At 32.4% G+C, this 144,179-nt stretch overlaps 10 protein-coding genes and 1 pseudogene across 14 annotated transcripts; 5 read left to right on the top strand and 6 right to left on the bottom strand.

The window, feature by feature from the left end:
- The first annotated feature begins 34,109 nt into the window (after positions 1–34,109).
- LOC125867951 (polygalacturonase At1g48100-like) lies at positions 34,110–37,611 on the top strand. Its single transcript, XM_049548541.1, has 7 exons — positions 34,110–34,471; positions 35,148–35,279; positions 35,460–35,687; positions 35,764–35,808; positions 35,895–36,102; positions 36,771–36,961; positions 37,043–37,611. The coding sequence occupies exons 1-7, from the start codon at positions 34,133–34,135 to the stop codon at positions 37,433–37,435; spliced, it is 1,536 nt and encodes a 511-aa protein (XP_049404498.1). The 5' UTR covers positions 34,110–34,132; the 3' UTR covers positions 37,436–37,611.
- Positions 37,612–41,122: 3,511 nt separating this feature from the next.
- Positions 41,123–45,773, top strand: LOC125867957 (1,4-dihydroxy-2-naphthoyl-CoA synthase, peroxisomal). Its single transcript, XM_049548546.1, has 9 exons — positions 41,123–41,565; positions 43,107–43,229; positions 43,661–43,762; positions 43,926–43,964; positions 44,071–44,169; positions 44,454–44,501; positions 44,689–44,784; positions 45,051–45,173; positions 45,353–45,773. The coding sequence occupies exons 1-9, from the start codon at positions 41,299–41,301 to the stop codon at positions 45,467–45,469; spliced, it is 1,014 nt and encodes a 337-aa protein (XP_049404503.1). The 5' UTR covers positions 41,123–41,298; the 3' UTR covers positions 45,470–45,773.
- Positions 45,774–46,772: 999 nt separating this feature from the next.
- Positions 46,773–50,305, top strand: LOC125867967 (ADP-ribosylation factor 2). Of its 3 annotated transcripts, none has more exons than XM_049548558.1 (7): positions 46,773–46,930; positions 47,697–47,866; positions 48,698–48,768; positions 48,928–49,047; positions 49,712–49,830; positions 49,934–50,015; positions 50,105–50,305. In XM_049548558.1, the coding sequence occupies exons 2-7, from the start codon at positions 47,719–47,721 to the stop codon at positions 50,108–50,110; spliced, it is 546 nt and encodes a 181-aa protein (XP_049404515.1). In that variant the 5' UTR covers positions 46,773–46,930; positions 47,697–47,718; the 3' UTR covers positions 50,111–50,305. The 3 variants fall into 3 exon arrangements, with proteins under 3 accessions (XP_049404515.1, XP_049404513.1, XP_049404514.1); XM_049548557.1 differs by lacking the exon at positions 50,105–50,305 and adding an exon at positions 47,587–47,612 and having other exon boundaries at positions 46,874–46,930; positions 49,934–50,030; XM_049548556.1 differs by lacking the exon at positions 50,105–50,305 and having other exon boundaries at positions 49,934–50,030.
- An 899-nt stretch (positions 50,306–51,204) lies between these two features.
- Positions 51,205–55,390, bottom strand: LOC125867961 (uncharacterized). Its single transcript, XM_049548551.1, has 5 exons — positions 55,283–55,390; positions 53,556–53,841; positions 51,970–52,074; positions 51,844–51,891; positions 51,205–51,554 (listed from the first exon to the last, which is right to left on the bottom strand). Exons 2-5 carry the CDS (start codon positions 53,811–53,813, stop codon positions 51,315–51,317), a joined length of 651 nt encoding a protein of 216 aa, XP_049404508.1. The 5' UTR covers positions 53,814–53,841; positions 55,283–55,390; the 3' UTR covers positions 51,205–51,314.
- An 11,011-nt stretch (positions 55,391–66,401) lies between these two features.
- LOC125867958 (E3 ubiquitin-protein ligase BOI-like) lies at positions 66,402–72,361 on the bottom strand. 2 transcript variants are annotated; one of them, XM_049548548.1, is made up of 5 exons: positions 72,185–72,361; positions 72,019–72,098; positions 70,572–70,723; positions 68,867–69,222; positions 66,402–66,996 (listed from the first exon to the last, which is right to left on the bottom strand). In XM_049548548.1, the coding sequence occupies exons 3-5, from the start codon at positions 70,681–70,683 to the stop codon at positions 66,460–66,462; spliced, it is 1,005 nt and encodes a 334-aa protein (XP_049404505.1). In that variant the 5' UTR covers positions 70,684–70,723; positions 72,019–72,098; positions 72,185–72,361; the 3' UTR covers positions 66,402–66,459. The 2 variants fall into 2 exon arrangements, with proteins under 2 accessions (XP_049404505.1, XP_049404504.1); XM_049548547.1 differs by having other exon boundaries at positions 72,019–72,361.
- A 7,057-nt stretch (positions 72,362–79,418) lies between these two features.
- On the top strand, positions 79,419–81,150 carry LOC125867970 (uncharacterized). 2 transcript variants are annotated; one of them, XM_049548563.1, is made up of 4 exons: positions 79,419–79,633; positions 80,022–80,127; positions 80,651–80,718; positions 80,858–81,150. In XM_049548563.1, exons 1-4 carry the CDS (start codon positions 79,562–79,564, stop codon positions 80,909–80,911), a joined length of 300 nt encoding a protein of 99 aa, XP_049404520.1. In that variant the 5' UTR covers positions 79,419–79,561; the 3' UTR covers positions 80,912–81,150. The 2 variants fall into 2 exon arrangements, with proteins under 2 accessions (XP_049404520.1, XP_049404519.1); XM_049548562.1 differs by having other exon boundaries at positions 79,421–79,633; positions 80,651–80,731; positions 80,858–81,147.
- Positions 81,151–82,138: 988 nt separating this feature from the next.
- Positions 82,139–84,378, bottom strand: LOC125867963 (axial regulator YABBY 4). The gene is made up of 7 exons (XM_049548553.1): positions 84,279–84,378; positions 84,037–84,168; positions 83,704–83,848; positions 83,367–83,415; positions 83,171–83,246; positions 82,827–82,892; positions 82,139–82,201 (listed from the first exon to the last, which is right to left on the bottom strand). Exons 1-7 carry the CDS (start codon positions 84,360–84,362, stop codon positions 82,145–82,147), a joined length of 609 nt encoding a protein of 202 aa, XP_049404510.1. The 5' UTR covers positions 84,363–84,378; the 3' UTR covers positions 82,139–82,144.
- Positions 84,379–87,634: 3,256 nt separating this feature from the next.
- LOC125867953 (pantothenate kinase 1) lies at positions 87,635–98,235 on the top strand. The gene is made up of 10 exons (XM_049548543.1): positions 87,635–88,004; positions 89,465–89,674; positions 90,720–90,766; positions 91,761–91,877; positions 92,580–92,699; positions 94,111–94,205; positions 94,297–94,390; positions 96,008–96,139; positions 97,210–97,322; positions 97,779–98,235. The coding sequence occupies exons 1-10, from the start codon at positions 87,917–87,919 to the stop codon at positions 98,041–98,043; spliced, it is 1,281 nt and encodes a 426-aa protein (XP_049404500.1). The 5' UTR covers positions 87,635–87,916; the 3' UTR covers positions 98,044–98,235.
- A 5,971-nt stretch (positions 98,236–104,206) lies between these two features.
- Positions 104,207–105,464, bottom strand: LOC125867960 (uncharacterized). Its single transcript, XM_049548550.1, has one exon. It carries the CDS (start codon positions 105,275–105,277, stop codon positions 104,420–104,422), a length of 858 nt encoding a protein of 285 aa, XP_049404507.1. The 5' UTR covers positions 105,278–105,464; the 3' UTR covers positions 104,207–104,419.
- An 11,963-nt stretch (positions 105,465–117,427) lies between these two features.
- Positions 117,428–120,574, bottom strand: LOC125867959 (probable inactive poly [ADP-ribose] polymerase SRO2; annotated as a pseudogene).
- Positions 120,575–140,413: 19,839 nt separating this feature from the next.
- LOC125867952 (serine--tRNA ligase-like) lies at positions 140,414–143,949 on the bottom strand. The gene is made up of 9 exons (XM_049548542.1): positions 143,817–143,949; positions 143,213–143,283; positions 142,834–142,995; positions 142,647–142,752; positions 142,278–142,471; positions 141,964–142,067; positions 141,498–141,681; positions 140,862–141,038; positions 140,414–140,755 (listed from the first exon to the last, which is right to left on the bottom strand). Exons 1-9 carry the CDS (start codon positions 143,935–143,937, stop codon positions 140,555–140,557), a joined length of 1,320 nt encoding a protein of 439 aa, XP_049404499.1. The 5' UTR covers positions 143,938–143,949; the 3' UTR covers positions 140,414–140,554.
- Positions 143,950–144,179: the final 230 nt, after the last annotated feature.

Here is a 144,179-nt window from a genome sequence, read left to right on the forward strand (position 1 = left end):
TTTGCTAAATGTAGTAAAACTATTTATATTGTATTGTTACTGGAAAAAAAAAAATGAAAACCAAGCGTGTTGGGCCCGGGCCATGACCAATCTAGTATAATATAAGTAGAATACTCTTTTAATTTTGTCATTGTTTATTAATAAAAATTCTACCACAAAGAAAGTCAACAAGACAATCTGCTAAAAAAAAAAAAAAGACAATCTGCTAATTAACATTAAAACTTGTCACTTTAATTTTAATCTAAAATGCCTAGATTTATCTTTGGAAGAAAATAGACTGTCTTTTTAATCTAATTTGATCACAAAATAGATTTTGGATCAGTTTCACAACAAATTATGGGATTTCCCCCATTTTGATTATACGCCTCAACTTTGCAATATACATATATTCCTCGTTATAAAAATGACTTACATATATTTTTATGAAAAATTTATGTAACAAATAAAAAATTCCAACTTATTAATGGAAAACAGCTATAGTTTAAAAATATTATAAAAAACAACACTATATAGTTTTTATAGCAACCTCTCTTCCTCTCTCCCATGCCTCTCCTCCCTCTCTCTCGCCCTCTCCATATATGTGAAAGTTTTGTATTTTATTTCAATTGTATTCGAAATTTTTTATTATTTATTACAATAAATTTTTATTTGACCTTTGTTATTTCTAGCGAAGTTCAATTTTGATTATGTAATATCTTGTTTGACTTTCTTAAAAAAAATTTCTTTTAACATTGTATAAAAAAAATGTTTATGAGTATTTATATATCTCTGATACATCATATGTATATACAACTATATACTATTTATACAGGATTGATGCATTACATAAATATTTATACATTACCGATATATTAAATATACATATTGTCATTTTATTAAAAAAAAATTGAGTAAGTAACATCAGTCCACCAATTTAGTGCCTAATTACGTGCCTTCACTTAAGTTAACAAAATTACCTTTCGTATCATATTTTTGTCGCAAGATACATGTATCAGGCACATTCAGACACTACAACAAATATGATATATAGTTACGAAATTATTAGCTACGACATCAAATTCGTCACTAATTGTTCGCTTTTAGTGACAAAATTTACTTTCCGTGCTTAAATATATGAGACACATACTTTTAGTGACAAAAAACATAAAAATCCGTAGCAAAGTTTTGTCCACCAAAGTTTCCCACCAAAAAAAGAATTGGCGCCATTTGTTAAGTAGTGTTAGTCACGAAATTAAAGTTATCAGTGACACATTATTTCGTCACTAATAATGTATCTAATTCATGACAAATTATTTTTTGTCTTAAAATTAATTAATTTTTGGACACAAAAAAATTTCATCTAAAAAATATGTTGTTACAATATCGACATATTAGAGTTCGTAGTTAAATATATAAGTTTTAGCTAAAAAAAATTAGATTTAATTATGACATTTATTTTCGTCACTAATAATATAAATAATTGGTGACAAAGATTTTATTGTCTCTAATCAATCTGTACAACAAAAAAATTGTCACAAAATATGTAAGGTGTTAAATAGTGACGACTTTAAATTTGGATTGAATAATTCAACTATTTGCTACAAAAAAATTCATAGCTAAATACAATTTTTTGGCTACAATTGTTCATAATTACAAGTGACAAATTGCAAAAAGAATAATACAAGTGCTTCATAAGAAATAGACAGAGTCCATTCGTTAATTGGCGAGGGAAAATATTAAAACCAATGAATTCGGGCGATTTTGTAAATATGAAAAAGTTCAATTCATCAATTTTCTTAAATTATACAATTATAAAATGTATCATTTGAAAAATACAATCCAGGTTATTACCGTGAGTGGGGTATGGTTCTACCACTATATTGCTAATATTTGTTGGTTTAACACTTTTGTTTTTTATTTGATACACTTTCATCGATAAAGACGATAGAAAAAATAATTTCTCAAGTCTGGGTGCTAATTTTTTAACGTGTCTATTGATTTGTGATTGGTAAACTCCATAGACTAAATCGATCTATTTGCTTCTGCCTAAAAATATGTACATATTTAATAGTAATTCCACATACGTACGTAGAGCAACTATACAGAGATAACATCGACTTACAAATTTAGACTTTGCAAAGGTGTAAAATATTTCATTAATTTCTATTAACTTTTTCCATCAGTGTGAAAATTGAAATAAACTAAAAAAATGAAAGCACAAATGAAAGAAATATAATGAACCAACTAGGATTTCAAATATATTATGATGAAGTACTATAGTTATGGGTATCAATATTTTTTCCAAAACAATTGATTTACTGATCGAACGGAACCGATTATTCATTTTTTTAATAAAATCGAAAGTTTAATTTATATAAATTTATAATTGTACTGAATAATTTATTTAATTTATAAAAATAAATAAATGAAATGACAGAATTGTACTGAATATATTTAAAGATATTTTTAAAAATATACAATTTAATTAAAATATAATATACATTTGAATGAATTGTGGGTGGTAAATTTTATGCATTTGTGTATGTGTATAAATAATCATATAATAATTATTTATACGAAAGTTAAATTTGAAAGAAGTGAATGAAGTTAAAAATAAAATAAAAATGAGAGACAAGAGAGAGTTGATCGGATGGTAAGCACTTCTCACTTCCAACCTTAAGGTTCTGAGTTCGAATCCCCAAGAAAGCATAACGTGGGAACCCCTCCTAGGGAGGGGTTAAAAAAATTGAGATGGGAGATAATAGGAACATTAACCTTTTTTTTTTATAATAACAAATTTATCCCTAATTAATACATTTAAGAATAAAATAAATTTTTTTTATAGAAAATAGTCATTAGTGACGAAATAAGATTTTGTTCAACTACGAAATACATATTTAGAGACAATTGATGTCATCAGTGATTGAATTAAAATAATCAGTGATCCAATTATTGTTTCAAATTTTTCTTATTATTTCATAATGTCTTCCACTGTCATTCACTCCGTACAATGAATTTGCCGAAGTCCTTACCTGCAATGGAAAATCTTTAAAAACCAAATACAAATCATCTTGTATCAGATACCTATTTTGTGTATTTGTTAAAGTGACAACATGCATCAGATACATATTAAACATGTATCTGATATAGTGATAATATGTATAAGATACATATTTCATGTATTTGGCACAGTGACACCAATAGCATTCGATACATACTTATGAATCTAATACAAAAAAGATTCTTTAGTCACCAAAGTAGTTTAATAAAACTCTAAATCTATAAACTTTTAAGAAAAGAACTAAGTATAACTATTCAAAATTAGAAGAACGTGAGAATGTAACGACTTGATTCCGTTGTTAGGGAAAAGCCAATGGGAAAAGAAAAACTTTTGGGTAGTGACGTGAGAATTCCTAGCCTAGTCCAGATTTGAACGAAATCTGAGTCGTGAGAGGTTTAGGGAAATCTGGTAATAAGCGAGAGATTGAATAATGGATTTGATGACATGAGTGGATAGCCAAGACGTTAAGGAACCCGTATGACTTTAAGAAATCGAATTCGGGCGAATAGAACTTCCGAAACTAACCTTAGCGTGAACAAGTAGTTTTTGAATGTCATGAGTTAAAGGTGTGTTGTGAAATGGGGGTTTGAAACTCTAATTTCAACGTTTTGTCTCCGCGCAAGCTGCCAGGGATGGATTTATTCCGCTAGGGTGGGCCGCTGTGGCGGAACGGGGTCTGCCGTAGCGGCCCAGTCGCGACTTAAGTCGGGATTAAACCCTAAAACATTATTTTTCTGCAAATTTCGTTCTTGAGAGCTAAGAGACGACCCAGGGCTATTTCTTGAAGGTTTTCCACCTCTTCTAGCACTAAAGGTAAGGATTTTACTCCCCTAATCCATTTTTCGATCCGTATAACTTAGATTATTGGATAATTATTATTGGGAAAAGGTTTTGATATGAAGTTAATGTTGGAAAAAGCCCTAAATTGGGTATTGGGATCATGGGTTGGTCTTGGGTTATTGAGTTTGTTATAATCCGGATAATTAGACTTTAATTTATTGATTCTTGTGTATATTAATTTTTTGTAGACCTAGAACAAGCGAAAAGAATCCGAAAAGGGAAGATTCAAGTGTCTTAGGGAGATTCAAGCTTGATTTTGAGGTAGGTGATGGTTTGATTTAATGTTTGTGTAATATATGTCGATTGATTGCTATATTGTATGCATGCGTGTATGCAAATAGGAAAATGTGGAAACGAACCTAATGAAATGATTATGTGTGAACAATACATGCCATGAACATGATTACTTGATTGTATGATTTGAGTACTGTTCATTATGGATGTGATTGTGATTGTGATTGTGGTTGTGCTGATTAGATCGGGTGTCACGTTTCGACACATACATTGAATCGGGTGTCACGTTCCGACACATATATTGAATCAGGTGTCACGTTCTAACACATACATTGGATCAGGTGTCATGTTCCGACACATATATTTGATCGGGTGTCACATTCCGACACATATATTTGATCGGGTGTCACATTCCGACACACTAACAGTTTGGGTGTGGGTTCCTTGAGAGAACCACTTGTGATTGTTATGCTTATGGCTACTTGTCATTGATAATGGAAGATTGTATGTTGCTCTGGAATGATAACTGAATTGTATTCCATATATGTCTGCTTATTATATTGTGATTGTTTGTTGTATAATGTGCTTATGGGACTAGCCGCGTGATCCTACCAGTACATTGTGGTTGTGTACTGATACTGCACTTGCTCTTTCTTTGTTGAGTACAGGACATCTTCAGGCGGCTACTGACATACCTCATTTAGGAGATCACTGATCGAGACCGAATTCAAGGGTGAACCAGTTCTTCTAGGCTGCCATGAGTTCTCTTTTTGCTTAGTCCATTTTCTTCGGACTTAGACTAGTACTTTAGATATTCGTTTGTTTAATTTCGGAGTTGTACCCTATTTTCTTAGACTTGTTGAACTTTAGAGTTTTGGTATATTGACTTTCAGGTTCTATGTGTTGTTTCCGCAAATGTTTAGTAAAGGTTTGTCAAACTTTAGGAGTTTATGGGAACTTCACCTTATTTCTGCATTTAAACATGATTTTGTATCTTTAAATGTCTAGCTTTCGTGTTAGTTGGTTAGTAGTAATGGTTCTCCCACTAGAGGGTTAATGTGGTTATCAATCACGACGGTCTGGATCGTGACAAAGTTGATATCATAGCCCTAGGTTCGTTGATCTCGATGTACCAAAACGAGTCTAGTAGAGTCTTGCGAAATAGTACGGAGACGTCTGTACTTTTCTTCGAGAGGCTATAGGACTTTAGGAAATCTTTATGTTTTCTCTTGTCTCATTTCGTGCTATAACTTGATTCCAATTGGTATCGGGCGATCCAAATTTGTATCTAACATCCTTCACTCTTCGATCCACAGATGGTTAACACTAGATTTAATGGTGTCCGACCCGCATCTCCCATCATGAGCCAGCTGAGGAGTCCGCTGCTAGAGGCCGTGGTTGAGCAAGGGGTAGGGGCAGAAGAAGAGTGGAACCCGCAAGGGGTGGAGCCCCAACTGAGAATGTTTTAAGGGAAGAGGCCCATCATGCACCGCAAAAAGAGGTAGAAGAGAATGTGGAGATTGAGGATGAGGAAAATGTTGAATAGGAAGAGGATGCACCGGCTAAGAATACCGGCGTTCCTCCCTTAGACCCATTGTCAGCTCAGCAGATCATGTCTTTTCTGAAGGGGTTGGTCAGTCCTGGAATCCTTCCAGTAGTGCAAGCTACTCAACCTCTGATCAACCGCCCCGTGTAGATAGAGCGGTAGGAACTAGTGCCTTTTTCTATCCTTTGTTGGGTCCCGTGATGACTGGTTATGAGCATGGTATGTTAACTAAGTTTCTGAAATTGAAGTCGTCTGTGTTTCATGGTTCTGAGAGTGAAGACACCTATGCGTTCATCTTGAATTGTTATGAGAGGCTTCATAAGTTGGGTATTGTCCATCAGCATAGAGTAGAGTTTGTGACTTTCCAGCATCATGGTGAGGCTAAGCAGTCTAGAAAGCTTATGTGGAATGCATATCGTCAGCTTACCCCCACTCACTTGGACACAGTTTCATGCTCTGTTTCTGGAAAAGTATGTGCCTCGGACTTTGAGAGATCGAAAGAAGTATGAGTTTATGGCTTTGGAGTACGGTGGTATGTCTATACCTGCTTATAAGGGTAAGTTCCATGTTTTGTCTATAAATGCTACACAATTGGTGAAAATTGAGGAGGAGAGGATCTGTCTATTCGTCAAGGGACTGAACTCCGAGTTACAGGTATTGTCTGTTCAAATGACCTCTGCAGGGAAAAGTTTTAATGAGGTGACAGACTTTGTGGAAAAAGTGGAAGGATTAGACCCGATGGACATGTCAACGCTTTAGCTAAGCATCCTAAGAGCACGGGTAACTTCCATGGTTCCTACTCCAGAGGTTCATGTAGGCCGACACTTACAGCCCGACCAATTCAGTTCGCTATGCCCGTTTCTACAGGTAGTTACTCAAGAACTCCACATCAGAACTTTATGCAGGATAGCCAGGGAGCCGCACATTCGGCGGGCAGTATGCATCTTTTGATCGCACTTGCTATAATTGTGGAGAACCTAGGCATATGAGGAGGGATTGTCCCCAACCGCGCATGTTGGATTCCACGCAACAGTAGACTAGAGTAGTGGTACTCGCGGGCAACGGTAATAATAGTAGAGGTTGTCCACAAGGTGGGCAAGGAGGAAATCAGCGAGGCCGTGGAGGCTGGGGAAATGGTAATGCAAAGAGATGAGCAGTACAACCAGGCAAGGAGGTTGCCCGTCAAGATGACCGGGCTCAGTGTTATGCCTTTTCGAGCAAAAGTAAGGTAGAGTCTTCTAACGCAGTGATCACATGTACTATTCTCGTAGATGATTGGATGGCTACTGTTTGTTTGATTCAGGTTTTACTTATTCGTATGTGTCAGTTCAGTTTGCCTTGGGATTTGATATGATTTGTGATGTACTTGATGCCCTTATCCATGTTTCTACCCCAGTTGAAGAGTATGTCATAGTCACCCATGTCTATCGTGCTTGTCCTATCTTGTTTATGGGTTTTCAGATTTAGGTAATTTGGTTATTTTTTATATGATTAACTTTGATATAATCTTAGGCATGACTTGGTTGTCTCCTTATTATGTTGTGCTTAATTGTAATACTAAATATGTGACTCTAGAGATCTCGAGTAGGGAAAAGTTAGAGTGGGAAGGGGTGTACAAGCCTAATTAAGCCAGCTAAGGTCATATCTTCCATTCGGGCTAGGAAACTGGTGGGGCAGGGTTGTTTGGCTTATTTAGCTCATATTCGGGATGTTGAGGTCGAGTCTCACTCTATCGAGTCTATTCATGTGGTGTCAAAAGTTAGAGAAATGTTTCCTACCGATTTGCCTAGTATGCCTCCGGATAGAGATATAGATTTCTGCATTAACTTGGAACCCGACACTCGCCCCATCTCTATTCCTCTATATCGCATGGCTCCGGTGGAGTTGAGAGAGCTTAAAGATCAAATTCAAGAACTTCTTGATAAAGGATTCATCTGTCCTAGTGTTTCACTAAGGATGTGCATAGACTATCGCCAATTGAATAGGGTCACCATTCGGAACAAGTATCTACTGCATCGAATAAATGATATTTTTGACCAGTTGCAGGGTGCATCAGTTTTCTCTAAGATTGATCTAAAGTCTGGCTATCATCAGTTAAAGCTTAGGCATGAGGATATACTAAAAATGGCATTCAGGACCCACTATAGGCACTAAGAGTTTCTAGTATTGTCGTTTGGGTTGACAAATGCGCCTGCAACTTTCATGAGTTTGATGAATGGTGTGTTCAAACCATTTCTGGATTCGTTTATTATTGTCTTCTTTGATGACATTTTGGTTTATTTGAAAATTAAGGAAGAGTATGCCGACCATCTTCGTATTGTTCTGGGTGTTCTTGGGAGGCAAATGTTGTATGCTAAATTTTCTAAGTGTGAGTTCTGGTTGACTTCAGTTGCCTTTTTGGGACATGTAGTTTCAAGAAATGGCATGAACACCCCATTCATTAAACTCATGAAAGCTGTAGGCGCATTGGTCAAACCAAAAGACATAACCAAAAACTCATAGTGCCCATAGCGAGTTCTAAACGTCGTCTTGGGCACATCCTCAGGCCTAATTTTCAACTGATGGTAGCCAGACCTTAGATCAATCTTGGAGAAAACTGAAGCACCTTGCAATTGGTCAAAAAGATCATATATTCGAGGTAAATGATAATTGTTTCGAATAGTGACCATATTCAATCGCCGGTAATCTATACACATTCTCATACTACCATATTTTTTCTTAACAAACAAAACTGGAGCACCACATTGGGAAGCACTAGGACGAATAAATCCCTTATCAAGAAGCTCTTAGATTTGAGCCTTAAGCTCTCTTAATTCTGCTGGAGCCATGCGATATGGAGGGATAGAAATGGGACGCGTCTCAGGTTCTAAATCAATGCAGAAGTCTATATCCCTATCCAAAGGCACACCAGGCAAGTCATTAGGAAACACTTCTCTAAATTCTGACACCACAGAAATAGACTCAATGAATGGAGTCTCAATCTCAACATCCCTAATATGAGCCAAATAAGCCAAACAACCCTGCTCTACCAGTTTACTAGCCCGAATGGAGGATATGATCTTAGCTTGCTTAGGCTTGTACACCCCTTCCCACTATAATTTTTCCCTTCCCAGAATTTCTAGAGTTACAAACTTAGTATTACAATTAAGCACAGCATAATAGGCGGACAACCAAGTCATGCCTAAGATTATATCAAAATCAGTCATATCCAAAATCACCAAATCAGCCCAAGTCTGAAAACCCATAAACAAAATAGGACAAGAATGATAGACATGGGTGAGTATGACTGACTCTCAAATTGGGGTAGAAACATGGATAGGGGAATCAAGTATACACAAATCATAGCAAATTCTGAGGCAAATCGCACGGATACATAGGAATAAGTAGAACCCGGATCAAATAACACATTAGCCATTCGTTCACATACAAGAATAGTACATGTGATCACTGTGTCAGACGCCTCTGCATCATTCTTGCCCGAAAAGGCATAACACTGATCCCTATCATCTTGACGAGCCACTTCCCTGCCTTGTTGCACATTTCCCCTGCCTGCATTACCATTTCCTCTACCTCAACGGCCTCGTTGATTATCTCCTCGCCCACCTTGTGGACGCCCTTGACCATTATTACCATTTCCCATAGGTACCACTGCTCTAGGCTGCTGCTGCACGAAATCTAACACACGTGGGTGGGGACAATCTCTTCTCATATTCCTTGGTTCACCACAGTTGTAACATGTACGATCAAAAGATGGCATGCTGTCCGCTGAAGGTGCTACTCCCTGGCTATCCTGAATCAAATTATGAGATGGAGTTCCTGAGTAAGTACCTGTAGAGGCGGGCATAGCGGACTGAATTGGCTTGGATGCAAGCATTGGCCTCCCTTAACCTCTGGAATAAGAACATTGAAAGTTGCCTGAATTCTTGACCCTTTTTACCAATGCCTTAGCCTGACCGTCTCGCCCCATCCCCTTCACTTTCTTAACATAGTATGCTACCTCATTAAAGCTCCTCCCTGCAAAAGTCATATGTACAGATAATACTTGCAACTCAGAATTTAGTCCCTTAATAAATAACCGAATTCTCTCTTCCTCAATAGTCACCAATTGAGTAACATATCTAGACAAATCATGAAACTTGGCCTCATAAGCAGCCACAGTCATACCACCTTACTCCAAAGCCATGAACTCATCCTTCTTGTGATTCCTCAAATTCCTAGGCACATATTTCTCCAAAAACAGAGCATGAAATTGGGTCCAAGTAAGTGGAGGTAAAGTAGAAGATCTGCATTTCATATAAGATCTCCCCTACTGCTTAGCCTTACCTGAAGTTGAAAGGACACAAACTCAACCCCATGTTGATGGACAATTTCCAACTTATGAAGCCTCTCATAACAATCTAAGATAAACTCATAAGCATCCTCATTCTCAGAAGCAAGAAACACAAGAGGCTTTAGCTTCAAAAACTTTGTCAACATTTCATGCTCATTACCAGTCATAACAGAACCCAACAAAGAACGAAAGAAAATATCGTTACCTCCCGTTCCACCCATCTTGGGAGTCGTGCTAGCAACATGGGGATTAGCGGGAGCTTGAGTTGCTTGAACAGAAGGAAGCACTACATGACCAACCAACATTTTCAAGAATGACATGATCTGTCGAGCTAACACTAGGTATATGAGAGGAACATCGGTAGTCTCAGCCTGCACCTCTTCCTCTTGTCCCACATCCTCAACATTCTCAACATCAACATTCTTCTCTATCTCTTCATGATGCACATGAGGGTTCTCATTCATAAGAGCATTTTCAACAGGAGCTCTATTCCCATCAGGCGCTACTCTTCCACGGCCTCTACCCCTAGCTCTTCCTCTACCCCTGCCTCAATCGCGACCTCTCGTTGTAGATTTCTCTGTTGGAGCATTGACGGGAGCTACGGGCCTAACGTCGTTAAATATCATATTAACCATTTGTGGGCAGAAGAGTGAAGGAGGTTAGATACCAATTTGAATCTCCAGATACCAATTGGAATCAAGTCATAGCACAAAATGAGACAAGAGAAAACAAAGAGATTTTCTAAAGTCCTATTGCCTCTCGAAAAAAACTAAAGGCGTCCCCGTACTGTTCCGCAAGACTCTACTAGACTCGTTTTGGTATGACGAGATCAACGAACCTAGGCTCTGATACCAACTTTGTCATGACCCAGACCATCATGATTGGCACCCACACTAACCCTCTATTGGGAGAACCACTACTACAACCCAAACCAAGCAACTAAACCACAAACTAAAGCATTTAAGGATGTGAAAACAGGAATAATAGCTAAGACTGAAGTTCCCATAAACTTTAAACAAAAGATCTAACAACTAACATTGCAGAAAATACACCTAGAACCTGAAAGTCAATGTACCAAAACTTCTAAAGTTCAACAAGTCTAAACAAAAAGGGTCACAACCCCAAACTAATGAACAAACCCACTAACTAGAAAGTCTAAGTTCGAAATGTGGCCATAGACGAAAGGATAACTCATGGCAGCCTGGAAGAACTGGCTCACCCTTGAATTCGAACGATGGTCACTGATCTTCTAATCGAGGTCTGTCAATAACCACTTGAAGATGTCTTGTACTCAACAAAGAAAGAACAAGTACATATCAGTACACAACCACAGTGTACTGGTAGGATCACGCGACTATCCCACTAAGTGTAACATAATCAAGTCAGTAACATTATAAACATACAAAATACCAAACATATATAATATTGATTATCACATGCTCACCAATATACATTTATAACAAGTCATTGGTCCTCTCATGAAACTCAAATCTAAACTGTTAGCATACCAAAACGTTGTACCCGATCCAATGTTTATGTCGAAACGTGGCAACCGATCCCATAATTATGTCGGAACGTGGGAATCGATCCGAAATTAGTATACTGAAACACGATATCCAATCCAATCAAAACACCACAATCACAATCACAATTACATTCTCAATAATCATACAATTAAGAAGTGATTCATGGCATATAGTTATTCATCTATCTCATTTACAACAAGTGTGATCAATAATGCAACATTCGCATATATACATGTATCATAATGAAGCAAGAACAAACACACATCACACAATCATAGAATCACAACCATCACCTACCTCGAAACCAGCTTGAAACCCTATGAAACTTGATCCTTTCCTTTACGGATTTGTTCCGCTTGTTCTTGGTCTACAAACAATTAATATAATGCGGAAATCAATAAGCAATCACTAGTTACCCGGTAACAATTCTATGAACCCTAGATCAAACCCATGATCTTAAATATCCCAATTAGGGTTGTTTCCACCATAAATTCTAGATCAAAACCCTACCCCATCAATATTTACCTATTAGATTACGTTCTACGGATCGAAAAATGGATTCGGGGAGTTAAAATCTTACCTTTAGCCTTAAGAATGGTGAAAAATGGTCAAGAACTCGTATGGGGTCATCTCCTAGCTCTCAAAGTCGAAAAGTGCAGAATAAAGTCATTTTGGGGTTTATTTACGACCTTAAGTCGCGTCAAACCCGCCACAGCGGCCCTCACCCCGTTGCAGCGGCCCCTCCCTGGCGGCAAAAATCCAACCCCAGCGGCTTGCACAGAACCAGTGAGCTATTTTAATAATTTCAAGACCCCCATTTCACAACACACCTTTAACCAACGATGCTCAGAAAATACCATTCACGCTATCGATTTCAGGAGTTCTACTCACCCAAATTCAATTTCGTAAAGTCGTACGAGTTCCTTAACGACTTATCTAATTACTCATGTAATCAAAATCATAAATATTTCACCCGATTGCTACCATATTTTTCTACACCTCAAAGACCCTGATTTCGTCCAAATCTGGACTAGGTTGGGAAATTCCCAGTTACTACGAAAAAGATTTTCGACCCAAAAATTTTCCCCGTTGGCTTTTTCCATAACGACGGAACCCGGTCGTTACAAAAAAAACACGCACTTTCATTCATTTATTTAAAATGTCAATATTTTGACATTTAGTAGGATTCCTTAGCCACACTTTCAATATTTATTTAAAATGTCAATATTTTAGTTTGTTATGTATCTGATTTATGTAATTTTTTTTTATTTAAAAGAATACAATTATTTAATAACAGAAAAAAAAATTATTATGTTTTCTTCGTAATTGTATACCAATAATTTTTACATTTTATGTGCTCAATTTACCATTCAAATTAAAATTAGTATATTACTTTCATAGTGAAAACTAAAATTGTATTCCAGTGAAATTGTATTACATGACTGTCAAATATATTTTTATTTTATTTGTATTACAAAAATATTACTGATTGTATACCAATATAATCCAATCATTACATGTGAATATGATTTATGAAAGGATATAAGATTCTGGAAAAAAATAGCATACATGGTGAAAATAATACAGTCTGTTGAGGAAGGATACAATATTTAAAAGAAACAAAAATTAACTATGAAAGAAATAGAGATACAAGATTCTGGAAAAAAAATAGCATACATAACGAAAATAATTTGTTGAAGGAATACAATATTCTAAAAAAATACAAATTAACTATGAAAGAAATAGGATACATTTATGCTTAAGAAATACAAATCCATTTGGCATACATATTGGAATGACTACAAACTAAAAAATAAATACAATGTTCTTAATACAAATACAAATGTTGAGTAAAAGAAAAAGAATAAACAAACAAATTAATATTAATACAATTCTGGTATGAATACAATTTTTGCAACCTTCTTCTCTGACTCTCTCTTTCTTCTTCTTCTTCTTCGTCTGCTATGTCTTTTTTTTGATTTTTTGTTCACAAAATCCAAATTCGAAAATTCCTATTCACTTGTGCATAAGTAACCCTATAAGCAAAATTTTTGAAATTATTAAATATGAATGTATAAAAAATCAAACAATATATGATGTATGAATGCCAATGTACATTTCTTCAATCTAATAAATCTCAAATATGAAAACAAAATTATAAAAAAATCAAACAATGGTGCTTAAAAGACGAAAAATCTGAAATACATAAAAGAGGAAAATCTCAAAAAAAAACTTGGTGAATATGAAAACAAAATCACAAGAAACTTCACAAAATACTTGTTGACTTCGAATACTTTATCAATGGGTGAAGAATCTTTTGAATTAATTGTGAGATTTCTTAAACAAAGTGTAGGAAATTCAAAGAGTTGATTTTCTTAAACAAAAAAAGGAGATAACAATGGTGAAAAGGGAAGAGAGAGAAATGAGTGATTTAGGGTAAAACCTAGAAAGAGGGGTAAATGGGTAATGAGTTTTTTTTTTTTTTAAACCGGATAGTGGAATAAATAATGGTCCAATGTGGGCCTGATTTGAGAAATAAATGAAATGAAGATTAATAATATTAGGATTCAATTTATATTCTAAAATATTGACATATTGACATTTTTAATAATTATTTTAAAGTGTAGATATTTTTAACAATTACGTTAAGGATTGTGACTAGTTTACTAATTTTCCCTAACTAATACCAATGTACAATAATGTTAGAAGCCCATTCGGAGGCCCAATTTAGATTCACCAAAATAGGCATAATACAAGAGGCTGACTGGTGTAAATGTCACTTTTTAAGCCTATCATTTAGATTTTGTCTCTATTTTTTAAACTAGCACAAATACCTTTAGTTTTATGATTTTACACAAAATAGAAAATTTTAAAGGTAATTTAAAAAGGGGAAATTATGTGGTTAATCAAACTTATACTACTTAATTACTCATCATAGTTATAGTTTGCTATAATTACCACTCACAACTAACATAATACATTAATTACATGGGCAGACTTCGAGTTTGTATAATTAGCCACGTTTGTATATGTATAATTCACCAAAATATACAAATACATATGTACAATATACAATTATCTAACCGATATACATATACACTTCACCTCTCTCCCACTTTCTCCCCTCTCTCCTTCCTCTCCCAATCTCGCTTGCCATATATACAAATGCATATGCATAATATACAATTATCTAACCGATATACATATACAATACACCTTTCTCCCACTCTCTGCCCTCTCTCACTCGCCTCTCTCCGAATCTCGCTCACCTCTCTCCTCCCTCTCCCAATCTCGCTTTCCATATATACAAATACATATGTATAATATACAATTATCTAACTGATATACATATACAATTCACCTCTTTCCCACTCTTTGCCCTCTCTCGCTCGCCTCTCTCCCAGTCTTGCTCGCCTCTCTACTCCCTGTAACATGTAGCTACGAATTGTAATTATCAAATTATAGCTATGAAAAATAATTAGGCTATTTCTGAGTGGCTATGTGTGAAAGTTCCTCATTTAAAAATTATAAGACTATTTCATATTCTAAAAATATCTTTTTTAATTGAGTTAAAATAAGAGTTTACTCCTTAAATTTCTCATTCATGTATTCAACCTATTAAATCTCAATCTCTCTCTCTCTCTCTCAGACACACACATCTTAATCTGTCACCATACTAACCAAAAAAAATCACGAATAATTTATTTTTCTCATTAAATGAAAAAATCCACAGCAAATTCATTTTTACAATAATACTAGTAAGGTGTTCTCTTTAGGCAGGCCCAAAAAAAAATCAATAGTAAATTTTATGCTTTTATTTTCATTTAAAATAATATTGAAAATTATAAAAAGAAATGATAAAAAATCATGTAAAGAAAGAAGGAAAGAAAAACTATCTACTTTATATCAAAAATATTTTAGAACTTTAAATTAAACCACTCAAATCTTCATATTAATAATTTAAATTTTTATAATAACATCCAATGTAATGTATTGCAAATAAATGAGTAACATCTTATTAACTAGAATTACGATTTATGTCTTTAAAAAATACTACACTAAAAATAAGAATTATGGAAAATAAAAAAAGGCAACTATAAATTAATACTATTATTTTTATGTGTATGCATATATATTTAAATGGTTTTATTATAATTTATCTTTATGGAAGTCATGTTTATTCCTTCCAAATCGATGCCTATTGCACTTTTTAATAAAAGAAAAGTAATAAGGAAAAAAGTAGGAGAAGAATTCATATAGTAGAACGTAGGAAAAATTATACGAGTTGGTAAATATTACTAGTTTATTATTTAATGAGGTTACAGTTTCAATTAATTAATGTGAGTGACTATAGTTTAATATAATTTGCTATTAATTATGGGACCCACAAACAATTTGTATACCAAAAGAAAAACAAAAAAAGATCCATTCCCGAATTTGTATAATAATTTATACAAATCTAATTTTATCTCTCCTCTCTCCCTTTCCTAATTCTCTTCTAAAATCACGCATACACATCAAATTTGAATTTGGAAATCTACTTTCTCCCTCATAATCGTGGTTTCACAATTCAAGGTAACCGCCAAAAACAAGTTTCAACTGTTTTTTTTTTTTTTGCTTTTTTATATGATTTATGGTTGTCTTATTTTTCACAAAAAATTTTCTTCAATCCTCAAATTTTTGGTTTTTTCATTAAAAAAATGGATGATGGAACTCTTTCCAAGAGTATTTAATTACATAAGATTTTGATAATCTATCATCGTTTTCGTTAGGTTTAACACAATATTTTGGAGTCATTGCATGGTATATTGCAAAATTTAGAGAGAAGAAAGAGAAAAAATCTATTCAAGAGTTGAGATCCAAGTACAAAAACGACCCAAAGGCATTGCAACAAATTATCAATAAAGCTAAGACAAAGCAACATTAAAATAGTTGAATGAAAAAACAACATGATGTAGAATCTAGTTCCAAAAAGAAGAACAAAAATTTAATGGTTCAATGGGAGTTCAATTTTTGTTTCCTAAATTGTATTTGTAGCAATAATTTTTACATGGTATCATATAAGATTTTTTGAGATTTGTATTTGTATCAATGTTAGTGTAGACTTTGTATTTATATCAATGGTATATGTATTTATCGTTTTTATTGTATATATCCAGGTATAATATACTGATTATTTGTATATATACAAAAAGTTGTCAATTGCATGTACACAATTAGTTGTCTAGCATTTATCATTTTTATATCTTATACGACTGAATCTATTAATGATATTTATATACATTTAAATTTGTATATCAAATGATATATGTATTTGTCATTTTTAGAATAATATATGATTGCTTATTTGCATATACACATCAATTGCATATACACAAATAGTTTTCTAGCATTTATCATTTGTATATCTTTATACAATTGTATATGTTCATGATAATTATATATATATTTTGATTTGTATATTTCAGAGTTCATAGTTTGAAATTATTTTTTTTATTTCAAATGATTAATTAGAAATGAAGAACTAAATTTGAATTATTAGTTTTAAATCGGAAAATATTTGTTGTTGTATTATGGATGAAGAAATCAAACCAAATTTTGATTGTTAAAACTTAGTAAAAATGATAAAATAGAGTTTTAAGTGAGAATTTTATAGCTTGAAGAGTCCATTTTGGTAAGAAATTACACTTAGCGTGAATCATGAGATATTTAAAAAAAAAAAACTGATTTTGTTACATCAATTAAGGGATTAATTGACAATTATATTTTGTTGTCATATTTACCGCCCATGTTGTCATTATTTTAAAAAATAAAATTTGTATACATTTTAAAAAAGAAGTCGAGATATACAAACGTAATTCACCATAGCAAATTAAACTATAATTATGGAGCGTAATTAAATAAATTATAACTATAAAATATTATTTAATTAAATCTCATTGCCATTTATGAAATTTTCCCAAAAACACATTGTGAAAATCTTATGAGAAACTCCTTAAAAAACATTGTCAAAGCGTTACACCATTTTCATATCTCAGAATTTCTAACCCAAGTCAAATAAATATACTATTGGCATAGACTTAATAGATGTTAATCAATATTCTTTATCTAGGTTCCTTTAAATCTTTTATGTGGTGCTATTTAGGGTGGTATATGTCCTAGTTACGTTAAATGATGTGAGGTCAAAAATATATTTTTTTTAATTATTATTTATTTTATATTTAGTTATTTTATTTATTCTTTGAGCATGAATTTTATGGATTGTGCTTAATAGTATATTTTATTTGTAGGATTAAAATAACGTAAAAATAAAGAGATTTGAAATCAAAACGAATTAAAGATAAAAGATTGTAAAGTAAAATTAAGCAGATAACTTAATAAATTAAATTGAATATTATATTTATATATATTCAAAAGGCGGCTAGGAAGCAAATTATGCACTCCATCCGGATTCAATTCCTTTTGAATTTTGGGTTTCTCAGTTTATTTTGGACTCAATTAATTTATTTGAGATTTTTCTATATCTATAAATAGTCAAAAAAAGTAATTTTTGGGAGAGAACACACAATATAGAAAATAACTGTTGACCTAGAAAGAGTTAGAACTCGCCGTGGAGGTAGGAGAATTTTGGTTTCATCTTTTATTCTTCTTTAATTTATTATTTATTTTTACATCTTTTCTTGAATGATATGTTGTAATTGCTCCATATCTATGTGGCCGTGGCGGAGTGAGGATTTTCAATAAGAGGGTTCAAAATATGAAGAATTGAACACACGAACTAGTTGAAGGGGGTTCAACATCTAATATATATACCTAAAAAATAATTTTAACCATGTATATATAGTAATATTTTCCGCCGAAGGGGGTTCAGATGAATCCCTAAGAACATGTTGGCTCCGCCTCTGCGTTAAAGTTCTCATTCTAGGACTTTGATAACTAATTAATGATTGTTTAGTAATTCTTGATTCGACATATTTGTTTATCATATCAGTTATTATTATATTTTTGTGCTTACTGTTTTAATGCTTAGCTACCATTAAATAAATTTATAAACTTTTTGTGAACTTAAGTGATGGAACCTTAGGTTAGAATGAAGGAAATAAGAAATGAGATATAAATTTCTAACAAGATTTAGAGATAAATTCGCAGCGCTTCATTTGGTTTAAAAACGGGAAGATACTGTAATACTGCGTAATTGGTTAAATTTATCTATGCTTAACGATGTAGTTAATTTTTCAATCGTGGTAGACCGTTAGAGGCTCGGGAGACCATGACCATATTATCAATTCCGTGAATCAACAACTATATAATCAAATAAGTTGATGAAATTTATGTTAAAAAATAATCCTAGATTGATCCATTCGTTGATTGTGTAAAGATCCTCTCTTTTTTTGGTTAATTGTTCATTAGTTATTTTATCTTTATTTTTAGTCAAGTTAATTATATTTATCTTTGAAAATCATTGTTTGAATAAATAATTAAAATAAATTTAATTTAGTAAATAGATAATTGACAAGTTATTATGATTCGATATTTAACTCCTAAAAAGAGTTACTTTATTACTTACATAACCGCATGCACTTGCGTATTTGTTTGGACGCAACATGTGCCACCCCTTTTTCCAAATATTTTAGATTTGGTTTTTCAAAGATCACTAACTCACCTTCATGATCCAGTGTGCCATTAAATGTGTTAGGCATTAAAATAAAATTTAATTTTGCAAGTACAAATTTAATTTCAACAAGATCATAAACCCAAAAATATTATTGCAAACTGAATCTTTGATAAATATCAATACACTAAAAAAATTGTTAATATAAAAGAAATACTAAATAAAATACTTGTGAAGATTATGAAAACGTATTAGCTAGTTCAAGAAAAAAAAATTAGTGTTTGATCGAGAAAAGTGAGGAAGAAAGTCAATAGCAAGAGTTGCGCACAAAGAGAGAGGATGTGGCTTATTAAATAAGTTTGAAAGTTGTTTACACTCTTCTAATGAGTTGAATTAAAATAATTAAGATTTTAGACTTAAAAAATATGTGCACTTAATAGATCGGACTGAATCTGAATGATTAAGATTCGGACCTTAATTAAGTACTAACAAATGAGACATTAATGACCTAATATTAAACCTCCATGTGCAAATAAATGATCTATAGATACAATAGGTCAAAAATATTACTTGTTCATGGATAAGAATAATAGCAGCTTGTGTTGGAGCTTTTTTAGGCAAGCAATTACCTTGTTTGATATGGACTTATTTTTCTTATCACCAAAATGGGGAATCTCGATCCTTATTTTTAGCTATTTATATTTATTCATAGCAATAGTTTTCTTATTTTTAGTTTTTAGTTGCACAATTTGTAATATACTTATAATTAGTTATATAGTTCACATATTAACTCTTATAAGTTATATTTATGAAATTTCCCCTAAAAAATTATTTTTCAGGATAACATTAGACTCAACTAATATATACGTGTTCCTTGACGGAAAAAAACACATACAGATGTACCTAAGTTTTACTGAGAGTTTCTAGCACTAAATGATCGAGTAGAAAAATGTAACGACCGGTTCCCGTCATTATGGAAAAGCCAATGGGGAAAGAATTAGGGCCAGAAAACTTTTGAATAGTGACTTGGAAATTTCTAGCCTAGGCTACCAGACTTGAATGAAATCTGAAAAATCTGGTAGTGAACCGGGGGTTTCATTATGAATTCTATCACATGAGTGGATAGACAAGACGTAAAGAAACCTGCACGGCTTTACGAAATCAAATTCAGGCTAGTAGAACTCTCGAAACTGATCTTGGTGTGAAAGGGTAGTTTTTGAACGTCAAGGATTGAAGGTGTGTTGCGAAATGGGAGCTTGGAACTCAAATTTCGAGCTTCTGTCTCCGTGCAAGCCGTCGGGGAGGTATTAATCTCGCCAGGGCAGGGCCGCTGTAGCGGGATGGGGTCCGCCATGGCGGCCCAATCGCGAATTAAGTCGGGGGAAAACCCCAATTTCGTTATTTTCTGCAAAACTTCATCCTTGAGAGCTAGGAGAAGACCCAGAGCAGTTCTTGACAGTTTTCCACGGTTTCTAGCGCTAAAGGTAAGATTATTACTCCCCTAATCCGTAATTCGATTCTTATAACTTAGAATCTTGTGTAATGATCGTTGGGGGAGGGTTTTTGGCCTGAAGTTAATGGTGGAAAAAGCCCTAATTGAGTATTGGGATCTTGGGTTTGGCCTAGGATTGATAGATTGATTATTATCCGGGTAAATCAGGCCTTGTTTATTGATTCTTGCGTTAAATTATTTGTTTTAGACCAAGAACAAGCGGAAAGAATCCGGAAAGGGGAGGCTCAAGTGTCTTATGAGGATTCAAGATTGGTTTCGCGGTAGGTGATGGTTTAATATCTTGCTTGCGTAATCTATGCCGGTTAATTGCTTCATTATATGCATGCATGTATGTGAATAAGGGAATGTGAATCAAATCTAATGCAAATGAGTATATATATATATATATATATATATATATATATGAACAATTACATGCCATGAAACCCATTACTTGATTATGTGACTATGAGCATTGTTCATTATGGGTGTGATTGTGATTGTGATTGTGGTTGTGCTGACTGGATCGGGTGTCACGTTCCAATACATATATTGAATCTGGTGTCACGTTCCGACACATATATTAGATCGGGTGTCACATTCCAACACATGTGAATTCGATCGGGTGTCATGTTCCGACACACTAACAATATTCAAGGGTGAGCCAGTTCTTCCATGCTGCCATGGATCCTTCCTTGTTCAGTCCACTCTTTTCAGACTCAAACTATTTAGTTAGACTTTACTTATGTTAGTTTAGGGGTTGCACCCTTTTTCTTAGATTTGTTGTTTTACAGAGTTCTAGGGGTTGAATTTCCGCAATAGTTATGTTAGTTGTTTTGTTAAACTTTCGGAGTTTATGAGAACTCCATATTTCATTAGTCATTTAAACATACTTCCGTATCTTTAAATGTTCTAGTTATCGTTAAGTTACTTAGTTGAGTTGTAGTAATGGTTGATCTCCCACCGGAGGGTTAGTGTGGGTGTCAATCACGACGGTCTGGATCGTGACAAAAAATGCCTTTAATATGCTTACTTCAACTTGAAAAATCACAAAGTAAAGGTACTCAAATGAGTGTTGTTGAAGCACATGACTAATGTATTAGTTGTTGATGCTTTTATGATGATGGCCTCTTCGTGGACATATAACACAACACAAGAAATGTCCATAATTGTGTACACTTTTCTTCAATTTGTCATGACGTAGCAATCCCTTTTATTGTCTCTATTGGTAGCTATTCATTTATTAGTAGAAAACGTGTATTAAAAGCCAATCCAACGATATATATAACTATTGATTAATTTTGTAACACTACCTTTTATGATATGTGGTTTACGGTGTTAAATTAGGTGACTGCACCTTGTTGATCATAAAGTGTCATGCAATATATGTTTTGCACTACTTTGCTATTAGTTATCACATTTTTCTTTTAATTATTACTGTTTTGTTTTCTTGAGCCGAGGGTCTTTCGGAAACAACCTCTCTACCTCAGAGAGGTAATGGTAACATTTGCGTACACTCTGCTCTCACAAACCCCACTCTGTGGGATTTCACTGAATTCATCGCGTTGTTGTTGTTGTACCCTTTTATTAGGTGGAACTATTCATTGATTTTGTAAGGCCCCATAGTGAATGTATGTGGTACCTAAATTTTAGGTTTGGAAGGCCCATAGGGATATTTAGTAGAGGGGGAGAAGTAGTCTGAAATAAATTGAAATTGCTTTAAGGGATGAAAAGGGCTTTAGCCACACATGCTCTAACTTTAAACGACCATATCTTCCGATTATATTCAATGGACCATATATCAAATGAAAGCTCTTTTAATGTAGCTCTCAACAATTCAAATGCTTTTTCATCCCGATATTCCTACAAGAAGTTGCGACTTTTTTTACTGAAATGTAGCAGAGTATCAATTTGGTCTCGAGGAAAAATACCATAATACAATATGTGTGTACACCCCAAATATTTTATATATTGATACACAATAAAAATAATATAAAAATAGAAATAAAAAATGGGAATATTATAACATGTGTATAGACACAACAAAACGTAAGTTAGCAAGTTACCATTATAATTTGTGTGGCTCTTGGGGACCTTAGCTAATGTAAGTGGCTATGAACATGACAGTGTAGGTGTGCTATCTAGCTAGATTATGAATTTATTATAGTATCATGTGCTTGTTTTTTTCTCTTATATTGGCTTTGTGCCTCAACAAACAAAATTTGGTTTTATTTTTCAACATAAAACATGTAACTTTTTTTGGATTTTTTTGATGAGTGTTATTTAAAAAAGGGGTCTACATAGCCAAAACTTGTGGGTATTCAGACAAATCCGTGAATGCCCGTGTTCTCTGATTATTGCTAGAATACAATTACTATTAAAAAGATCACTATGTTTCTATTGAAAAATGTTCGATGGTTAGTTTCACAGGTATTTAATAATTGAATCGTTGAAAAAAAAATAGTAATGTATTTATATGGAAAAAATGGGTGGTTTTTTATTATATGCAATTTTTTTTAGTGAAATAGCTCGATGAAAAATGAATTAAAAAATAATATTTTATAATATAATTTTTTCACTGATTCACGATGAAATTTTTCTAGTAGTGAATGGGATTGGATTTTCTGAGCCATTCATCTATGGGTTAAGTTGAACAAAACCTAATATTTTGGAAATCGAACTCCGATCCATTAAGCACAAAAATAAAAATAATTTAGAATCAAATAATATATACATTTTATATAATTCATAAAGTTTAGATTTTGAATTATCACCAACTCTTTTATATCAGGGACTAAGCTAGGGGCACAAGAGATTTATCTGATTTCCTTCCGTAAATTAGTTTGTATATATACGGTCAAATTATTTTTATGTATATAAACTAGATATTAAGAGTTTGTTTGGATTGACTTAAAAGTTGGTCAAACTTATTTTTAAGTCAATTTTTATATTTTGAAGTATTTTTAAAAGTAACTTAAAATAAGTTTAAAATTACTTTAAAAAAAGTTAAAAACCAGAAGGTCTGCCCCTATTTTTTATTTTTTCGACTTAAAAATTATTTAAGTTTGACTTTTCCATTTTTTGACTTGAAAACTACTTTTTTAAAATCAATCCAAACGGACTCTACGTCTCTTTGATTCTTTTTATTTTTATTAATTTATATTTTAAATTCTTGAATAAAAACAAATTTTGCAACTAAAAGTTTCACATGTCAAACAAGCTAATTGATACTAATGAATCATTTCCATTGGAAGGTTAAGATGGGACAACAGATAGATACCCTTATTGTTCCTCTCATTTCTCAAAAATAAAAAAATTTATTTTCTGCTTCTCTTTTTTACTTTTGTGTCTGAATTTACAGTTCTAGGATGATCCGTGAACCAGCCTTTAATGTCATTCCCACACAAATTATTCTACTACTTCGGGCAGAGTCAGAGTATTAGCTACAAGTTTGATGATAATATAAGTATATATTTTTTCTATCTTAATATATATAATGATAGTATTTAATTAGGCATAATAATTTGAAATAAGTCATTAATATTTGTATGACTATATACTAATAATATTTTAATATTATTAAATTATTACTATATATAAAAAAGTATTTATAATTTTTTTAGAACTAATTAAGAAAACAAGAGTACCATATAAATTGATTTCTATGTTTCCACTTTCCCAATGCAATGTTTTTCACATGGTAATTCTAACTTTGGTCGGAAAAGGTTACTGCCTCTATTGATTTATGGTTCCCTATTTCAAAAATAAATTTTAATTTGTTATTTTTAATTTATTAAAAAGTAAGAATTATCTTTTCCACATTTTATTTTAATATTAATTATTTATATTTTAAATATTTTTTGCAAGATCTAATACTAAACATCATTTAATAAAGGTAGTATGATAAAATAGTTATGTCAATTATTATTTTTATAATGATATGTCAAATTTAAATTTGACAAATAAAAATTAACGAAAAGAGTAAAAACTAATAAAAAATACTTAAAAATAAGTTAATCCAAACAGACACTTATACTTTCCCTTTCATGTGAGTTTAACATTTTGATTTGACTTATTTGTCCCTTAAGTAGTTAGAAGTTTGTTTGACAAAGAAAACATTACATCAAAAACTAGTGGGATATATATATAAGGGGGAGCATTATTATTTTACATAAGAAATGAGGCATACTAATAAGTAATAACTAATACAACTCTTACTTTTTGTTTTAAAATAAAGTATCGATCAAAAATTAATTGAAGAGAAATCCACATAATTAGGACGATTTTTGTAAAGGTAAATCTAGTTCTTTTTTGGTTAGAAACGAAAGGATTTTATTTATAATTTAAAGATCATATATAAAAAAGAAACTGATTTATATAAAATTGTTCCATCAACATCTCGATCGAGAGAGAGCATTACAACAACAAAAAATGAATATATACACACAATAAAATAGTCAAAAATATATATAAAGGAATTAAACATTGCAATAATCAGGACAAATTCAATGATTTAGTCATCTTAAAGTCTAATAATATGATCAAGAATCTTGAATAGTGTTTTTTGATTTAAAAAAAGTAATTAACTTAAATATACTTATTGATAAAAGTGACTGGTGGTCAATCACTATCAAGACTGGTTAATTGTAACAGTTTTACAAAAGAAGAAACAATAGTAAATGATAATATTAATTAATTACAATAAAGACAGAAAATTTTCATCCTGATCCAATGTATATGGCTAGGAGAAAAAGAGGAAAAAACAAAATATGATAATTAGTAATTTTCCCTTATGAAAATCAGCTACAGATATAGTATATATCTTCCCTTTTATTGAAAAAAATAATAATTTAACTACCATCTCAAAATTGGAAATTGCTATATATATACTGTTGCCTACATTAGAATGCAAAAAGAAGTGCTAAAAGCCTATTTAGATTAATGTTTAATAAGTATTTTAAAGTTAACATAATTTTAAAAATATTCTAACTTATAAATTATAAACTATAAGCCTAATCAAGACTCTAAAATTATTATCTATTTCGTTTTCTTCAACTTTTTGGACACTTTTTCATTTATGAGGGTAGATAAATTTATTTTTTTGGACACTTTTTCATTTATGAGGGTAGATAAATTTATTTAATGTTAGAAACCACACAATAAGTACTAGGAAAATGACAAAATAATTCCTTATATATACTTGGGGATAAATTCAAAGTAGTTCTTTAAATGTATATTTGAGCAGTTTTAGATATGCAAAAAATAATAATAAATTATTTTATTTTATTTTTTTACTTCAAATTACTTACAAAAAATTAAAATAATTCTAATTTATTTCACGGCCAACTATAACTCCAATTTTCAAAAAATATTTTTTCACTTTGAAAATAAAAAATTAATTTTTTTTTTCACAATAAAACATGATCAAATGCCTACTACAAGTATCAATATTTGAGTCATTTAGAGTTGACTTGGACCAATTTATTTGTGGCCCAACAATTATCTATTTGCGAGAAAAAACATTCAAATTTGTGTCGCGTAATGCCTTAAGATAAATTAACACTTTTATATAGTAAATTTTTTTTTTCACCACAAAATTCAAACTCGAAACTTCTATTAATGATGGAGAATTACATCCATCTCACACCCTACAATTTACTCACGATTTAACTTGAATATCGGACGCAAAAAGTTATCAAACATTAGAATTTAGAACAAAGAGAGTAGAAAATTAATAGAATCTACTAATTTCTTCATAATTTTTTCTATACAAACATTATGGAAGGGTCAAAAAGAGCTAGAATTAGAACATTTATAAAGTTATTTCTTATCTATGTACCACCAAAAATAATATACGTACTTTGTAGTACTTTTGTTAACCGTGCATGCATAAATGTAAATAGATACATTTAATTATAACTTTGCTGTTTTTATTATTAAGTATTAGCTTTTTGCATCCATCCTTTAATTTCAAGTATGACTATTTTAATTAATTAATCGAATTACAGTAAATTATTGACTAACTTTTAGTCACATGCATTACCTTTAATTAGCATAGATTCAGATTTTAAAAAATAATGTTCCCTAACGAATTTCTGTTTCATTATAGTGTTTAGCTGTTGGTGGCAAAAAATAATAATTAAAGCACCTAAATTGAGAATCTAATTAATTAAGATAATTAAATTCAATACGATAAAAAAAAAAAAAAAGTAGGCAAGTGTATGAAACAACAACTGATCATTATTAATTTACGTAATGCAGCATTTCCAAGATTTAACATTTCTAAAACATAGATTTAAAAAACAAATTAAATATATAATAATCACCATATTGCTAATAGTATTTTATATTAATTATTTATTAAATAAAAAGACAAGAAATTAAATTGAGAAGTTGACCTGGCAGACAAGAATGAAGGTATTCCGTTGGTGTCATTACTAAATCAAGGAAAAACATCCGTACAAATTTCCAGCAAATTTAGGACTTAGTTATATATTATAAAAATATATATTATAGTTGTGGTATCTTTTGAGATTTATAAAATAGCACCTTTAAGCAGGAATTTTTTTTTTTAAAAAAAGAAGCAGTTTGATGTATGAAGAATTTCGTATTTATATCGAGTCTAGAAAAGTATTTTATCATAAGGTGCATGACCAATATAATGTAAGTAGTATATCTTAATGCAAATATTATGTGAGTATGTGACTAATTAATTCTATGACTCGAGCTCATATATTATAAATCATGTTAAAATAATGTTATTGTACTTATTCAAGATAGATTCACTCGCAAGATTTGTTAGTTAATCAAGAGCCTTCTTGTTTACTACATAAATTTAAAGGAAATTTGTATTTTCTTGCAAGCTAGAAGCTTTTTTTTTTTTTTTGGTATTTTTTTGAAGCTAGAAGTTACAAATGTACCAAAAATACTTTTAAGGAAAAGGTTGATAATTCCTTTTAGTTTCTGAAAAATATTTTAATTCTAGCACGGTAGCACCTATTATATTTTGGAATATTTACACTTTTGTCATTAATGAATCGTTTAGTGTTTCTCGTTAATTATTGATATTAATGGAGCTCTAACATAAATTGTATGAATTTATATATTTTGGGAGAAAATGGTCCAAATCTATTCATTAACTTTTGATTATAATTTTAAATTACTCTTGGATATATATATAGAGAGAGAGTCAAATCATTCTTGGAAATGGTTGATGTATAACTTTGCGTGGATCATTGTGAGAAAATCCACCAATTAGGGACCATGTTGATCTACACACGACTTTAATATTCTCCTACTCACATATTTATACAGACGAATTCAGAATTTTATTTAAATGAAGTGACAATTTTACTACTAAGTTCATTTTGACACACGTATATCTAAACAACTAAACACAAACATAAATATATACGTGACACACACAAATTAAATTTCATGACACAAATAACAAAATTCAAAAATAATAAACTAGAGCGATGTGAATTATAACTCGTGATACTACAATTTGAATGAATCATAAGGTATCAAAATTATTTGGGTGCTAATAATGATAGGATAAGGCACCATGGTTGGCCTCCAAATGTCAAAGTTGCATTATATATAAGCCTCAAGAGAAAAGAAAGGGGCAATTTATTAAAACCAATCATATACTAAAAAAAATATTAAAATATATAGTATAATGTTTGCTGTTGCATGGAGTTCACGGGGAGGTATCAAATAAGTTCACGAGCGTAACTTCCACTAAAAGACGAAGGTCCTACTACCTACCCTACTCATCATATTTCTTCTTTGCTTTTCCAAATGTCCCATTGACATCGATAATATACAGATTTAGAATTTAAATTTTATAATTTTTTATATTTGAACTTATTATATTTTAAATATATTGGTTTAACTCTATTTTTATTGTAATTTTAAGAGATTTTTATTAATTTTTTGGTATAATTTATGTTTTCTCACAGAAGTACTAAGTTCAGATGAATTCGATATTTTTACTTTAATTTTTTTTTGTTTTTCTTTGTGACAATTGTTTATGATCTTTTTTCTATCACAAGTTCCCAAGAAAGAAGATTTAACTTTATTTCTAATCAAATATCATATATAAGATAAAATGAAAGGAAAGGAGTATATGAAAATTTGCCTTTATATTATACATCCAATTGAGACTTTTAGAAAGTGACAATGTGAGAGTAATCATCATCAAGACTCGAGGCAGATCAAAGGAAAAACATATGGTACATTATTGGTTTTCGATTTTAAAAAGATATATATAATATCATTATCATATTAATTGGTAATCTATGGTATCGTTAATTGGTAACTATGATTTATTCGACTTACATATACTCATATAATAGAGAATTATGATTTTGATTAAAAAAAATTCAATCATATCATACTAACATCTTATGCGTGTAGAAATATTCAAAAGAAAGTAAAAAGTAATTTCTTTCATTTATCAATTATACAAAAAGACATTTTAATTAGTTAGAATAGTCAAAGTTCAAACGTCTAAGCAATTAGTTTTGTACTAATATCCTAGTTTATGTATTTATTAGTATTATAATAATATTTATGATCAATTATATATGTAACTATATACTTCGATACGATATATATTCATATTTCGATAATTTTTTATAAACTACTAAATATCATATCAAATACAAAAATAAACTTCTACTAAATATCATACTATCAAAAATTTGAATCTCAATATAATAATTTAATATCTACTGTGTTATTTTTGATATCTCAATATAATAATTCAATATCTACTGTATCATACTCGACATCCCGTATCATGCCCGTCCTGCAATGCTGGAAAAGATATATTTTTCAGCTTTTATATACATATGATATAATATATTTTTTACTATTAGAAGGAACAGCTGTTTTAAGAGTAATTATTTTTTTTAGTACAAATTGAAATATATAATGTATTGTTTCATTTGGACGTTAATACAGGCGGATTTCCAGCTTCCACAGTTATAAATTACGTGAAGAAATTAGGGGACATAACTTTAATTTAAGTAGTAATTAATTAATTAATTCGTGTCAGAGGACCTTTACACAAATATTTAATAAATCTCCAAATATATACAAACAGGCAAAAATCATGGCCCCATAAATGGGATGAAATTATTGATTACAAAAGGGTATTTTGAATGGATGCAGGGTCACGTGCATCTACCTGTAAAATTCAGTACTCTTTTAGTTGGAGAATTTTTTTTAAAAAGAAAATAATAATCTCTTAGTTGTACAATTTCATCAATTGAATTTGTTATACTTGAACCGAGAGTTTTATAAAAATAGACTCAATAACTCTATAAGATAGTGATAAAATTTATGTGTACTTTATCCTTCGCAAATAATTTTACTGAGTATGTTATTGTTGTATTTGTATTTTTCATAAATGGTAAGAAAATTAAGATTAATTTGCATTAACCTTAAAATTAAAAGGGGTTGTTATCTTGAATTAATTGATGTTTGATCAAATTATCTTAAAATTAGGATTGGTAAGGTAAGGTCTATTTCCTCTTTCTCGCGCTTGTTTCAATGGAGGATTTTTATTTTAATATTAATAAAAGATCACTAGATATGCTGTTTAATTATTTTTTAGTTTTATTAAAATTAGATTACTAGACATGCTATATCTAGTGGTATAAAATCGGGGGAGGGGGGGATTTTTTAAATTATAAACCCTCCGTAGGTGCTTTCACCTTTTTGCTCCCTTGATGACTCGAACTTACAACCTTAGAATTGAAGTGATGAATGCTTACCATCCAAACAACTTCCTCTTGTACCGTTACTGATTATTTGATTCTTAATTTGGATTCTCTTCATCCATTTCTTTCAAAATGTGACAATACACTTAAAACATTATTTCTTATTTGTATAAACTATCTAGATGACTAGACATATTTTAATTGATACTACACTAATTCAAAAAGTGAGAGACTGAATTTGAAAACAAACTAATAAATCCTTCTTCTTCTTCTTTTTCCTTCTAAAATATCAAATACTATATACTTTGAAACAAATTAAAATTCACATGAAATACAAGTGTCAGGCAGTGCAATATATGTGTAATGTCCAGATAGATAGAAAGAGATGCAAATTAAAATAGAGATAAGAGAGGTCAAAGTGCAAAAGACAAAACTTGTTGGGTGGAAAAAATGAATTGTGATTCCAAAATACTGTCTATCTGTATGTCTTAGCTTAACAGGTAGGGTGATGTAGACATACAACTTCTTTATACCTTCACATATATATGAGGAAAAAATAAAAAGAAGATTTATAAGATAAACGCAAACACAAACAAAAGATATAAAACAAATCAATATTTTATACGCTGATAGTATAAAAAATCTCCTCAATTAATATAAAAATTTACTAGCATGTTTTTTTTTATAGGCTATAAAGGGATTCAATCAAACTTTCTTCGCAAGAAAATTTTAGTGTACAAAAAATGATCAGAAGTATTTTTGTATAAAGATGTAAATTTTTGAAACCAGACACAAAAGCTCTATCTAGAAGCTTTTAATATAGTAATAAATGTGACTCAATAATTAGTAATTCAAAAATTCAAATTTCATGAGATGCAACATTCTCGCATTATTTGAATTATTTTGTCACACAACTTCCTCTTCACGTCTAGATTCAAATATTTTCACTGTTTGATTGGGTGCGTGACCTTCATAGATCTACATCGAATCCAATTTAAATATCATATTAAATTATGTTTTGGGCCTAACTCACATTCCAAAAGTTAATTCAGAAGGAGAAGGATTGTCCAACCATTATAAAGAGGTCCAAGTACCTCCTTTTCACCGATGTGGGAGTTTTTTCCTTCATTAAACAGTGTCTAAAGTTTCATGTGACGGAAGTTTAAACATTTCTGTCATTCTTGCCGAAAGTTTGACCATATATATGAAGCTTCAAACACCACATATCAGAAGTTATTTTTGAAATGGTAAATGTGCAAAATAAATAGTGTATTAGAGTACCTCGTGAAATGTTTACACTCCTACACTATAAAACTTGCAATAACATATCTAATATAATCTCATAAGTAAAGTAAAAAAATGATAAGTAAATATACGCATATCGGTCACAAGTATTGGTATTTTTAGAGAGAAAGAACTAATGCAAATAAATGTACTAAAAGTAGAGAAAAAGTTTAGTTGGACAATCAACAAAAAGAGAAAAAAAAAAAGAATTTAATGTCATTGAAAACTCAAAAACTACCCATATGATCATGTTGGTAAAAATTCTTTGGTCACAATCAGACCAATTTCTGTTCACATAAAAAGTGCAAAAAAGAATACCTACATTCTATTGTGGCATTCATGAATTCCATACCCTACCACAGCCCCCACATATTTTTTATCTACTTTTTTTTTTTTTATAATATAAAAACTTTATTCTAAACCCACCATTCCATAAACAGCTAAAGCATGTGATCCTTTTTGTTACGTACATTGATGTTATGTGGACTAAATTATTGTCATTTTGGACACTTGGCTTTGTGTATACATATTTTAGTAGTACACTGTACATAAACCTCATGCTACTACTTATTCACATAATATAACCTTAGTACAAAACCATGGGCGTTATGTTTCTATTCCCCCTCCCCGCCCCCCCGCCCCACTCTTTTGTTGGTTGCATCGCTTTGTTTCATTTTATATGACGATGTTCTTGTTTGAATTAGTTTTTTTTCTAAAAAAATCGTTATAAAAACATCCTTGAAAATTATAATTTTAAACAAGTTGTGATATTTCTATTAACAGCTACTAGAAACAAATATTTTTTTCACCTCCACATTAGTGAAAATTTTGTGCTATAAAACATGAATTTTCTATTTATTTTTCATTGAACCAACTTATTGGAATATGGTGAGAAACAGATTCTCACTGAAAATAGTAAGAAGCTTTCTAATTTTTCCATATGAAACAATTATAACTTTTTTTCTTTTTACACTAGTTTAATTAAAATATTTACGAGAATAACAACTAAACTTTTTACCATGGAAAAATGATGATTTTTTAATTAGTAATTATTATAAGATCATAGTAAAATGAGAGTTTGAATTAAAACAAACTATGAATAAAAAAAAGTATAGTACAAAATCAAACAAATGAGAGTATGATTGCACTTGCCAAACTATACATTGGAGGACTTCATGTACTTTTCCTTTCCTATACTTACATATATAAACAAATAAAAATAAATTTAAAATTTAAATTAGTAATTACAGATCAAACATCGTTAAACTCTCTTGTTATACGTACTTTGAATGTTGTGTATATGCTTATAAATAAGTCCATTCTTTTTTTCTTATTAGTTGAACTATAGTAGAATGGAATAAATACATAATCATTATTCATATAGTCGATCGAACTAATTAATTTGAAATCGAAATGTAGGAGGGGAGGCACTATTGCTAAGGAAGACAAATTAAAGGTACAAAAAACTTAAGCCCGTGAAGGTTGCATGTGATCATAAAAGAGCTGTTATAATCAGTGGCCTTGACCACTTATACACCCAACCACGTGCCCTCTTTTTGGCTTTTATAATCAAAAAACAAGAAACAAAAATTAATAGTTCTTCTGGTAAAAATAATAATAGTCCTAACCTTAGCATATAATTGCTACTAACCTACTAAATATAATCGAACAATACTATTTCTATAATTATTTTCTAATCATTAATTTCTGCATGAAAAGACACAAAGATACACTAAAGCAAAAATTTCCTTACTTAAACATGTAAAACGAAAATAATTTCGCTTTGCAACAAAAGAGGTATTTAGTAGCAACAGATTTTCCGTTAAATGATAATTAGTAGGAATTGTCATTGTATTCACAATAGTTAAAATCTTTAGTGTTATTTATATAGAGTCATTATAATAAACATCATTTTTAGCGGCAATAAATATGAACATTAACAAAGGGTACGAAAACCTTTACCAGCATTAGTTAGTTATTATTAGATCCAATTCACTATATGCTTTAGCGGCATTTACCACAATTACCGCTAAATATCATTTTTAATATAATCATTTATTTATTTATCGTAGTGGTTTAAGTATGACAAGTGAACAAATGCATATCAAAATTTAATTTTTTGCATAATAATGCAAATTAATTTTCCCTTATTTGCATGACAGTTGAAACCAACCAATTGTTTTCGTTTTTTTTTTTTTTTTTAGCTCCATATGCCAAAGATGGTGGATATAATAAAGGGTAACAAGTTTTTTTTTCAGCCAAACAAAAATCACATCAAGAAAAAGAAGTTTATTAATTAAAATAGGGGACCAAGAATAAATGACATAAATGTCTAGCATATAGTATATAATATTATTAAAACAAAAAAACTTTTTTGTTTATGCATGTACTATTTACATTTACATATTCTTTCCTATATAAACCACCAGATACCTCCTCTGTTGTCTAAGTAAAAAAAAAATTCCTCCATTGTTTCTCTCTTCCAAAAAAAAAAATTATGGGAAGATTAAGCTTTCGGAGCGTAACGTTTATGTTCATCGTTGCATTTTTCGTATGGTCGTCGTTAAATGTTGAGGTTTGTAATGCAAGAAGAGGTAAGCATTGGAGACAACATGGTACAACATCCTCTGTTTCTTTGTACAAGAAGAAGGGAAAGTCTCATGGTAGTAATAACCACCACAAAAGTGGTGGCAAACCGAAGCCAAAATACGCGTCTCCACCACCAAGTACACCAATTAGTCCGCCAAGTAAAGGCTACGACAATGTACCTTCGACTAACATCTTTGATGTGACAAATTTTGGTGCTGTTGGAGATGGCAAGACCGATGATACTAAGGTAAACTCATGTTTTCATTTTCACCTGATAACTTTCACGTATGGTTACTGAACTTTATTCACTATATGAATGAGTACCTACATCGAACATGTAGTGTAATGTTGAAATTCAGTGACAATACATGTAATTCACTCAGAATTGGCTCTGTACCACATTTGAATTTTTTTATTCTTGTTGGCGCTCAATTGCCAAAATGTCAGTCCATAGACATAGTAAATAAAGTTGATGAAATTCACATAAAGAATTTCATGTTTACAGGACAAAAAATTAGGTAAATGTGAGTTGTGACAATATTATTGTTGTATTATTATTAATAAACTAACTTTGGGAGTACAACAATATATATATATATATATATATATATTTATTTAATAAGGAAAACTTAATAATACATAAGATAAGACAGAATTGCAGGCAGTCATAGAGAGAAATGAGGTGGCTCCCACTTTTAACTTACAACTGAATATGTTTATGAAAATTTTGATAACATAGAAAAGGGCAGACCAGTGCACTAAAGCTTTCGCTATGTGCAGGGTACGGGGAAAGGCCCGACCACAAGGGGCTATTGTACGCAGCTTTACCCTGCATTTCTGCCCGAGGCTGTTTTTGATAGAGTAGTAATCACCTAAAATGCATATTTCTACTTTACTAACCATGAAATCTTGAATTCTAACAGGCATTTCAAGCTGCATGGGCAGCTGCTTGTAAAGTGGAAGATTCGATGATGATTGTTCCATCGAAATATATATTCCTTGTAGGACCAATTTCATTCTCAGGTCCATACTGTCAACACAACATTGTCTTTCAGGTCAGTCAAAAATATAGATTATCATCGTATAATGTATGAGCCAATGTTTACTCTGCCTTTAACATATCTATGTCGAATGAGTGTCCATACTGTCTTCAAGAATTACATGATTCCGAATTCAAGAACCGTTACACGAGCCAGTCTTAAAGACTGTTTTGATGAATATGTTCTGTTTTGCAGCTTGATGGAACAATAATTGCTCCAACAGATGCAAAATCTTGGGGTTCAGGTATTATGCAATGGCTTGAATTTACCAAATTGGTAGGAATTACAGTCAAAGGAAACGGAGTGATTGATGGAAGAGGTTCAGTTTGGTGGCTAGATACACCGTATGATGATCCTCTAGACGATGAATTGAAACTGATCATCCCCTTAAACAAGACATTATTGAGACATCCTCCGACTCCTGTAATTATATATCTATCTCACTTATGAATATCTAAATTCGATTTATTATCCTTTCTAATACTCTTTTGTGTGGCAGTTAAATAGCTCACTCAGTGGGAAAATGCCAAGCATTAAGCCAACAGTAAGCACAATTTCAAACACTTTATGTTTTTCAAGTTTAGACATTATGTTGTTCACTATATACTAAACGAAAAAGTTGAAATGCAGGCTCTTCGATTCTATGGGAGTTTCAATGTTACTGTAACAGGCATCACAATTCAAAATAGCCAACAATGTCATCTCAAATTTGACAATTGCATAGGGGTATTAGTAAACAATATCACTGTCTCATCTCCTGGAGATAGTCCTAATACAGATGGAATCCATTTACAGAACTCCAAAGACGCGCTAATTCGCAGTTCCAACATTGCTTGTGGTAATTACTACACTCAATGAATTCTTTTACAACAAACATAACTGATAACAGAGAGAACAATATGCCAAAATAATGTCCACATTGATAATAAGGACCACATTCTTCAATATGTGACTACTAACACTTCGACACGTAGCAACGACCTATCTTTAATGTATAATTTTTGCACCACAAGCTTTAAGACCCTACCTGCAAAAACTCATCTTGTCTATATAGTAAAAGAGTAAATTCAATATAGAGATAGACTTTTAGCCCCACACATTTATTTTAGCCCTGTTACTCAAAATATGATACTCCCTCCGTCCCATTTTATATGAGGTATTTTGACTTGGCACGGAGTTTAAGAAAGAAAGGAAGACTTTTAAAACTTGTGATCCAAAATGAATGATAGAAATTTGTGTGACTGTAAATCATTTCATTAAGGGTAAAATAGATATTTTATAGTTAGATTGTTACTTTATATAGAAATGTGTCATTCTTTGGGACTGACTAAAAAGAAAAGTGAGTCATACAAATTGGGACAGAGGGAGTAGTAACCTAGATGACAACTTTATGATAGAATAAACAATTTGAGCATCAAAAGAGCTAAGCACATACAATGTCCTTCAATTTAAAATGCTAGTACACGCTAAAAATACTCATCGATGTGTTTTTTCAAATTTGTATAGGAGATGACTGTGTGTCGATACAAACTGGCTGCACCAACGTGTATGTACGCAACATAAATTGTGGACCAGGACATGGAATCAGCATTGGATCACTAGGGAAAGACAATACAAAGGCATGTGTTTCAAATATTACTGTCAAAGATGTTATTATGCAGAACACGATGAACGGTGTCAGGATTAAGACATGGCAGGTACGGTTTTTTCATAACGACATTTTGAGTTCAGATGTATCTAACAACGAATATTAACATTTGATTATACTTACTATGCAGGGGGGGTCAGGGTCAGTACAAGGAGTGTTTTTCTCAAACATTCAAATGAACGAAGTTCAGCTACCGATTGTAATTGATCAGTTCTATTGTGACAAGAGCAAATGCAAGAACCAGACAGCTGCAGTGGCTTTATCAGATATCAACTATGCAGGAATTAAAGGAACATATACAGTAAAACCGGTGCATCTAGCATGTAGTGACAGTATGCCTTGTCAAGATGTGACCATGATGAATATCCAACTAAAGCCAATACAGGAACGTTACCACATGTATGATCCATTCTGTTGGCAGTCGTTCGGGGAGTTATATACTCCTACTCAACCTCCAATTGAATGTTTACAAGTCGGAAAACCAACGAGCAACAAGATTCAAGCAGATCATGATCAATGCTAGTATAGTAAGATTATTATTACCTATAATTATATATTTTTGGTGTCTTCATTTGTGAGGCCGGCATACTTTTGCTGACCCCTATTACACCATATATAGAATGATTGCATATTCTTAATGCATAAGAGTATAGAATTTTGTTTTTTCTCTTTTAGTAAAATTACTGTATGTGGTATTGAATTATATTTAATAGAGTGGATTTCTATAGTAAGGTATGAGAAGACACTTCTGATAAAACTGTTAACTTGTTCTGCTACATTGACACCAACAGCATTACTAACATACCAATAATGATCGAAAACATAAGGAGTTGCTACTCATGATATTCTATCAAAGACACTTAGCGAAGAAAGGTAGTGTTGGCAAACATTGGTGGACCTCAGAATCTAACACTCCGCTATGTTTTCAAGAATTTTAACATACCACCATAGACATTAACGGATAAGCAGCGTACTCTTTGGAGAAGCTAGAAGGTGTCATATTCACATACTCATATCTCCAACAGGACAACTGAAATCTCCATGCATATGCCTTCATCTAAAAGCCATTGATTGATCCCCATAACTCGCTTTATGAATTTATAAACCAGCGGACCTGCAAACCAGACAAAATCTAGGAGTTAACTAAGGTATTAGAGTAACAAACACAGATCAAATAAGGTGCATAATCTTGCACATAATATTGAGTAACCACTTTCAGTCTGCTTACCTATTTAAGTAGAACACGAAAGCTTGTTTATGCAGACTTAAGCAGTTGTAGACGTTAACCATGGAAACTCAGACCCTTAGACCAGTTCATCAACCAGAATGAATTCTAATGATTACTCATTAATACTTTCCAAGAGCCCCTTGTAAGCAAGAACCTGTCATTTATATGTTCATTTCTTGATTGTGATCTATTTTTCCTTCGGGACAAAACATATGGAATTTTCTGTATGTCTAGTCTCTGCAAGACAAAACAAATCTTCTAATCAGCATGATCACGCGTGATAGCTGACATTACTTTATTTTCATAAAAATGAAAAGATCTAAGGTTCCTATGTCAACTAATGGAACTTATATGTTTCTAATGAGGGCTAAAATCGCGTAATCTGTGGACCACACCAACATTTCCTTAAATCGACATCAGCAACTGATCATTTCAAATGTAATCATCGAATTCAAACGACAAAAGAGGACTTCATTGAAAATACATAAGGATATATGGAAACAGGAGAAAAAAAAACAGATACAACAAGTTGCTTTTGCAACAAAAAGCTAATTGTATGCCTACATCCTAAAGCCATTACAACTTGTACTTTGGTTTCATTTCCTCTATCTGTGCAACCCCGCGGGGGGAAAGGAGGAGAGCAAGATTTTATCAGATGCATATAACATGAAGAAGAAATTACTGAGAAATGAAAGTATATAAAACATTCTTAGTTCAAATAGTTTCTTACGACTACAACTTCTCTCCACCAGGCTGCCCTTTTCTATGCTCTCCCTCCATCATATGTATGATTACTTGAAGTTAAAGATTATTATCAACTATGTCATATACCGTTCTGCCATAAGCGTATATCTTCAAAAATTAGATATGTACGTTACTCAAATTGAGGAAAAACTAGAAATTGCGGCATACTCAATGTGAACTTTTCTTTTTTCTGTGTTTAGAATTTACATCAACTGTTTTAGGACTTAATCTAAGTAAAACTAACAAAAAGGAAGATAATGTCAAAAAAATGTAGAGATGAACAACAAGTTTCCTCCACACTTAAGACTAAGTAATTCTCACATTCAGTTCTATTTGAACTTGTTACTTGTCAATTTTATCATTTGTATAACAAAGGGCCTATTTTGATCATGGACAATAATTCTCAGGTCTTAGTTTCCAAAGTATTGCTTCATGTGAAACCCAGTGTAATTCCACAAGTTGGCTCTGAGAAGGATAGCGTGTACTCAGATCTTACCCCTACAAGGTACGTAGAGAGGTTGTTTCCAATAGACCCTCGACTCAAGTAAAAATAATACAAACTAGTTTGAAAGAAGAAACAACGGAAGTGAAGAAGCTAAGACAAAATTGCTAAAAAAAACATGACAAATGCATACTAAAAATGGAACAATCAGTACCACAAAATAATACGATAATTGAAGTGTTAGAAACAGTCAATAGTAACAGATATGTAACAACAAGAAACTCCTAGAGTAATACTACGTACGACTACTAGTATGAAAGATTAAGCTAGTCAACTCTCAACTACCTAACTAAACCTTTTACATACCCTCATCTGAATCCTTCATAATCTTCTATCTAAGATTATGTCCTTGATAAGCTGGAGCTATACAACTAGCATTTTAATTTATGGGTTAAAGAATTAAAAACTCCTCAATCATCCTCTATAACTTGTTGTACATTGCAAATGTGAAAGGAATAAGATAAAGAAAAACATAAATAAAATCCAACATAGGATATATACTCATTGAGAAAAATCGAGATAAACAAATGTTCAAAGAGTTGGTGCTCTAATTTTAATAGGCTGATTCTTAAACATCAATCTTTTCCAACCAGGAACAATACTCAAGGATGAAAGAGACAATCAAGGAAAAACATTTTTTTATGTGTTAATCATTGTCGTTTGGTTCAAATACAAAATTCGTCCAGAATATTATGGATTGGACTCAAGATAATTTAAAGTTGGGTCAATAATTAATATACTTTTAAGTATTGTATATTAAGTTTTACATATATTTATAATTCGACTTTTTCGATTTTTTTTCTAAATCCGAAATCAAATAAATAAAAAAACAGATAGAGTAAATTTTAATCCAAAACAAAAAAATCAATCCAATTTAGAATTTGGTTTAATTTGATTTGATTTTTCGGTTTAAACCAAATAGTGCACACCCCTAATTATTATTTTCGTGGAGTTTGAATTTTACAGTATCAATTAATAAGTCACGTCTCCATCTCAAAATTGATCAATCATGACATTACTTTCATCTCAAAGCAGTTGACATTACGTATTACGCCATAAATTCCCTATACCATCTACCCTTTAAGAGATTATGATTTAAAAAGAGTGCCTAACTAAGCGTTTGATTATGAAAATAAAAATCAAATTACTTTATTTGAAAATTTTAAAGTTGGAGTCTAGTTATCTTTAATTTGACAATAATTTTGCAGTTAATATTTAAATTTAAACGTATTTTTTAAAAAATATAAAATATTATTTAAACATGAAAAATAACTTTAACTAAGGTTATTTTATGAAAATAAAAATAAAAATTGGATTTTTTTAAACACTAAAAAATAAAAAGTAAAAGTGAAAACAAGGGTTTGTCTGTTCTCAAAGTTGTTTTTAGAATTTTCACAATCAAACACTATTTTTCAAATAAAGTAAAATAATATTTCAAAAAAAGTTAATGATATTTATGGTCAAATGAGTTCTTAAATTACTTATATACAATAACACCATTTTATTTTGTTTTGGATGTCATCCAATGTCTGATATCCACATTAAAATTCGATTATTTTGAATTTGCACCGTTTGAACCCTCATTCGGAGAAATACTCCCTAACAAAAATAATTTCATATCCAAAACTCGAACCAACAACGTTAATCTATCTAAGCTTAAAGAAAATAGTAATATTGCCAAACTCCAATAGGCATAGGCAAGTAAAATAAATACACAGGATTTCTAGCATCTTTTTAGTTCCCTAAACTTCCAATGCCAAAACCCAATAATATAGCATCCATCTTATCTCATCTTATCCCAATAAAATCAAAAACACACACATCAAAATATCATATATTATTGTCACTCCATAACACAACACAAAATTACTCACTTCGAAAAATAACATTATTTTTTCATTAATTACCAAGAATGTCAGAGAAGGACCTCAATACTATGAGGAGGAGAGTGGCATCAGTTGCTAATCATTTATTGCCAATTCCTTTAGCTCAAAATGTTGTTTCTTCAATTGGGTCTTCCAATTGTAGCTCCTCTTCTATGAATGATAATTACCATAAAATTCATGGTGAAGTCCCAAATCATGAACCTGTTTGGAGACTTATTCCTTCTGATGATGAATCTGGCAAAGAGTTTACTGATATTATTTATGAGAAAGCTGTTGGTGAACCCATTGCTAAGGTTTTGTTCTTACAATCTTTACCCTCTTATGTGGAATTCTTAATTTTTTTTCAAACTTAGTAGTATCTGTGTTCTAATTTATGTGATGTAGTTTGACTGAACACAGGGTTAAAGAAATTGAACTTTTGAAATTTATGGTCTAAAATAAGTGATACATGTTTGTTTGGCTATAAATTATTTCATTATGATAAAATAAATATTTTAAAATTAAATTATTATTAAATATAAAAATGTATTATTCTTTTTTGAACAGTCTAAAAAAAGCGATTCATATAAATTGGGCTAGAGGCAGTGATGTTTATTGATGGCATAATAAGAGTCACTCAAACTTGGACTCAGTTGACAAATAAACCTGTATGCACATCTATATGCCTCAACTCGTCTCTATTATATTAGTTGAATACTCTAACTTACAAAACAATAATCTAGACATCTCCAAAATTTATGTGTCATGTCAGTGGCTACAGATGTCCACAAGTTGGAATGTTTAGTTGTCAGTTGAGAGGTGTCTAGATGTGCACTCTCAAAGTTGGAGGTACTTACTTGTGAGCTGAGGTTAAGTTTGAATGTATGTTTATGTATTATGCTTGATTTGTGAACACCCTTTGCAATGGTCCATAGACCATAAAGAAAATAGAATAGTGTGCTTCAAGAATGTGAAAATGAGATATTTTTAGTTCATTTAAGGTGAGAAAGTTAGTAAACTGAAGCTATTTAGCTGAAATTGAGTGCTTCATCGTTCCAATTTTTGTGACCTTGTTTGAATAGGAAGAGACTTTGAGAAAGAAATGAAGACTTTTGGAAACTTGTTGTCTTAACACTTCATAATAATTGAGTGGCTATTTAACTTTCTCATTAATGGTAAAAGAGGAAGTTTAAGTTAAATTGTTTCTAAATTTAGAAAGTTGTCATTCTTTTTTGAACGAACTAAAACATAAATGTTGGAACAAAGGGGTATTACTTTTTAGATGCCTGGTCTTTACTCAAAGCTTGAGTTTAGACTAGTGAAAACCATGTCTTGAGAGGGGCGGGCCCATTATTTACCGAGTTTAGAAGGCTGTGATTGGTCCAATGGGCGGGTCACAGACAGATTTCTCGGTTATAAAAAAAAAAAAAAAACCATGTCTTGAGCTCCATGGAGTTTATGTGATGATTCTCAGTTGGCCTATAACAAAGACTTCAAGGATGAGTGTTTACATTTGTAACATGATAATGGATAACAAAGTGCTAAATGGTAGATGATATTGTATTTCTCTGCTATATTGTGAAAAGCATATTGCATTAGATGACCCCTCAAAAATACATTCTGATGACTAATGCCACGGATAAAGAAGGAAAAATCATAAATGATTAATATGGGCGCTTTTCTCAATCATTATCAGCAACCTTGGGTTCTCACTTAGCAGCTACTAGTAACACGGTTTGAAGCTTCTTTGTTGCTGTTAGTACTTACAGGTGACCTGAATTAATAATGTAAGAAACTCAGAAGCTGGAAATCTGGAGCTTTAGTTTATGTCATATTGTTTTCTTTCCTCTTGCAGATAACCATCAATAGACCGGATAGAAGAAATGCTTTCCGACCTCACACCATCAAGGAGCTTATTCGCGCATTTAATGATGCCAGGGATGATGGTTCAGTGGGAGTCATCATTCTCACAGGAAAGGTAAGTTTCCTACATAAATATCATATCATATCATGTACAAAGTGAAGAAGTTATGGAATTCGATGTAGGTGAAGTGAACTTTAGGCCATGTTATAAATTTCTCTTACTAGCAAATATTCACTTCAAGCCACCATGTCTTAATACTTGATGAAGGAATTGAATGACTGAATTTTAATGCACACCTTTCCTTTTGTATTTACACCGAACCAGCTTGTAGTTGAGCTCGTAGTGGTTCTGTTCCATTGAAGAGTATCTCTAAAAAAACATGAGATGTCGTAGGAGTATAAATGTAGTTAATGGAATTTGTTGTAGATTAGAACTGAGTCCTTGTGGTGATGGTTTCTAGATATCTTTGTATAGTGAGTTAACTTCAGTAGATTGTATCATTTGGTTGTACTACGTGCATTGTTCTCAAGTATGACTTGATGCAGGGTACAAAGGCGTTTTGTAGTGGTGGTGATCAGGCATTGAGAAGTAAGGATGGTTATGCTGATTTTGAAAGTTTTGGTCGCCTTAATGTTTTAGATTTACAGGTACGTAGAGTAATCTGTCATGTTCTTTGAAGTCGTTGTAGACGACTTTTTGCCTTAAGATAGGTAGTTCCTTGAAACTGATATAACTTTTTGATGTGTCTAGTTCTTAGCAATAGTTTGGTGTACTATTTAACTTTACCTTATTCTTCTTCTTTTCTCATAGGTGCAAATTCGTCGTCTACCAAAACCAGTAATTGCAATGGTAAGGCTCTCTGTTCTTTCTTTTGTTAAGTGCTTTAAGTAGGCGTCTCTGTATATCACGTAATTCAATTATCTGAAATAACTCTTTTCCTTTTGTTGCAACTAAGGTTGCAGGTTATGCTGTTGGTGGAGGACACATTTTGCATATGGTTTGCGATCTAACGATTGCAGCAGACAATGCTATATTTGGTCAGACTGGCCCAAAGGTGCTCTTTTTACATGTGTACTCGAAAACACATTTTATTATTAAATTAGTAAATGAGCATATATTCAAGTACCTGTAGAGCATGTCTTTAAGTACTGTTTGGAATAAAGCTATGTTCTATGCTGATCGAATACCTCACCTTATTTACAAAGTCTATTATTGTTCTTATTCTATTGCCTTCTTGACTATACTATTATTCTTGTTCCATTGTGTCTGGACAAAGAATCTAAGTAAAAGTTAAATTTGATGCCATACGGATTCATGAAATCTGATTCCATATTGCAGGTAGGAAGTTTCGATGCTGGTTATGGAAGTTCAATTATGTCACGTTTGGTGAGCGTCTTGTCTTGGTTCTTTTCGTTAAGATACAATTTACGGATAACTCATTTGTAGTTCTCTTTTCATGTTAATTGAACTTCTTGATCAAATATTGGTGTAAAAACAAGCAACGTACATCTGATTTATAATTAAGTACTATAATCTCCGAATATATTGGTTTAATCTTCTGCTGTCTGAACAGGTTGGACCGAAGAAAGCTCGTGAAATGTGGTTTTTAACAAGGTTCTACACAGCTTCTGAAGCAGAGAAAATGGGACTTGTGAATACTGTTGTTCCAGTGAGTATATCGACTAACTCTACTTCCTTAACCATAAGAGCTAACGTTCGTGTAAGAACCATATGGGATCAAGAGAAAAATTAACAAAAATTAGCATTCCAATTTCATATACTTTCTGGTTTACAAGAATGCTCATTAGTTGGCTCAAAAGTTTACTCTTGCAACAAATATGCCGGCCGCCTTAACCTTAGAGAAAGGTTTTAATCCGTCTGTTATATGAAATGACTTAAGAGTTTTCTAATGTTATGTGTTGTTTCTTTTTTTAGTTAGATAAGTTGGAGGCAGAAACAATAAAGTGGTGCAGAGAGATCTTAAGAAATAGTCCTACAGCGATACGAGTGCTAAAATCAGCTCTCAATGCAGTTGATGATGGACATGCTGGACTTCAGGTACATTTCACTTTCCTATTATATTCCAAAATGTTCTCATATTAGAGCAAGCTCAGTACCCAAACTCCTACACGAGGGGATCGAGTCTGAGCTAAGTATACTCTTGAGTATCCAAATATATGTCGCGAAATGGCAAATAGTTATGATACAAACATTTTCCTTCTTTAAAATTATGTCAGGGCCTGGGGGGAGATGCTACTCTTCTATTTTATGGAACTGAAGAAGGCAATGAAGGCAAAAATGCATACAACGAACGTAGACGACCAGATTTCTCTAAGTTTCCCAGGCTACCTTGAGTTCCATTATTGTTGTTGTTGTTTGTAATCTGTTAGTGCATTCAATTATATCATAATAATAAAATTTCCTTAAATGGGTCGAGTGGAGTGACTGATTCATATAGTCAACCTCAACTTGCTCAGGAGTAAGGTGTAATTGTCGTATCAAAATATTGTACCTAGAGAATGTTGTAACTGTAACAATGTTGTTGTTATTTGACTTTTCTTTTTGGTCCAACTGTAATTCAACATGAAGAGGTGAAAAGTTTGTAATTCTCAATAGAAGCTTCGGATTTGAGAATAAAAGTTGTACCACTTGTCAATGAGGCCACTGACCCAATTAATCCAGATTCATGTCGTGTATGACCCATTTAAAGGGAAGCTCTAAATTCCCTACCTAAAATTTTAGGAACGTAACTTCTGTTTCTGTTGAGAGATCATATTCATCCCACCACATGCAATTCTCGCCTGTTTGTATAGGTTTTTTTTTCCTTTCTTAAGGTGAGGTGCTTCTTTATTTTATTGTGTTTTATTTTAATCATATTTTTGTACATAAACAATTACACATGATTTTGATTCATTCAAAACCTTTATAGCAAAGGAAGCTGATCAAGGCTTCATTGACATTTTCCTTTCCTAGTTTCCATTTGCTTAATAACATTGGTTTCTTGGTTTAAAACAAAAGTATATATTAATTATTAATTGTTTAGTTTCTCATTCAGTGTTCGATGCCCAAATTAGATCCCAACTAAATCCGGATTCGCGCCAGAAAGTCTTACATTGAGATAAAATGGTCCTTAACAAAGACGACTCTATAAGGGAACTCAAACCCGGCACCTCTTAGTTAAGGATGAACGACTACTCACATCACCACAATCTTTATTGGTATATACTAACAATTACTTTAATCATCAGCCGGAAAAAAATTCACCTTCAATTTAGTAAATTACAAAGTAAACGAACTACACAAATAAAGTAATAGTCTACCGTCTACGTATCGTATTAATATGTCGATAATCAAGAGTTTAGATTGTTATAAGTAATATTTATATACCAAAGTCATTTTAAAATTAATTACAGGTAAGCATCTATACCAACTATAAACTAATAACCTAAAAAGCAATTGTAAAACATATACTATTTTTATTTTACTAGAGAAAATCAACACTAAACATAAAAACGTAATTAATTAAATTAATAATCCCCCTAATTTACCAGAAATTAAAGAAATATACGTGGCAGTATCTGATTGCATTGGCCAACGTAAATGAAACAGAACTCACGGTGGAAAAGGAAAACGCACCCACCATTGGAATCGAGTGGCATTCTCGTAATTTCATGAAACCCGTAATGCCATTTTGGTAACATTAAAAAGATCTCATTTCCTTTATTTATTGCATCAATTTTACGCTCTTTACATATTTCAGCGTTAATCTCAGGTTTCTCTCTCAATAGATCCCTCCTTCAAAAAGCTCTTTTCAGGTAAATCTTCATATTTTCATTCATTTTTCTCTTCAATTTCATGCATCTATAGTAACATTTTCGAGAATTTTTGCTATTGAAATCGTTTTTTGTATGGATTTGCGGTTGATTTTAGGCTACGATGTGTTTGTGTTTGATTAATGTTGAAATTCAGCTTCCATGGAGGAATTTTAGCTGCATTTACGGTGCGCGGCTGGTATTTGTGTGATTTGTGGTTTTCCTTATCAGATTTATGGATTTGTAGCGGCTGATGCGTTTTTTTTGTGGAAATTTGTGTTTTTATGCTATGATCTGAAGAATGAGTTGTTGTACTGATTCCGTATATTGAAAATTGTTTTGTGTGGATTTGAGAATGTCTCCAGTTGATTTTATGCCAGAATGTGTTCAATGTCATGTTGAAATACAATTTTGTAGAGATGTTTTTGCTACATTTGATTTGAGGTTATCTATCAGATTAAGCGGTTGGTAGCTGCAGATATGTTATCCTTGTTTCATTTTTGGTGTTAATTTGTGTTCCTTTAGCTGAGAGACATTGTACTGCTTCGATCTCTGTGAAAATTGTAATGTATAGTGGTTTGTATCATGAAAATTTTGAATTTTAGCTATTAAAAAGTTGATTTAGCTCGTCAATGTGATCGTTTTGCTTTGTCATTCAGATCCATGTTAGAATATCTGCAACTTGGTATGAATCAGCATATGGATCTGAATTTTGAAGGCAATTATGGATTTCAGCTGTATGATTTAATTGTGGAATTTTTTGGTGTAGGGATCATCATCAAGGAAGCATAATGGGGCTCACATTCACCAAGCTCTTCAGTCGGCTTTTCGCCAAGAAGGAAATGCGCATTCTAATGGTTGGTCTTGATGCAGCTGGTAAGACCACCATATTGTACAAGTTGAAGCTGGGAGAGATCGTGACTACTATTCCTACCATTGGTATGTAGATCGCTGCATACAGCAGCAAAGTTCTTGCTGTAATGATCTCTGCATTTACAATTTGGTTGTAAGGCATGAAACATGCCTTTTGCCTGTTCCCTCCCCATATGCACTGGTTAGGCATAGCATTTATACTTTATTATTTTGACTTGGTCTCTGGTTGTGTATGTTATGTTGCATGATATGTATTAGTGCCAGACCTTATCGTGAGGGTTGACTTATGTTGTGCAGTTTCTTTTTTTATTGGTAAACCACATCTACCCACCCTCGATCCCTCTCCCTAGTAGTCATTAGTGGCCTGTCCCCACTTTCTTGTGATGACTCGAACACCCCAACTGCCGCTGGAGGTGGAGCAAGCTTTCCACTTGAACTGCCCTGTCTTGGCACTATGTGCAATTCATCACTCAAAAGATTAACCTACTTGTTATTTTGATAAATAAAGAATCTGAATGGTGGTAGGCAGTTTTATAAATCGTTCTTCCTAGTGTCGGTTGCTGCAAATGTTTAGTTGGTTATATCCTATCCCTCCTACTGTCTGCCTCTCTCTGCTTTGGTTCTTTTTGGTGAGTAGTCTTAGCAAAGTGGTGGTCTTAAACTTCTCAAGGTTTATCAGTGACTGTTTGTCATGCAGATTTCTAATGTTTTGTATGATAATTTATATGATACTAATTATTAGCTATTGCATTTGTTGTATCACTGTATTTTCTTGGTGACTATTGAAAAGATAACTTGTTCCAAGAGATTCTTGTCAGCTTTTGGAAAGTGTACACTCATATGTCCATAATACCTTTCTGCTTCAATGAGCTATTATTAATAATTGACAATTTTCAGGTTTCAATGTGGAGACTGTTGAGTACAAGAATATCAGCTTCACTGTTTGGGATGTCGGGGGTCAGGACAAGGTATAATCGTTTTCCCCCTAAGGTTGTATCTTCTGCATCGGTCTGGCCCTTGTATATACTATATGCTGAAAACAAGGCTGACCACTCTGCATGGAGTGAAGCTTCTGAACAATTATCTGATAGTTCCAACTTCTAACTTCATTTATTCACTTTTGGCAGATCCGTCCATTGTGGAGGCACTACTTCCAGAACACTCAGGGTCTCATTTTTGTGGTTGATAGCAATGATAGAGACCGTGTTGTAGAAGCAAGAGATGAATTGCATAGGATGTTGAACGAGGTAATGATCTTTCTCCACACTTTGTGCAGGGCTATTATTGTTTCCCGAAAGTCAATATGTGGCATCTAAAACATTTGAGCAGTATAGCTTGAATTTATGTGCTTATTTTTAGTTGAGTAGAGATGATCGATTGTAGATGTACTTAGATCTTCTTTGACAAAATTCTCCCTGAACATCATTTTTTTGTTTAACAAATAATGGCCTAGTATAAGTTGAACTGATTCATCAACTTGTTTCCTTCTAATATTTCAGATTCACCATTAATAAGTTGGTAATATATTTAGAGGTTATTCGGAAGAATGGGCGTGGGAAGACTGAAGAGAGAAGGTTTTCTTCAACTTGTGATTTAAGCAAATGTCAGAATAGTTGAATTTTTTTCACTGTACTTGCATCACTAAATTGCATGTTCCGGACCTTTTTATTCTTTGTATAAGAACACAGACAAAGTAGGCCAGGGGCAGTAGGGAAGGTAGCAATCTATGAGAAACCCACCAACTTTGCTACTTACAGATCATATGTGCCATTATTCTCTATGTTCTGATTTTGTAGCCACAGCCACTTCTCATTATTTATTAGATGGCAAGTGCAAGATAAACATGGGGATGGATCTTTCAGTTAAACTTTCTTGGGTGACTCTGGACTTATTTATTATTGTCTGTCCCAGGATGAACTTCGGGATGCTGTGCTTCTAGTTTTTGCTAACAAACAAGATCTTCCTAATGCAATGAATGCTGCTGAAATAACTGATAAGCTTGGACTGCACTCCCTCAGGCAGCGTCACTGGTAAGCACTTTGCTAGTGCTTGTGAATGATTTGCTTATTTTTGAAAACCCCATTGCTTTGCTTACTTTTGAGGAGTTTCTAAATTGGGTCTTTTCTGTATCAGGTACATCCAGAGCACTTGTGCAACTTCTGGAGAGGGGCTTTACGAGGGACTTGATTGGCTTTCTAACAACATTGCTAACAAGGTAGTTATGCCATAATTTATCAAAGCTGTTGGAATATGTGCTGTCGTTAATTTTTGGGCCTCTAATTTTCTCAACACCTCTTTTTACAGGCTTAAAGTGATGCAGATTTGTTATTGTGGGTTGATCTGGATGCAGGCGGAGTTTTATCTAGTTGTTTTTTCTTCTCATGTCAGTGTGGTTATGAATATCATGTTGAAAGCATTTTGTGTTTCCTTAGGGCTTTTTGTAATGGCTGTGTAATACAATGGTCGAATATATGTAATTGCTGTTTGATTAGGTATATTGTCATAAATTTGTAAACAAAGACTAGTTTTCATATTTGTTAATGGTTAAAGTCTTGCAGTCCCCTTTTCATTTCGTTCGACTTCCTGTATACATTTTCTCTCCGTGTTTATGAGAGATCCTGATAGAGTATGATTAATTGATTCTGCAAGGTGAGCTGAGAATTAGGAGCAAAAGGTACAACAGTAGTACTTACGCACAAGTTGAAGGACTTAGCTCTTCTTTTGTCGCAGCCCCACCCCCGCACTAGTGCTTTTTATTTACTTTGCTATTTACCTATTCGTTAATTTAAGAATTTAGTATATGCATATTTAAATGCCCAGTCATCTTAAGAGCAAAGATTTTGTATATGTGCATATACTAGTTCGTAATTGTATTCCCAGAAGCTGATAGGTATTGGTAGCAAACTTAACTCAGTTGAGAATTGTTTATACCTATAATATTTTTATTTTTAGGTTTAGGTTTAGAATTCAAAAAAAATGCTTCATCACCATTTGAAGTCCTAATTGAATATTCACATACATAGCATACAAGCACTATATTCCCAGGTTCCAACTAACTGTTACTAATTTGTAGTGTAATACATGTTCTCCATATCATATAATCTTAGGGAAAGCTTCATATAATTTTATGAGAATAACAAGAGCTTAAGTTTAAAACCTGCATAAGCCCACAACCCATCCCGCATTATGTTAGAAAATTTTATTTCAACCCGCCCTGCACCTGCCCCATTGCCATCCCTATAACCAAGTAAAACTCAAAACTTCAAAAGTTTCAAATGAAGTAAAAAATATCTATGACCAAATGCCTACTGAATTGCAATCAATTTTGCTTAAAAGACACTTCAATTATAAATCAACAGAGTTTATATCCAAACCCAACAGTTTCAAAGGAAACATGAACAATTGATGTTCATTGCACATGGGGAATCTATTTACAAGTAAATCAGAATTACATAATTAAACAACAGAAAGTTTTGAAACTATGAATTCCATTTGAAGCCAACTGTACTGATATTCAACAAGTTGATGCAATAGCCTCCAGCAGAGCAGCAACAAATTCCATTTGTTTCTCTTGACTCACTCTATTGAAGGTAGGAACATGGACAAACAGACACTTGTGACCCTTTTCCTCTGCGAATCGGAGAGAATGGTAGTACACATAATTGCACACAAAACGACCTGCATCGTCCGACATTGTCACATCAAACCCTTTCTTCTTTAAGAACTCCAGGATTGACTCGGTAGGGCAAGATGTCTTCAACAACCCGGAAAAAAAATAGATTAGGACACATGGAAAACAGAGGAATACAGGCGAAGAACATGAACCGCTATCGGATAAAAAAGCACTGTACTTCTTCATCTAATATACATAAGCAGATTGACAAAAGGGAGTTGCTCGGATGGTAAGCACCCCTCACTTCCAACCCGAAGGTTGTGAGTTCGAGTCACCAAGGGAGTAAAAGGGGTGGGAGCTCCTAGGGAGGGATAAAAAAAAATAAAAAATACATAAGCAGATTAAGTATCATATGAAGAATAGAAGAGACCTTTCTTATTTGATTTATTCCTCCATCTTCTGGAACAATAGGCACTCGCTGTGGAAAATCAATAAGAATATTAGCATAACGAAATATCAGGTTAGCTCATCTCGGTTAAGAGATGAAACACCTTACCTGAGGTTGCCAACCAAGCTCATCTGCACAACGAAATGTGGCTTCATTTACTGCCAGCCTCTCAATTGCAAACTTTGTTGCTCCACTATTTACCCCAAGGTGAAGCTGAACAGATAACACAGGACTTCTATATCAGCAGCACATTTTATTTTTCTCCAAGTGTGTGTGTGTGAGTGAGTGGAGGATAGGAGCAGCCACAGAATGCAAGGCCGCCAAACAAGACTTAAGTAGTCGCGTCACATGATAAACTGTGTTCTAGACTCGAAGTTCACATTTTCTCTCTATAATCATTGACCTCAAAACCTTTTAATATTTATCTATGTAAGTAGCTATATCACTAGAATTTCCAAAGAGAAATCTAATCAAGTGTCTTCACAAACACTGACACAAAGAGTGTCTTCTCCTGTTGTTTGCATACTAAAGACCTGATATGTACCGCCAATTTCTTTGGTTTTAAGTTGGCATGCTAGAATTACGAATAATGGTTATTTATCCTGATATCCCACATAGATTGGTAGCTAACTATCGAGAAAAAACAATTAGCTACAGAGTTAGGCAGCAACGCTGGTCATGTTTTGGCCTTCTCTTTTCTTCAGTCATGCACTCTCAATCCAAATATTCAATTGCTAGTCTCGTGGCCACAAATTGGCATCAGTTTGTGTGTTTTTACTTTTATGTATGAGATGGTAATGGACCTAACTAGTTACCCTTTGGGACTCCCAAATTGGGAGACTAAATATTGGGTTTTAATATCACCTAATACTATCCAAATACGTTAGTCCTTGAAATTTGGTCTTTCACAAGGATAGATAGCTTATCTTTCATTTATCCAATCTACAACCTCCAAACTTGATAGACACAAGTTAAGACATAGTTTGAACGGTCTGATGCATGTGTTTTTGTAGTCAAGTTCATCCATAAGGGTCAACGAAAGAAAATGGACACTCCTCCAATCAACTTCCCCTAAGAAATGGTTTTGCAGCTAATTACCAACTCATATCAGTCTCTCAAAAAAATTAATGCGGATGATTATTGAGTTCATTATGTCTTTTCTCCCTGTAGGCATGTACCCTATCATAGTACTATATTCATTTTATATTGGCATATGTGGAGTTTGATATTAAACAAGCTGCAGAATACTCTGGGCTGCAACCAGGACGGGACAAAAAACTCTCAATTTGGCACTATAGGAGTACGATCTTTATAACCATGGTGTCCGGGCCAGCTTGCGCACACCTCGACTAATTCCACGGAATACCTAACACCTCCCACCAGCAATAGGTACCAGGTAACAAACACATGGGAAGAAATCAGTTGGTCTGTTTCTGTCTCTGTTGGACTATAGGAGTATGTGATCATTAGCTCACTACAATACATTTACCCATCAAAGTATCAAAAATTCAGAGGCAGTTGATAAAAAAGAAACAATCAGAAAAAAAAAGAACCACACATCCAGCTATTCATGTGACATAAATGTGCATAATTCACGTATTCTTCTGGCAATTTTCTGCACATGACAGTTTAAAGAGCAAACATGAATCCACACAAATTAGTTAAAGGAGAAGATTTGTCTTGGCAGAACTAACCCATATGACTTGTCCATTATTTGAACTGTTTCCAGCAGAGGACTCCTCTATAACCTTCAACAATGCCGGAAGTCCACCCTCTCCAGCTGTTTCAAGAACAGTACAGCTGCCCAAGGTCACACCAGCAGGTAATCCTTTCATTTCAACATAATATTTCAAGTTGCTAACTGCAGTCTCCGTAGGATTCTGAGCTACACCGTGAAATTTCTTGAACCCCGTGACATGAATGGTCACAGATTTTGGCCCTTCTGATCCCATTTCCTCGTGCAAAATACGAATAGGAATCCTAATATTGATAGCTTCCACAATTAGTTACCAGCTCATGCCACTTACAACAGTGTCTTTAATATAACATCACACTTTTTTAAAATGGTAATCTTGATCAAACATTCAAAGCTTTTAAAAGATAGCAATCCGACATTTCAGCATACATGACAAGTACATTAGTAAAAACTGGGCAAGCAATTACTGACGAGTTGTGCCAGGTATATTACCTCTTGGATTTTGATAAACAATCAAAATGAGCAAAGCAACATCGCAACATTTAATTCAACACACCAAGTAAAAGTTAAAAAAAATTATCAATGCTTACACAACAATTGACAAAGAGGTAAAAAGACAAAACCATGATAGCTACATGATTAAATTTGTATTCACCTTTTTATTCGTAACCCCCCCCCCCCCCTCCCCCCCACTCCCTCTTGATTTACCAAGGACCATCTTTTGCATACCAAGACCAACCCATCTTTCAGTTCCAGCCAAACAGCCTAACACCAATGGAAATTAAATTCTAAACCTTGCAGATATATTTCAACGCGGAGCATAAATTTACTAAAATTCAAGATATGAACCCATAACTTTAAAAATATAATAGGTCCAATGCTAAAACCCTTTAAGCTTGAACCTGTAAAATTTAAATCCTGAATCCACCTCTGATCTGATCTAAAGCCTGCTTATAAGGTGATTCATTACACATTCACAATTCAATTAAAAAACAGGAGTAACCTACAAGTCTAAAGGCAAAGTCAACCCCTAAACAAAATACCCATCAAACCATACTTTGGAAGCACATTAAGAAGTGAATATACATAAACTAAAAGGAAATTAAAGAAAAGGCCTCAGAGAATCTCAGTAGCTTAGTTGGTTAGCTACCTTAACTTTCACCTTGTTCGTGAAAATTCAATTATCCACTTTCTTCCATTTTCCCTTCCCTATCCTCAATTTTATAACGAGGGCATAACCACACAGAATTTTCAAAAAGAAAGGTTCAAAACATAAAAACAAAAAGACCACCACCGACTATAAAATTTTGCAATTCAAGTAAAATCAAGAACATAGAGATACTAAAGGCAAAGACAACTGCTAAATCAAACACCCATCAGATGATAATCCTCTTGAACAAAGATCAAAACTTTAAAACAAATAATCAACTTCATAACAATACCCAAAGGTCCAGAATTTCCAAAAAAACAATGTTGCACTCATATACAATACAAATAAAAACAACTACCCAAATTGAAAAATCAATATCATAGAGATACTAAAGGCAACTGCTAAAGAAAATACCCATCAGATGATAACACAAAAGATCACAACTTTAAACAAAGAATCAGCTTCATAACAACACCCAAAGGTCCAGAATTTCCAAAAAACAAGGCTACACTCATATACAAATTGAAAATTCAAGATCATACATGATAATACAAAATTAGAGAGATGGGGTGTACCTAAATGAAGTTCTTTTGAGTCTTGGGATTATGAAAAGGGAAGAGAAGGGCCAGAGAGAACAAAGTTGGCGTTAGCGCTGTATATATATATATATATATACAGAAGAATTTAGCTACTACACATTTGTTTTGTTTGCAACTTCTTTCTCTTTTCTCTCTCTCAGCTCTTCGTAAGGAGTGTCCAGTGGGGACACGATGTTGGACGGTGATTCATTGGACTCATATGCCCCTTTTTTTCCCTCTTTTCCCACTCGGTGAGCTTGAAACACCGATTAAATATGAATTGCGCATTGCTGAGTCCATTTAAGAGTGATGTTTTCAACATTACTTTTTTCATATTCAGAATTCGAACTCGAGATCTGAACACATTTGAGAAGGATATTCTCAACATGATTTTATTTATATTCATAATTCAAATTCAAGATCTCTAATTAAGAATGAAACACTCATACCACTTATCACACTCCATATTGGTGTCCCTTTCCTTCCTCTTTTCTTTATGCAAGATTCCTTTTTTCTTCTTTCTTTTACAAAAAAAAATTAAGAACTATTTGATTTTGTGTTCCATTTTGTTTAGCTACAAAAACATCATTATGATATTAATGATTGTTCTAATTTAAATAATTAATTAAGAAGTAATTGTTTTTTATCATAAAATAATTTGAGACGATATGATTTTAATGTTTATTTTCCCTATGAATAAGATGGAAAATTAGTCATTTTTCTTTCGAGCGGAAGCAAGTGTTAGTGAAGAGGCCTCTATTTTATTAGAAAAATCACCTTAATATATGTTATATAATCAAATATATATCAAGAGTATTAGTAGTATTATCACCAAGTAATGTGGTGAAGTGGATGATTTTTTTCTCAAAACCTTTATTGAATCATGTGTAGGGAGTTGGTGGAGTAGTACACACAGTCTCACTATTCTTTACGACATTTTGGACATTTAGGAGGCTAATTTATAAGAATTAGTTGTTAGCCCAAGAATATAGTGGAGATATAGGCTTTCTGACGATTTTATTTTACAAATGATGGAAGTATCTTTTTTAGTTATTTGATTAACAACAAGAACATTTTTATATAACAACTCTATATCTAGAGTTCATTGGATGATTAATTTGGACTCGCACCAAAAGGATTAATTGACGAATAATGTACTTCATACTCCATTGGCCTCATTTTATGTGAGGGTTTGATTGGGCATAAAATAAGGTAAATTACACGATTAAGTAAACATACATTACTTAATTATTTATCATAGCTACAATTTCAAACAATTACCATTCATCATTAATATTTCATCCGAGTTGTTAGGGACCCACTTTCAAATTTATATATCCCGCATAGATTGTCATATCTTTCAGTTTTGCTCCATGATACAAAGTAGCATTTTCTCTCACATCCTAATTATTTTACTGATTTATCTCCTTAATTCACTCAACCACAATCAGATTTCAAATTTAAACATTTTGTGGCTCCCTCTCAAATTGTGCTCCCACAATTTCATGCAACTTTTGTTGGTCACAACTTTATTTTTTAAAATTTGTATTTGTATATCTCATTGATTTCTTTAAGTTTTTCAGTTACCTCCATAGATACATACAAATCATGGATGAATAAACTCTTTCCAAGAGAATTATTCGAGGTATACAAATGCATGCCCAAAATTTGGACGATTTTCCATCTTTTTCTTTGGGTCTAACTAAAGAGATCCACGAAATTGCAGGATCTCTTGCTAAATCTAAAGTTAATTAACAAGAAATTAGATTCAAGCACTGCAATGACCCAATGAAGATGCAACAGCTTATGCATGTCTGTACACATCTTATAAAAAAATGTTAAATCTGAGTCAGTGGAACAAGATGATGGTGAAGAAAATGAGGTATTTGTATAATTTATTTTATATATTTTTTTGTGATTTGTATTTCTATCAATATTTTTCACATTATGTTGTGTATGATTCTATGGATTTAGCGTATCTATGTTTATTGCGTTTTTTTTTAACTTTTTAAACCTTATTGGTATATTTTCAACAACTATATACAATTACTTCTTTTGTTTTATATATTATCAGCAAGTATACATTCCAACTATTATTTGTATAATTTCAGCATTTGTATGCATTACTTATTTGCATATTTCAATCAATTGTGTATGTATATAAATGTTTGTGTATATATATATACACAACATCATATTAGCGATTCTCATTTGTATATCTGATGCAACTATGTTTGTTAATGGTGTTAATATATGTTTGGTTTTGTAATGAATCAATTGATCATTTTTGGTTATTTCTATAAAATTACAAACTTGCCCTTTTGATATTGACCCCGAGCTATTTCTATTTGAGTTGTGAAAGTTGGGTTCGAACTTTGAGTAAAAAGTTATGAATTTTTATAAGTTTTGAGTTTGAAAGGCTATAGATGTTAAAAAGTGATTTTTCGTGATTTTGGAGTTTCGAGTGTCAAAATGGAATTTCGTCAATTCCTTCAGTCTCAGAATGTGATAATTGGTCTATGGGAGTTGTCGATTTCAGATTTTGAGTCTTTTTGAGGATTTGAAGTCCTAAGTTGAAAATTTGTGAAATTTTAGCCTTTGGGTTAACTTTGGTCAACATTCAAGGTTTGGGTGCTCAGATCAGAATTCCGAGAGTTCTGTTGGATTCGGAGGATGATTTTAGGCCTAGCTGAGGTCTTGATTGAATTTTCAAAGGTCCTGAGTTTGTTTTGGCCTTTTTAGGTGTTATGCTAGTTTCTTGTGATTTTCACGAGTTTTAGGTCAAGAGGACATTATATTCGTATTTCAACGATTTCATTGAGTTCAAAAGGTTAAGTATAGTCAAATTACATATATGGTTTGTGTGTACGGGGTTACGAACAAATCTCGAGGGTCCTTTCAATGTTTTAAATGTTGGCTAATTTTCTGGTGTCTGAGTTCTATATCCTTCACTTTTGCGATAGTCCTTCCGCTTTAGCGAACTTCGCTTTAGTGACCTTCGCTTGAGCGAAGTCCTGATTGCTAAAGCAAAGATTGGACTTTCGCGGGGTTCACTTAAGCGAACCAGGGATCGCTTTAGCGATGGAAGCTTAAGCGGAGCTTGGTTAGCAAAGTGAAACCCCCAGTTTTTGCAGGGTTCGCTTAAGCGAAACTAATGCGCTTAAGCGACAGTAGAGGGGGGTTTTGCTTGCCATTTCTCTCCATTTTGAGCTTTGTAAAACCCTTGGAGGTGATTCTGAAGAGATTTCTTGTGCTAAATTTTTTTGGGCTTTTATTGCCCTAAAACTTCAATTCCCTTTGATTATTTATGGATTTTAATATCAAAACTTGAGATTTTGATTGGAAAATGGCAATGTTTTATAAGAACTTGAGTTCTAAACTAAAATGGTGATTGTGAACTAATTTTAAATTCTTTTTCAAAATGGTTTTCACCAATGAGTTTCAAATGTCTTGGGTAACTTCTTCAAGTAAAGATTTTCGAATTCAAACCTCATTTTTGGAATTTGGTTTTTGAGTTGACCCATTTTTCAAAAAAGTATGATATGGGTATTGTTAGTTCCGTAATCTTATTGTGATTACTTGATTGAATTAGATTGTGTGGCTTTGGACGTTGTTTGGAAGGGGAAGACTCAAGTTTTGGAAGGGGAAGACTCAAGTCTTGGATTGACTATTTGATTGAATTAATGCAAGTGATCTCCTAAACCTTGTAAATCTAGTAAAATCGTGTATTTCCCTTCATTGTGTGTTGATGACTAATGGAAATGAGGTGGTGGGTTCATTGTTCCACTTGATTAATCTTAATGAATAAAAAAGGGATTGATTAAAAGGTAACGTATGGATCATAATATTTTATGAATTGTTGTGTCCCCTATTTGATTGATTGATGAAATGTTTTGATGGCATGAATGTAGACTTGAATTGCTTGAATTGTTGTCTCTTTCTTATGGTGTGAAATTGCTTATGTGCATTAATTATTGTACACCGTGTTGAAACACGTGACATAAAGCCGAATGAAAATGGTTCCCGCTAGTGATGTGATATAAAGCCGATGAGAAATGATTCCAGCTAGTGATATTATGCCGAAGAGAAATGATTCTGGCAACTGATGTGATATAAAGTCGATGGAAAATTATTCCGGCTAGTGATATTATGTCGAAGGGAAATGACTCCGACAAGTGATATGATATAAAGTCGATGGAAAATTGTTCCGGCTAGTGATACTACACCGAAGGAAAATGATTCCAGCAAGTGATATGATATAAAGCCGAATGGATATTGTTCCGGTTGGTGATGTGATATAAACCCGATGGAAAATGGTTCCGACTAGTGATATCATGCCAAAGGAAAATAATTTTGGCAAGTGATATGATATAAAGCAAAATGGAAATGGTTCCAGTTAGTGATGAGATATAAAGCCGATGGAAAATGATTCTAGGTAGTGATACTGTGCCGAAGGGAAATGGTTCACTATTATTATTTGATGTACTTGTTACTTGTGATTGATCTACTTGTTACTTGTAATTGGCATAGTTGATACGCATTGGTTGTTGAACTATGACTATTGAACTGTGTGGCTAAGTCTTATGAACTGTGTATGGTAGCACATTTAAGTTGGACTAGTTTCTATGCAAATTGTAGTTTGAGGAGGCTCGGTTGGGATGATAGGAGTATTCATTTTCTAGCTAGATGTGTCTTATTTATCAGGTTGCTTGTTGAGTACCGTGTTGTTTGGTATTCACTCCTTGCTTCTACACTTGTGTAGGTTTCAAGCCCAGTACTGTGTGATTGCTTTTCTTTTTATCCTATTTCTGAGGCTTGTCGAAGAACAGTTGAAAGGTAGTTGTCTGTCATTCCGGTGGACTCTCTTGACTTAATTTATGCTTTGTTCTATTCTAGAATCAAAGACATTGAGACTTGCAATTATCTTTTATTTTCACACTTTATATATTAGTGACATGTACACGTGACAACTAGGTTTTGGGGTTATTATCGAATGAATAAGTTTTCCTCTTTTATCTTGTTCTTGTTTTATTTTCTGTGTTTCTTTCTTTTTGTTGGGTTGATGCAAACTTGTCTTGGTGGAAATAGACGAGTGTTATCACGTCTATTTTGAATCGTGACAGGTTTGTATATTTATTAAGTCATATTTTGACATGTTTATTTTAGAAAGTTAAATTGATCTTTCTTTGTTTGACAGAAGTCATATTTGGTAAAAAAATAATCTAATCATATACAATAACCATAATTTGTGGGAATCAAGGACAGTGTCACGAGGCAAGTCAAGTTTTGTGACACACGTCGCCTTGCATAAATGTCACGTATCCTTGTGCATACGCACCGTGTGTCTCATGGCATGGTTTTCGCGTGTCATGTGTGCATGCTATCCATATGTTAGATGACATGTTTGTCATTTGTGAGCACTAGATGATGTTGCTTGCAAGTTGTCTATTTGAGCTATTTGTAAGTTATTTACTTGATGCAAGTCTATTCAGAAAACAAATGAATATTCACAATTTAGTGTATCAATAAGAGAAAATGACATAAATGGTCCCCAAACTATCATAGTAGGTCTAAAATAGTCCATTAACTATACACTTAACGGCCACCCTTTTGTCAAGTTCGGTCTATATCACTTTTTATAAAAACTATTAACAAACACCGTTAACATACATTATAATTCAAAATCAGTTGAAACAAGCCTCATTTTTTCACCGAGTCTACCATACTTGTGCCAAAATGCGACTGACTCATTATCATATCCACATATCTCAACCATATTCTTGAATTGAGATAACTTTATTTCTGAAACATCAACATGGTCAATGAACTGGACACGACCCCCAAAATAATATTTTTTAGGCTGGTGCTTCATAAAACCACCGTGGGTTACTTTGATGCTGATTTTTAAGGCATTGTGTATAGAATCTGTAAACAAAAATGATTTTTAAAAAAATTGATATTTTCTTTTGTACAACAAAACCTCACACAAATAAAGACTTGAACTCAGGGGCAGAGCCACCTTGTCACCCTTGGTCGAAAAATTATACGATATATACACGTAAAATTTTGACTTATATTGGTATATATGATATTTTGGACATGCTGAAATAACAAAGTAACCCGTAGTGGAGATGGTTAGAGCTGTCGCTAGCCCACTCACTGCCCCTATTCGATTCCTTGCATGAGCGTTTTCATTTTTCTGTAATTATTTTGCCTTTTTGAAGTATGTAAATAAATAAACATGCATAGTTTAACATAAATATTCAGTAGTTTGATGGTAAATAGTGTTATGTTTGCCTTTAGTGACCCAAGTTCGAATCTCACCTCCAATAAGGATATTTTTTTCAATTAAATTTGAATTATTTCCTTAAATTTTAATACATTTTCCTTGTGGAATAAAATTTCCTTATATTTTAATACTTTTTTCTCAAATTTTAATACATTTTTCTTTTGGAATAAGGTTTTAATTGAAAAAAAATCCTTAAATTTTAATACCTTTTCCTTGTGGAATAAGATTTCCTTAGATTTTAATACATTTTCTTTGTGGAATAAGATTTCCTTATATTTTAATACCTTTCTCCTTTGTGGAATAAGATTTTCTTAAATTTTAATACATTTTCCTTTTGAAATAAGGTTTTCTTTCTCTATACATAGGAGACCCATTTACCCAAATTATATCACAATATTATTAAAAATAGAATCTCTATAAATCATCGCTTTTTTAAAAAAAATATTATTCAAAGTTTAGACCCCCTTTATAAAATTTCTGGCTACACCACTGCTTGAACTCTAGAAAACTTACCACACGGAGGAGTTGTACCACCTTCTGGTCGTAAAATCATTGTCTTGAGCTTTCAATAATGGTCAAATCTGATGAAATGAATCTAGGGTTTTCTTGACTGTAGCGTCTCACAATGAAGAAAAGAGGAGGGAAAAAGAAAATCAAGAGAGAGAGTACTGAATGACGACGTTTGTTAACGGAGGATATAAAAAGTGGATAGAAATCAAACTTGACAAAAGAGTGGATAGTTAAAGGACCATATCCGTTAAGTGTATAGTTAAGGGACTATTTTAGACCTACTATGATAGTTTAGGGACCATTTATGTCATTTTCTCGTATCTCTAACAATACTTTATTTTAAAAAATCATGAGAGATTTTTCAAAACAAAACTTGGTCGTTTCTTCTTTGAATTTTAGACTTTATTTATCATGTGACAATTCTAGATCTATATTGAAGGAAGCCTTAATGTAACTGGTAACTTGTGTCACATGATCTAAAGATCACGAATTCGAAGTGAAAATAGTTTTTTACAAAAATATAAAGTAAAATTGTGTACAATAGACTCTTATGATCCGGTTCTTTTCCAAATCCTACACATAAAGAAAGCTTAGTACAAATTATCTTTCTTTTTAAAATCATATATCATTCTTCGCTTTAGCATCCTTTTTTATTGTTTTAAGAAGTCAAAACTTGTTTAATAGAATTAAACTAGTGTTACGGAAGTGGATTTGATTTTATAGTCCATACAAATTTATTTTTAATTTTATGTCTTATTTACTATAGATTTTCATTTTACACATAATAGATCTTTAATTTTACACGGACAAAAAAAATCTGAAAAGATTATTTTCTTCTAAAATAATGTGATACCTTTTCTAATCCTCATGACAGCTGCTAATCATCATTACTAGAGCTCTTAATATGGGCTGGCCCACCCCATCCGGACTAACCCATACAAACTTTGAAATTTTACGGGTCAGGTCGGGCTAGCCCATTTTTGGCGTGGGCCAGAAAATGGTTGGCCCAGGCCACAAATACATGGGCTACGGAATTTGTCGGGCCAGCCCTTTTTTAAAAAAGTATATTTTTTATAATTTTTTAAATTAAATTATAATTAAAAAATATTATCATAAATATCGAGAAGACAATATTACATTGTGTTAGTGTTACTATTCGTTAATCAAATCCACAAATAAAATTATCTTTATAATATTTATTAAGTTTGATTTTAATTAAAAGCATAAATAGCTATATTGAAATATTAATCTAATTGTTTTCCAATGATCATAATAAAACACAATATTCCATAGGCTACGACCTCTGTAGCGATTCCCTAGAAATTTTAGGGAATTTTTATTTTATGTAGTACATATTTTATAAACATAATTTATATTTAAATTGAAATATTTCAAACTTTAAAAAGATTTTGAGTTTAGATTCTTATTATTTTTAATATTCTATTTTATTTTTATTTTTTAAATAATTTTTATTTGGCCCACGGGCCAGCCCTATCCATATTTCTCAAGTCCCACAAATCGGTAGGCTTATTCAGGCCAGGCTTAAAAAGCCCTTTTCTTAAATGGACTCCAAAAATCGTAGTCCAACCCTATCAAATTACGGATTAGGCCAGATCGACCCAACAGGCCTAGCCCATATTGACGGCTCTAATCATTACTTCTATTTTATAGCTTACAAATCTTTATTATATTTAGTTTCTTATACTCATTTAAGTTTAGTTTCTATAATCATTGTCATTATTTTATAGATATTGATTCCATGAACCGGCAACAAAGGGAGACTCATGGTTAATTTAATTTAAGCAGAGATCATTGAAATATTTAAATAATAAGCAAACAAAGAACGTGTTGAGATACATTGGATAAATGCAAACACAATGCACATGCATTTCTGTTAGATTAGAAATATTAATAATAAATGATAGTAAAAGATTTGCACCTAACCAATTATATTCAATGTTATTAAAGCACTACCATCAAAAAATGTGATGCAGTAGATGGAGTTGCTCCTCCTTTAATTGTCTCGGGTTCAAGCCTTGAGGATGAAAAAATACTCAGTCGGGAGGCCTTACGCGAAGTGAATTCAAAATAGTCAAGCTACAAAATAGAACCGATCACCAGATGAAAAATCAATTAAAAGAAACTCTATGATTAACAATTAATATTGGACAATAAAGATAAAGAACATATATTTTTTGGATAAATAGTTGGCTTTCCTTGAACTCTAGCTCATAAAAAAATGAGGTTAATTATATTTAAGTTCTGTACTTAATAATTGCGCAAACTAATTGTATATTCATTCATTTACAGAATATATTTTTTTTTATATGATATACATATAATATATAATTTCTTAATTAAAAAAAATTATATATTAAGTTAATGAATGTAATTATTTTGACAGATCGATCAAAAATCAACTTACCCAACTAATTAATGGGGTAATAATATTGGATTTTAATCCATTGAACTTAACCACCAAAATTTAAGCAAAACTAATCACATTTGAGTCTGTTCATGAGGAAGTATACATGGATATAAGTTATATACGATCAGTAAAAATAAATAATCATTACTATAATTTAACATATCATAACGAGTTAGATATCCTTTTTTTTTTTGGAATACTAGCCAATGTCCATCACATAGATTGATTCGTAATTACCTAATAAATGAATAGATTATATAAATATTTTTTAAAACGACAATATAGTTTGATTTGTAATTACCTAATAAATGAATAGATTATATAAATATTATTTAAAACGACAATATAGTTTTTATCGCTCTGTATATTCTATTTTTTGATTGTTATAAAGTTGATGAGATTATAAAAAATAATATTCCAATAACAATTTGACTAACATGCCAAATGTGAAATAATTTTTGGTAAACATAAACATCTTTCAAGACAACAAATATTTGTAAAGCAACATTGATAATTACTTCTTACCATTCAAGCAAAGCATTTTATCCCATTATATATGCAATTAATCAGAACAATATATATAGTTTAAAAAAATTCGAGTGGATAGAACACAATTGGAATTGGTCATGTCCATGCCTTGAGTTAAAAGTACTTAAATTAAAACTCTAGGTTCACTTCCTATTAAAGTAGTAATTGGGGTTAGGCCAAGTTCAATTTAAAATTTGCCATATGATATTAACATGCCAAACAAAATATAGATCTCCTTTATATTCATTCATTGATTAGCTACTCATATATGCTAACATCTACTTTTTATTTCAATATTATTACTCTAGTTCACAAGATTAAATAGTAACTTCATTTTATATGCTTTCTCTTTAAGGGTCTTCACATCTCTATTTCATTTCAATATTATTATTTGTTCACAACATTGAATAGTCAATAATATTATTTGCCCACATGTTAAGCATTAAACTAATCAAGAAATTACTATTGTTGAGCATGAATTCAAATTTAATCGGACTTCGATATAAATATCAGACACTGAATACTGAATGAGAACAAAAAACAAAATACAAATTATATGATCAAATGTAAGTTAGTAATTGTAAATACTCCTATAATTTGTAACTCTACATTTCAGAGAAAATTAACCTACAAATTGTTTGCTTTAACAAATTTCAATGGATTCATATTAAAACCAACTTGTTATTCAAACTACTCTTGGAGCTTTGAATTCATGAAGGACTAACTTTTTATATTGAAAGCACATTTTTTCTTATTATGTTCGATTAAATGTGGCAAATCCAAGACTTTCACTAAAAGAGTTCAAAATATGAAAAGTAACACACAAAAAACTCATTAGGGTTCAACATCTATTATATATACATAAAAAAGTAATTTTAATCATGTATAAACAATGTAATTTTTCATTGAAGAGGGTTCGTTAGCCTTATCTGGCTTCACCCGTTTATTGACATTGGGTTTTTAGATGGCATATCACATATATAGACACCTTAACTTGATATCTACTGACAACTAAGCACTTCAGCATTGAAAATGCAAATCTAGACACCTCAACTCATCTCTATTGTGTGTCGAGAACACCCCATACTAACATGACATATAAATTTTAGAGGTGTCTAGATGCTCATTTCGTAAGCTGAAGTGTTCAATTGACACAATGAAGACAAGTTGAGGATGCACACAATAAAGATGTTCATCCTCAAAGTGGAGTACTCAAGTTGCATTTCAATAACAAATATATAATCTTTGGTTGCAAAGGGCCATTAAAGTAGAAAATAAATGATGACCGAAGCATCAAGAAGAACCATGACAGTTAAACTCCAATTTCAAGAAGTTGCTTCTATACAATAAATCCACAACAATTATCTAAAGTCTGTATGAGATTATTTTTTGTGCCTTAGTCTTATTTTTGTTCATATTTCAAGACAAGAACACTTCAACACTAGCAGTTGTCATCAACTGGCAGATAGGACATACACTAACTAATCCTTCACAATCTTTACACAAACACAAGTGTCTACAAGGCATCAATAAGACGGATACCTCCTTTAATTTGCATACCTTGCAGATAATCCCCTTTTTCGTCGATGTACACTTACCAGAACCACTAGGGATATTGCTGAGCCTATTGTTTGGATCAATGTAGGATGCAGCATCATCTAGCTCATTGTCTCCCATCCCTTCTTTTCCTTGTTCAGCAGATTGCATCGCTTGCTGAAGGTTCGTTTTCAATGTGTTGACTAAAGATTCGTTACACTTGGCTCTGTAACACCAATTTTGCGCCTCAGCTGTAACTTGCTTCATCCGTTCAACTAGTTCTCTGTTCTTTCGATTTATGTTCTCTAACTCAATATCCTTCTCTTGCAACTTAGTGCCAACATTCTTCTCGACTGCACTCAGTAACGAAGCCATATGTCTCTGCTTTATGTCTCTAACACCTCTAGCCCAAGTTTCTTCCTGTAAAAGGTAAAAGCAATTAACAACATCAAATTAAATTGGGTTACATAAGATGTTGCAATAATTTGTACATACCTAGGTGAACATAATCCTACTTGATACTCATAGAAATTATATATTTTTTCACAATATCGGACCAATTTAATAAAACACTAACATTTTGTAAATTCATTGCTCTTCCCGCACATGTTGTAACTTCTTTTCAAAGACACTAGGTATTATTTCTGTTTTTGTAGTGAATAAAATATATGTAGGTGTATGTTTGACTAATTTCAAAGGAAAAAAAACACAGGCCTTGTTAATTCCTTAATCATCCACACATTTTCTAATGTCTTTCTACAAAGATGCTGCATATTGTTTCTTTTTATTTAATAAGACCACAGTATCATAGGTGGGCGTCCGACCAATTCTAAAAATAACACCAAATTATGTTAATTTCTTACTGCTTCCAGACCACAGATGTCTTTATTTATAAGTAATACAAACCAAAGTGTAATCTAGGCTCAATGTTTCAGCCTTCAGGAGAATGGTAGCCCAAACTTGGTACTCTCTCCGTTTCAATTTGTTTGTCTTACTTTCCTTTTTTGACAACTCTTTAATTTCAACTTTCCATCTGACATGTTTAACACCACAAGATTAAAGGACATTTTGGTACATTCTACATATCTTTATTTTAAGACCTCGCGATTCAAAAGTCTTATTTGCTTTCTTAAAAAATAGTCATTAGTTGATTGGTTGATCTGACACATACTCAACAAGTGCATTTCATGCATGTGGCATGTTGGATCCCGAGTGTTCAAGAGAAACCTCTGCCAAGTAGAAGTGTTTATATGATCGATAGAATAGTTTAGGTGTCTTATCTGATAATTGGTGCAAATATTGAAGGGCTAACTATGTATTTGGCCGTTAAAATATGATTGTCTGAAGATGAATAGATGTGATAGAATGATGCCTAACAAATTGAAAATTAAGTTCTATAGAATAGTTAAAAGATCAATACAATTACAGAATGAGTGTTGCAAAGAAGTGGATGATAAGATGGATATGCATCTATACAAGAATAGACAACATTAAACATGACTGCATTAGGCAGAAGTTGCAAGTAGCACACATTGAGCATAAAATGAGAGAAGGTGGATAGATCAGTCATGTACTATGTAGACTTCCAAATTCACCGGTCCATATGTGTGAAACCATGTTGAGGGTGTTAAGAAGGCCATACAAAACAGAAGGAGAAAAGTGTAAATCTTGTCCTATGCAAAGGATGTGATCGACCTACTCAAAAAGAAAATGTGTGCCCCATGGGGAGTGAACGTGACTGACATATGTGAGCAGATTTGGCATACGGCTTCTACTTTGGAGAAAGTAGATTTTGTATATATTCCTAGACCCTTTACTATTGTTGTGCATTGTTTAGCGAAGTTTTCCGATTCTTTAGTGTAGGGAGTATCTTGGGAGACTATGTCCCTAAGCTGACTTGTAAATGATGATGTGAACCCCGTTGGACATATAGTGTCCTTGTCTGTCTTTATATCAAAAAAGAAGAAGAAAAATAAGAAATAAGAATCAAGCGTAATAAAAAGTGAGTAAACGGTACAAACTTTGGCACTTTCCTAAGAGGGCCATTTATGTTGGAGAACAAATTCATCTAGCTCAAGTCCTTACAGACTGTGGGAAGCAGGTAGACAATATTACCAAGTTCTTGTGTGAGTACAAAACATATGTATCAAAACATATATGCTTTCATTTCAGTTAAGCAAATCAAAGAATCCTCTCTCACCCCCCCCCCCCCCAATCCCCCACCCTCCAAAAAAAAGAGTTCAAGCAGAAAAGCAATTATATCAGACGTTAGGAAAATGTTGTACCATACCTGAGTCTTAAGATACTGATCAAATTCTTTCTTCTGGCGTTCCATTTCTGTTTTAATGTTGTCACCAAGAGACATTATAACTGATGCTGATGCATTGATACTTCCACTTGCAGAAGAGACAGAAGAGTTGGGTTCATCGTCATCATACGATAGCTTTAAACCAGTAGATACAGGATTTTGGGCAGGAACATTTGCTGGCCGTTCAGTGTCATCATGAACCAAATTATGATTCAAGGAAAATTGAAGCTTTTGCTGCCTGGAAACACCTGCTTCCCTGCCTCGATTATGCTGAATCATGGGCGTAGCATGCTCATTTACAAAATAATTTACAGGATCAGCAGTGGATCCAAGTGGCACTGTAGCAAAAGAAAGAGCACATTGTAAACACTTCTATATAGCAAACTACATATCAGTATGAGTTTATTAGTGGTGCAGAAAGACTAGCATGCCTAGAACAAATTCACGGAAACATCAAACTAGAAATTGAGTGATGCCTCTAGAATTTTGTTGCAAGATCCCAGCGACTCTTGATATCCTCGAGCATAAACTTAGGTGTGAAATCTATAATAATGAAGTTTTCCTCTTCTAATCAGAGTTGGTATGCTCCTCAAATATATTTTTGATAGTACACAAATGTTCCAGTATTTGCTATGTCAGTTAATACAGGGCAACTTTTAACTCCAATTCATAAACCATATTATTGAAGTTAGGCTAAAGCTATATTTAAGGCATAGATTTCCCAACAAACTCCAACTCTATTTTCAGTTCCTCTTCCCCGCATCCTTACCCCACCTGCTTAAGACGTTGAATAGCTGAGATATGCCTGCTACTACCTTTGGCCTTTCCTGTAAATCTTGACTTACCGACCACAACCCAAGGCTTGTTAGTACAAATACAACATTACGGCCCAATAATGGCTGTAAGATAAAACTAAGAGAAATGTGTTCATGAGCAAAACCCAAGGCTTAGTACAAATACCAAAAAGAACTTGAGATACACTTCTGAAAGACACCCAAAAAAGGTGTTCATGAGACCTTTTCAAAAAGATTAAAAAGATCCCATGAGAAATGTCAGAATTGCAGAATCAGTAGTAGAAAGACAAGATAAGACTTGCCAAATAGTTTAATACAGATGAAGTCACTCAAATTTAAAAAAACTTGAAATGCTGATAAATATATAAGAGCATTTGAGGTTCCCTTAGCTTATTTGTTTCAATTTCTTATTTGTTTCAATTTTTCCTCATCCTTTTGTACTGATAAGTACATGAAAGACCCCTAAATCCTAATTGTAAGCGAAATCCAGACTACAGGCTTAGCAAGAGGTAGCTAAACTGCAACACTGGAAACAAGAGAAGAATTCTGAAACAAAATTCAATGCCGTTCTATCAAATTTGGTAGGCCACGATTGACTGTACACCTGCAACTTGGTATGCCCATTGAAGGTTCATAATAGTTATAGTGATTCAGAAAGTTCATAGAATCAATAACAATAAACAATGTTCAAAACCCATTTCCGACAATTTTGCAGAGCTTTACAGCTAAAAGCATCTTCGTGAACAAATAAAGATACAGCAGCAAAGTGTTCAATAGATTGAAAAGCGGAAAAAAAAAACAGATACTTATACTTGTCATGCTGTTGAGTATGAAATACAAATACTGAACAGCTCACAATCCAATTTACATATGCTAATAGAAGAGAAACTCACAGCTTCCGAATAATTGAAGTTGATTTGGTGCACTAGGAGGATACTGGAAACCATTCGCATCCACGAAAATAGGAAGTTCAGTGTGAGTGCCATTGCCATTGCCTCTATACATTTTCCAAGGAAAAGTCTACTCAGATACTGAGCAAGTTCACCTGCAGATTAAGGACACGATATAAACCTTGTAAACCCAGAATTATTGGATCAAAGGTCAACAGCAATGATTAAAAGACATGGATATAAGCAATAAAAAGGTCATTTAACACCAATCAAAGTTTAGTAACCACACTTACTCATCATACTCTCTATTAAAACTGAGATGCATGGCTAATTGTAGAAATTAAAGTTGTTTGAGAAATATTATCTTAAAAAATGAAAGGAGTCATCTTAAGCCACCTCACGGCTCGCGATTATGTGCTCTGATCATTTTCTACTAACCACAAAGATTGACAGATTGACAAGTGCATCCACCACACTAGTCATGATGTTTCCTCTTTTTTTGCTTTGAAAAAACAACCGTATGAAACTTTAAAGTTCCACTTCACCCTTTACAAGATTTAGATCCATAAGACTCACTGTATCTTGTTTTAGATGAAAAGATCTCCATTCATCCCCTCCCGGTGATGAAGAACCAAACCCCCTTCTGATCCATCCATTTCTGCCAGAATATCTATGTATTTCATTTTTTATAAAAATGAAACACAAATTCTGAAAACAATGTTGCTGTTCAAAATACAGAAATCAAACCAACCATTTTTCTGATGGAACCTCGAATGCACGGAAATAACAATACCATAATAAACCTAAGGACTCCAAAACAAACTTGGATGGAAAGCTTGCTACATCCAACCCCCACACCACCCGCCCTTTTCTTTCCACTGTTGGAAGGAAAATACCATCCTTCCTTCGTCTAGGCAAAGCCACTAATTTCAGGACACGATTGGCCGAAACGAGGACCCTTTACTTTCTGGTTCCAAACAAAACTATTCCATTATCTCTACAAATTTAGAAGGTCACTCCTCCACACTTAAAAGTTCATATAACAAAATGCAATGTGGTATACAAATTTCAAACGAAAATTCACCATAGGAAGTTCCCCCAAAGTTCAAGCAAAGATAAGCCTGCAAATTTGTAAAAATAGAGAGACAACAAACCAACTTACATACGCAAAGAGGAAACACTATCTCTAAATCTACAATACTTCCAGAAACTTCGGAAACAAGAAAATGCTTTGATCAAACCATAAATTCTGAGAAATCCATTCTATGAAACAAACAAGTGGGGATTTTGACTCCTAATTTCAATCAATCTAACATATAAAACTGTCCATAACACAAATTACATACCAAATCTTGATCTTCCTAGAACTATATACTAACACAAGAGCAACAATAAAGCTTTTCATCTGAATCTGAATCTGCAATAACAAATACTAAAAAATAAAGCTTACCCAAAACCAAGAACTTAAAAAGGGGTGTAAAGATAGCTTTTTAACTTGAACTTCTTCAAGAAAATGAACCCATCTTGATCCTGCAAATCCCTATGCAAGTCAAATCAAAACCCCACAAATTTTTTTTAAAAAAATCCACTCTTGGGAATGCTTACCTACAAGAAACAAGAAACTGCAGAAAGATGAAGAATTGAAAAAGAATAGTGACAAAAATGTTGTTGGGGTGGGGGGTGGGGTGGGGTGGGACCCACAAAACGAGATATTGAAGGATTGTAAAAGCAAAAATGGCTGGAATCACGCTCTCCTTTCTGGATTTTGCAGGACTTTTCTTCTCAAAAATTTTGATTTTTTTTTCTTTATATGTATATAATATATTCTTTGGTTTTCCCACCAACATGATCCTTTCTAGATTCTCTTTTTAAAAAAATAAAAAATCACTAGTGAAGATGGGGTGTTTTGCTTTTTTACATTAATGCCCCTAAAGAAAAAGGGTTAATACTAGCATTTTTTTTATCACTTACTAATTAAGTATTAGTAAATTCTTGTTTTATTTGGTTATGATGTCTTACTAACTATATTTTAACTTTCAATTGCTTGAATTTGCAATTTTAATTCCTTTACTAGGGAATGATTACAAATTTCATGAAATATTAATGGTTTTATCATTTAATTGTTCATTTGTTAACGTTAAACTTATACTCCCTTCGTTTCATAAAGAGTGACCTGATTTGACTTGGCACGAAGTTTTAGAAAATAAAGAAAACTTTTGAATCTTATGGTCCTAAATTAAAGTTATGTCAAATATATAAAATTGTCCTTCAATCTTGTGGTTTTAAACATGTCACGTGGAAAGTTGAAATTAAAATGTTACCAAAAAATGAAAGAGGTTATTCTTTTTTAAACAAACTAAAAAGGAAAGGAGGTCATTTTTTTTAAACGGAGGGAGTAATATTATTCTATATTTGAGGTGTAATTTTAAAATAGTTTAGAATGAACATATATTTTTTTATATAAAGGACGAATATCATAAATTTAAATAAATTGAATGTTAAATATGTTGAGTATATTCAAATATATTTGACGGATCAAAAGTATAATTACCCAAAAAAGAGTGATTCAAATATTTTGATCTTTGGATCTTATGAGGTAAAGCTGATAGTTTAGCTCGAGTAATTACCATTTAGGCTTATGACGAGATAAAAAGAAGTTTTTCATACTTAAATGAAGAATATTCACACAAACTAAAAGTATATGGCTAAGAAAAATTTAAATATGGTGTGCCTACAAATCACAAACAATTTATCATCCCAAACTTATATTTTAATTGTGATGTTTCTATATATAATATATAATCATTTAAAAAGATATATTTATTTATTTTTCAAACAATAAAAAGAAAAAAATCTTAAAAGCTATGCATTTCTCCATTAAAATTAATATAAAAGATATACTCACTCATAGCATATCTTGAATTCTGATCAGATTATTAATATATCCTTTAATGATATTAAAGTGTACATAAATTGGCATGCTTATTTTCTCCTATTTATTTTATTTTAATTAAATAAAAGAAACTATTTTCTTAAGAGGGTATTTTGGTAATAACATTGGCCGGTAGGCAAAGTGGGCGGTGTTTGTCCATTATGTGGGTCCCAAGTCTTTTGGCGGGTTAAATTTGGCGGGTAAGGTAACCATGCCACGTTGACTTCGTCTCTACATAAGTATTACTAAAAATAAGTATTTATTTTATTTATGTAATTTTTAAAAAATAGATATATTTTAATATTAATTTTACACTTAATATTAAGTACTCAACGTATTATTAGAAATTTTAAATTTATTATATTTTTAAAATAATATAATAAACTTGTAATGTTATTAATTATATATTTTTAAGAGATATATTAAATCAAATACGAACAAGTAAAAATAAAATTCAGAGAATAAATAGATAAACTATTCTTTTTAAAAGAAACAAAAAGACTATACATATGCAATTCTTACTTCGCAATAATTTTGAATTTTATGATTTTAAACTAAAAATATGTTCTTAAATTTTGAAGTTTTAGACATATCATGTGCAAAATTGAAACTAAAAAAAATCAAAGAAAAAGACAAAAAAACATTTTTTTAGAAACGGATAAAAAATATATTAAAACTAAACAATATTTCATATGTAACATAAAATTGTATGTAATCTAATCCCATAATTAGACTACATACAATTTTCTTATTGGAAAATTCATTAAAAATAAAAACGTGCTATCTCATATTCTTAATGAGAAATTTGTGTTGTGCATAAGTCCTTATTGGACTTCTCCAATCCAATTCAAAATTGAATTTGAAGTCTTTATATATTCATATGAGGTTGTTTCGTGCAAGTTCTCCAAAAAAAATTATAATATTGATTGTATTTTATGTAATTCCCCAAGCATTTATTCATATTCAATAGCTTTACTACTACATTGTAACTTTTTAAGGTCATTGGTGCACAACATCATAATAGAATTTGTTAAATATGACAGTTTATGATAATTCTAACTTATTAAGATAATAATCCAATAATTAAGTCGATTCAATGATCATATCCTTATACAATTTAATCAAGGACCTATCATATTAATCAAGCAATTAATAATAACTATCAAAAAACAGATATCATATATTTATATTAAATAATGTAGAAATTAAGAGTGAGAATATTTGAGAAAATTTTCTTGCACTTTCATTCATTTGATGCATGCATGGTATTTGTACAAATTTGAAAAGAAAGATTGCAAAAGTTCTATATTGATATCTAATTATTTGTCCTACACTATAAAATCGAAATTTCAATATTGGAAGGTCAACATGCGCATTCACTTTTATGTATGTATGTATGTTTGCTTATGATGAATTTATAAAACATATCAAATTAAGTTACATGATAATTATGTGCTCAATAATCTTTTATATCATGAATGATAACAAAAATAAAGAACATTCAGAAAATTCCATATCTTATCTTTATCTTCTTCTCTTAGAATTTCGATGCCTGCTTGTAGTTTTCTATTTATTTAAAAGCAATTTTCACTTGTAACAACCCCCTTCTTAGTGGTTTAGTAGAAATGAAATGAACATGATCGACCTTAACTTACTTATCTTTAATCATTTTTATAAAAATAAATAAATAATTTACTATTAATTAAAATAACGATATATTCGATAAACAATCTACATCACAGAAGAAGTAATGGACATTCATACAAACTATAATATTCATAACAAATATAAGATAGAAAAACGAAAAAAATACTATGTAAAAAAAAAAAGAATCCTAATTTTCCTTTAACTAGATTATTTTCGTTTAAGTATATCTAGCTATCAAGAAATTTCGACAGATGTATGTCTAGAATTCAAACCGGTATATAAATTTGCTAAGATTTGTGAAGAAAAACAAAAGGAAAAATGATAATTTAAATGAAAAAAGCTGAATAGGGATAGTGGAATTCTGAAAATGAGAAACAAAAGATCTAAAACATCACATATCATAATAGAATATATATATATATATATATATATAGGCATTAGGGGTGTACATTGCCGGGTTGGTTGGGGGTTTTCAAATATCAAACCAAATCATTTATGTCGGATTTTTAAATCTATAAACCAAACCAAGCCAATAAAACTCGGGTTTTTCAACTTCAGTTATTTTTGGATTTTTTCGGGTTTTTTGGATTTTCGAGTTTTTCCGGTAAAGTATTCATACAAACATATAATTTACTTCAAATATTTCTTTAGTCCTACCAAAATACAACTATCTAAGGTGTTTCTTAAGAAAATAACACAAAATATTATATGAGTAATGATATTAAAATATCCAACAAAAAAATAATAATAATGAAATCGCGTAAAATAAATATTGCAAATTAACAAGTCATAATGACAATGATCATAATTTAAAAGTATTAAATCATGCTAAAATAAGTTTAATAAGTATTAGTTACATGACTAAATATTAAAGGAAATTAAAATTAGATTATGTATTTGAATAAACCAATGTAAAACCATAGAACAAATATTCAATATTATCGTCATTTTTAGTGTTGAATTGATTTTCTTTTTGCATTAGTATTAATTTGATTTTGATTTAAGCTTTATTATAATTACCAACATTTGTGGACTATAATATTTATTGAACCATTTAGAATTATAAGTTTCAAACTTGAAATAATAATATATTAAAAGATAAAAATTATGAAAAAGTATAAGAAATATTTTAAAATTATGAAAAAGTAAATATTTTTATGTATAAAATAAAATTTTTAAAATTATATATATAATGTCGGATTGGTTTGGTTACGGGTTGTTTTTTTTTTAGTTAAAACCAAATCAAACCAAATATAGTCAAGTTTTTTTTTTTCAATACCAAACCAAGTCAAACCAACCACTAATCGGGTTTTTTTTCTCGATTTGCAGTTTGATTCGATTTTCGGTTCGATTTTGTACACCTCTAATAGGCATATAGCAATCATTTTATTTATTTATTTGTGGGGGTGGGGTGGGGGTGGGGCGAGGGGTTTCTTTTTTTCTTATTAGGTAGTAGTTAACAAGTTGAAGACTTGAAGTAATGATGCACCAGCAGTGTTGTGGTGGAGTGATAAATACTCTTTCATTTTTAATCACAGTGTGAGTCATCTTAGCTTTGCTAGGAAGCGTTTACTCTTAAATGTGTGACTTTTCAGAGCGAATCAAATTTGGTCAAGCTCCAATATGAATACCAAACACCAAATGCAAAATCAAAAACAAAGAAGTAATGGTGTAAAATATTTACACAATCAGCACATCTAACTTTATCCAATTTTTATGTACAAAATATTCTCTTTTACAAGTGAACAAGCAAGTCTTATTCAAAATGATATACAAGAAATATAATGACTCATCAATTTGGCAATCAAACAAACTTATGAAACTCAATTCTCTCACAACAAACTATTAAAATAAAATTAAAAAAATCTCAAAACTAAATCCATGTACATAAAAGAAAACAAAAAACAAAACATTTTTTTAAATCTTTTATCAAAATTAAGAGCTATGATCTTATACATCTTGCACTTTTTTTTTTTAATTATTATTAGAACACAAAAACAAGTTATCACAAGTAGTTACATCCTCTACACTACCAATACAATTACTTGGTCCACCAACAAGTGTAGTCTCATCAACAAAAGTCATATTAACATCACAATCATACTTTAATCCACCCAAATTAAATCCATTTCTCCCTACACCACCTCTATAATATATATCAAATCTCACCTTAAACATTTCCCATTCATGTAATTTTCTATCACTTGCAAGTGCTCTTGGTACATATAAATCTGTCTCTAATTTTGCAGGATTTGCCGATGCATTAACCAATGTTGTCTCTCCAATCGCTTGATAAAATTCGTTCGTTTGTAACGTCCACATGATTTTCTCATCGAAAATTACCCAAATCACACCCTTATCGTAAAAATATTCAATGTCACGTTTGTTTGTGATGTTGAACATGACATTACATCCTGCTACGAACGTTGAGTTTATCGTGGATTGTAAATTGGAAATGGACATTGATTGTATATGGACTCCATGCATACCGATGATTTGTGAGTTCGAGTAATTAACGGTTCTTGACATGCTAAAATCTATCATGGCAAAAAGGCCTACGATGAGAACAAAGACCATGGTACCAACAAACATGAGGGATCCAATTTTTTGCGATGAACTTAGGTGTTCGAATTCCGATGAATTATTTGGGTCCGCCCAATTAGCGTTATATGTCTCTGCTGGGGTTGAAGTATAGAACGACGTTGGTAATCTTTCATATGATGGATTTGAAGGAATCCTTGATGCTTCCATTTTTTTTAAATGAATAAATTCAAATTTGGTTCTCGAAAATAATTAATTAAAAGAACAATTTGGGATGAAGAAATATTGTTTTCTTAATTTCTTATTTTGATTCCTACAAGATGGAAAATAATCCAAAGGCTATTGTTGTTGCAACAATAAATTAAAGCTAATTAATGTGTTTGTTGTTGTTGCAACAACATTGATGAATATTATGAAGGAAAAAATAATTTGAGGAAATTAAGGGTGGCGGAGAGCTAATAATTGATTATGGAATTTGAAAATATAAACTTAATTACCACTAACTTACATGCAATGCCCGATAATTAAGGTCGTTAAACAAAAAATCCTTATAACCAGCAAATATGATAAAGTTTATAAGCGATAACCCTTTATATTTGTTAGTTTTATTTAGACAATCGAATTATGATATATTCTGATCGACCGTCTTAATATATAATAAAGTATTCCTATTAGAAACTTAATTATTATTATTTTTAAAAGAAATTTTTGCACGCATTCTCAAGCATAATTATTACATTGATAAGTTAACCACTTAAAATATGTCACATCTTTTCATTATATATATATTAACAACCTTAATAAGCCGTAAAATGACTAAAATCTGATGCATTTTCCAATTGATGCTTGTAAGGTGTACTTTAGTATAAAATAAAATAAAATCGGAGGATGTGATTAGTTTATCTACGTGATAAACGATTGTGAACAAACATATAATTTTTTCTAAAATGAGTCATAAATGTCTAGGTACAATTTATGATTATATATGTTCAGATGTCCAATAGGAACATAAATATATTATTTAAAAAACAAATAAAATTTACTTGCAAATTACAGAATTGTCCATGTATTGAGTTTTTCTTTTACCTGTTAGTATTTGTTATTCTTTGAATGCACATTAAGTAAATTCAGTCATATTATTAAGATTAAATCTCATATTTTATTTAAGAAAGCTTATTTGAATATATAATTTGGATGAGCTGACTATATAAACATGAAACAATATTTATATTGACGCTATTGTTAGCGTGGCATAGTCACATGTAGCAGTAGCCAGTTATTCAGTCAAACATCCTTCGTTAAATAATTATAGTATTATATATATAAAAAATTATACGAAATATATAAATTAAAATATCTTGAACATGCTTAATGAAATTTCTGATTTCACTATTGACATAACGTATGGTACTAAATTCACATATGCAATTATTTAGGTGATGAGGATGCGGGGACCGTTGCATATATAAATTGATGGGTCCAAAAGAAGCAGAAAATATGTATTAACATGAATTGAATTTAAGTGGCAATAGCCTAAGCCACGAACATGTTGTTATAATCAAAACTTCATCTTTCAATTTTTATTTTTATTTTTTTTGAATTCATTTTCTCTTATCTATTAAAAGATGAGATTTGATGTGTTGTTTGGATTTCATATGCTATTTTGGCCCTTCACTTAGATACCTTGTGGATAACAATATAATACGCTCTCTTATATATAGTCCCCTCTAAATATCTTTCTATTTATGCACTTTTTTCCTACTTGTTTACAATATTATTATTTTTATTATTTCTCTATTTTTCTCTTCTTCTTGACTAAAATAAAATATTCTACTCATTTGTTTTGTCCATTTCCTTCAAAAGTTACTAAAATATGTATCATCAAAACCAGGAGTACTACCATTTTCCTTGTTTGTGTTGCAACCCTCATACTTACATTAGAATGGTATGCCTTTCTCATATATATATATATATATTCTCTCTTTTTTTATTTCGAAGATAGAGACGGATTTAAAATTTTAATTTGATAAGTTCATATTTTAAAGATTTTTTTTTTTAGTATTAACGAGTTATTTTGTTCATGTATGTCCTCACTACTTTTCCTTGTTTGTGTTGCAACCCTCATATTTACATTAGAATGCTATGTTCATTTTGAAAGCAGAGACGAATTCAGATTTTTAGTTTGATAGGCTCATATTTCTTAGATTATATTTTAGAATTAACGAGTTATTTTGTCCGTGTACATGATCCACACTACTTTTCAATTATGATAATCAATATACTCTTTTGCATGATTTTTCTAATCTTAGCTTATAATTATATTATTATGGCAGGTACAAAATATGATAGAGAGGTGTTTAGTGCTTGGGATGGATAGAGATGAATGCATTAAGACATTAGCTATACATGCCAGAATCCGCCCACTCGTAACACTAACAGGTCATTATATATAACTTATCGTTTGATCGGGAACAAGTTATCTTAGGGTTAATTATTTCGAGATAAGTTATTTTCACCTTGTATATGTGATAACTTATTCCATCGGGAAGGTATAAATGGTGAGATAAATAATTTCAGGATTGTCTAATACCTCTAACCAAACGCAAGACAAAATTTTCCTACATTTTATCTCTAAAATTATTATACTTTATACCTCACACATCACACTAAAACATTATTGTAGTTAGTACAACAATACCATTATGGACATATACTATATTGTTGAAAGAGAATAATATAATTAGGGCAGAGTTAATAGTCCGTATGTGAGTTCGACTGAATCCAATAGATTTTGCTCATACAATGTATTTGTGTTAATAAATTCATTAAATATGTAAAATTAAGAACCTAAAAAGTTGAAATCCTATCTTCGTCTCTGAATAAAACATATTTATTTCTTTCGATTTTTTTATTTATTTATTGTTGGATTATGACCCATATATATACACTTTGATGTTTGCAGTGTGGAGAGAACTTATAAAGGAGAACAAGGACTTCTTTCAAGCTTATTTCACCAATATATCAACACAAGTACCCTCCTTAAGTAATTAATTTATATTTATGAGTTGTTTAATTAACACTTAATAATGACTTATTTTTACATTAACTAACGATGAAATACTTAACTATATAGTATTAATTAATTATGTTAACATTTTTAATTTGTTAGGCTTTCAAAGAGAACCAAGATTTGGGAGAAGGAAACAATATTGGCAGTAATTGAAGAATGAAGAACAAGATTTCTAGCTAGGATGTAATATATTTATGCGTTTTCAATCATAATCTTTTTTATTTACTAGATTCTGAATATATAATATATAATATATACATATATATCAAACAAATCTTTGTGTGTTATGGAGCCTGAAATTCGAACTTTAAGGAATGTATGTGAGTTTAGGACTCATTAAAAGAAGGGATAATACATGACCAATCCAATTTTATTTAGACACTCGAATTAAGTGTGATATTAATTGAACACTTCAATTTTTAATAAAGTTTTTCATTAGACATTTTCAATTTAAATTTATGATTTTTTTGTATATATATATATATATATATATATATATATATTCTTGGACACCTATTAATTAGCTAGTACTTAGGTAGTTGAGTTAACAACATAAAATATGTCATTTTTAATTATACGTATTTGTCTTAATAAGTTGTAAACCCGGAAATTTTCCAGTTGATGTTGATACATATTATTAAAGAAATTGACATATTTTATTTGATTAACTTAACTATCTAATATACGAGTAAAAGAAAACACATACAAATTTTTTCTTCAAAATTTGAATTGAACATGGCTGATTGAATCTCTTAATTAGGGTAATTGAGATGTTCATCTGAAATATGATTAGTTCGAATGTTTAAATAAAATATTTCAATTAATTTAAGAGGCATAATATATTAAGATTTACCGGGGTCGAGGCACGTGCTTACTTTTTGCACGTTTATAATTGTGACATGACTGATCATTAATCGCAAATGTATATATTATTATACGCAAAAGAGAATTAATTAGATATGCCTCTAATTTATTTGGTTTTGCTTGTATATATTTGGACATTTTTAATTATTTAGGAATATATTTAAATACTTTTCAATTGTTTATGGGTATACTTTAAAGTGTTGCATTTAAGCTAATCTAAACAATTAAAAAGATTCATCACATAGCATTTGATTAATTCACACACCATATATATATAATGCATCAAATACATAAATTATTATTATATCTTATATTATATATATGTGACTACTTTCAAACTTCCAAAAGTTGCAAACAGAAACTTCAATAACCATATAAATTGACAATAGCATCTTTAACACAAATAGAAATTGAAACCAACAGTACTACTACTAGCTAGACAATACATAATTCAATTTTTTGATTTCGGAATGATTGAGATCACTTCACTCATGAGACGAAATCGTACTCGAAACATTTCTTTCAAGGAATTAAACCATTGCTATCTCTTGGGACCATAGAATTTCTTGCAGCAGAAACCTATATATAAAAGGTTTAATTTTAATAGATATGAATGAATAAATTGATACCAATTAAGGGAAATATTATTAATACTTTGATATGTATGGTGGTTGGGGCAGCTATTCAATCCAATCAAAATCATTGTCATAAATACCATTATGTTTATCAAGAAATGATCTTTTTAGCATAGAACATGTCGTAATTTCGTAATTATATACGTTGACAGTGTAAAGATTAACTATTATTTGTTAAATAACATGATATAATATAAGATCTCAACCGAATAAATGAGTGCATGTTATGTTTTTTGGTGCTAATAATCACTACTACTAGAAAACGGATATGTATGTAGCTAAACAATAAATATTTCATGCTAATATCATTAAGCGACATGTTATAATAATAAAAAATTGACTACAAGCTTTTTAACGATAGATTAACTAAGAGTTATCGAAAAATTTCGTAGCTGATTTCATATGTTCAAAAGTTCGAATTTCTATTAGCTATTTTGTTTTGTTTTAACTTTAGGATTAGCTTATTATATGAATGTACTTTTGTTGGTCCATTTATGGATTATCACATAGGTTTCTTCAATCATTATGCAAAAATTTTAATTGCCAATTTCATTTAGCTAGGGATGTACCTTTGCCATTTTCCTGTCTCCAACACTACAGCCTCCTCTATGTTGACTTGGTGGAAAGTGGGCCCACTGAAATCAAAATCAATTAATTATTTAAAAATTAGATTTCCATCTAGGTTAATGAAAATAAGATCTTGGGTGGAAATTATTCACTCAGTTTTAAAACAATTGGTGTTTTTATTTTTTTCATTTTATGGTGTTTCATATAATCAACGACATATTAATGACGTTCTTCCAATTTTACCCTGATTTAACTTAAGAAGATTTTATATAACAAAAAAACGATTAAACAACTATATCTTTTTCAAGATATTTATTAAGGGTAAATTAATAAAAATATATCTTACATTTTTTGCTGCGGTACTGAAAGCTTGCTTGTGAGTCATGTTGGGATATAGAGTCTTCAGCCTCTTGATCTCTTCTCTGTTAAAAAAAAATAAAGTATTGGCAAATAATTTTAATATAAAATAATATAATTATTAGTCTATAATATTTACGAGTTTAAAATAATTAATTAGGATAATTATTAAACTGAAAATGTACTTGATAAAGCAATTATAAGCCGATGGAGCTCTTTGTCTCTTCTCTGGAGCTGAAAAAAAATGTAGTATGATAATTAGATATATATATATATATATGTCGTTATAATTATTAGGAGTAACATACGTAATAAATGAATAATTAAGAAAATATTATCCCTAGCAAGGAAGACCAAGTGGGATCAAAGAAATTAAACTAGCAGGTTGACCTGACTACTAAATAGATACAAATTCTGACATCACCATAGAGAACTTTGATTCTTATTCGCTCTTTGTTGGCGGAACAACATACCACAAAATTTAAAAAATTTGGAAGGATGGAAAGAAGAATGAAACTTTACGTTTATTAACGACTTGATTAAGAGGAAGAACATTATTCTCCAATTGATCTTCTTCATCTGATGAGGTCATAATTTGGCTTTCTGAGTTTGCATTCTTCTTATTAGCATCATCAATTTCCTCCTTGTCAACTGGCGGCTTTGGCTGCTAAAATCGAAGCAAAAAAGACGAATTTAACTTATATACACTGATAGTATATATATATTTTAATTTTAACATGTTGTAATAGGTAATCTATCTTATTTTTCTTTCAGATGAGACAATCGTATATAGTAATCTTTTAAGTGACTTAATAATATAAAAATTATTTACACTGTCAGTGTATAGAAGTTTACCTGATGAGTTTGGTTGAAGGAAGCAAAGAGATGAAGAGAAGGTTTAACCAAGTTGAGAGAGAGGAGAGTAGTGCAATGCCCACATCTCACTGTTACTATTTTGTTGCACAAGCTGCTGCATGGCACACTAACCTGTATATATATTTTTTAAATTAAAATATGTAGAGATGATATTAAGAAGTAATTTCATGAGTTTAGTAGTAACTAAAATTAATAAATAAAGAAACAAAGTTGAATTTTACAAGTAATATTGTAGTACAATATCCACATTGCACATAGCAAATTGTGTCTTGGAGTTCAAACAAATGGTTGTTCAATGTTGACATCTTTTCTTCTCAATCTCTTGCTTGGTTTTTACTATATTTTATAAGGTGGAGTGAGAGAGGAATCTAGAATGGAATTGAGTTATTTATATATAGAGAAACCAGTAATATGTTGGAAATTAATTTACTTGAGACGAGGGCCTATAGGAAACAATCAACGTACACACACCTGCTAAGATACAAAGAATATTACTTGTAGTATGTCACACGTACCTTTAGTTTAATGTCACTAGAATAAAAAATATTTTTACTAAGATTTGATTTTAGGCCACAAATTTTATTGATACGTTTTTACAGTGGGGTATATATATACTTATAACCAACATAAAAACATTATCATTCATGTATATGACTTAATTTTTTTTACTGCAAGTATTGAAGAGAGAGTTGTTATTAATCTGAAAACAACATTTCAATATATATATAGAGCTGTGTGTTTGACTATGTTTTTCCCCTTCTCATGTATCCACAACACACATTGATTGTTGATTTAAATGATTCAAATTAGTAAGTTTTAGTAATTTTTTCAGGTTTCCCATGGGGCTGATGGGCTGGCTAGACTGGGCTCATGCTTGTTTTGTTTAAACAGTAACTTTCATCTCATTTAAAAGGCCCTTTCCAATCTCTTTCACATATATCAAAGTATAGGAAATGAGGTATATGATGAGGATTTGTCTTTCTTGAAACAAAGCAAAGTATACTATAATTGACTACAAGAAAAAATGCAAGTCTCTATCTAGTTAATTTCTATGTATTAATGTTAGCGTAGCACATGTTATCACAAAGAAATGAATTTTGAGTTTAACTTAACCCCAAAAACTAGTTATTGTTCAAATAATATATTTAAAGAGATCGTCACTCATATCTTAAAAGCCCGATGTATGGGACTCTATCTTCAGTACCCCCCCCCCCNCCCCCCCCCCCTCCCCCTTCCCTTTATCACACGCTCAGGGTTATATGGAGGCTCCATATCGAAAATTAAATTAAATTGGAATGAGTCCTGGTTTGATACCATGCATGTAAGAAAATAGATCCCGAACGTCTTAACTTAATCCCAAAAGTTAATTCAAGAAGTGAGGATTGTTCAAATCATAATAAAGAGATGATTCATCTCTTAAACGGCTGATGTGACACTCTTTACAATTATGGTAAGAGTTTAAGATCTATAAATTTTAGCAATATATTACTCCGTTCGTTTCAATTTGTTTGTCTCACTTGTCTTTTTGATTCATTTTTTTAATAACTTTTTAATATCAACTTTCCACCTGACATGTTTAAGACTACAAATATAAAGACATTTTAGTATATTCTACATATCTTTAATTTTAGACTATAAGATGCAAATATATTTACTTTTTCAAACTATATTTCAAATCAAAATCAGATAAACAAATAAAAATAAATAGGAGAGATTAGTATAAGACGAATGATTACGAACTCATCGTCTAATAAATGTTTTTTGGTAAAATTTTATTTTTCTTTAATTAAATCTTTTGTGAATTTGATTCTTTTTCATATGTTTAACACGTGAACTTTTTTAATAATGTGTGACGGCTACTATAATGTCATAGTGATTTTGTCAAATCATTGCATGTTAAGTAATTAAAGAACTTTTTTATTTATTTAATTTCACATTCAACACTTACAATAATGTAGTTTAGTTAACCAATCAAAGTTCTAGCCAAAGGAATATTAATAATGTTATTGTTGCTGCGTTGCTCGGAAAATAGGATATTCCTACAATTAAATGGAAAAGATCGACTTATTTATAGATTACAACAAAGGGGCCTCAACCAATAAGAAGGTTTCTTTAGAGCCCTACAGTACGAAACCCAATGTGCCATAATATGTCAAATTAAAATCGTTGGTGGCACTAGTTAATATTTTTGCACGGCTCAAGTTCGTGCGATCTTGTATGTGCACATCCTTCTGATATTTTTGTCTCCCTTTTATCTTTTCTTCTACATTATCGTAAGAAAGATCTCTGATCCTATCCTATCAAGAACGCCATTCTAAATTCAACCTTTCGAGATTTATACCTCTAATAATTCTCAACACTGCATATTCAATCTATCCATATACCACGTATTTAAATTTAAAAATTCCATGACTATTATTAATTAGAACCATGGCCCTCAAGCTTCAAATTTGGTAAAACTTCATGGTCCTCACTCTCCTCACTAGTGACACATACCCCTCAAAGTTTGGTGAATTTTGATGAACTTCTTCACGACACTGCTAAAATATCTGCTTAAGCTATAAATAAATTAGATTATTTAGATGTCCTAAACAAAAAAACAAAACAAAACAAAACAAGAAACTTCATTTTGATACGTTTTCTGTAAAAGAATAGTTTGATATTATCCATTCTATTTATGTAATAAAGTGAGATAAGGCACTACGTCTCCCCTTTTTAAATGTTTTTACATAATTTGATGTATGTTTGATTGTTTGGTACGATAGAGAATGTTTTCTAAGAAAATAAAGAGTTTTTATTTTATTTTATTTTATTTTATATGTTTGATATATATATAGAAAATATTATTTATATATAAATTAGATAAATATTATGGGAGATAAGAGTTGAGTGATGGGGTGTGAGGATGAAGGTATGGGACGGGAGAAAGAAATGAGGTGTATTGGAAGGTGGAGAGGACACTTATGATATGCCACTTGTAAACTTTATTTTTCTTAATCTTATATGATTTGCAATCGTTGAGTAGTTTGAGTTCAATGAAATTTGAGATACGCTTGTATTTGTTCATGATTAAATTTAACTGAATTTTCACAAATTATTTTTCAATTATTCTTTGATTCTTTGTTTTGTGAAAAAACATTTCATGCAATTGTTGATTGATCATAAATACTATGTATATCACATCTATATAATTAATTTAATATACACGTACAACACACACGGATTAATATATAACGGAGCAAATAAAATTCGGCCGTCTTGTCTGACCGTCTGGGGCAATGTAATGCGCCATTAACTACCAAAAATTAGCTTAAGCCCACTACCAATCCATTATTATTACAGCACCAATAATAGTTTGCCTATTCCTTCGGAATAACTCAGTTGGTTTAGAGAGTGATTATTCACACAGATAATTTAGGATTGATCCCTCTTTAATGTCTTTTGAGTCGAGCCCTGTCGCATAAGGCTTGCCTAGTGCGGTTTACATCTCCATGTGGATTGGCTATTACACAGTGAGGATTTACTCAGTGAGCACCTCACCCGAAGGGTAGAGACTATGGCAAAGGTTATAGTGACGGCGGGTTATCTGGATTCCAAAAAAATATAAAAATAGCAAGCCTATCTTAATTAATTGTAAATTTGTATTTGGTCAAATCCAAAGAGAAAAATTACATGTTTTTTTTTGTTCAAATGAATTAGGTGGCCTGCAAACCCCATGACTAATGAAGTATAGCAGCTCTTTTTTGAACAAAATGCTATATATTCTTCGCCGATCGTGAATTTTTTTTTCGAATCAGAATTGTATTTTCCACTTAACTGAGTGTTCTTTGAAGAAGAAGAAGCGGCAGAAGGATCGGATATGGAGGTTAAAGGAATTGATGGGAAATTAGAAAAGAGTGATTCCACTTCTGCTGATGAAATTTCACATTTGTCTATTGACATTGGAGGTAATTTTTTGTTCAAATCGTACATTTCTGTTTTTTTTTGTGGGTGTGTGAGATCTTGAGATTCTAATTTGTTAAAGTGAAACGTGCATTTTACTTTTTATGTGATTTTGGTTGGGAATTTGGAAAGTTGATTGTTTTTCTGTTTCTTATTAGTTCGATAGGGTTTAAGAAAAAAGAAGAAGAAGAAAAGTTTTTTTTTTTGTATTGAGACTCATCATTCAGTTATGTTAACTAAGGAACTAAGAAAGAGAAATTCAGAAACTTCTGGAATTGCTATGTGCTTGATGGTTTATGCTGGACTTCATGTTTCAATATGTGTTGCTCGGACTCTTCAAAAATGTTATTGGGTTGGTATTGGATGGAGTAGTGCATTTTTGGAGGATCCGACATGGGTTTGGCAACATTTTTGGAGAGTCTGAGCAATATAGGTTTCAATGAGGAATATAGGTTTCAATGAGGGTTAAAGGGGGATGAATGAGATGGCAGAGTAATTGATTCATAAAAATGAAAATGTGGAAAAAACGAAATTCATATACAGCCGTATTGCACTAGTTCACTAGTTCTACTTAATTAAGTGATGATCCAACATCTTATTTTCATTTCGCAATCCTATGTAGTGATATACCATTGAATCATGTTTTTTCTCTGAGCTCGAAAGTTCATTTTAATCTTAACTAAGAGGGAGGCTTGAGCAAAGAGGCGGATATTTGAATGGCAAAATGGACATATCCAATAGGAAGTTGTAAATGTGGTTGGACAAGTGTGAAAGGGGACTGGACTAAAACCATTTATATGAGATTGTCGACAATCAGAACGTATCAATCTTGAAGAAATGATTCCCTAGTTTGGAACAACAATTGTTGGAATTGACTGATCAAAATTAACAAAAAGACTCTTGTTGGAATTGGTAGTTGTTCAAGGTCTAATCTAGCTAAAACCACTCTTTGAAAACAAAGAAATATCATCAACTGAGAGTGATAAAGAAATATCATCAACTGAGAGTGATAAAGAAATATCATCAACTGAGAGTGATCTCCAGAAGTCGACCAGTTTCTTCTGTGCTAGGTAACTTAAGCATTTTTGTAGATTATCAACTTTTAGATAGATGGTTTATGAACTCAAGGTACATCTGAATGCGTCTTAGTGAAAATTCTTAGTTTTCTTTGCAACAGAACTTCGGTCTTAGTTTACAATTGTCATTTCCTACTCTACTTTGGAATTCGGAAGTCCTTGCGTTCCATAAAAGGGATATAGAATCTCACTAATTTTTTCATAAGTAGAACAGAAATTAACTATTTTACAATATGTTGATAAGCATCTCCAATGTACACAGTCAGATATTGAAGAAGCTTTATGCAACTTGGCTGGCTTTAAAAATCTTCCTACTAACTACCTATTAAAGAATATTTTGAGGACCAAAATAGGGAAAATGCTAAATGAAAGGACCTTTTCTTTTGCAGGCTCCCTCATCAAGATTGTATACTTTTCAACCAACAGTAAGTGCAGCACAAATGATGAGGCACCAACGTTATCAAAAGAAAGACAGGAAGTTCCCAATGGAGACCTTAACCATCACATTCTTAGTGGCAGGCTTTATTTCGTTAAATTCGAGACTAGCAAGATTGAGGACTGCATAAAGTTTTTGTCTTCCAAGAAACTTCAACAATGCGGTAGGTATTCTTTGTGGTGCTTACACCTTAGATGTAATTGTTTTTCCTATGGTGACTTAATTGGTTACGAACTGGCAGCCAGGTAATCATTATAGGGAGCTTGATTATGAACATGAACTTAATATATTTTGATAAGTGAAGAAGAATTTATTGTTTCTCCTTTGATTATACGTAAATCTAATTCATCGGAGCTGTCAGCATCGTTAGGAATATGTACATGTGTGGCTGAGCTTGATCCTGATTGTCACTATTTCCTTTTTTATTTAGTTCACCCAGATTTTGTAATGCAGCTCATAATTCACAGTATACACATCAACCAAATTTTCAATTTTAGCCACCAAGTATTAAATTTTGTATCTTATGTCTACTCCTTTGTGTTTCTTTTCTGTCCCGTTGTCCATCTTTACAAAGTGAAGAAATAGAGGCGCAGGGCAAGGATTCTTTTCCTAGCATAGCTCTTCTCCGGTGTAGTAGAGTGAAGAGGATGACAACAAAGATGGCCTCTCAATGGTCAAGAAGCTCGAATAGAGAGCACATGAAATAAACTCTTGCTCGTAAGTAGCACTGAGAGAATTCAGGAGTTGGAGGAGATTGGAAAGAAAAAGAAAACAGATCAGCTGGATCTACACTTAAGCAGTTGCTTTAATACTAACATGGACTTTAAGATGTTAATTTACTTATATATTTTATTAGTGATAGTGGAAGAACAATATTAAATAATCTCTAAGTTAACGTGGCACAGAAAACATTTCTACAAACTTTAAACTGTGGATGATTGAAAGAATTTGAATTCTTGCAAGTAAAGTGTACAGAACAGAATCCTTAGCGTATTTAAAGTGTACAAACAGTCTAGTACGGACAGAAATATCATTTATATGTAGTTTCAGTTAAGCTTTTAGGTACTTTGGTCACCGTAGGAATCATATGCTCAGTTTAAGAGGAAATCTTCACTTTAAAGTTTATACCCACAGTTTGTTATGCTTCTTTTGAATAAGTTGTATTATGTCATGACCTCCCTAAATCTTACATATTACAATGGTTACAGGTGCTCAATGTCATCATTCTCATGCTGTTGACAAGATCAAGATTAAGGTAAAGGAGTTATTTCAAAGATGTTGGTTCTGTTTCCCACCTCTTTTCTTTTTATTTGCTCCATTAGGTGATTATAGGAGAGTTTTCCTCAAGTCCTTAGTTTTTTGAGGAATTTTTATACCCTAAAACTTCATTAGAAAGAAAAAATATTTGTATCCATTGTGGGATGAAACAAGCTTCCAGAAGTCCAGCAGATCAATTATGGTTTGCTGGAGAAGCTACTCAATGATAAGTACTGAGGAAGCTACACACTGCAGTCTTCTTATTGTTAGAATGTCCTTTCAAAGTTTAATACTTCTTGAAAATTAAGTTTTTATATAGTGGAAATAAATAGTGTATGCATTTCTCCTTCTAGAATAAATAAATGAATAACCAAATAAATGAATAACCAAATAAATAAATAAGTGACCTTTCTTATAATTTAAACTTTAAGATAAGGTGGTTTAGGTCAATCAATATGGTATTAGAGTAAGTAGAGTTCTTCAATTTGAGTCTCACACCGATAAACAAAATAATGTGCAATGCTTGGCTAACCCAAAAGAAAAAGGAAGAGGCCACATGGGGAGTGGTAATGACCTGAAATAAATAAATAAAAATGTACTCTGTAGTTAAAACTTTTAATCGGAATGTCCACAATTCAATGAAGTGTAATTAAACTAATGTGTCAGAGTTAATAGTGTATGCATTAGTGTCTGATTGGTAAAATGTTCTAAATACACTAGACATAGTATTCATAAAAGAATTCAAGCTTAGAGCTAAAACATTGCACAGAAACCCTTGCATGTAGTACAATTTTCTGAAAAGACATTAATCAGGTCTTGTAGATGTCCCTCTGCCAATGGCTGGACTATATCTTTTTGGGGGTCAAAGCACCCATGGTCACCGAAGAGCTGTAGTAGAATTTTTCGTCATAATATTTGTAACTAATTTATATGGTGAAATGCTAAAGTTATAAGACCCATGGAACCTTTTGATGAGTTTTATGCTTGAACAGGCAACAGGTGGAGGAGCTTTCAAGTTTGCCGATCTATTCAAAGAAAAACTTGGCCTAACTCTGGACAAGGTAGAGGAAATGGAGTCTGTTGTTACTGGAGCAAATTTTCTGCTTAAGGTGGGTTTTCTTTTATAGCAGAAAGCAGTATTTGGTTTGTACTATTTTCTTCAGATATTGAAGTCCAGGCACATGAAATCCTTTTTAAAAATAATTTATATTTCTTTTGTCCGCCAATCTTCACCTTGGTTTACTTAATCTATTAAGTACCTGGAAGGTATTTGTGGTCCCAGGAATACATATGCGTTTTTCTCTATATTAGCTTCTTGCTTGGGGAAATGATATATGTGTGTATTGCCTAATTTACTGGGTTTATTGTTTTATTAATTTATCATGATTCTGTACTGCTTGCTTGATGGAATGCTGCGCCCTCAAGACTGGTAAAAGATTGATAAAGGCACATTTCTCATGGAAGTAGTGGTTTCTCTTTTCTCTCCTCCATCCAGTGTTTAGCTGAATTGAGTACGAGTAGCATATGGAATACCTTTCCCTTTCTTGGTATGGTACATTTCGATAATTTCTGGTATATGAAGTACTCTTTTTAAGGCCAGAAAATCTGTTAATTTATTGAGTCTTTTCCACGAGACCAAGAAGTCTCCAGAATTTAAGCCTAACTAGTGAGGCTAAGACCACAGTGGCAACAGAAAACCTTCTCAACTGCATAAATTTCCTGCTCTTTTCTAATTTTTAGTACAAAATATTGTTATTTTTTTTAAAAAAAAGAGGTTTGTTTGACCCATTCCTCTCTTTTTCTCTGAGCAGGCTGTCAACCATGAAGTTTATACATATATTGGAGGTCAAAAGGAGTATGTGCAGATAGATCAGAATGATTTGTATCCCTACCTCCTTGTCAACATTGGGTCTGGGGTTAGCATGATAAAGGTAAGCTTCACAGCTAGATTCCTCCAATTCAATGTAAACAATAATTCACACTGATCTTCAATGGTTAGGACCTGCAAGGAGTTCACCAAAGCTCTCCTTATCCTGTTTCACGCATGATTTAGATGACATTCCATATGCTTCATACTGTTCCACTGTTTTCCAACATGCAGTTTTCATCTCTCTGTTTTCAACATGTGGGTGCATTTCTTATTGCTTATATTATCTCGTGCAGGAAAAGTAGTTGATCTTCTGCATAGTAGTTAGCAGACAATCTATAAATTAAAAAAGTTAATACCTACAACCACTATGTTATTTTCTTAGTTAATTTGGTCCCTTGAAGTAAAGAATTTACCTTGGGTTTTCTCATATGTGAAGATCCCCATTCTTAAATGTTATTTTCCAACTAACTTTGATGTCAGCAAGATAACGTTGGTATACTACTGCATTTAGTAAGCATGTGTAAATGATCTTGACCAAGAACTTGACTAGATTCACTACAATCTGCATTGGGTTGCTAATGAATTTCAGAAGTACTGACAGTTTAGGTTTACATAGTCATCTCAGGCTGGTGGGCTTTGATGGGTTGCTAGATGCAGAGTGATATAGAAGAACTAGAACAGTAATATAAGACCCTGAAGTAAGAAGACCTTTTGACTTCATAGCATTTTCTAAAGGATTAATGCACACTTGTGACTTGAGTTGCTGGAAACTTTTGTTGACTGAAGCCACGAGTTAGGAGGCTTTTATGAGCCATAACTGCTTGTATATATTTCCGTTCTAGAATGAAAAGAATTCAATCATAATTTTATCAAGAGCAGGGTGATATCTGCAATCAATTATGAATTTTATGTATTTTCAGTGGCAGAGCTACCTTAGGCCGGTTGATCAGAAAATTTTACTACTTATAAATAAAATGTAAGAATAAACTATACATAATATAACTTGACGGTACTGTATAAAGTAGACTTCTTAGTCTGATGGGTTAAGCACGTTACTAGCTTAATTAGGCCAGGGTTTCGAGCCTCAGCTGGACATGTATGTTTTACATTTTCTTAGCCTTATCTATTAAAATAAAAAAATGATGTTGAAATAAATGATCCCCAACTCCACAACCATAATAATCAACTATACCAAAAATTCCTTATTGTGGATGGAAAAAAATTCTTTTTCATGTCTTAATGAGGAAAATATTTCCTTTGAATTATATTTCTGATGATGTTTTCATTAATACATTTTAAGAACTAAAAACTCGATCAAAACTGTTCTAGATATAGGTCTTTGATTTGTTCATTTCGCTTCTTTAAATGCTGACACTGCTCACAAATAATTCTGCATATGCCACTGCATATTTTGGCACTTCATAGCCGACTCACTCTTTATTATATGAATATTTTATGTTTATGCCTTTTAGGTAGATGGAGATGGGAAATTTCAGAGAGTTAGTGGAACTAGCGTCGGTGGTGGCACTTTCTTGGGACTAGGGAAACTTTTGACCAAATGCCAAAGGTTATTTTCATTTCAATTATAAGTAGTGATTTTCAATCTAGTCAATTGTTTTCTTTTTCTGCAGAATTTTCTTATGTGTTCGTTATTACAGTTTTGATGAGTTACTGGAATTGAGCCATCAGGGAAACAACAGAGTGATAGACATGCTCGTTGGAGATATTTATGGGGGATTGGACTATTCAAAGGTATAAACTTTGTTGTGTAATTTATTTTTCTTTATGCTCTTTTACACCTTTTCTGTCTTTCATTTGGATCTGTTGCAGTTTAAACTATCGACAGGTCCAATATGTCACATCTTGGATATAGAAAAGTCTAATTGAGTAATGGAAAAAATAGAAAATGGAAATGGTCTCCAAAGTCCAAACTTTAGTCCAAGTTGAGCAATTTCTTTCCCAACTCCCAATTTGTGTCCATCACATCCTCAATCCACTATGTTTTGACTGTAAAGGTTCTCTTATCAAGATAGGTGAAAGTAAATTCATTTTTGATCACAAGCAAAAAAGGGATGACACTAGTAGAGTGAACTTTGCTTGTGCCTTCTCATCGCTTTGAAGTGTGAAGAATAAAGAAATGATAAGTTGAGTCAACCACCCTCTTAAGCCTCTTTTTCTCTTCATTCTGCATCTCCCTTTTGTTCATGTTCCTTTAATCTACTTTCTGTTTTGCTCCAGATGTGCTCTGCCAACGTTAGACCTTTATACAGGAGAATTTTAAGGCTAGCTTGTTACAGTTTTCAAGTTCATGTCTTGTGTCATTGTGTGTATACCTTTTCTCAAATTGATAAATTGCACACCCCCCTGAGTGGATTTTTTGTCTTATATTTTCTTGCTCTTATTGGGCCTCTTGTGTACAGAAATTCTCATTTCATCCCCAAAAGTATGGATGGAGTCACAATCTTGTTCCCAATTGTCTAAATGGTCTAAATGTTCTTAATAATTTCCTTGTCGACACTAGGCACTAGAAAGAAATGATTCCAGTCATGATGTGCGCTTTGGAAAGGTGCTGCAAACAATGCCAGACGCAAATTGACACTAATTCTCTTGTATTGCTTGCAGTGTTATCAAAGGCACGCTTTAAGCGCGCTTAAGCCTTGAAGCGAGGCTCAAAACGTGTTGAGCGCTTTGCCTCGCTTTATGTGCGCTTCAGTGTCGTCATCAAGGTTCTAAGACAAACTTTTCCTTGCCAATGAGCCTCTTATGAAGAATTGACACTAAACAATTGAAATTTCACTTTATAATAAAAAAAATTCAATTTCATTGGTCATATATTTGTCATTCCTGTTTATAATTATTAGTCTTGGAATAAACATATATAGTTGTATTTTTTTCTCCCTTTGCGCCTTTTTTCATTAAAGCCCATGCTTTATTTGCGCTTTGCGCTTAAAGCCCCCCGGACCTTAGAGCTTTTTTGCGCTTTCGCCTTTGATTACACTAATTGCTTGAAATATACACCGCCCCTTCAGTTGGTGAGAATTTGGAGAAAAGTCATTAAAATTAGGGAAAAGGGTCTAAAATGCTCCTCTACTATACAAAATGTCTTAATTTTATCCTCCATTATAATTTGAGGCTATCCGTACCTTTTTCATTTGCAAATCCTTTCAGTTTTCAGTTGTTATAGATGAACTCATTAACTCCACTAAACAGTTCCTTATTTGACCACTGTTTCTGCTGTTGGATGTTGGCCAAGTAATTGAAATCTATCATAAGAGGAGTTGATGTATTTTGCAAATCGAGTTCCCATATTTTCAGTTTTTCTAAATGCGCTATTCACATACCAAAAGCTTATTTAGTGATACATGACAGATTGGCCTTGCATCAACAGCCATAGCGTCTAGCTTCGGCAAGGCAATCTCAGAAAACAAAGAGCTCGAAGACTACAAACCAGAAGACATTGCCCGGTCCCTCTTAAGGATGATCTCAAATAACATCGGACAGGTAATTATGCGGGTCATGATGTTTCTCTCAGCAGTATCTGTAGCCTTTCCTGACTGAGAATATTTCATTTCTCTCCATATTAAGAATAATACTGTTCCGATTAGATTTGTTTTGCATACTACTCTCCTCTCACAAGGATACAAAGAAGGATTGAAAGAAAACTCAGGTGAAGAGCAGATAAATAATCCACCCATTACTTATTGGATACCTCGTATTGCTCATTTTCACTTCATGCTGACAGTAACTGTGTATATTCTTGGACTTTGATTGTAACATGTCATAGTGTTGTTAAAATGACATCAAATATTGGAAGATACTACAACCTAATACGACCTCTGCATTAGTCTGTAGTCTTTTCATCTCTAGAAACTCTCCGGTGGTGTTATACACATGCATCTCTGCTACTTTGGTTCCTCAATGAAGTTATATTTCCTATTTTGATTTTATGATGCTCTTTTCTGCCATGAAACATTTCATTATAGTGGTCTTCATTAACAACAACAACAACAACAACATACCCAGTGGAATCCCACTAGGTGGGGTCTGGGGAGGGTAGAGTGTACGCAGACCTTACCACTACCTCGTGGAGGTAGAGAGGCTGTTTCCGGAAGACCCTCAGCTCAAGTACATCAAATCCAAGTAAAAGACAAAAAATATATAAAACATAACATCCAATAAGAAAATAGTGTAAAATCACCAAAGGAGACAATAACATCAAGAAAATAATGCGAGAAGTGAACACAGTNATTTTATGATGCTCTTTTCTGCCATGAAACATTTCATTATAGTGGTCTTCATTAAACAAATTGATTTTTGTACAAGTGTCACCAAGTTGGTCTAAGGTTTAGTATGTTAGATATTCTGTTCCGAAGTGATGCTTTGACTGAACAAGAATGGCAAACATGAACACCTGAATAAGTTGCGAAGTATGACTTTGCAACCAGCGCTCATGAAATGGAAGAAATATAGGGCCTCTCCTTCTTTTGCTATAATTTATTTGTTAAATTTGTAAAGAAGTCATTTTCTTATTGTTGCTGACTTATTTCTTAAATTGGGTTTTGCTTTTCTAGATTGCATACTTAAATGCTCTTCGTTTTGGGCTCAAGCGCATCTTTTTGGGAGGATTCTTCATTCGTGACCATGCTTATACAATGGACACAATCTCCGTTGCAGTTGATTTCTGGTAATTGCTATATCCACCTATAGTCAGATAATTGGTATCTTCCTTACTACCAAGTTACTTACCCAAGAAAATAAAGCTCCCATAATTTTCATTTGAATTATAAGCCTTGGTTAGTAGAGTTACCTGGTACCCATGCTAGTGGGACGTAGCAGGTATCCAGTGAAACAATCGAGGTGTGCACAAGCTTGCCTGGACACCATCCTGACAAAAAAAGATCTTTTGAATAACATTAGTTTCTTAGTGATGAATTGGTGTGAACTTCATAGGATATATTGATCGATTGGCATACTCTTTTAACATAAGGGATAAATAGTTCTCGCTAGCTATGTTACCATTCTAAAAATAAAATAGTGCTCACTAGCTCTCACTGAAACGTGGTTTGGCATTTTATCACTTTTGACTCCTGCTAGGTAATCTCTCCTGAATTCACAAGTTAACAGAATGCACTATGTGCAGGTCGAAGGGTGAGGCCAAAGCAATGTTCTTGCGGCATGAGGGGTTTCTTGGTGCCCTAGGAGCTTTCATGAACTACAAAGATGAAAGTACAGATTCCATGCCCCCTCAGTTAGTTGAGCAACAACCCGCCAAGAGAAGTTCAAGTTGCATAGTCGATAGGATTCATAACTCTACGCGTGTGCACGAAAATGAAAATGGTGCCACAGACTGTAGATTGCGAGTTAGTAGCTCATTTAAAATTTACGATGAGGTCAAAAGGTGTTAGACCTATAAAACAACTAGTATATGTACAAAAATGAAAGAGGATGTCAAAAGAAGCTGTTGTTTCTATTCCTAGTTAAGTGAAATGTCTAAGCAACAAAATTTCAGATTTATATGTATATGTATTTGTCCTGCAATAGATTTGTAAACCTTGACATGTGATGAAATGAAAAATGTTATTTACACTAGTTCAGCACCTTTTGTTTCCTATCTTTTCTACTTGAATCATAAACATTCTTCATGAATCATTGAATCTTTGTACGACTACTCCCACCGTTTCATGTTACTTGACCCTCGTTGATTTGACACTTTCTTTGGCATTGTTCTTCAAGATAGTAGCTATAGAAGACCAATGAAGGTTCTGAATGAGAAGTTAATACGAAGAATTTAGTTATTTATGTATTAATTATTTCATCTTCCATTCTATATAAAATAATGTATAATAATTATGCATATTTCTAATTTCAAATCAAACACATTAATTTTTTATACACGAGTATCTTATTTTCTAACCAACTACGTACTATTCAACATGATATTATTTATTTCGGAGAATTTAATTATTTATGTATTAATTATTCCATCTTCTATTCTATACAAAATAATGTATAAATACTTCTTAACTTATATATGTATTAATTATGCATATTTCTAATTTCAAATCAAACACATTAATTTTTTATACACAAGTATCTTATTTTCTAACCAACTATGTACTATTCAACATGATATTATTTATATAGAATTTAGTGTTTGCTTAACTTACCTACAAATCACCTACCAAATGAGATTCTATATTACTACTCAGTGTTTTCAAAAACATTTTTTGAGGTGAGTCTCGGAGCGGGGCGTACCAAAAACGCTCCGGGCACAAATTAAAGACGTAAATCCATAGGGCGTAAGCTCCAAGCATAAAAACGTAAGTTCTGGACGTTTTTTTATTCATTTTTGGTTTTTGAACCTTTTTTTGCTTTAAATCATATTTTTTATTATTGTTGTAATGATATTTCTCAAATAGTAATTGTAATACTTTTTTCTTCAGTATTGATTATTAATACCTTTCTCAAATAAAAATCATTATAGGTTATTTATTAAAATTTACTTATAAAATAATTGAAAATTTTACTTTTTTCAGTAATAAAATTATAAAAGTAAATATATATTGAGACTACGCCCCGTATCTCGAGACTTACATCTCACCCCATGCTACATAAAATGTCTCGCCTCACGCCCTGTCTTTTACTAATAAGTACATTTGGATGTGCATGATTGGCAAAATGTTTAATGGGAATCATGATAGCATTGCAACTTACTCATTCGACCTTTACAGTCTCATTTTAAAAGGAGCAGTAATTCATCAATGTTTGCAGGCACACCTACAAAACATGAGTGCCATTAATGACCACTGCAACTTCCATAGGGACTTATACTGCAACTTCTTTTTTTCTGTCACCTCGTTCAAATCTCTAAACTGCAAAACTCATATAATACCCCTTTTTTGTTTCAATTTATTTGTCGTCCTAATTTATTTCAAATTTTTAAAATTTTAATTATAAATTCAGACATAGAAATTGTAAGCATTTTGAATATTATATAAATTTTTTATTATTAATAATAATAATTACTAATTTCAAATATTTTAAAAATAATTACACTTTTTATTGACTCTCGAAATTTTAATTGTGTCGAAGAAAGTATCACAATTATTGTACCTTATTCAATGGAGAAACTCTTTAAAATTTCTCAGTCTATTGTACCGATAGTTTGATGCTTCAATTCCTATGCCCAACGAAATAAATGTCATCTCCTTGCCTTTCAACAACCCTTGAGCCATATATTTTATTTCAAATTCAAATATTTTGAAATAATATTGACGATTTAATGTTTGTTTTAAAATTTTATTTATTATTTCAACTTAAAACTTAAAAATTAGAGAATATGAAATTCGAAAAATAAATTTTGAGGAATACTATTTCAATTTTCACTCACAAAGTCCAAATAACTTCACTTTCAAAAATCATTTTCTAACCTCAACTCTTAATTTTTCTTCCTAACTTTAACTCCAACAAGATCACTATTGACTTTGCATACTTATTAAGAAATTATAAATAGATGTGTAATTTTAATAAATTACCTTTTGAATATAATAAATACAATGTTTTGAAAAATGTAATAAGGAAATGACTATAATTAACGATAAAAGTATAGAAACTAAGTGTAAAATTATCCATTGATTTCATAAAGTAAACAAATATTATTAGATATCTCAAAATAGTAGCATAGTAAACACCTATTATTGAACAAAAGGACTAAATTTTAGCAGCCAAAATAACTAATAAATGCTTTGTTGGATGTTCTAATTAATTCTTGTTCACTATCTGTGCATGGTCGGCTCAAGCATGTATGCCCAATTAATATCTCTATAAAAATGCCCCCATCTCTAAATATTCATTCGATTCGGAACAAGTTATTTCGTAATTAATATGAAATAAAAATAACATTTTAATTTTGAGATAAGATTTCGTAATTTTATCCAACTAAATGTGGATAAATTCATCCAAAATTAATTTCAAAATTAGTTATTCCTTATCTTTCGTATTAAAGGAAATTAAACAAGACCTAAGAGTTTTACTCCCACTGTCCCATATTAATTGTCCATATTACTAGAGATAGTTGTCCTTAATTATATGTCACTTTAAAATATCAAGATAGAATTAATATTTTTTTTATGGGAAGTGCTAAATGACCAGAAATTTGGTCAGAATTTGACCAGAAAATTTAAAAAACTATAATATTTTTTAATTTTAAAATAAACTGATATTTTTTTCCATTTTTTAGTTAAAAGATATTAAAGTTAAAAAGGTAAAAATGTTTAAAAAGGTAAAATAACATAGATAAAATATCATTCTGGCCAAAAAGATTTTTCCTTTTTTTTAATTTTACCTTTACAATTAATTCTTTTTCGAAAGTATAAACAAATTTGTAAAGTTTTCAACAAAAATTCCTAAGGCATAAATTAATGAAACTATAATTTATATTTATGACTTCATAAAAGAGTATAAAAGAGAAAATAAACAATTAATATACTCCCTTTGTTCATTTTTACTTGTCACTTATTTCTAAAATAAATTTTCATTTTTATTTGTCACTTTTGACATATCAAGCAAATACTATAATTTTTTTCTTCATGTTTTACCTTTAATATTAAATACTTATTTTTCAAATTATTTTCAAGACATCATTTAATAGGGATAACTTGGTAAAATATATATATCAATAATTATTTTCTTAATAAATATGCGAAGTTAAAGTGTAACAAGTAAAAGTGAACGGATGGAGTAAGACGGAGGAAGTGACATAAATAATCTGTCCTTTTAATGCAACTACTTTAGATTCCATCGATGGTCCTTTTAATTTTTTCTATAATTTTTTGAACGTATTTATTTATTTATTTATTTGTTAAGAATAATATCTTTGTTTTTTGAATAATAAAGAGCAGCCCCATGTGCTATTACATGTTCAAATTTTTCTGATGGAAGTTGGAGGATACTTCATAGAATGCTCGTGTGTGTGATGAGACCCAAAAAAACATTAAATTCCCAAAACTTGCATTAGACAAGGACATGGTTGGACTGAGTTTTTTTCTTGACGGCATCTAATAGATAAGCCTAACTTTCAAAATTATTGTCACCATGATCAATTTGGTCATTTTTGTACAACCCTCCTTTCTTGAATTTTTATAAAAAAAATTATGATAACTAAGATAAGGTGAGAATGGCTCCTGTAAAGGACAATAAGGCTGAAATGATTTGGATATGTGAAGATCATGAGATGTGTGGATATTCTAGTGCGAAGATGTAAGAAGTTGACTATGAATATATCACTCCTCGATCCTAGACCCTAGGTCTAGCGGGCATCCGTTGCAATTGTTGGCCCAAGCGTACTCATAACATGAGTATATATTTAGATAGAAGCGGAAACATAGTTTAAAAGCATTTAAGAAACAAGTCTTACAAAAAAAATATTTTTTATAAAGTGACACAAAGGTCAAAAGTCAAAACTAAAATACACAATAGATTTTTTATTTTATTTTTCATCCGGTGTCCAATACACACATTGAAGCCTGACTAAATTAGTATCCGCGCCGGAAAGTCCTAGGTAATATTATAAGTTTTTGAGCATAAATTATTGCTTATGATACATAATCATATGTTAGAATTACTTAGAAATCATGAGAGTATGATTACATTGATTTGTAAGAAGTTATAATCCCTTTGATATGTGGTAGATCTTCCTCAAAATCAAGTCTTGACCCTTAGGATTGAGTTCTTGATTTCAGTAGACATAGGAGGATAAATGTTTGAATCTTGTAAAAATTCTTGAATTTATGTTGTAATATTATGAAAAATACTTACCTACATTTCGTAGGGTAAAAGAGAGCTCTTGGAGGTTGTAGGGGTATACCAAAAAGTGAAAGTGAGTAAATAAACTCAAAATAACTTTTTATAAAATCTGAAAAAATATATCCAGATATACATGTGATATATAGATCGTTTACCAGATATACAGACCGTGACATGAATCGTAAATTCACTTGGAACAATCCCCATTTAATTTTGTTTTAGACTTATTAAGGTTCGTAAAATTCAATTATGGTTCGGTTCAACTGTGATTGTTTGACAAGATTTCACTAAAATGACTATAACTTCTTGATTCAAATTCAGAATGACAAACAGTTGGATGCTTTGAAAAATGGACGAGAAGACCATTAATTTATAGATTATGGTCTACACAATTCTTTATATTCAAAGAGATATGTTTGTTTGAAGTAGAGCCTAGTATAAATTTATACGAAAACTTAATTGGTAGAGAAGCTTTCAACCAACTATGTGTTAGATGTCCCTTATGACTTTAATTCAAATACACTATTCTTTCTACACTAAAGATTTAACCTTTATACCTTGGCAAAATCAAATTCATCGAGTTTGGTCTAATTTCATGCGTGAAACGATTCAAATTAACGAAAGTCTGGAAGTTCAATGTGTTACAATATGATTTTATGAGAGGTTAAGGTAGGTCGGAGAGGTATTGGTGAAAGATGATTAGACAAGACATGCCACTGTTTCAACTTATGGAGTATATGACCTTAATAGGAAGTAATGCAGCACACGAATTAGGGTAGAAGGTTAATACATAGTTGAGTGTAGTCTCGTCGTAGTTTTACTCTTGTAGTTTTTTTATACTACAATTTTTGTTACTATCTGTCATTTCTTGTACTTCGATTATCATATTTTTTTGTCGTAGTTTTTATTTTTTCTTGAGTTAGATGTCTATTGGAAACAATTTTTCTGTCTCCCAAAAAAGGAGTAGAGTTTGTATATATTTTATCCTCTTCGTACTTCATTAGTAAAATTGCATTAGTATGTTATTATCGTTGTTAATGTTATTATGTGCTTAAGCATAGGTCTATAACCAAATCAATAAAATATTCATCATTAAATAACAATTCTTAACAGTTTAGTTTTCAATTTAGCCGATAAGAAAACATGTTTCCTTTCTTATTTCTTTGTTTATACCCTCTTTCTTCAATAATGATAACCTTTATGCACTTTGTACAAGTATATGTTACCCAACGAACAACTAATACAAAACTAGACCCAACGGCAAATAAATACCTACAATTGAAAAATGAAATTGTGTTTATTGAATAAACATGGTGTTGTGATAACTCATAATATTAACAACCATCAATTAAAGGATCAAAAGGTCGTAGAAGTACTGTAATAATAAAATCAACGCGAATAATATATTCAATACAATTACCCTTCGGGGTGGCCCAGTGGTTTGGACTTGGAACTTCCATGTTGGAGGTCTCAAGTTCGAAACCCCTTGCCAGCGGAAGCAAGGGGTTTGCCTTCTGGGTCGAGCTCGTCGCACCAGGCTTGCCTAGTGCGGATTACCTCTCCTATGTGATTTGCAAGCTATTGCATAGGAGCGGGAATTTTACTCTGTGCGCACCCAAAGCGTAGCGGCTGTGGATTTCCCTTGTTATCAAAAAAAATAAAATATATTCAATACAATTTTATTCTGAAAAGAATAAGGTATATATACAAATTTTATCACTATTTCATAAAAATTAAAAGATTGTTTCCGAAAGACCTGAGTCTTTAAGTACATAATTATATGGTGAATTAAAGATTTTACATTACAAAGCTCAATAAGGGGAAAAAAAGGCCAACTTATACCTCATAATCCCTTAGGCCATGATCTAAATCAAACAAATCTAATTATTGACTAAGCAAATTACATTACTATAATATTAAAATTAATTAAAGATTTCCATAACCCAAGAAGGCAAAAAAAAAGAAAGATTTTTTCACTTAGAATGGATGCACATTCTTCGTTAATCCACCGTTCACATTTGTGAAAAATCCGACGAGCTCCGGCCGGTAAGGAAGATACGATCGCCGGCGATCTTCAGCTTTAGCTTTACTCTTCATATAAGCTTCATGAGCTAAAACCCCTTCACTCTTCTTCACAACTTTCTTCGTCTTCTTCGTTACTTTTCCGATGACTTTCACTTCGCCGGAGATCTCCTTCTTTTTCTTCTCCGACGTCGTCGTTTCATCTTTCGGAACAACTTTTTCCTCTACTTTTGCCGCCGGAGTTGTTGGGTTTAAGAACACAAAGGTATCTCTTCCGTCACTGTTACTCCGGTGAAGAAAGTCTTTAAATCTCCATAGCTTTGAAAATCCGGTTGAATTACTCTTTTTACATACCTCTGGATTGTCCCGTGTTGCTTCAATTGCTTTATTTTTCGACCATTCACAAAAGGGTCCGGCGATTTCTTCACTTGAAGTCGCCGGAATTGGGTTATCTTCCGTTTGTATAAATATCTTCTTTACCGGTGGCCTGATCGGTAATTGTTCCTTCAAAGCTTCTAAATCTTCGTCGGATAAAAGAAGATTCTGATTAAACAACGGGAACAGAGGTCGGATTTGACCATTGTAAAACATCTCATCCGCCGCTATCGGCGGCGCGTCTATCCCACACGCGAAAGAAAACTCTTCCTCTTCATTTTCATTATCATCATCATCTTCAACTTCCTCCTCCTCGTCGTCCTCATAACCATCTTCTTCGATTATCTGTTGTTTCATACTCAACTGCTCTGTAAAATCTTCGGTTAATTTTTCGATGATTTCTTCGTTATACGAATCTTTTAAGGTTTCAGAATCCATTTTCTTGAAATACCCAGAACCCCAAATTTGATTTGCCGTTGAAATGTGATTTTTTTGAAGAAATTTGAAAAGAGAGAATTTTGAGAATTTGAAGGAGAAGAATAAGGAATATTTATATTTTTAGTATATAGTTTTTTAGGAGGATGAGGATTGGGGCTTGAAATAAATGAGGCTATATATTGGGTGGTTGGTAGTAGTACCAAGTTTGGTTTGTCATGTTATAAATACTACTACTACTTTCCTAATAACTTCCAAATTTGAAAATTAAAATATGTAGATATTATTTAATGTAGTTATTATTATGATATAAAATATGTAGATATTATTATTATACTAATATACTTGACTAGATCATACTCAAAGGGAAAAAAATCAATCAACTTTTTAGATAATAATTACACAATTCATTTTCAAATAATAAATGAGGTTTGAATAGTTGCTTCGTTTTATTTTATAGAGCAATATTTGACTAAAATATAAAAGTTAAGAATGATATTTTTTATACCTAATCATAAGATAGCGCTCCCTCCGTTTAATTTATGTATTTAGATATTTACTTGGACACAATTTTTCAACAAAAAATAAAAAGACCTTTTGTATCTTCCGAGCTCAAACAAAGAATAGTTTTTTTTTAGAGTTAAATTTAAAAGGAAGGAGATATTTTTTTTGTAAACTAATAAAAAAGATAAATAAATTAAGATGAAAGGAGTATTTTTATGAATTACAAATTTGATTCGACATGTCAAGCCAGGATCAAACTTCTCTTTTCGGACAACACATATAAAGAGACCGACCCTCCAATAGTTAAATAATTAGTAAACCTTAGAGATAGAGAAAGTAATAATTAGTGAGATGATTTATAATCTTACAAATATTTATAATTTATTTTAAATCCAAGTTTTTCTACTTATTCAATCAAGATGAATCATGAGAATTAAAATCTATAAACTTAAATATATATTATCACATCCTTTTAATATAAAAATATATTATAAAATTAAAAATTTACACATAAAATAATAAAAAAATTAAAAAATAAGTTTGGGGGAAAAAGGAAAAAGTAGGGAAGGTGAAAGGAAATAGTAGTAAATGAGGAGGAAATATTGAAAAAAGAAATAAAAAAGGTGTTTCCGCGTTAACGCTAGGGACAATGTGTCTCTATTTGTTTCGAGGCACCAAGAAGGAGGGCCGGTGGAGATGGGGCTGTCGAATATGACTTTTTGACATTTTTATATCAATCAAAACACATGTTCAATTTCACACTTATTATTTTTGGGACAAAAAACTTATTTCGAAAGATTCTCAACGTATTTAAGTATAGCAAATCAAATATTTATGGAAAAAAGGGTAATATAACTGTGAGATAAACAATTAACAAGAGAAGCAGTATAAAACATTCAAGAAAATAAGCAATACACAATGAAATTATGTGGTAATTGAAAATATAATACTATGTATATAACTAATACTATTACAATAGATACAACGCTAACGAGGTCCAACTAAACTTGAATCCACTGAAAAGTGAACCAAAACTTAATTATCTACTGACCTTTTACTCTAATCAGTAGCCTCCAAATCATCTTATCTAAGACCTCAATATGTTGATATTTTGATATGTCTTATTTAAAAAATTTATTATTAATCTTTTAATTTTATAATTTTAAGATAAAAATATATTTTAAACGTGTTATACATTAAAATTAAAAATTGTTAAAAAGTGGAACAAACAACTTAAAACGATGGCATATTATGGTAAGAAAGGAAAGGAGATGTTGACAAAAATAATATTGTATGGTCCAATCGTGCGCATAGAAGAGTATATTTCGTAATTGTGTGGGGAGTCGTTGTTGTTTCTAGAAGACAGGGTTATTAATTATTATATTAGGTGACTTGCCGTGATTAGGTAGAGATTTGCACTTAATCATATGAAAAGGTATATTAAGATTAGTAGTTTTACCAAAAAAAAAATATATTCAGATTATAGATTTGAGAGGAGAAAAAATGGGAAAAATTACATAAATACACAACTTAAAATATCATAATCTTTAAAATTTCTTATCATTTAGAAAAATTATAAAAATCGCTCTCGGATACATCCCTATCCTCTCTTGATACATCTCTTCCCTTTCGGATACATTCCTCCCATTAAGTAATGTATTGAACTACCAAAGAATATATTCGAAAATAATGAAAAATTCAAATTTTTTGTGATTGAGAAAACTTTTACTATAAAATAAAATATATTAGCCTCAAATGTATGAAATTTCGGTAAGCTTCCCAAATAAATACCCCTCATATTTGGGATAAATATACACTATATACTTTTGACTCTTCAAATTTGTTGTGCACTTCTAATTTTGTCAAATATTTAATAAATTTTAATGGTTAGATTTAATGTGAACTGTGATTTTTCTTAATGGGAATTGATAATTGAAGTGGTGTTTTTTTCATTTGTTGTTGCTTTTTTGACATATTTTTGGTAGAGCAATTTTTTGAGAGATATTTTTTTAATTTTATGGTCTTAAACATGTTATGTGAAAAGTTGAAATGAAAAGATTATCGAAAAATAAAAAACTTTTTTTTAAAAACAGTTAAAAATAGAAAATAANTTTCTTACCATTTAGAAAAATTACAAAAATCTCTCTCGGATACATCCTATTCTCTCTTGATACATCTCTTCCCTTTCGGATACATTTCTCCCATTAAGTAATGTATCATTTGTAATGTAGTGGACTACCAAAGAATATATTCGAAAACAATGAAAAATTCAAAAGTTTTGTGATTGAGAAAACTTTTACTATAAGATAGAATATATTAGCCTCAAATGTATGAAATTTCGGTAAGCTTCCCAAATAAATACCCCCTCATATTTGGGATATATATACACTATATACTTTTGACTCTTCAAATTTATTGTGCACTTCTAATTTTGTCAAATATTTAATAAATTTTAATGGTTAGATTTAATGTGAACTGTGATTTTTCTTAATGGGAATTGATAATTGAAGTGGTGTTTTTTTCATTTGTTGTTGCTTTTTTGACATATTTTTGGTAGAGCAATTTTTTGAGAGATATTTTTTTAATTTTATGGTCTTAAACATGTTATGTGAAAAGTTGAAATGAAAAGATTATCAAAAAATAAAAAACTTTTTTTTTAAAAATAGTTAAAAATAGAAAATTAGGCAAATAAATTAAAACGGTAAAAATATTTTTTATTTTTTTCAATAGTTATTTTAGGTGTGTGATGCCCTTTTTGGTGTAGTAATTTTAAAGATTTGACTGGACTTTCCTAGTGTTGCTAATTAAATTTTATAATTATGTCGTTTCTTTAAGTTATATTCTAGATAACGGTAGACATTGAAAATTTGTAGGATTACAAGATGTGTTCAATTTTAGTTGGAAACTCTATAAAGTTTGTATTTAATTTTAATTAAGATTCTTGGAAGTTACTCAACAGTCAACCCTAAATCATAGTTCATGTCTATGTAAAGTGTGTTATATTCTCTTAAAAAAGGCATCTCAAATATTCCATAAATTTGTGAATCTAGGGATCAACAAATTTATACTCACAATCTTAATGAATAAAAATATGATTTTTCATATTTTATTTATGATTTCATATCATATTTGTGATTGTAATTTGTTTTTCCGTCACTTTAAATTTGTTGCAATCGAAACTGTTGATGTGATCAGTGATGTAATGGATTAATTAATCATATATTAAAGAGGTGACTAGTATAAAAATAAGTGTATTTTCAATTATATCGTGAAGATTCTGAAAATTAGCAGAATCTTTCACATCCAAAATATTGTTTTTTTTGTACCTTATTATGATGGCAAAATGCCTAGGCCTTTTCCGATTTGGATGTTATTCATAAAGGTCTCATCAAAATAATACTATCATTTAGAAACAAATTATTGATTCTCTTGAATAGATTATGGTTGCAAATATTAAAATTTGTCTGATTTTAAAAAAAATTGTTTGATAAAGAAAGTTAAAATGAGGGGGAAAATTAGTAACAGAGATTTGGGGTTGTCAATGCTCATTTTAGATTATAAAACAATCATAAATATTTCCCCAAACCCCTTATATGAAATAATATTCATAAGCTTGCAATCTTACTTAAATCTAATACCTCACCACATTTTTCATAAAATTCAACCTTAATCTTATTGCATTATATATTTTAACATCGATCACTTTATATCAATTAAAAAAAATATAATTTGAGAGTATCAAATTTTAACGTCATTCTCAGAAAATACAATTAAAAATTACTTTTTGATATAAGTTCTCGTATCATATTTTGTATAAAGTAAAATGTAGAAAACGATTTTTTTCCAATAAAATTTTATTATATGAAATCACATAATACACACTAGAATCATATGAACCATACACCTTAATAGGTGATGTCATTATTAGTAAAGAGGATAAATGTTACAAATAATAATATCTAAACTTTGGCGTATCAAACAAGTAGTTTGGGACTTACATCATTCCTTATCTGTCAAAATAATAATAATACACGTATTGCCTCATGTCACTATAACCAAGTTTCAATTTTTTGTATTTATTTTTGAGGTGTATATATGTTAATTAATGTGCTTCTTCATCACGGCATATCTGTCTCCATTTATTTTTTATTCCAAATATGTAAAGCAGTTAAACAAACAATAAAATAGAAAGTGGGTAGTCATTTGTCAATGAGCTAACTAATTAAAGCTTGACTTCTTTGTTAAGTCTTTTTTTTGTCAAGAAAAAGGTGAAAAGTCGAAAATGAATTCACCAACAACGATGGACTTTGTTGGTGTAACAACCATACACATTGTGAATGTGAATTGGCCAATGTGGATTTGGAAAGTTCTCTAATTACTATGTTACAATATCTAGTACTCCATTAGAAAATTTAATAATTTTATCATTTTAGTTAACATTTCTCTGAAGGGGTGTGCGAACGAAACTATGACAAGTAAAATGGATTGAATGAGTAATAGATAAGTTCTAATGTAATATCTGTGGTGATGTTTTTCAATTTTTTCATATTTAGTTGACTTTAATATTTTGAAAAATATTTTTGAAATTGGCTTATTCTTTCCCAATATAAGAAAAATAATTCCTAGGAAAACATTTTTAAAAACTCTCTTTAAACATCATGATAGGTGCCCGCGACTCCACCTTGAAAAACATAACCCGCGACCCAACTCCCACTCCCAATCCCAACCTTGACCTGGGACTCTACTCTAGGCCCCAGTTCCAACTCAAAGCCCAAACCAAAATCAGGACCTGATGACCTCAAATTGGAACATGACTCCCAACCCCAACTTAAGTACTCGAGACTCGACTTCAAATCCTACCTAATACCCTTACTCAACTCTCGACTTAGACCTAATACATAACCCCTCACCCGAGACCCAAGATCCTACTCCCGATCCCGACCTTGACTCGGGACTCGACTCTAGGCCCTGATTCCAACTCGAAGCACAAACCAATATAGGGACCCGACCTCAAATTAGAACACCACTCCCAACCCCAACCAAGTACTCGAGACTCAACCTTTAACCCTACCTAGTACCATTACTTAACTCTCAACTTAGACCTAATATATGACTCATGAACCCGAAAATGACCCTGGACCAAACTCTATACCCCGTGTCGCAAACCAATTCACAACCTTGACTTGGGACCTAACACTCAACCCCAATTTAGGACCCAGACTCCAACCCCGTCTATGGACACGACATGGGACATGCGGTTCAAACTCTTGACCACGAACCAAGACTCGTCACTTGACTTTAGCCCGAAATCACACTAAACTCGATCCTAACCTATGACCCAACTTTCGCTCCCAACTCCTAGCTTTGTTCCTTATCTCAATTTGGGACTCAACTCCTAACCCTGGCTTAGGACTCGAGACTACCCTTAACCACAGGCTTAGCCCTGACCTAACACCCAAGACATGACCCATTTGGGACCCAACTCCCAACCCTAACTCGGGACATGACTGTTGACCCCTACTTGGGACATAACTTTAGCCCCGACCTAGGTCTAGAATCCTAACCCTGATCTGGGACTTTACTCTTGACCCAAACGTGGGACTTGGATCTTGACCCCTACTTGGTACTTGACTACTGACCTAGGTCTCAACTCCAAACCTCTATCTAGAATTCGACGACTCCTTACCATCATTTCAACCCAAGACCTGACTCCCGACCCTATGTTAGACTTCAAACTTGATCAACCCTGACTTAGGGTCAAGGTCAGGTCATGGCTTAACATCAAGTCTCTAATCTCAACTCGGGATCGAGGTCAAAGTTAGGTCCTGAGTTGGCATCAGGTTTGTGTCCTGGTCGTGGCTGGGGTTGGTTGTCAAATCAATGGTTAGGGTTAGAATATGGTTGGGGTTTGGTCATGTCTGGAGACAATTTTGGGGCGAAGTCATATCTCGTGTTGTGGTTGGTACAGGGGTATGGGTTCGTGTTAACGATCGGGGGTCTGGGTCTTGGTCCGTTGTCGTAGTATTGCTGTAGATTATACCTAAATGATCTTGAGACAATATTTTCTTCTTACTAATATTATTATTAATATTTTATTATTTGTAGTAGTATTAAATTGTTGCTATTAGGTAACTAACTAATATCGCAAAAAATAAATTATGTGTTCTCACTACTCTTCTTTCATTGAAAGATATCCAATTGCAAATTTAAGTGTTTTAGCCAATTCAAGTGAATATAATCAAATCTCTTAATTGATTAATTTTGAAAATAAAAAATATATTTCAGCTGATACTCTAGAAAATGGGAAGTAATTTTTCTTCAGTCTCTCCATTTCCAAGTCTGTTCAATATCCATTAACTCTCTACTTGTAAATTAATCAGTGTCATAAGTCATCTAAAAATATAATTAATTAATTTTACAATAAACAAAATTTCAATACCTTTGAAGACTTACTATTACCTAGTGCAGTAGTGCCAAATCCAAAGGGCTGCTGAAATTTCAATACTTTTTGGCTCTTAGATAGTCAATTAAATTAGGTAAACAATAACATTATTACTCTTTTGATCAAAGAAGCAATAACAAGCATAGCCAGAAACAAAAGTTTTTTCCCCCGTGAATCAATAAAATATTTATGCTATAGAACATGATTTTTTCGTTTATGTTTTATCAAACCAACTTATTGGGAAAATGCATGATGAAAAACAGGTTTCATTGAAATAGTAGAGAACTTCTTATGAAAACATTACTATATTTTCTTTTCAGTCTATCTATTCAATTGAAATATCTATGAAAACAGTCCGTTAATATTTTCAATAGTAAATTCAGTGGCAAAATAGTAATTTTATTAGTAGGGAAAGAAATGGATTTAAGCTATGCTAATTACTTAATAAGTGGCCTATTTGTATAGATTTTTTTTTTGTTGCTTCACTTGGTGTTTGGTATTAATTTGTATTGAGGTTCAACTAAATTTAAATTTGCGCTAAAAAATCTCACATTAAAAGTAAAACATTCTCTTATAAAAATAATTTCATACTCAAAACTCAAATCTGAAACCTCGTATCATTCATTCTATCACAACCTTATCAATATATATATCATATTTAAAAAATGGTGGATGGTACTGGGCCTAAAAATATATATATCATATTTAAAAATTGTAAAAATTAGGCAAATCACATAGTATAAGAAAGAAATTACTTCTTTTCCCTACTCTTTCATTAATTACCAAACTTAATTAACGGGAGGATGCATAATATAACAGCGCGGATACTTTAATTAATAACGGCCGGATACTTAAACTAATAAAGTATCCGGTTAAGTTGAATTGGGGGAAAATAAGGGATTTTTGTATTTTAGTAAAAGAGTAGGAAAATATTGAGAATAGGTAAAGAAGTGTTGTGTATTTAAGTAATTTTTCCTTTAAAAAATGGTGGATGGTACTGGGCCTAAAAGTGATTTTTTTGCTACTCCAGTCAAATATAATGGCCACTGAACCCAAGTTTGACATTGACTTATTGACCAGTCAAAATTAACTGTTAGAATATTTATAAACAATTTGTCATTGTGGACCACGTTAATTGAATCTCTTCCAATTAATTATTTAAATATTTTTTTTGTTCTTGAGCTACATTTTGAAAAAGTTTAACGGGTTCGAGTTTTGAATATGAAGAAAATAATATTGAAATCGTCATTTTCTAATTGAGTCGTATAATATGCGATACAAATTTAATTAGGATTTTATTTCAAGCTTCGGGACACTGAAAGAAAAAAATAAAAAAATAAAGTGGAATACTTAGCTTACCTGCTCCATGTTATAAAATATTCTCAAGTTATTCTTTATTCTTTGTCCCCCTAATTAATAATCTCTTGCTAACTAAGAAACACACCATTAATTTTGTCATTTATAGAAATGTTAGAAAACAAATAAATAAGCATATCCAAATATCCAAAACTAATTAGAACGCCACAATTATGATGGTGGTTAGATTGATTTTTCAAACAATGACCTCCTTGAAAGCTACTTTGGATTTTTTTCATTATTAGTAGATGCTAAATCCATAAATAATATTTAGCCATGTTAATTTTTTTATTATGCTTTGATTATTAATTATTATTATTTTTGTTCATTTTCTCATGAAGTTATTGTTAAATACAACAATGCAATTATTCTCTTTATGGTGGGGGTGTTCACTAGAAAGAGGAAACTGTTGTGTAAAGAGAGAATTCTTTGAAATTCTAATATTCAATCTTATTAAAAAAAATAAAAATAGTTATAAGTCATTTATAAATTATAGTAAATAAAATAGTAGCTTAATAATGACTTGAGCTGAAAGGACTATTCTACCCTTCTATGTTATATATATGTTGAAAAATGATGAGAACTATTACTCCCAAACATACACAAATATACGTATTCGCCAAGTAATAAAGAATTAACTATTCTAGATATCGTTCTTAGAGAAGCTTATATATTTTGATCACCTAAATTTAATTCAATTAAACGATTCAAGAATTTCTACAATTTTGTGGTTGTATTATAACTAAAGAACAACTAAACTAATTAACGCAATTTAAAGTGATCTACAAAAAATAAGATTTCGTGAGAGAAAGATCTAGAGTTACGATGATGATTAACATGATAATAGGATTGAGTTTATTAATTATTAATTGAACCTATTGATCTCCTATCTAGAGGTTTACGAACACACCTTTTTTTTTTCTTTTCTTATTAAGCTTGCAATTTCCTCTTTTGAATATAACTAACTTGCCATATATATAATTCGATTGGAGATCAAACAATTAAATAATTAATCATACAACAATTAAATTTAAAAAAAACATCTCTCACATGTAAATCTATCACTTGTTCACATGTTAGGAAATAAGCAAGATACATTGTACACAAGCTAATAAGCCAATCCATGAGATTTAGTTTCAGATGAGAAATGTTCAGTTGTCTATAATTTCTCATGAACTAGCATCTATCCTGTCTGCTTTACATATTAGTACATGTTTTATATATATATATATTGACGTCCTAGAGTCTGAATAATTTTATAAACACAAGATCATGTATACAAGTAATTATAGATTCTATCAGAGACTTCGTACACATTGTAAAGTTGTCATATGTATTAATTCATAGTTTCATTTGCCATTTACATTAGTGTGATCAGTTGGCTTGTCCCCCATTTTCCCTTACAGCTGCAGTAACTAACACTATAGTTTTGTGTTTATTTTTTTGGAGCCTATTTGGAAACTGTATAGTGTATTGTCTAGTTAATAGCAATACGATTCTTTTTTACTTTTTCCTTTTATTTGTCTTTCTTTCTCTGATTTTCAAGAAAAGTACAAAATAATAACTAGGCCTTTTTTTTTTTACCCCTCCCCAGGAGATCCCGTGGTGACACAAACTCACAATCGAGGAGTGCTTACCATTCGAGCAACACTCTCATGTCATCTAGGCCTATTTCTTTTCGGAATACTACACTCTACTCTTTGTTTGGATCAAGGCCCAATCAGTTTCCAAAGCCCATTCATTTCTATTATAAAAAAAAATGGAAAAATTATCTTATTACATTAATATTCTTACCATATTTATAAATTCTCCCTACAGTTTGAAATAATTACACACTATCTTACTAATTAATAATTTCATACCAACTTTTCAAATACACCTAGATATATGTATTTTTTCTACTAGATACACTATGATATACAAATGTATAGGGAGAGAGGCGAGAGAGAGAGGGAGAGAGGCGAGGAAGATAGGAGAAATGCGAGCAAGAGAGGGGGAAGGTGAGCGAGAGAGTCTTTGTATCCCAAATACATAAGAATCACACTAGATACATGTATCTAAAATACCAGATACATTCCAAATACATTCAGAAATACAAATACATAGGGAGAGAGCGAGCATAATAGGAGAGAGGCGAGCGAAAGAGTCATATGCATGTGAATCCACTTGAAAACTGGAACAAATTACACCTAATTTTGACCCCGTGTATCATAGATACATGTATCTAGGGGCCACAATTCATGACACATTGTAATTTCAAAATTCATGAAAAGACACGTAATTAAATCCTAAACTAATGATATATATATATATATATATATATATATATATATATTGTTTGCCATAATCAATTAACTTAAATAGCAGCTCAACTAAATATTCTATCATCATCGCAGAGTTTATAACATACTCTATAATAATATTACAAATAATAATAGTTAAATACTAAAAAATTAAAATAAGGAAAAAACATAGTCAGACCCCTTGCTCTACCTTAGTGTTAAGTAGTGAAGTATCTCCAGCTATTTGCCTCTACTTCTGAACAAATACCATTTTTGAGATCTTGTTTTTCTATAAATTATAGAATTCATATAATCAGTAATCAAATACTTGTTAAAGTAGTTTACCGTAATAAATTTATAGTCACAATTTTATTTTATTTTTTAATAAAAATACGTACCTGAAAATCTTCATAGTTCTTTGAGATCAAAACCATTCTTGAAGGATGTAAAAAATTGGAAAGCACACGCAATGCCGTTATTCTTTTCGGAATACTACATTCTACTCTTTGTTTGGATCAAGGCCCAATCAGCTTCCAAAGCCCATTCATTATCTATTATAAAAAAAAAAAATAACTTTCACATATAGCACACATAAAAATCATATTTGTATGTTATAACTATAGTTTGCATAATTACGCTCCATAACAAATTTTATGTTTGCTATGGAGCTTTTGATTTGTATAATNTATAAAAAAAAAAAAAATAACTTTCACATATAGCACACATAAAAATTATATTTGTATGTTATAACTATAGTTTGCATAATTACGCTCCATAACAAATTTTATGTTTGCTATGGAGCTTTTGATTTGTATAATTCGCTAAATACATCCAATTTTATACAAATTGTTCAGTTTTGTATAAATTCATTTATACATTGTAATTTGTATAGTAAAATCTTTATTTGTATAATTATAAGTGTATAAGACGAAAATATATGTATTTGTATATACACTTTTCTCTCGCTTTATACAAACACTAACACATTTTATACCGAAATGTATAAAATGGCTAATTGTATATCGAAAATGGCTAGCTAATTGTATACCGAATCAGATGACAAAAAAATGAGATGTTTGCTGCGAATTATAAATAAAATAAACTATGACTATAACATTTAATTTGAATTAATAATTTGTTATTTCATACAATTTTCCCTAAAAAGAATGGAAAAATTATCTTATTACATTAATGTTCTTACCATATTTATAAATTCTCCCTATAGTTTGAAATAATTACACACTATCTTACTAATTAATAATTTCATACCAACTTTTCAAATACACCTAGATACATGTATTTTTTCTACTAGATACACTCTAATATACAAATGTATAGGGAGAGAGAGGCGAGGAAGATACGAGAAATGTGAGCGAGAGAGTCTTTGTATCCCAAATACATAAGAATCACACTAGATACATGTATCTAAAACAAATTTACACCTAATTTTGACCCCGTGTATCATAGATACATGTCTCTAGGGGCCAAAATTCATGACACAAATTGTAATTTCAAAATTCATGAAAAGACACGTAATTAAATTCTAAACTAATGATATATATATTGTTTGCCATAATCAATTAACTTAAATAGCAGCTCAACTAAATATTCTATCATCATCGCAGAGTTTATAACATACTCTATAATAATATTACAAATAATAATAGTTAAATACTAAAAAAATAAAATAAGGAAAAAACATAGAGTCAGACCCCTTGCTCTACCTTAGTGTTTGGATACAATATCATGACAACTCTTAAGTAGTGAAGTATCTCCAGCTATTTGCCTCAACTTCTGAACAAATACCATTTTTGAGATCTTGTTTTTCTATAAATTATAGAATTCATATAATCAGTAATCAAATACTTGTTAAAGTACTTTACGGTAATAAATTTTATAGTCACAATTTTTAATTTTTTTAAATAAAAATACGTACCTGAAAATCTTCATAGTTCTTTGAGATCAAAACCATTCTTGAAGGATGTAAAAAATTGGAAAGCACACGCAATAAATTTGAAAATTTTATACGTGGTGTGGGATTCAATGGAATCTTCTTGATTTTTGAAGAGTTACCTAGAAAAATAGGACAAGTCGGTCCGTTAAAAATAATTATATTCACTAGTCAAATATATAAGTAGTTATCCCAAATTACTTGCCTATTTACAAAATCAAAATAGAAATGAATCAAAATTTCCATGTTTGATCGTTACAATTAATTCTTTTCGGAAAGTGTAAACAAGTTCGTATGTTCCAAAGAAGTTTTTGTAAGAATATATTAGTAAAATCATCCTTCTTATTGATGATTTCTTAAGGAACATGTAAAAGAGAAAATGAACAAATAATATGGGACGGATCAGAAGAAGTAAGAGTATATAGTACTATTTTGTATCTGTTCGCTTTTACTTGTCTAATATTTCAAAAATAGATTTAACTTTTATATATCAAGGAAAGGAAAGATAATTATTTGTTTTCATGTTTTATCTTTGACATTAATTACTTATTTCCAAAAAAAAACTCAAGACCTAGTACTAAACATCAATTCAGAAGGGATAGTGTAATAACATAGTCATATCAATAATTATTTTCTCAATGAATTCAAATTTTAATGTGACAAGTAAAAGTAAACGAAGAAAGTATACTTTATGTACATCATATATTATATCAATTTCGTTCTTTTTTCTAGCAGATAAACTAAAAATGTATAGATAGCAATAAAAATCTTGAATCTCTACATTAGCATAATAATTTAAAATAACCAAATTATGAATCTTGAATTGCTTACCTAATAATAATGGACCCTTGAAACTCACTAGAAAATTTGGTAAAATATGAGAATTCATATTAGAAGGCCAAATAATGTATGTTTTGGGAGCAAAACAATTGTCAACTCCAGAGTCAAAATCTTGACAAGTTGGCTGAAATTGTTTGGATGAAGCCTCAATTACTTCTGTATTTCCTAATATTACTCTGCAAAGTAACATATGTCTTAATCCATTCTCATCTTCCACTGCCGAAAATACCCTTCAATCCAAAAATAAAAAGTCAAATAAATAAATTAATTAATCTTAAACATTTGAAGTAATCAAATGACAAATTCAATGTTCATATACTTACGTAAAACCAATCTAAATTTTAGACTTAACAATGACTTGTCCAAGACTCTTGATATGTTTGTTTCATTTTATACACAAAATGGTCAAATATAACATAGTATCAAGTTGTCAACATTATTGGAAATAGTTTAAATGTATATGTTGTTATTTTTTGATTTAAATATACCATTTTTATTATAACTTAGCATAAATTTATCTTTAATTTTGACACATAGATACACTTCAAGCTTAAAATCAAATGATCCAATTTAAATACACCATTTCTTAAAAACTACTAGTGTAATTCGATTCGATTTATTTTATTATCATCATCTTCTCTAAGGATCACATTTCAGTTTCTCTAATAAGTGTCGGAAAAATAAAATTAGCCAAATTTGATTCTTGAATGAATTTTCTAGTGAACTTATCAGAGAAACTCAAATTATAAACAACTATATATTTGAAGCAAAAGTATAATAACAATAAGGTATATTAAAATTAAAAGTATAACACTTTTTATATTTATTATAATTATTTATGATATATAAAGGTATGTTTGACTTTTCCCAACTTATATATATGTGGCGGTGTGTAATTTGTCGCTATGTTCAGGAATAAAAAGAGTCTTTGACACATGTTAATTTTCACAGATATTATAAGAATAAAAAGAGTCTTTGACACATGTTAATTTTCACAGATATTATAAGAATAATGTCATTACGGATAAAATTGAAAAGTATAAAATTAATTTCAAAAATAGAAAGATGAAACAGCTAAACAATAAGTTATTAAAATGTTTAATTTCTTACCCATCGATGTTTGTAGGATAAAGATGAATACCATTGCCAAAACAATCTCCAGATTTTGGTTCCATAATTGTAGAAAATCCATGTGAAATAATTTTACAAATTTCATCTTTGGAAGAACCAATCCAAGCATATTTAATATTAGCATCTCCACCACATTTTTTCCGCATTGCTTTGGAATAAATACTAAAACTTTCTGACCTCGCTTGCCCCAATATAGTTGAGCATGAATTTTTGTGTATAGCCACAACTTCAATTTCATTTCCCAATTGTCCCATTCCACTAAGAAAACCTGCCTTGATCAAATCATGCTCTTGGTCACGTTCTTCTAGCTTGATTATTCCATTTCTCTTCAACAACCTAAATTAGTACGAGCAAATGTAATATACGTGGATAAATTACTAAAATTTTATGAATAAAATCAAAATTCTGAATTCGTTTCTGACCTGAAGTGACAATTCAAAATTGGATTAGGAGACTCAACTTCGGAATCAGAAGAGAACAATATTTCACGGTTCTCTATTGTCATGGAAACTTGATCATCATCTCCAAGTTGATCCATCTTAAGAGTAAGTAATAAGAAAATAGAAGAGTGAATTTATATAAATAGTTGGAGAGACTTATAGGCAATTAGAATGTGTTATGGTATGGACATATATTATGAGACATGAGAAAAGAAAATAAAAACAAGGTGAGAAAAGGGAGAAATATCCAACCTCGTGAAATATCTAACCTAAGATTTTGTCAACATTAATTTTGTTATTCAAGTACAATGTATAAGACCACTCTTCGTTTAATTATAGGTCTCAAATTTATATATTATCTATAAAATTATTTTGATATAAAATCTTTATCTTCAAATAAAGCTTTACAAATATAAATTTAAATTAATTTAGAAATATCGAACGCCGAAAAAGAAATAAAGGACAATAAAGGAGTGGAAGAGAGGAGTGGGGCGTGGCCGTTCTCAAACCAGTTAATTTGCAGTTGAGGTCTTCATGATTTGATTTTAGACCAAATTCAAATTACATTTCTACCCTTTGTTTCATAATAATTTTTTTGTAGTCATTTAATTTTGTGATGTGATGTATTGATATTTATATTTTTTCGTAGCAAAGGCTATTAATCAACCACGCATTTCCATATTTAATGGAACTGTTAGAAATGCATCTAAAAGGAAAATGCCTTTATTGACTAAAGAAAATGTCGAGATTATTTTTTGGATATTAATATAAAGAAAATGACAAGAGTCTTCCTCCAAAAGTTAATACGTCATAAATCATAATATTATAAATGAGTCGAGTTATGATAATTATTTACTACAATTATAATATGTTATTTTTTAAATCTATGTAAGCACAATCATTTTATTATTAAATGAGTCGAGTTATGATAATTATTTACTACAGTTATAACATGTTATTTTTTAAATTTATATAAACACAATCACTTTATTTTTAAATAAGTCGAGTTATGATAATTATTTACTATTATAACATGTTATTTTTTATCTCTATAAACGCAATCATGTTATTTCTTAAATGAGTCTAGTTATGATAATTATTTACTATTATAACATATTATTTTTTAATCTATATAAAACATCATTTTCTTTTTCAATGAACCGAATCATGATTATTATTTACTATTATAACATGCTATATTTTTAACCTATATAAACACAAACATTTTCTTTTAGACAGCGTGACCAAAAATATATAAAAAAACAATTCTGTCTTTTTTTCCCTAAACATATGTTCGATTTTCTTCTTGACTATTCATTGTTATTTTTTTTCTTAACTTATATTAATATATAATATGTAGTGTTCTGTATTTAAAAAAAAATATTTTTACGTGTGAAATATCTTTAATAGTCCGTTTGCAATTGGTTTCTTTTATTTGTTTTTAAGACAAAAAAGCTTTTACGTAGTTCTCTAATGTTTGAGTAAAATAATAAAAAAATGCTTTTAAAACACTTATTTAAAAGCTAAAATAAAAAAAATAGCTAATAAGTGATAGTTTAGGTATGAAACTCACACTCTCAATAATTTAGGTATGATTTTTTTATTAAAAAAAAGACATTTTAAATGTGTTTTTCATCTTTATCTCTACAACTTTTGATTATAAGTTATAAGCCAAAAGTCAATCTAAACAGACTCATAAAATAATTTCCTTGGCATTTACAATTTGTGATCCTTTTAAGATGTTGTTAACTAATGTGTCAACTATATAAATAAGCATAAAGCCATAAACCTCCTCAAATATATAAAATTGGCACAACTATAAATAATTTTTTCTTTTTTCCAATACTCTAAATTCTTGTTAGTTAATTTTTTTTATCCCAATTATGCTCTTTCAAACTTAAAACAAAGAAAATAGGAGAGTTTTAAAGTTAAGCTAATTCTTTAATAAATATTAAAGAACAAGAATAACTAAAAAAATAAATATTAACTCACTTCACTAAAAAGAAAAAAAATCATTCTCAATAAATACATAAAATTAAAAAAATTAATTCAAACTTTAATAATGAATATTCAAGAAATAGGGCTGTTTTTAAGTAAGAGAAAAACAAATTTAATTCAAATTTAGTTGCGGCGTGGCCGTTCTCTAACCGGTTAATTTGCAGTTGAGGTCTTTAATGGTTTGATTTTGACTAATTCAATTACATTTCTACCCCTTTTTGCATAAATCCTTTTTTTTTTGGGTTATATATTCAGTGTTGTATTGATATTTATTTATATGGAGAATTTAATAGCTCAATTGGTTGGTTATGTAAATTTTCACATGATTGATCTCGAGGGTTCAATTTTCCACCTTGTAATTTCATCCTCTATTTTCTTTTTTTTCAACTCCAATTTTTTTAAAAAGTAATTTTATTTGAGTTAATACATAAAAAGGTCCTAAATTATTTTTATTTTCATAAGCAAAATAAAATTGAGATGGTGACACATGTTTGCCCGTTTGATTTAAGGACATACACGGTTCAAAAGTATGACAGTAAGGATATATACAATCTTAAAGTATAACGGAAAATACATACCATTTTCTAAAGTTTGAGGTATATTTGGCCTTTTTTCGTTCTTAGTTTTATAAAATCCAATTAGAGCTATATGTGATCGTTCTAGCAAAGTTCAGGCTACATTTGATCTTTTTCACACATTTTTTTTTACTTGTTTGATTCAACGCCTAATTTGAATTTTAACTATCTCACTTCTAGATCTACAATTTGCTTATCAACATTTGAGTTTCTTATTTTTATTTGTTTTTCCTTTCATTTTTAGTGTAAATATATGAGAAACAAAAAGAAAAAAGTGTGATGGAAAAAGAGAAAAAAATTAAAAATAATTTTCTTGCTGCTATATTAATAATAAATTAAAAAAATAATTTTTTTTTAAAAGAAATGAATTTAAAATAAAAAAATTTCACTCCGGTTAGATCAAAAGGGTATATCTAGGCCATTTGTGTAATGATATAGGTATATATGAGCCACTTTTATAACGAAAAATATATTAGCTCTAAATAGCAAAGTTTTTTTTGGGAACCATGTAAACATTACAATTACTAAAGCAAAAACATACACCTAAAGAGCCCTTGAGCACAACAACTGCGTCTCAAGCCTCCAACAAAACACAAAACTAGTTACACTTTCAGCCTTTGCAAAAAAACACTACATCTGCTAGCTCTCTTTGATGAACTAAGTATTTCTATTATATGTAAAATCTCCTTCTTAATTTGTGTGTGTATCTCAGTTGTTTGTATATGTACTCCTTTGAAAATTTTCCAGTTCTGGGCTCTCTAAGTATGGTAGATCATTGTCCCCTAACTCGCAGCTATCACTTGTTTCTGAAACTGCTTCCATTTCTTCCTTTTAATTCTCAACATTACTTCTTTCACCTCCCCTAGTTTTATAGGCAAGCATGTCCACTGTTCAACATTCCTCTAAACCTCAGTGAACCATGGGCATTCACTGAACAAGTGTTTGGCTGTCTCCAGCTTCTGAGCATCACATAAACAACAATTAGCTTCCTCCACTGAGATGTTCATCTTCAATAGCCTTTCCTTAGTTAGCAATCTATCTTGGACAACTAACCACATAATAAATCTATGTTTAGGTTGAGCCACTACACTTCAAATACATTCAACAATATGTGAACTATTGTAGGTCCCTCTAAGATCAATATAGATCCTTGTGATTGAGTATTCACTTCCCTTAGTCAGCCAATACCTATCTTGTGTATACTAACTTTGTATTTTTCCTTTCATGGCGTGAATCTTCCTCCAATACCAGCTGCTATCTACCGGAGCTTTGTGGTTCCAAACATCCTCTCCTGCTTTCATATACACATCATGAACTCACTTGACCCATAATGAGTCCTTATTGACAATTAAATGACATAACAACTTCCTAACAGATGCAAGGTTCCATAAGCTGCAATCTTTGATATTCAACCCTCCAAGCTTCTTAGGCAGACACACTTTACTCTATGAGACTAGTGACACCTTCTTCTTTTCATCAGACCCACCCCATAGGTACTCTTTACATCTCAGGACAAAGACTGATCCCCAAAAACTATGAATTAAATAAAACTGAGTTTATGACTTGAAGCCTTCCAGCATATGACAATTGCTTGGTATATGTCAATCTGATTCTGGATGTGATTTTGTCCACTAACTGTTGGCATTCTAACTTACTCCATCTCTTAGATGATAGTGTCAGTCCCAAGTATCTAATATGCAATTCTTCGAGTGTAAACCCAGTCCTTAACAGTAGCTCATTTTTCACCTGATCTTTCATTCCAGCTCAAAAATACTTGATTTCTCAATGTTAGCAACTAGTCCAGAAACATTGCTAAAGTGTGAAAGGGCCTCTATTACTCTATTAACAGACTCACAATTTGCTTTACAAAATATCATCAGGTTATCGATAAATGTCAAGTGTGTAAGTTTTAGTCCTCTGCACATTGGATGAAATCGGAAATCAGGCAACATGCTCATGGTCTTCAAAGTTCTAGACAAATATTTCATCACAAGTATGAATAGAAGTGGTGAAGCAGGGTCACCTTGCCGTAAACCTCTTTGTCCTTTAAAAAAACCATAACTCTGGCCATTAACTTTTACTGAGAACTTGAGAGTTTTAACACAAGTGAGCATCTATTGGACAAAAGCCATATCCCTCCATTACTTCCTACAGAAACTATCAGTTTACCATATCATAGGGCTTCTTTAAGTCTATTTTCATCAAACACCTAGGAGATGTTGATTTTCTATTATAGTGCCTTAAAAGATCATGACAAATCAACACATTATGCACCATAGATCGACCTTGTACAAACTGCTTGGTTCTCATCCACCTGCAACCTGCAACCTAGTGCATAATAATTTCTAAATGCATTTGTATATAACATTACAACATGAAATGGGTCTATACTGACTCGCAAATTCTGGATTTTCCACTTTAGGTATTAATGCAATGAGGGTGGCATTCAATTTTTTCAATAACCTCCCATTCTGAAAAAAAATCCATAATAACTCTTGTGATATCGTCTCCTATAATTAGCCAAGTTGCTTTGTAGAAACCACTACCAAACCCATTAGACTCAGGGCTCTTGTTGCTATTTATCTTGAACATTGCTTCCTTGACCTCTTTATCAGAAAATGGTCTCAACAACTCCATTTGATAATCTACAGTCAAACAGGGACTATTCTAAATGATCCTTATTGAATCTCTACTCCTTCTACAAGTTCTCATACCCAAAAGCTCAGTGTAGTACTTAACAAATATGTTAGCTATTTGTGTAGGATCGGTATGCCAAACCCCTTGATCATTTTTTAGTTGAGTAGTGCCCTGTTGCAACCTCATATACTTGATTACAAAATGAAAATACATTGTGTTGTCGTCACCTAATTTGATCCATGTAGCTTTACTTTTTTGTTGCAAATACATCTCAGCCATGTAAGATGATCTCTTATACTTCTGGTATATTGTATTTTCTTCCATTTGGAGCTGCACATTTGAAGGATCAGCTTGAAGTCTCCCCTGTACTTCTTTTAATGCCTTTCTATCATCACTTGCCTTCGAGACAATGTTTCTGAAGTGTTGAGAGCTGAGTTTTCGAAGCTCCTACTACATTATCTTCAGCTTCTTTACTATCTGAAACATCTTGCACCCTTCTACATATTCTGATAAGTTATGTTCCTAGATGTTTTGATGATCTCCTAACAAGTGCAGGGACCTGGTCCTCTGCAGAGTATGAATACTCGTCCAGTATCAAAGTGCTGAACAACTGTAAAGCTGTCCACATCAGAAAGTTGGTGAAGCTGCAGAGTACTTCACCAATCATAAACGACGAGGTTGTTTGTACGTTGGATAATAACTCCTCATAGTATATATCAAACAAAAAACAACAGTATTCATCATTCATTCAAAGAGAGATACTTTCAAGCTTCAAAACAACAAGGGACCTGATAGAATTGCTTCTAATTGCTTTCAGTACCAGCTGCATTTGTTTGCTTGTAATAGTGCCTATATTGTAGGATTTGTTTCACTTGTTAAATAAACATTTCAAACTTGTGTGAATCATTGTAAGAACTAGGTTAAGGGTAACTTAGTTTCTTACTCTAAAGTCTATATTAATCGGTTAGGATTAGTATAGTGGGCAGTGTTGTATCTGCTCTGGCTCTGCTAAGCAATAAGAGGTATTGCTTAGTGTGGAGATTAGCAGGCTAATCTCATTGTGTAAATTGGCTTTTACTTTTGCTTGGAGAATTTTAATGGAAGTAGTTTGAAAAGTCCTATTGAGAATAGATCGTGGTTTTACTCCCTTGAGGAAGGAGGTTTTCACGTAAAGTTGATTGTTAATCTTTACTTTCAGCATTTGTTCTTTACTGTTTATTATTGTAACTGTGTTGAGGACCTAGTCTCATCTACATAGGTGGATGCATACATTTCAACAAGTGGTATCAGATCATGACTTTTCAGTTTGATTAACACTAAGAAAAGAAAATATCCTGAAGGAATGGCTGCTCCACCAAATATGGAGGAAGGACAATCTTCTACCAGGCCACATCATTTCAATGGCCAATACTATGGATGGTAGAAGAATCGAATGCATGATTACATCAACGCTGAGGACTCTGAGTGGTGGAACATTATCCTTGATGGACCATATATTCCTACAAAGGAGGTGAAGGATAGAGAGCTCACCACTACTATGGTCAAACCAAAAAAGACTGCAATGAGGCAGACAGGAAAATGATGGAAAAGAACTACAACGCAAAGAAGATTCTAGTATGTGGAATTGGAGCAGATGAATACAACAGAATATCCACTTGTGAGACTGCCAAGGAGATTTGGGACTATCTTCAAACAGCCCATGAAGGAACCCAGCGAGTGAAAGAGTCTAAGATTGATATGCTCACCATCTTTGAGATGAACTCAAGATTCACCTCTATCACCAACGAGCTAAGAGTCCTGGGTGAGCCTATTCCTGTTAGCAAGCAAATTCGCAAGATCCTCAAAGTGCTTTCTAAATCTTGGGAAAGCAATGTGGATGCCATAACAGAAGCCAAAGATCTAATGACTCTTTCCATGGATGAACTAATTGGGAATCTTCAGACCTACGAGATGAACAAGAAGTAGGGGATGACTTTGAAGGAAGGAAAGAAGGAGAAGTCCATTGCTTTGAAAACATCTCAAAGTGAGGTGACTGAGGAGGAGGATGAGATAACGTATGTCACTAGAAGATTTCAAAAGATCATAAAGAAGCATGAAGGTTTCCAAAAGAAAACCTCTACCAGTAGAACTGCTACTGCAAATGATATGTGCCATAAGTGTGGCAAGCCTGGTCACTTTATGAGGGACTGCCCCAGTCAAAGGCAGGAAACTCATGACACCAAACCTCGCAAGGGGGACCTGGTCCCAAACAATGTTCATAGGAAGGCTCATGCTGATCAGTTGGTAAGAAAAGCCTTTGCTGTATGGGGAGATGATTCAAGTGAGTCAGAAGAAGATGCAGAAAGCCATGATGATGTATCAATGATGGCCATTGAAGATGATGAAAATGTTTTCAACTCCATTTTCTCCTTGATGGCTAAGTCTGATGATGAGGAAGATCCAGATGAGGTAACCCTTTTTTATCTTAAGGATGATTTAGAAAATTTTCTTGTTGAAAAATTGAGGAAACTTGCTGCCCTGCTTATTGATTTTGTTGATGAACGAACCACTGAAAACTTAATGTTAAATGAAAAATTGAGTTTGTGTGAGGATGAGAATTCAGCTCTCATGTCTCAAGTTTTTGAAATGGGCTTAAGGATAGGTACTCTAGAAACTAACAATATAACTCCTAAGTAGGATCCTGGTACTTCAGAGAGTGGAAAGAGAAAACTTAGCATCTTTGAGGAAGAATTGGAACAAAAGCTTAAAATTTCAGAGTCTAAGCTAATTGCTTCTCTTGAAACTAATTCCCAACTGAGAAAGGATCTGTGTAGGATCAAGGAAGAGCTAAGCCACTCTCTAAAGTGGACTGATTCCTCTAAGACACTCTCTAACCTGTCTAATCAGAGTTTCAATGAAAAGAAAGAGATGAGATGCAAACCAAAAGAACCTTCCTATAATCCTCATAGTAAATATGTGTATTTTTTTGATAATCTGTTGTGCACTCACTGTGGGCGTAATGGTCATCTAAAAGAAAAGTGTGAGAGTCTGAGAAGAGCAAAAGAAAAACATGTGAAATTTTTCAGATCTGAAAACAATGATAAAAGGGAACACAAGGGACCTGGTCCCTGTTATCGTTTCAATAAGAACACTTTGCCCTCATGGACATGAAGGCTTCTTATCAAGCCTTTTGATAGTTATTGGGAACTCCGTTTGAAGTAGGTTCCTAAATCTAACATGTGATTCTTATGCAGAAGAGAGGAAAGAGTCAATACTGGTATATGGACAGTGGATGCTCAAGGCACATGACTGGAGACACTTCAAACTTCCTCTCTTTGAAAGCACACCAAGGTGGTGGTGTGTCGTTTGGCGGTGGAAAGAAGGCTCTATCCTTGGTATTGGCAGGATAGAGAGATCTGCTGATAATTCAATAAACAATGTACACTATGTGGAGGGTCTAAAATGCAATCTTTTGAGCATTTCACAAATCTGTGATAAAGGAAATGAAGTCAAGTTCATGGTTGATAAATGTTTGGTTACGAATCGCATTACCAAAAGGTATGTCATGTCTGATACTAGAGTTAAAAATATGTATGTTGCAGATCTGGATTCCATTGAGGGAGATGATTTGTCTTGTTTAAGTGCTCAAACTGATGATGCAAATCTGTGGCATCAGCGACTGGGTCATGTGAGTACTTCATTGCTGAACAAACTTGTTACAGGGACCTGGTCCGCGGATTGCCAACACTAAAGTTTTCGAATGACAAAGTCTGTGATGCCTGTGCTAAAGGGAAACAGACTAAGTCATCATTTAAGGCCAAGAAGGGAGTCAGTACAACGAGACCTCTAGACCTGCTCCACATAGACTTATGTGGACCTATCAGAATCCAAAGCAGAAGAGGTAAGAAATATATTCTTGTCATTGCTGATGATTTTTCCATGTTCACTTGGAACATGTTTCTGCGAACGAAAGATGAAACAACTGGACAACTGATCACATTTGCCAAAGCCATCCAATTGAAGATAAATTGCAAGATAGCCAATATCAGATCTGATCATGGAACGGAGTTTGAAAACTATCTACTTGAAGGGTTTTATGCAGAAAATGGAATCAATCACAACTTCTCAGCGCCAAGAACTCCTCAACAAAATGGAGTGGTTGAAAGAAAGAATAGAACTCTGGTGGAGATTGCTAGAACTATGCTGATCGATTTAGGACTTGTAATGAATTTTTGGGCTGAAGCAGTTAATATAGCCTGCTATGTGACAAACATGTGTCTTATTAGATCTATCATCAAGAAAACACCTTATGAGATATTAAATAACAAAAAACCTTCAATTGCTCATCTTAGACCATTTGGGTGCAAATGCTTTGTGTTGAATAATGGAAAGGATGATCTAGGCAAGCTTGATGCCAGAAGTGATAAATGTGTATTTGTTAGGTATTCATCTACAAGCAAAGCGTACATGGTGTTTAACAAATGGACTCTTTGTGTTGAAGAAAGCATGCACGTCAAATTTGATGAATTGGGTATAAGAAATGAGAATAATGAGGACTACGAGGTTGAGGAGCTGATAAACAAGTAGCACGATGATCAGGGTACAAAAGAAAAGGATGCAGAACACTCAGGAAGACTTGGTCACTCAGGTTCATCACATGAAACAATGTCTCAAAATCTTGAAGAAGGTGAAGGTGATTCTGATGCTGACAAAGAAGAAGAGATTACCAGAAAGTCCGGATGGAAGCATAAATCTTCACATCCACTGGACAATCTCATCTCTCCAGTTGACTCAGGAATTCAAACTAGATCTAAATCAAGAAATCTAGTTGCTCACTCACCATTCATATCATCCATTGAACCAAAGAACATAAAAAAAGCATTGTAGGATGTAGACTGGGTAACTTCAATGCAGGAGAAACATCATTAGTTTGAGAGAAGCAAAGTGTGGCACCTGGTCCCCAGACCAATTAACAGAACTATTATTGGGACTAGATGGGTCTTTAGAAACAAACTTGATGAGCATGACACCATTACTAGAAATAAATCAAGGCTTGTGGTGCAAGGTTACAACCAAGAAGACGGGATTGATTATGATGAGACCTTTCCCCTATAGCTAGAATGGAAGCCATCGAAATCTTAATAGTGTTTGCCGTCCACATGGAGTTCAAGTTGTTTCAAATGGATGTAAAGAGTGCTTTGTTGAATGAGAATATGGAGGAGGAAGTATATGTCAAACAACCCCCAGGCTTTGAAGATGCATACCTGCCCAATCATGTGTTGAAACTGGACAAAACTTTGTATGGGTTAAAGCAAGCTCCCAGAGCTTAGTATGAATGCCTATCAAAATTCCTGCTAGCCAATAGGTTCAAGAGAGGTAAAATTGATAACACTTTGTTCTTGAAATCTAAAGGAAATGAATTGCTAATTATGCAGGTGTACGTTGATGATATCATATTTGGAGCTACTTCAGACCCACTGTGCAAAGAGTTTGTTGTTTTGATGAGTAGTGAGTTTGAAATGAGCATGATGGGTGAGCTCACTTTCTTTCTAGGCTTACAGATCAAACAAACATCTCAAGGGATTTCAATATGCCAAGAGAAGTATATCAAAGAGCTGCTCAAGATATTTAATCTTATTGAGACAAAGGTGTTGGATACTCCTATGAGCACAAATGTGAAACTTGATAGAGATGAAAATGGCGTGGAGGTCAATCAGACCATGTATAGGGGAATTATTGGGCCACTTATGTACCTCACTGCAAGTAGGCCAGACATAGTGTTCAGTGTAGGGATGTGTGCAAGATTTCCAGCAGCACCAAAGGAGTCTCACCTGAAGGCAGCCAAATGTATCCTGAGATACTTGAAGGGAACTCAGGACCTGGTCCTCTTCTACCCTACTGGTGACTCTTTTGATCTTATAAGCTATGTTGATGCTGATTATGCAGGTTTTCTAATTGATCGAAAAAGCACATTAGACATGGCACACTTCCTGGGATCAACTTTGATTTCATGGGGAACAAAAAAATAGAATTTCGTGGCATTGTTTACTGCAGAAACAGAGTATGTGGCTGCTGCATCATGCTGTGCACAACTACTGTAGATTAAGTGGTAGCTGGAAGACTTTGGTGTACTCACAAACACCATTCCTCTCATTTGTGATAACACCAGTGCTATGAACATGGCTACAAATCCTGTCCAGTACAAGAGGACAAAGCACGTAGATATGAGACATTACTTTCTAAGAGAAAATATTGAAAAACAACATGTGGTGATGATATTCTGCAAGACTGAAGATCAATTGGTTGACATCTTTACAAAGACCTTGAGTAAATAATGTTTTATTAAAAATAGAATGAGGCTGGGGATGCACAAGATCACCTAATTCCTTGACAAGTTTGCACAAAAATCCTCCATGTTGATTATGTTGAGGAGGGCAGGTATCTATACTTGTTTTAATATGTGTCATAAAAGAATTCATTTCTGGTACCTTAATGCAGGTATACACTCATGGTTTGTCTAGCTGAAGGGAAAGTTAAATCACACAAGCAGAGTTACAAACTGAAAGAAGGACCTGGTCCTCGTGAGGCTAGTATCATTTATACTACATTGTCTAAATATCAACATCATTGCCACGTGTCACTTGCTCATTCATCGCGCCAGTTTCAAATGTCCCGTCGCTTTAAAACCAAAGGTTGCCACTATTGGGACCCGATCCCTTTTAACTTTAAATACTAATTCTCTCCAAATTTCTCTCAACATTCAAAATCAAAGGTCGTCAATCCTAAATCTTCTTCTAAAATCTCAAATTTTCTCTCCATATTATGATTCTCTCTTCTTTTCAAAATGCCTAACTCTGAGTCATCTTCAAAGACTCCAATCTCCCAGGAAGTTGAGAACCCTAGTTCATTCGGATTCTCCATTCCTACTCCTGAGGATTCTGCCTCTATTCCAGTATGTGGGGCTGGTGAAATGGATGAGTCTTTCACTCCTCAGACTGAAGTTACAGCCTCCCTTGTTCCTCCATCTGACGAAGTCTTGGTCTGTTCCCCCACCCTAGTGTTGTCTGGTGACAAATCTCAGAATTCAGAGGCTCAATCTGTGGCAAAACCTAGTGCTGAACTTCTTTCTGAAGAAACAAAGGTTGGGTCTATGGCTGTGTCATTGACCATATCTGAAAGACTGTTTGAAGGAGATCTGCTAGAGGGAAAGGGTCCGGACTCTTGTATACTAACATCAGGGGTAGAACTAGTGGTTGTTAAAAGTTTAGCCTCACTAAGAGGAGATACTCAACCCACATTGTTGGACCAAGAACTGAGGTCACTGGATCAGGTCCCTCACAGAAGTGAACCTATCTTCGACCAAACACCAAAATCCTTAGATGTTGGGAGAGATAAGGAAGAAGAAGAAGAGATTCAATTAAAATGGAACTCAAGGGGAATGCTAGAAGGAAACAAATCTTAAGGAAATGTTCCTGAGTTGGAAACCATTAAAGGCACACCTAGTATTGTCATTGTTGATGAATCTGCTAAACAAGAAAAGGAGCGACAGAGAAAAGGGAAGGGAAAGTTGGTACTGACTCATCCTAAAGGAGACAAAAGAAAGTATGTTACAAGAAGTGAAACACAAAAGGTTATATGGACTGCGATTGTAGCAACCAAAGCCCAAACTGAGAGAAATAGGAAGAGGATGAGAGAAGGGGTTGAACCTGAACAGCCTGCCTCTGCTACCTTGTCCATTGAGAACAGTGAAACTGAATCTGAGGATGCTGCCAAGTATGTGGAAAAAAGGAGAAGAGAAGTTGAGGAAGAAAGGGTTAAATCCAAAGGAAATCAAAAAGGGGGAAATAAATCACCTGCAAAGAGGTGAAGGTTACAAAGCAGACACCTCTTGTAAAAGGAAAAAGACAGTTGAAGGAACAACCCGTAAAGGGACTTGGTCCCAGGGTTAAAAATCAAATCGAAGAAAACGAATTGACTAGAGAGGAACGAATAGAGAGAATGGAGCAACAAAAAGTATTGAATGGTAGAGTCCTTGATCTTGACATTTTAACAAAATTTGGGATGGCCAATCTGGTTGATGCTGTCACCATTCAAGGATGGAATCATCTTTTTGAATCGCCAATTCCATACCTGCACGAACCTGAAGTATGTGAATTCTTCTACAAGATGGAACTACTGGAAGGGGGTGAAATCAAAACTATTGTCAAGAATGTGGAGATTCTTCTTGATGAAGAAACTCTAGGAATCATTCTTGGAGTGCCTGTGGTAGGAATTCGAACTATTGAGGGCTGTAAACCAACTGGTGATTTCTCGAAGCTTGCTACCAATAGAAAAGAGGTCAAGCTTACATGGCTCCCTAAGAAGTTTTTCAAAGGAGAGTATCAATTGATGTTTGAGTTTATTAACAAAGTAATGGTGCCCAAGACTGAGAAAAGAATAGTAGCATCCGCTGTCGATCTCTTTCTTATGGAAAAGCTTGATGAGCTTGATGAAATCAATCTCCCTGCAATCATGCTGGAACACATGCACATGATAATGACATGGAAGAATGCTAAGCACGACATTCCCTATGGTTATCTGCTAAACTTCGTTTTCAATCATTTTGAAGTCCTACTGGGAAAATGGGTACCTGGTACCACTAAGCAGATGTTCACTATGCCTACTCTATTAGAATGTGAGTGCATTGAGGGACAAGCTAAGGGCAGGTATCATGTGGCAGATGTTCTGGAGTAGCAGACTACTCTTAAAAGGGAGGTGACTGATCTCACCAAGATTCTAATCGATAAGGAGGTTGAAATCACTAGGCTCAAGTCTGAATTGCAGAAGGCTGTTTCTAGAGGACCTGGTTCTAGTAAGGGTCATGAGCAGGTGCTCACAGAGCTGAGTGATGAAAACACAATGCTGTTGAAGACAAATGTCTCTCTCAATGAGGAAATCAAGCCCCTCAACAAGCAACTGATACAGCCCCATGAGAGTGCCAATGAGCGCATGATGTTGTTGATGCATACTTTTAATCCCTCCCCTCCTCTGTCCTAAATGTGTATTGTCTATTTAGTTGTCTTGTGCTTTCTCCATCTTGTACTCTTGAACTCTTGTGGCTTTGTGTGACTGACTACAGTGGTCAGTATTTGTGATCTAATGTTATTTATGGTTCTGCCACGTTCATGTGTGGCTTGATTATCTCCTTATGTTGTCATACATATGTTCTGTGTGGCCTATGACCCTGAATTCTTGCATGCCTCACATTTTAACTTGAATATGTTTACTGCTCCACCTTGTCAATAATGTCAAAAGGGGGAAGTTTTGTTTGCATTTTGTTCGGGGATTAAGGGGGAACTGGGGAACTAATTAAGAGGGAATCGATTAAGAAGGAATACCAGCTATTGAAATTGAATGAATGTTTGTTCACTCATGTGAGGAGTTAATGCAGGTTGTTTGTCATCATCAAAAAGGGGGAAATTGATAAGTTATGTTCCTAGATGTTTTGATAATCTTCTCACAAGTGCTGGGACTTGGTCCTCTGCAGAGTATGAATTCTCGTCCAGTGTCAAAGTGCTGAACAATTGTAAAGCTATCCGCGTCAGAAAGTTGGTGAAGCTGCAGAGTACTTCACCAATCATAAGCGACGAGGTTGTTTGTACGTTGGAAAATAACTCCTCATGGTATATATCAAACAAAAAACAACATTATTCATCATTCATTCAAAAAGAGATACTTTCAAGCTTCAAAACAACAAGGGACCTAATATAAGTGCTTTTATTTGCTTTCAGTACCAGCTGCATTTGTTTGCTTGTAATAATGCTTATATTGTAGGATTCGTTCCACTTGTGAAAGAAACGTTTCAAACTTATGTGAATCATTGTAAAAACTAGGTTAAGGGTAACTTAGTTTCTTACTCTAAAGTCTATAGTATAGTGGGCAATGTTGTATCTGCTCTTGCTCAGCTAAGTGATTGGAGGTATTGCTTAGTGTAGAGATTAGCAGGCTAATCTCATTGTGTAAACTGGATTTTACTTTTGCTTGGAGAAAATTAGTGGAAGTAGTTTGAAAAGTCCTGTTGAGAACAGGTCGTGGTTTTACTTCCTTGAGCAAGGAGGTTTCCACGTAAAGTTGATTGTCAATCTTTACTTTCAGCATTTGTTCTTTATTGTTTATATTGTAACTGTGTTGAGGACCTAGTCCCATCTACATAGGTGGACACATACATTCCAACATATTCACTCCACACTTCCTGAACCACTCTAGTAAAATTTGGATGTTGAGCTCATACATTACAATAATGAAATTGTTTCTTCTCTCTTGGCCCCTCTATCATCCATGTTATTTTAGCTGGACAATGATCATTGATACCTTTAGGTAAATATATGGCTTTACAAGAAGGCATAATATTCAACCACCTATTATTTGTGAAAATCCAATCTAACTTTGAAAATATCCTTTGATTACTACCTTTATCATTCCATGTATACTTACTTCCATCATACGGAAATTCAATCAACTCACACTCCTCAATACAAGTATGAAAGTCCACTATGTCTGCCCATTTTATAGGATTGCCCCTAATTCTGTCTTCTGCCCTTAGGACTGAGTTAAAGTTACCTAGGATCATCCATGGCTTATGACAACCTCTATGATATGCCACTAAGTTGCTCCAAAGACTTCTTCTCTCCTCTTTTGTGTTAAATGCATACACAAACGTTAGTGCAAATGATAATTGTAATGGAATATAAAATACCTCACAGGTGATATGTTGAGCTGTCATGTCTATTGTGTTCACTTTATAGTAGTATGGCCTCCATATAATCCATATTCTTCCATTATAATGCTCCACCAAATTTGTAGTATAACTCCATCCTCCAAACAGTTTAGCAGCAACTTGATCAATCTTATTACTTTTTATCTTTGTTTCTAACAATTCAACTAAACCAACATATTCTTCACTGCAAAGGAGCTTCACCTCCTTTTGCTTATTAGGGCCATTCAGCCCTCTTACATTCCAACTTAACACGTTAACCATCCCCATAATAGGGTATGGATTCAGTGCTAACATTTCCAACCTGTCCGAATAGATTCAATCTCTTATTATTATTAGTATTTCCCCAACTGCCTTCCAACACCTAAAATGAATTTGAGTTTTATATTTGTTTATATGCTTGTTGAACCCCTATATTCTTGCTCTTCCCTGCTTTTTGTGGTGTTACCCAAACTGTCTCGTCATTCTGTTTTGCTGTTGTCACTTGTGTTTGATTTCCATGTGAATTAATTGTTGTTTCCTGGGTTTGTTCCTGCTGTATCCCCTGGTCGTTTGAAGTCCTGTCTTTGTGTTGTATCCCTCTTTTTGCATTTCTCCATTTCGATATATCTCCTCCATTTGCAACCATTTTTTTCTTCCTACATATATCCACTACATGGCAATACTTATGGCAATGAGTGCATAATGTTGGTTTCCAATCATACATAACTTTCTGCTCAACTACTTGACCCTTCTCATTTTTGAACACGACGAGTTTGGGTAATTTAGTAGCCAACCCCACCTCCACCAGTATTCTAGCAAAGTTCAAACCATTCTTCTTCTCGGTATTATTATCTACCATCATGGGCTTCCCCACCAAGCTCCCTATTTTACTCAAAGCTTTAGGACTCCAATACTTGATTACTAGCCCTGGGAACCTGATCCATAAAGGGACTGTATATAGCTCATCCCTAGTTAATTCCATGTCAGGATTTCATGCTTTCACTATGAAGAGTTTGTTATCAAAATGGTATATGCCACCTTGGATCACTTCATCTTTCCCAACTACTGTTTCAAACCTCACAAGAATCACTTCATTCTTTAACATAGCTACTTTGTTAATTCCATGCTTCCCCCATAGCCTCTGTATATAACCTTTTATAACTTCAAATGGAGGGTAAGCCCCCAGCACATAACACACAATAGCATTACTCTAATACTCTATTTCCGAGCTAATGCCATTGAATTAAATTTTGACGACATGTGATTCCCCATCTAGTAACGGAGCAACATACTCTAACTTATAACCATCATTTGACACTTTATTAATATCAAAATTATCCCATACAGAGTTACGAACCTTCATTGTTTTATTTTCATTCTCTACTTGATCCGCCTATGATTTCTTCCCGCTACTTGCTGAATCTGCTTGGTCCAGCCTTTGTTGTGCTTCCCCAATCTCCTCCCAAATTTGTTTTGCTACTTTCTGCGTTTCCTTAACTAGACCTCGCTCAATTGTTTTTCGCCCAATAGTTTGGGTTTTGATTGTTGAATCAGCTGATTCTCCAACAACGATGTTCCACTGCCCTATCTTTGATCCTCCGTTCCCCAATTTCACTGTTTCATTCGATCTTGCTGCTTGCACTGCTGAAGAAGTTCCTTCCGCTACCACCTGAGTTGATTTCCTTCCTCTTTGAGCTTGTCACGCCCCGAGATTACCCCTGAAACGTGGATACAGGACCTAGGACCACAAGTGATCCCAAGCTAACCCTGCTGGCCTGATCATGAGCATACTAAAGATAATAAACTGATGTGAAAGATAAAATCATACATAAAATGAAAAGATGGGGAATACCCATATACTATAACTGAGATATATGAAAACTGATGAGTTTAATACAAAGAATATATTAACTCAATACTAAGCTGAATCTATCTATGTCTGAAAATAGCCTCTAACTGACTAGAAATGTTGGGACAGGCTCCAGCTAAGTCTAGCAAAACTGAAACTAAGGACTAAATACTGAAAAAAAAACTCATGACTATTGTCCTTGGAGAATGAGGACTCACCACTGATTTTGCTGAACTAGAGATCGGGAATCGATCTAAGCGTGATCTGGATGCTGAGAACCTGAACCTACATCACGAGAAGATGTAGCACAGAGTATGCGTCAGTACTTGAAAGGTACTGAGCATGCATGATAGAGTAAAGCTGAAATAACATATAACTGAACAAAGCAAATAAACAATGACATAATCTGAACATGATATAGATACTGAATGTTGAGATAACTGAATGCAGTGACCAATTTATAACATGCTGGATATACTGATAAATTGTCAATGAAATAGGATTTGACTGAAACTGTGGGAGCTACTAATAACCGACATAAAACCACATGAGCTAAATGTGGAGTCCGATGTATACGCCCCATCGAAAGGACCCAATATACCCGGCCAAAGGTATAGAGGCATGCTGGTGTGATCACTAACTGATATGATGCCCACAGAGGGGACTTACAACCTACGTGGCTAGTAGTTCTGGGACTATTTGGGTACACTGAACCCTAGTCCAACTCGGTATTATGCTACTTCCAATGGATTAAGTAATTAACACATAATGACTGAATTTCTGTAAGTTATTGGATAGCTCGAACTGAACATGCAAATTGAGAATGCAACAATTAATTTGATAATGATGCATTCATAAACTGAGGCATGTATAACTGAATATTGAAATATCTGACCTAGCTTGTGTAATTCAAGAACTAAAGAAATACATAGTTAGGGTTCTGAAATTCATGCAATAAACTGAGCAATAACTTGATAATCTAATTTGGAACATTTAAATAAATAATTCATGATGATCTGTTGAAATTCTAGAAACTCTAGGTCTGTTCATAATCATGGAATCAAAAATCTGATTGAATTCTAGGGACCTAATAGGCGAAAGGAACCCACCAGTGAAATCCTACATACCTGGTGACGAATTCCACAGAGAAATCCTTTGATTTTTGGGCTGGAACTGAAGAAAACTTGTTGCGTTCTTGAACTAGGGTTCTTGACTTCTTTCTCCTCTTACGTTCTAATTTCTCTAAGTTTTGGTGAATGATTTGACTTAGGTAAGTTCTAGTTATGTTTCTAGGCTTAAACTGACTAAAACCTCATGATTTAGGGTCTAAACGACGTAGCTTAAGGGTCCAACGAAATTGGAAAAGATCAAAAGACCCCTGACTTAGCTGCTGTCAGAGTGATCGACGGATGGAACCTACGGGCCGTGGATCGAATAATGGTCCGTGCTGGTTGGCTGTTGTTTGCATCAGAGGCCGGGTAAAGGGGCCCTCGATCCACGGACACAGACCACGGACCGTGGTCTGACCTACTGACCGTGGTCTGACCTATTGACCGTGGGTCGAGACTAAGCTGATTTTCTGAGCTGGGTTTGGGGAGGGGTTGCAGTGGTGAACCACGGACCACCAGCACAGGCCGTGGTCTGACCTACGGTCCATGGATGGCAACCGTGGGTTGCACCTGCAACTTCTCAAAATCTGCATTTTGGTCTATCTAGGATATGGGGTGTTACAGAGCTGCTGCCTGTGATTCCTGAGCCATTAGAGCCTTCTGGGACGGGATACGCTCCCTCCTCCCCATGGAAGCGCAGTTTAGTTAACGTGCGCCCAGAGAGAAGCTTCCATACCCCAGAGAGGTAAAATTAACAAAGTTAAAGGAGTATATTATACCCTTTTCCCTTTTTCATTGAAATCACATAGTTCTGAAAACTAAGATAACTGAATTCAACTATTATTTCACATTCTGATTATATGGAGCAGCACCATATAAAGTGTTGGAAATTGCAGAAAATTTTGCATATATTATGTAGCTATTACACATCTATGCATCCTAGTTACCAGAGGACTCATTGGACAGATGCATCACTCGAACCGAGTACTATAGAGAATGAAGATCCACATGTCAGTGACTTTTGAGTTAAAAACCAAAGTTAAGTGACTTTCTAAGAAAATAGTTCATAGTTGAGTGAGCATTTGAGATGTTGTCTCTAGATGGACAATAGTCGATATTCTAGGAATCGATCCTGCTGGAGGAAACTAGTGGTACCAAAGAAGTTGTGCAAAAGAAAGTGCTCAAGCGTTTAGATGCAGGAATAATCTTCCCTATTCTAACATTAGTTGAATTAGTCCAATCACTGTTGTACCAAAGAAAGGAGGGATGACTCTGGTGAAAAAACGAGAATAATGAGTTGACCCCGACAAGAACAGTACCATGTTGAAGAATGTGTATTAATATTATTAAGATGGAAAAACAATCTAGTGCACATAACACTACAAAACTGGTTAGTATAGATCAGTAATTAACAAGAACTAAATGAATATCTAAGTTCAACTAAATTCCCTTTCACTTCTTTCCTTTAGCTTCTTTTGCTGGAGGGTCCTGGAAAGGCATGAATGTCTTCCCACCCATGTATGGCCGTAGAACTTCAGGAATTTCAACTCCGTCCTCCCTCTGGTAGTTCTCAAGTATACAACACATAGTCCTTTCTGTCGCTGTAAGGGTCGAGTTCAATAAATGCACGTACTGCTTCGTTTGCTCATTAACCTAAGGAAAAAAAAAATTATGTTAAGAGTAGTTCAGATTTAAGTGAAGCTAAATAGCTAAAACATTTGAAACCGAAGCTAATGAATGAAGGGGCAGGTCAAAATACCTTCTGTCCAAACCGAATTTCCAATTTTCTCGACTGGTAATCTGTGCAATCTGAGCAGGACACAAGCTCTCTATAAGTTGATGATACAGGGTACCATCCTTCTAAATCATACTTCTTTGCTGCTGCGTCATTCAGTGCGCCAGAAACAATAGCCACAATTTGGTAAGGAAGCTTTAGCTGTGAAAAAGAAAAGAGCTATGTCAAACCAAGTTTGAGACTAGACAAAGCACTAGGGGTGACAAAAGGTGAATTCTTACTTGTTGTTAGTCAAGTTGTGCACAAGTAGGTCTGTACTTGAAAAAAATACTATACAGAACAAGAATTATGATACTCTAGGACTCGAATATTCAGGACTTCATTATACAGTTGACAGATTAATTTGCAACTCAATTATTCATTACCACTATATCTTTAAGCAAAAATTTACAGAATTTAACAGAAAGAGTCACTTAAGCAAACAATTTTGATGTCAAAATAGCTAAATTAGGAGTACAATTTACTGAACAATTAAAACATATATATCAGAAACAGATGGGCTAAATGTGATAACCTGATTGGGCTAGATTGTTTAAGCAGGTTCAAGGCATCAAAGATGCTTCTAACAAAAGGGCAATATACCGAGAAAATTAGACGTACCTGCTGAAAGAATTCCTCTGAATTTTTAATCATCTCCTCATGCATATCCCAGGAGTCATTGCCATTTGGACTGGTCAGACAAAACTGTTCCACTTTCTCAAACTGGTGGACTCTAAAAATGCCAAGCGTGTCGCGGCCATGTGAACCAGCTTCCTTGCGGAAGCATGTAGAATATCCAGCATACCTGGTGGATGGCATAGATTAGTCCATAAAAGCCAACGGGCAATAGAGGACAAACTGTTGGATGTGAAAGACATCTATTGTTCAAAGCAAATAAAACATTATCGTGATAGGCAAAAGACTGCATAATTCAATAGATGCTTTTTATGAATGTCAACTAAGTATTGTAAGTAAATTGCTCCTGATTTTTCAATTATATGATAACTCGAGCCCCATTCTTTGATAGATGATCACTATGCATCAGATTCAATTTGTTAAGGTGGAGAACTGAACCAAGAAACAATACCTTAATGGAAGCTGTGAAGGATGAATCCAGTCATCCAAATGATAAGCACACAGAGGTTGTTCAGCGGTGGCAATCAGATATTTATCATCTCCTTCACCAGTGACCTATCAAACATAAGATAAGAGTTACTGTACGAATGAAGAGTATATTGGAGATTTTTCACTATGACAGAGCTGTAGCGATCCTCCAAATAAACTAACATTGTTTTCAAAGGCCTTCTAAGGCAGTTACGCCAAACCAATTATTGGCATGAACTGCACTATGAGTGTCTATTGAGTCCATGTACCTGAACATACCGAGAGAGATATATATACCTTGTAAAGTTCTTCATCAAACTGAGCTAATTGAGCACACTTTGCCATAATATCTTTCCTCATGAAGAACGGAGTCTGCAATGGAGTATATTCCCTCTTTTCCAAGAAATCAAGAGCAAAATTAATCAACGCTTGATTAAGACGTACACCAGCCCCTTTCAGATAGTAACCTCTTCCTCCAGCAACGTTAGCACCTATATATTTCAGATATCCTTGCATTAATCTTGCAAGTCATTATACCAATGACAAAACAATATAATATGAAACGTTTAATTTTCACTTCTCAAAATCAAAATGCTGAAGCGCAATCCATAAAACCAGTGCACATAAAAGATGCATAATCCCATAAGCTCAATATACAGCCCTTACCCTTTGCTATGTCAGCAATTCCAAGATCTTTAACGAGATCAACATGGTTTTTCAGACCCTTCTCAGTCCGCTTCTCTCCCCATGACCGGACTATAACATTATTTGCCTACAAAATGATCATTGTTAAAACAGAAGATTTTATTTTAAGCTCGCGTATTTCACTAAAAAAACCAACAAATCCACATACCTCATCATTACTAATTGGCACCGAATCGTGCACAAGGTTACCAATGATTTCCATCTTTGAATACAAAGTGGCTCGAACCTCTTGTACCTCTGCCTCCTTCTTTTCAATTTGTTGCTTGTTCTTTGCAATGTCCTTAATATTTTGACTTGCATCCTCACCAGACTTCATCAAAAGGAAACAAACACGATTCAGTTAGAAAAGGACCATGACATATAAACATTAGAGAGACGTACATAATACATATTATAATGCTACAATCTAATCATCGTCGAGTTAACTGCTCTGATCACTCAACTAATAGTTCTTATCTGAGAAAGTCAAGTTTCTTTATTGAATAATTGGACAGATGAAAAATTGAACAACTGAATAGAACACTCACATTTTTTAGCCTGGCAACTTCTTTACTGATCTTTTTGAAATCTTTCCGCAAGTTATCAAGCTCAAACTGCCCTGAAATATACACCAATATTCATCCCTTTGATTTTCTCCACCAAATATTTGAACAATAACTTATTACCATCAGTTTTCCATCAAATCATCATCCAATTTGCTAATATTGTTATTAATCTTTGGTAATTCAGCATTTCGAGAGAGAAAAAAAAAATTAACTTTGACAAAAATTTTAAATTATTAATTTTTGTGACTTTATTAAATATGTAAAATACTTTTCAAAAATCTTAAAAATTATGTATCCGAATGCATATTTTAAACAAATTCGAAATCCGAATAAAATAATATAAATTGGAAGGAGGAAGCATATAGTTTCTTAGGTAATATTTATCGAACCAACTTGTCTTTCCCCATTAAGAATCTGCCATGCCCCGTCCTATCCTACCTTGTCCTGCCCGTTCCAGAATAACACATTACATAGAGATAAACAAACTATTTAACGCCAAATTTACACACAAAAACGGCGAATTCCTTCGACAAAAAATTATATTGTTTATACGTAACTCAAATAAAAAAAGGGAAAGATGAATTACTGTGACGCCATTCTTTGTCGAGTTGAATCACCTGATCCACGAGAGTGACGTCGCCAAAACGACGACGTTGGGATTCACGTATAATTTCTGGATCTTTTCTGAAGAGATTTATGTCCAACATTTTGAGAGAATTTTCGTGGTCTTCAAATATAATATGACCTTTTTTTAAAAAAAATTATATATAGAGAAATAACATTAAGTTAATCCTAATTTAAAAAGGGCAATAATATTCTTTACCTAATAGGATTATAATTCTTATAAGTTATAGCATTATAAATTACCATATTTATATTTATTCCCTTTCAAGTTTCAAACGCCACAATCTCAAATTCTCATTGAAAAACGCCTTTTCAATATTATTTT

The sequence above is a fragment of the Solanum stenotomum genome, chromosome 6 (assembly GCF_019186545.1).
Source record: "Solanum stenotomum isolate F172 chromosome 6, ASM1918654v1, whole genome shotgun sequence".
NCBI classification, from domain to species: domain Eukaryota; kingdom Viridiplantae; phylum Streptophyta; class Magnoliopsida; order Solanales; family Solanaceae; genus Solanum; species Solanum stenotomum.

What these genes read in the sequence shown, in the direction of transcription:
- LOC125867953 (XM_049548543.1), top strand. Translation starts at nt 87,917, where the DNA reads ATGGAGGTTAAAGGAATTGATGGGAAATTAGAAAAGAGTGATTCCACT. An exon ending in TTTGTCTATTGACATTGGAG is followed by an intron (nt 88,005 to 89,464) that starts GTAATTTTTTGT and finishes TTTCTTTTGCAG; the next exon opens with GCTCCCTCATCAAGATTGTA. An exon ending in GAGCAAATTTTCTGCTTAAG is followed by an intron (nt 91,878 to 92,579) that starts GTGGGTTTTCTT and finishes TTCTCTGAGCAG; the next exon opens with GCTGTCAACCATGAAGTTTA.
- LOC125867967 (XM_049548556.1), top strand. Translation starts at nt 47,719, where the DNA reads ATGGGGCTCACATTCACCAAGCTCTTCAGTCGGCTTTTCGCCAAGAAG. An exon ending in TGCATAGGATGTTGAACGAG is followed by an intron (nt 49,048 to 49,711) that starts GTAATGATCTTT and finishes TGTCTGTCCCAG; the next exon opens with GATGAACTTCGGGATGCTGT. An exon ending in TCCCTCAGGCAGCGTCACTG is followed by an intron (nt 49,831 to 49,933) that starts GTAAGCACTTTG and finishes TTTCTGTATCAG; the next exon opens with GTACATCCAGAGCACTTGTG.
- LOC125867951 (XM_049548541.1), top strand. Translation starts at nt 34,133, where the DNA reads ATGGGAAGATTAAGCTTTCGGAGCGTAACGTTTATGTTCATCGTTGCA. An exon ending in AACACAACATTGTCTTTCAG is followed by an intron (nt 35,280 to 35,459) that starts GTCAGTCAAAAA and finishes TCTGTTTTGCAG; the next exon opens with CTTGATGGAACAATAATTGC. An exon ending in CAGTTCCAACATTGCTTGTG is followed by an intron (nt 36,103 to 36,770) that starts GTAATTACTACA and finishes AAATTTGTATAG; the next exon opens with GAGATGACTGTGTGTCGATA.
- LOC125867960 (XM_049548550.1), bottom strand. Translation starts at nt 105,277, where the DNA reads ATGGATTCTGAAACCTTAAAAGATTCGTATAACGAAGAAATCATCGAA.
- LOC125867952 (XM_049548542.1), bottom strand. Translation starts at nt 143,937, where the DNA reads ATGTTGGACATAAATCTCTTCAGAAAAGATCCAGAAATTATACGTGAA. An exon ending in AATTGCTGACATAGCAAAGG is followed by an intron (nt 142,472 to 142,646) that starts GTAAGGGCTGTA and finishes TGAAATATATAG; the next exon opens with GTGCTAACGTTGCTGGAGGA. An exon ending in CCTTCACAGCTTCCATTAAG is followed by an intron (nt 141,682 to 141,963) that starts GTATTGTTTCTT and finishes GCCATCCACCAG; the next exon opens with GTATGCTGGATATTCTACAT.
- LOC125867961 (XM_049548551.1), bottom strand. Translation starts at nt 53,813, where the DNA reads ATGGGATCAGAAGGGCCAAAATCTGTGACCATTCATGTCACGGGGTTC. An exon ending in AGCTTGGTTGGCAACCTCAG is followed by an intron (nt 51,892 to 51,969) that starts GTAAGGTGTTTC and finishes GATTTTCCACAG; the next exon opens with CGAGTGCCTATTGTTCCAGA. An exon ending in GAATAAATCAAATAAGAAAG is followed by an intron (nt 51,555 to 51,843) that starts GTCTCTTCTATT and finishes GGGTTGTTGAAG; the next exon opens with ACATCTTGCCCTACCGAGTC.
- LOC125867958 (XM_049548548.1), bottom strand. Translation starts at nt 70,683, where the DNA reads ATGTATAGAGGCAATGGCAATGGCACTCACACTGAACTTCCTATTTTC. An exon ending in ACTTCAATTATTCGGAAGCT is followed by an intron (nt 69,223 to 70,571) that starts GTGAGTTTCTCT and finishes CTTTTGCTACAG; the next exon opens with TGCCACTTGGATCCACTGCT. An exon ending in ATCAGTATCTTAAGACTCAG is followed by an intron (nt 66,997 to 68,866) that starts GTATGGTACAAC and finishes TACCTTTTACAG; the next exon opens with GAAGAAACTTGGGCTAGAGG.
- LOC125867957 (XM_049548546.1), top strand. Translation starts at nt 41,299, where the DNA reads ATGTCAGAGAAGGACCTCAATACTATGAGGAGGAGAGTGGCATCAGTT. An exon ending in TCATCATTCTCACAGGAAAG is followed by an intron (nt 43,230 to 43,660) that starts GTAAGTTTCCTA and finishes GACTTGATGCAG; the next exon opens with GGTACAAAGGCGTTTTGTAG. An exon ending in CAAAACCAGTAATTGCAATG is followed by an intron (nt 43,965 to 44,070) that starts GTAAGGCTCTCT and finishes GTTGCAACTAAG; the next exon opens with GTTGCAGGTTATGCTGTTGG.
- LOC125867963 (XM_049548553.1), bottom strand. Translation starts at nt 84,362, where the DNA reads ATGTCAACATTGAACAACCATTTGTTTGAACTCCAAGACACAATTTGC. An exon ending in TCAGTACCGCAGCAAAAAAT is followed by an intron (nt 82,893 to 83,170) that starts GTAAGATATATT and finishes TTTTGATTTCAG; the next exon opens with TGGGCCCACTTTCCACCAAG. An exon ending in GAGACAGGAAAATGGCAAAG is followed by an intron (nt 82,202 to 82,826) that starts GTACATCCCTAG and finishes TTTTATATATAG; the next exon opens with GTTTCTGCTGCAAGAAATTC.
- LOC125867970 (XM_049548562.1), top strand. Translation starts at nt 79,562, where the DNA reads ATGTATCATCAAAACCAGGAGTACTACCATTTTCCTTGTTTGTGTTGC. An exon ending in CCCACTCGTAACACTAACAG is followed by an intron (nt 80,128 to 80,650) that starts GTCATTATATAT and finishes TGATGTTTGCAG; the next exon opens with TGTGGAGAGAACTTATAAAG. An exon ending in AACACAAGTACCCTCCTTAA is followed by an intron (nt 80,732 to 80,857) that starts GTAATTAATTTA and finishes TTAATTTGTTAG; the next exon opens with GCTTTCAAAGAGAACCAAGA.